Raw genomic sequence first — 144,179 nt, 5'->3', positions numbered from 1 at the left:
ATCCTGCAGAAACAAACCCCAATACCCACCTCACACATCATCCTATGTCCATGGATGAAACTGTCACTGTGGCCTAGTGTGCTCTAACAGGCAAACTAGCCTAGCACAGTTCTGTGACATATGTGCTACTCCTGTCTTCTATACTAAAATTAACTTTTAATTGGAAATTAAAATACACTACTACACTTTTGATCAGCTATATCTTCATCAATAATGCTAAAAGAAGCCATCCTACTTGATTCCCCTAGAGAGGATCATAGCTAAAATGAGACAAATATTATTCTAAGTGGTGGCACAAACCCCAAAAGAAAACATGCCTTTCAAATAAGTGCAGCAGCTTTTAATTTCTGAATTGTTCAGTCAAGCATACACATTCTTGTCTGATGAAGAAGAATATAATTACCTAAGGGCATGTCAAAAATAACTGTTGCTTTTCCCTTCCTGTCCTTTCTTGGAAGATAAGAGATTGGTGAGCCAATCAAGAAATTAAAACTGACAATTCACAAACTGATAGTCATGTTGCTATTTATTTATTTTTTCTTTGCCTATTTAGTGTGAGTGCAGCTATCAGGCATATACATAAAGAATCTGACACAGCCTTCAGCAATCTGAACTAATTCTTGAGAAAATTAATTCCTTAAAAAAATAAAATAAAAAACACACTCAGGAGGTCACTGTGTTGTCCTATATCATTTGTAGTAAACAGAATGTTTTCAGTTCATTTCAGCCACCTAACTTTCATTTTCAGAAATCTCATGTTCACTGGCTAAGACAGTAATATCAAGTTCAACATTTTGAAATATCAGACTGGTTAAGGAAATAAGGTATTTTGTTTTGCTTTTTTTCCTTACTTAACATGCACCCATTATCAGCAAAACTACTTTGCACTCCTTCCTCATTGCAGAAAAGGATGTTCTGACAATTTCTTCACATGAAATATTAGCAAAAGATTAGTATTTCTTCTACTGATCCAACAGAGCATACTGCAATAAAATAGGTTTTGATTTCTTAAATATTCTCCCTAAACTCAATTTTATGTTCTGTTGCTTTACTCATACAGTCACTTCGTTTTACAGATAGGGACCTAGATTCAGTGGTCACATGCATTAGTCTTGACCACTCTATAATTTAAATAATTTACTACATATACTAATGTTATGCCTGAAAACTTGGTTATAAATTAATTTTGTTGAATTTTCAGAACAGTTCATGTAGAGAGCAAATTTGTAAGCAAAAGGATCTTGTCCTACAAATCCCTGAAATATGAGAATATGTTATTATATGTTTGTACAGCTAAATTTTAATCCTTGACAGTAAGCCGTGTCTGCACATATTTAGTACTTACATTATAAAGACTATCTGTAAAGACAACAAGGATCTGAGGTAAATACTACTGGATTTTCTGATACAGATAACATCTTCCCTAGGGATACTGAGAGATTTTCAAAGACTTATAAAGAACCATTTCAGTATTTGAGATATATCATTATTAGCAGTCACACTCTATTATATTTTAGAAAGGATGGTTTCTGGGTTTTGCTCTGGTGTATTCTACTACACAGAGAGATGGGGGAAAAGGGCAAGCCACTGAATATTTAGAAAACTGTTCCCTTTGATATTGATAAAAATTCAACCAGAAAATTTGCTTTTAAAAGTTAACATGAAACAAAATACGTTATTAGCTGTTCAAGAGAAATTCACAAATTCTGAAAACATGAACCTCAGCCTGTTCTGTTGTTTGAGGCCAACAGAGAATTGTTTGATCTGCTTGAGCTTGTACACTGGTTCTTTTCCAAGACTGTCTTCAGATCACCCAAATAAGCAGATCCTCAAGTAAGCTTCTGACACTTGTAGAGCTTTCAAAACCTTTCTTAAAAAAAAAAAAAAAAAAAAAAAACACGCAAAAGGTAATAGTTCTGTTTTCTGAAATATTTTTATGGACCATTTAAAATTTAATAGAGAAGGAGCACATCATTCTAGTAGATACATGGAGCCCTTTATTATGCACGAATCAACAAATCTTCCTAACAATGGCCTTTTTTTCAGTTTTCTGAAATCCTGAAGAGTTTTAGGAGCTTAAAGAAAAAAAGCTTCTAAAACCAAAATCAAAGCAGTTTCAGAAACCCTACTTGTGACCCAAAATATTATTCAGTAGACATGTAATGTCTACTTAATGTCTACCTTAGCATGGCTCAAACAATTACTTTGACCTTGACAATGGCCAGGTATAGGCTTTCTGGAAAGAACAGAATATTGCTTCTCACTGCCCACCCACTCTCAAAGAAAGCAGCATTTCTTTCATTATCAAGCTTTGGACCAAGGCACACAGGAGCCTGAATGGCACAAAATTATACACATTTAGAAACAAAATCCCTGTAGCCCATATTCATGCACTTCCTAAATATATACAGGCTCTCACACAATGTGATATTAATACACTAAAACTAAACAAGTAAATTCTGTGATAAAATAGTTCATTGTAGATATCTCATTAACTTTGGTCAGACTAAAGCATGGTAGTAATGGCCTCTTATGTATGAAAACAGCGTAACAAATTTCTCAGTTATAACACTATCATTAAAAAACGTCAATTCAGTGCAATAAACTTTCATTGAGGTTTATGCTCTCTGCTCACAACAAGCTGGAAATTTTATTCTGATTTTAAGAAATACATGGGTCCTAGTACACAACAGTAGAGAATCAACTACTCATTTGTCTTGTTAATGACATATTACTGTGATGTTCTACATACTTAAACTCACAAAAATAGATCAGGTTATTTGGTTTCTACTGGCATAAATGGAAAAGTGGTTTGCTTCACTGTTTAGTAAAAACCACAGATCACACAGAATTTACACCATTTCTCCAACACAAATTCAAAATGCTCGCGTAACTCTACAGTTAATATTTGCTTTGTCTCAAAAACCTGATTTACTGAGGTGTTTCTAAACATAGTAAATAATTGAAGAAACTGCAAAGTATGCTTGTGGAAAGGTTCACACGAACCTTGAAAACTCTTTTGTTGCATTATTTAGTATAGTTATAAATGTCAGGCTACTGTTCATAGAGGTATGTCTGTTTAGAATGGCATTTGCAGAATAATGTTTACTAGAGTTCATATGAGTTTTTCTGCCAGCACTGCTGGCAGTTTTTTCCTTACCTTCCCCACACCCCCCACTCCAAATATGTTTAACATCACTGGTCCATTTGAAGGAGATATTTCATCTTCACTGTTTTCAGCTGTGGGTCTCCTATGGCAAGTTAAAACACTCCAGAGCACAAATTGTTATTACTGTTGTCATTATTTATTTGAACACTGAAGGTCTAATCAAGTAACTGATTCTCCACTCAGCCCTTTATGTTGTACAATTACAACTAGAAAAAGAATCTTCTATTTTAAGAGAGTTTCATTCAAAATGTTCAATACGAGTAAAGTAGTGCAATATAAGAAAACAAAGAATTTGTCAGGAAATATCCAAATGCCCTGGTGAATATTCTATTTTAATTAAAGCAAAAAGTATGTTAAGTCGTAACATTGACTCAGCACATTAGGTTCAATGCGTCCATCTTCTGTTTCCACTGTGAACTTTTTTCTAGTGACAAAAATGATTACTGCATGTCTGACTTTCACCTACTATTTATGATCATACAACTAAACCTGAGACAGTGGAAGTGCCATCTCAACCATCATCACTTTGAAGTTTAAGTTAAAAAGCAGGAACTGCAGGAGTTGAACACTTAACGGATCTGTTCACTTTGGAGACTCTTTACATATTCTTCAAGGCATTTGAACTTTTTAGGACATGTATTTGTTGTTCAAGGGCAATTACTTGGAACACGGTAAAACATGATTCTATACAGTAACTGATCAGATCAAATTAAGGGATAAAAACTGACTTTCAGGCTTATGTCAAGCCAGCCAAAATCATGCCTTGAAGCAATTCATTAAGGAGCAAGATACTGAAAAAATAAGCAGCTATAAATGCATCATGCACTGATATGCCACATTCTTCTGCTCCATGTCTCTTGTGTGCCTAAAGAAAAGAGACAACTTGAAGTACTATAAGACAAGGTACCTGAAACATGCACTATTTCATACATCTTTGCTAAGTTTACTCTCATTTGACCAAAGTGATGGATTCAAGTATTTCCTAGAAATAAGTTATTTTTATGCGTAACTGAGAAAAGGAAATAACACTTCACTGAATGTACCACAGAAAAAAGTGAAGGATTGATCTTAATACAAAGCAAACTATCAGTTTTTATAAAGTTAACAATCCTTTAGCCTAGCTTAATCCATGACTAAAAAGCCAAATTCTGAAGGTGTGATTTATTCATGCTGTGTCCATTGCACTATAAAACATGAATTGCCATCTATTGAAAGCCACTGGAACAGCAGTGAAGCTTCTAAATGCAAATTTATTGCCAGTAGTAAAGTGATACATGTAGTATGGCAAATAAGATCACAGAATGTCCTGAGCTGGAAAGGATCCACAGGGACTGTTCAGTCCAGCTCCTGTCTATCTTCCAAAAGATCCAACTTCAATTGGAAATGAAAACAGGCAAGCAACTTTAAATTTAGACTTATTGTAAAAAAAAATTTTAAATACTTCTTACTGTGTCATCAAAACACAAAAGCTGCCTTTTTTGAATTGCTCTCAGTAACAACAAACATCATGTCTGTCAGAATGTTTCATATGCACTCCTTGGATCTTGAATTTATTTTCTTCAAGCTATCTAACCATTAAACAACAAAAATTTAATTCCCGGCATGTAATACTTCATAAGACCATTTTAAAACAATGTTTTTCAAATCTTTTTTCTCTCAATCTGTTATTTTTTAGACGTACACATTTACACTTTTAACTTGCATCTTTTTCTTCTTAAATTATAAAAAATCTCATCTTTTTCCTCAAAGTGAAAGCATTTTATACTACAAGTCTACAATACAGCACAACAAGAAAAGCACCAAGTTTCTGTGAAACTCATTACTGGACCTGGAAATAAAGGACCACAGTACCTACATCAAATACAGAAAGTAACATTTAAAATGTTTTCTTAGCTTCATATCTCTGTATTTAATCTATTCTGTGCTAAAACTGGAGAACACAGAGAACTAGTCTCAGTGGATTTCCAAAAGGCCTAGAAAACAGAAGTTTTAGCTGAGCACTTTAGAGGTAACTTGCTATGAGCTAAGAAGTGGTTTGCATTGCTCTCTGGTTTCCATCTCCCCCGTGCTTTGGATTTTAAAGGGGAGAGAAAAATCTTTGCTGTCCTCATTTCACCCACCCCCTTCAATTTCTTCCACGACTTTAATTACATTTCTTCTCCATAAGCTTGTCTTGCCTTTATTTTAAAGAGATGAGAGCTTGCAGCAAGGTTCCCTAACAAAACTTTCAGTTGTATTTTTAATGTACGAAGTCAGAAGCATATATTAAAAGATACAAAAAGCCGCTGATTATTAATTCCAGTTAAACTATTACTGAGAGAGAATCACTGATCAGAACTATACTAATTAATTTTACATATTCAGTCATTTTCAACAAGAGCAGCTTTGTGAGTACTTACAGTCTATCAAGCTTTGCTTAATGTTAAACCCTCACCTTTTGTGCCAGCACACTTTACAATATTGTTGAAGAATTGTTGACAAATGTAACATTTAAATTTTTCACAAGAGAGCTAAAACTGAAATTACTTACTTTTTATTTTAATCACTGCTTTGTACAGCTAAGTAGGAAAAATGTTTATTAATCTACACACAAAGTCCTCCTTAAGGGTAATCATTTTATCAAATTACGGTGTGTTAAAAAAACACAATTCAGAACTTGACAGTTTTTGTTAAGCTTGTTTTTGATAACTGGACACGGAAGTCGCTTCTGGCCATTTGGATGCATGTATTCTACTTTCATGGAGCTTTTGAATAACAATCAAATTTAAACATATCACTCATTCTGCTGAACCAGCTTGACAGTTTTGATAGCACATTATAGTAGTTTATATTTCATTTCTGGAAGATTTCAGTAGACATCTCAGAACTAGGCTACCTTGGAAGCTCAAACTCCAATGGGCTCTGACTTTGATCTCAGGTCATCTTTAGTTAATGCAAATAACTCATGGAGAGTTCTTTCATATTAACATTAACATGGAACTTTTGAAGTACCACTTTCTCACATCCTTCTTTATTTATAACTTTGTTGGGCAGCTCAAGAGGCATCTTTGTGAACCACCAAGAACTATTTCTCAATCATTCAATTCCTAATTAAATAAAACAATAATTAATGGGTATGATGTTTGTTTGATTAAAAGCAAAGCAACGATAGCCTTGTAGAAAATAAAGTTGTTTGCATTTTATTACAGAGAAAGTGAAAAAGAAATCCATATTGTAAATTCTCTCTGTTCTTTTCTCCTTTGAAATGATAATAGCAATGCAGTGGGGAGAGAAGCTGGATGAGGACAGAGCAAATAGGGGGAATGTTATCTGTGAATACTCTGATGTACAAACCAAGTTTTGACTTGGTATTATTCGTGCCCTTCTGTTTAACTTCTTAAAAATTCATGAGTCCAGCAGTGGCAATAGTTAAACAGTAACAGTACATTTCTATCAGTCTTCCTGCAAAAGGAAGAAATCCATTTTTAACTTTAACACGAAAACAGAAGGAAAAGTAATGGCAGAATAAAGCTGGAAAAGCAGCAGTAATTATTCCATTACTCTAACCAGATGTTCTGATTGGGCCAGCTTTGCAAATCAAGTCCGTCACCAGCAGTAATCTGTCCTGGCTTGCTAAACTAATGACCTCTTACACTAGTTTCCCATTGAAGAGTGAAAATGTGCAAGGAAACATGAACCACTTTCTGTATATCAAAGATAAAATATGCTTTTTGAACTGCAACTTAAAACAATCTCATGTAGATTTCCATGCAAGAATCTGCTCAAATAATTCCATGTTTGATGGAAACTATCCCACGTCATATTAGGTATATAACATAATTTTAAACTCTTATATTTCTGTTGAAACCACACTCAAATTATCATCCAGTATAAAGCAAAACCAATTTAAACAACACATATTAATCCATTATCATTACAAGTTGGAACTCACAGAATCACAATGTGGTTGGGGTTGGAAAATGGCCTAGACCACTGTCCTGCTCAAACAGGGTCAGCTACAGCAAGGTTGCTCAGGATCGTGCTCAGTCAAGGTTTTGTGTATCTCCAAAGATCGGCATCCCACAGACTTGCTATAAAACTCGCTCCAGTGCTTGACTACCTTTATAGCAAAAAAAAAAAAAAAAAGTTCCAGTTTAAACAAAATTTTCTGTTCTTCATTCTTCACCCACTGCCTCTTCTAACATCACTGGATACACTGACAAAAATCTGACTCCACCTTCATTACTCCCACTGGTTGAGTAATCTTGATGAGATTCCCACAAAACCTTCTCTTCTCCAAGCTAGTAGTCTCAACTGTCAGCCTCTATTTACATGTTCAGTTCTCCAATCCTCTGAACATCTTGATTGCCCTTCACTGGACTTTCTCCATTATGTCTTTATTACTCTGGCACTGGGGAGGCCCTGCACTGGGGTGCCAGCCCTCGAGATGTGTCTCACTTGTGCTAAAAAGAGGATTGTTTCCCTCAGTCTGACAGCAATGCTTTTCCTAATGCAGTCTAAACGACTGCTGCCTTTCTTTGTTGCAAGTGCACACTGCTGACCAACATTCAATTTTTCAACCACATAGATCACTAGGTGAAGGTTTTCTCATGTTAATTTTAACAGTACTGTATCACTGTCGACTATTTCAGGTATGCAGATCACTCTATACTATGGCAACTTTCTGCACCTTAGCAATAGGTCATTAAATCCTTCATCTTTTTAATATTAATAACTACAGTACAATACTGTATAAATACAGCAGAACATACTTTCTTATTTCAGGAATTTCTGTATAACTATGTAGTCTTTTCCCTTTTATATTCCAAGCCTTTACTTATCGGTCTCTCTTTGTGATTAAGTCTGCCAACCTGGATGACGAGTTTTCTACATATAAATGGAGTATTTTCAGTTTCTCTCGGCCTTACACTAGGAGTTATTCTCACAGTGTGAGATCACAGAATCACTCTGAATACATACAGTAGTTATCTAACTGAGCACCGTATTTTGTGATGCTGAATAATCACATCAGCAGCATTAGTTAGTCATAACTATTTTTGAAAAGCAAATTTGAAAATAGCTTTAAAAGTTGTGCTTGGACATATAAAAATCACAAAAGTGGATCTTCCTCCAATGTAGATTATATGCATGGGCACTGTATGGCTTAAAGATTGCATTTTTCTACACTGGCTCTAAAGACATCAGTGAAGCACAGGTTCTGGAAGATGCAACACTTTTCTGAGCAGAAGACCAAAATTAAGTGTGTCAGAAATTATAAAATCTTCCTAAGAATTTTTGTACTCCTATGATAAAATTCTTACAGTATGCTTAAGTGAAATCAAAATAAAAACATAAATGTATATACACAAAAGCACTGCAGTCACTCTGTTTCTTCTACCTATAACACTCATCACCACAGCAGATGTGCAATGTAGAAGTGCTTTATACAAACATAGCATTTATCTCTTTTGATAGAGTCCTAGATCCAAATTTAGCAGAAAATTCATGCAAACTACCTTCAAAAGTCCTAGCAGTTGTCCACCTACTTGAACTCCGTACCTTTGGAACTCTAACTCATAAATACAGAAATATAGAAAGATGGTGGCATTTTTTAAAGTGCCATAACACACAAATAAACAAATTAATCTGCTTCATAACAAGGAGTATACAACATATGAATCTTTCCTGACTGGACCTCATGTCACAGCTGGACCCTTTCCTGCCACTAAGATATTCTAGGCAGCTGGCCTTGTCCTAAAATATCTTAGCTCCACCTTTCTTGGATTCAGCACCATCTCTTTCTCTTCGGCAGACTAGCAATGAATTTCTCAGCTAATACTTCTTTAGAAATTGAACCTTGTAGCTCTGATTTGTCACTACACCGGAGTTTGAATCTCCCCTGTGGCGCAAGTGGTAGAAGTGCCGCTCTGCTACACAGAGGCTCAAATCCCAGGGGCTGGACTCGATGACCTCTAAGGTCCCTTCCAACCCGCACGAGACTATGAAACTATGAAACTACCTCTACCCACACTCACAAGCAGAAGGGAGAGGTGATTGTGGTGAGTTAGCTACAGACTCATTACTCTTAGCTGCTGGGTATAAATCGGAGGTATATCAGGGTTGCTGTAAAAGACAGCCATGACAAATTGGAAGCAAGAAAGCTCTGTTCAGCCACTTTCTCCCTCTTCCTTGTTCCCTTCCCCTCAAGAGACACAGACTATTTCCAGCCAAAGTACTTAAAAGTCACGTCAGACTCCTCAAGTCAAAACACTACCATTGCAATTAATTACTGTCTTCTGAAGGTGTATTTTCCATGTGTTTACATCATCAGTTTTTTCAAAAATAAGAAAGCCTATGCCTTTTTAAAGGACAACATATTCCTAAATAAGCAAAAAACACAACAGCTGAAGCTTTCAGAAAAAAAAAAAAAAAAAAAAAAGCAGTTGGAAAACTCATATAGACCCTAGATAGAACAGAAGAGTTGGCAAAACTTCCAGCTGCCCTCTTTAAAGTCTGGGATATCATCTTCTCAGGAACTGTGCCAATGCAGTTTTGCTACATACCTTATGGCTCAATGCACAGAGTGGCTGCAGAGATGGCAGTCCCAAAGGAGCCATCAATCACAGCACATTCAGAGGTCTGAGTGCCGGCCTGAGAGCCAGATAAAGCAGGGTGCTGATGTCCATGGACATTTTTTTTTTTTTTTTTTTTTTTTGTGGTTCCTACTTATATATGACTTACAAAAATTATCATATTATTATTATTTTTATTATTTTAACAGGAGTTTGGGCTAGGTGATTTGACTGATGAGAGGTTGTTTTCTTGGTAGAAAATAAGATTTTTGTTCTGCATCTGAAGTACTTGCTAACGTAAACTGCTCCAAATTTAAAAGGCCATTTATTGACAGGTTTGAGCCTCCAGATTTCCACATCACTTTTATGATGAGAAGTCCTCTTGTTATTTAGTGCTTAAAACAAGAACAACTAATGAAGATTGCATCCACTCAGTTGTGTTCATAACATTTTTTAGCTTGTGGGCATCTCCACCACTGGTCTGTATTTCTGCTCCAAGATCCTGCTTGCTCTTTGCAAGGAGCAAGCCACAGCTAGCATGGGAGGGAAATAAATCCCAAAGATTCATCCATAGCAGACTAATATCCCAAAATTAAAACTGTCCCTGCATTCACTCCAAGAATTAATAGTACTATCCTAAACTTCAGGACTGTAGGATTAGCAAAAGAAACCCTGCCTCCCACAAACACATGGCACTGAAGAGATGCATTAAGCAGCAGTGTACAAAGGTTGTAGGTTGTCTTACAAAGCATGCAATGACCAACTATAATCTGATGATTAGAATAAAAAAGTTACAATAAAAATGAAAATGGCTTTTCAAACTGGCTGTGAAAGAAGTTATATGAGTGACTTAACAACTCATCATATCCAACAACAGTCTAAGTAGCTCATCCTCAGGAAGTTATCAAGATGAACTTCCCATTTAAGAAAATTATTAAAAAGCACTCTGCTCTTTAACTTGAGGAAGTTAGAAAAGGATCTTATTACTAGATTCCTGAACAGAACTATCTCACATATTTATCTCTATGCATTTCAAAAGCCCATAACAATGCAAAGAATTTTTTTTTATTTATTTACTTTTAGCATTTTTTTCTGCAGAAAAATAAAAATGAGCTGGAAACAAAACAAGAACCTTTAATTTCTAACCTGATTCCACTTGTTGCAGTGGAACCAACACTCAAAAGCTCAAGGAGAGATCTACTGAAATTCATTTCTATACAGGCTTTCGACTAGTCCTTTCCTTCAGCTTGCAAGCAGTATGCTAACCTGGGTGTGTTTGCTAACTTATCTGTTAGGATGATGTTACACTCACTATACATTTCTTACTGACTGTCTACAACAGTGGCATATTGATTTTGCCTTTCCCTGGTTCACTTCTAAAGCCTACACACTCAAAACAGTTACTTGAAGCTTTCTGATTCTTCAGTTCTGTTCTGTCAGATATCTGTGTTCTGACACCATCTGCTATCTTCATACTCCATCTCCGAACCACAGGCTAGCACTTCTGCTGTGACATCTTTTGAGATGTAAAATACATTTCTTTTGACATCTGCCTCAGCTCATCTTTTCTCCAGCTGAAAATATTCTTTAGTGGTACTTTACATTTTAATTTCTCTACAGGATCCATTTTCACTCAAAGGATGCCAACTTTTTGTGGTTTATTGTCTTGCTATTTTGAAGAGAACTCATAATTTTTTTGTATATGAGCTCACAGTATAGTATGCAAGCAGGGAACCCCAGATGCACCAAATGAGTGATGCTTGTTGCTCTCTGCCACTTGTGAAAGCGTATGAAAACTTGCATACATACCTTTCAAGTGTAAGGTGGGGCTAGAGATTCTAACTCCTTCAACTCTGAGGATGCAATGATTTAAAAAAATCTGTTAACCTAAAATGAAAATACAAAGCAAGCTGATTAGATGAGATATGGTCTACTGGACCATGAATGGAAGATAACCCAATTTGAAGCCCCACCTCTGCACAAAATAAGTACATCATTAAAGTTATGACAACATCCAACTGATTTTCTCTCAAAAGTATCATGAGTTAATTGCTGCTGTTAATACAGTTGGACAGTTCAGGATCTAAAATACATCTCATTCTCCAGTCTTTAATCATCATCATGTATCAAAGCTGTTCCAAGAAGAAAAATCAAATTACTGAAAACATATTCCTTTTCTTATTTTCAAGCATTCTGAATAATGAGGTCCTTTCTCCTTTAGCAGAATGACTCATATTTTTACATATGATCATTGTTCCTAAAGACAGAATCACCTATCTAAAGGGCTACTGTCATTCAGCACGATTAAGTTCTTAAAGACTTACGGGTCTTCAAACACATTTAAAGTTACAAACAAGATATTAGGCAGTAGGTGTTAACACCTTTCCTGAGATAGTAATCACCAGTGATGCAGTTTGTAACAGGTTTTGTATTAAGTATATTGATTTCCATCTCTCTCTTCATTGCTCCATCTTCTTTCTCATCTCTTCTGTAGTCTTTCCTTTGCTCATTTTTTCCCAGCCATACTTATCAGCAACCAATTTTCATATATTTTGAGGTATAAATCCTTTTTCAAGGCAATGCATTTGTTTTTTAATTGTCTGTCATCATACGCATTTCTAAAGCTCATGCTTGCCTTATACAATGCCCATATATTCCCACTTTGTTAAAATTAAATCTATATTCTGGATCAAGAAAAGACAAAATAACCATGTTTTAAGCCTTTTACACAGCACTTCTAGGGCCCTCACAATAGTATTTGCAAATAGACTGTCTATAAAAATTCCCAGTTGATCTAAGTGCATATATCTAACCAAAGCACATCGTAATATAACTGCCAGCATGCTGACAAAAACCTCACCACCAGCATTTTTTAATATAATAGATCTATGCTACAAGCATTTTCTTGAGCTTTCTCCTTTCTGACTATTACAAAATCCTTACTTCATTCCAGAAAAGGCTTCCTACTTGAATGATTATAACTAAATCTATCAGTACAGTAGTTAATTTTTTTTATTTTACATAATCCAGTATAGGAATAGATATCTATGTCTGCTATCTTATTTATCTTAAGATCCCTTCACAAACATCTACAGAGTACTTTTCCACATTTCAAATGAAAGAAATTATGATTTAGGTAGCAGTTAACTGCTGGGTTTTTTCTTTTTTAATTACTTTTCCAGCACATCGTTCATAATAAAAATGTACAAAATCATCTGTTTCCTTTAAGAAAATAATTAGTCTTTTAAATAATTCTATACCACTTTTTTTTAGAATCTATTTCTGTGTCTGTCCTCACATACCTTTTTTCTTCTGCTACATTCTGTCTATTCCTTTCTGTTTGTTCAGAATGTGTCCTTCCCACCAACTTCACAGAAAATGAAATATTATCTTTCTCCCTTTATAATTCTTTCACTTTTTCATCCTTGCATATTACTATATAGAATAACACAAGTCATTTTAATAAAACTTTAATCTCTTTCTTAACTTTTTCCCTATCTTTTCTTTGGGATCATTTTCTTTTGAGTTTAGCAGGCTAGCAATCCATACTTTGGTATAGTCTCGCTATCTGTGTTGAAGGAAAACTGACTTTTTTCAGGTTCTCTTCAACTAAATTCAGTTTCAAGGGTTTAATCCTTCCTTTTTTTTTTTCTTTTTTTTTTTCCTTTATGATGTACTGCTGATCTTGATGCGTTCAAAAGAAGAAAAAAAAGAATTTCAATATTTTCTGTTTCAAGACAGACTGTAATCTTTCTTACATCTTTCTTCCTCGGTGCAGTTTATGACAAGACCTGAAATACTGGAACCATATGTTCTAACTCAGTAAGATCAGAAAGCTTTCCTATTTTTTTATTATTTTTTTTTTTCTCTCCTTCATTCTCCCTCAAGGACTTTTTCCAATTAATAATGTGCAGTTTTAAAGTTGTATTTCCATGTTTCCCTGAACATGGAATAAGAATGATGAAAAAGATAGAGAACCACATCCTCCATGATAAGTCTTGCAATTGTTTTCCATTATAGAAACGTGAAAGTTTTCCTTCAGTATTTAACATATCCTCCTCCTGAAAAGATCCTTAAGTCCTTCGTGTTATTATCTTTATAATTTTATACAGTGCTTGCAAAATTTTTTTGTGTGTTTGTAGTCATATTCAGAGAGTTTTACTAATATTTATCTGTAAGCTAAATGTTTTATTTTTACCTCCAATTTTGACCTTCCTATTCATTCCTCTCAAGCTATATCTTCCACAGATTTCAGAGACTTGACAGAAATGGACTCCTTAAATCCTTACACAGCAGTAGGTACTCTTCTATTTGTCCTCTAAGCACATACTGCTTCCTCATGTTGGTGACATTTTTTTTAGCTTTTGGTTTGAAACCATTTTCTGTTGTCCTATCACAATAAAACCTGCTAAAGAATCTGTCCTCTTCTTTCTTACAGTCCCATCTCGCTCTATATACTAAAATACTGCATTCAGTTCTCCCTAGAGTCTTCTCTGCTCCGGGCTGAACCACTCTAGCTCCCTCAGCCTGTTCCCTGAGAGAAGGTGTTCCACATCTTGGACTTCTTACAGGGAATACCATACCTGTACATCTGAGTGGGCAAACCCCAGCTGGAAGTCAAAACTATAAAGACACATGCAGCTTTGTTCACCTCCTTTTCATCATTATCAGGCTTTACACAGGTCACATTGTGCACAACCCACTGAAGGATCAGTCTCTGTCTAAGGTGAGCATCACCACATCTAACTCAGGCAAGGAAGAATGGCACAAAAACACTTAGACATGGCAGAAAATGTGTCAGGAGCAGGTGACCTGCTGAAGCCTTTGCAAGTGCAGGTTTGTGGTGGACCTGCTGATTTGGAAAACATGCCTGAATATACAGACACAGACACAATCAGCATTGCACAGAGTAGCATATCTCTCCATGGGACAGCCTAAATCAGGCAGCATCCAGGATCCAGACTGAAAATCATCTGACAGAAAACAAACCTGAAGCTAAAGCACCTTGTGTTTGTGTTATCTTGGATAAAGTTGAGAAAGAAAGATGGGTCTCCCTTTGCCAGCTGTAGGTCCAACACAAACATTATGCTTGGTAAGGCAACATCCTCTTTAGGAATAAATTATTCCAGCTTTATACTATATATTTGATAATATCTGTGATCTAAGCATTATAACTCATTTTCAGGCTCTGGCAAAGGAAACTGTGTATTTTTAACCTTAAAACAGACAACACCTCAGTCACATTTATTGTCACCAAAATGAAAAACAATTGCTTACCACTGTCTATAAATTAATTACATTTATTTTGCAATGGGCAACATTTACTAAAAATTGTAAATAACAAGTCAGAAATCATATAAATCACAACCCTAGCTAATTCAGATCTGCATCTAACAGAGTGAAATTCATTGACAGCTCACTACAATGAATTAAGAAAAGTAGTAACTGCATTTGTTGAAAGCAATAGTGTTGGGGTGTCTGTGCATGCATTTTGTTTGGTGGAGTTTGAGGGTTTGTTTTGTTAATTATGTTTTGGAGTTGGTTTTATTGTTTGTTTGCTCTTTTGATTTTTTAACAAGCATTTAGGAGGTTATTATAAAATTGCTCTGAGCCGCACCATTAACATAGAAAAGCCAATTACTACCCTTTAATCAGAGAAGACACTCTTATTTATTGGAAAGCAACTTACTTAGACTATTGTACTGTAGAGAGATGTCAGGTTAATGATATACATGTACTAATTTGCATTGTATTAAGTTTCTTCATTCATTTCAGTTTTCCCATCCTCTAATTTGGAGTGAACTAACGTATTTGTTTTTTAAATAGTCTTCGCAGTAGAACGTGCTCAGACCTGCCCTGCAATTTGCTATACAGTTGCCAGATCAGATTTTATCTTAACATGCAATACACACTAACTCCAGACCAACCCATCCACTGGACATTTATTTAAGTGTTAAGCCCCAGAGCAGAAATCGTGGAAAACAGATATTCTGATATGAAAATAACACAAAGAGGCCTGAACAAAGAGACATATTAAAGAAATCAAAAGTTCACTGCTCTGATGTGAAGGATAAGAATATTGGGATGGATTAAATAGTAAATGAAAAATATAGAAATACAAAGAGTATTAAAGGAAGAAAAAATGTACAATTAACCCCATGGATCAACATTTTTTACATCTAAATAGGATAAAAATAGATGACTTATGGTGCACCAAGCAAACTAGTAAAGCAACTACTAAAATACTAATTGTAATTAGCAATTTAGTAAAAACTAGGTGGAAATACCCAAGCAAACAAAAAAGGTTCTTCCAGGGTCAACAACAGGGAAGAAAAAGTGGAGATGTCATTACCATCTGTGCTAATTAGTAAATTTGATAATTTGTATACAATTTCAATAGATGGCCTCTGCTGCAGCTACACAAAGGCAAACAGATTCACAGTTAATTATTTCCTTAATAGCCTTTTATATGCACAATGAAGGTCAGCACAGATATCACATACAGACACATTTAATAAAGCTATACAGTGAACAGCAATGAACCGTGCCCTTCATTTCCACATACATCCTGCACAGCAAGCTAGTAAATTATTTGGGAATATTTTCTACTGCCTACGTGTGCTTACTGCTGAGCATGACTAGTTGCTTTCAATTTTTAGTTTTAGGTTTCAGGGTGTGTTTCTTTCTGGGTGTGGGAGGGAGTGAGGGCTGACGGCATAGACATTTATTCTTGTCACCCTGAAGGTCTTCTCCAGGAGGCTCTTACACAGCAGTCAGTGAGAAGAAGGGCTGAGAGTGAGATAAGAAGCTTTCAAACTCCATACACCAGCAGCAGAGACACCTCAACCCAGAGTTGCATGACAGCAAGCATCTTTGTAGATGCTTAACCACAGCCACCAGCCACGGCTGTTTATAGACTCAGAGAGCAACCAAAATAAATAAATAAATGGATTATAAAACATTTATGAATCATAAAAGAACTAGTTTGTGCTCAGTTGTAGCACATATTTACAGCGTATAGCCACATAAACTTCACTCCAGGTCCCCAGGGCCATATTCTTTATATTCCATTTTCCCAGCAAACAGCAGCAGAACATGCATTCAGTTGACAAAAAGATGCCCAACTACCACCTTAAATCTGTCATACAGTTCTTTTGACAAAACTAATGAAAATCCTATGTAAACCTATAGGCAAAGCAATGAAACCATTCCCTTCAGACCCACAGTAAGTGAAAAAATCAATTAAAGTACTTGAAACAGTGGAAGCCTGGCTTTAAATCACTGTTGATCAAATCAGATAAGCTGAACCTGAATTCTTTTCAAGATGTATTCAAGTAAACTTTCTCTTTCTTCCCTTGATAGGAAAAAGAAGAAAATGAATAAAAGATGACAAGAAAGTGAAATCTTTAAAGTTCTTCTTCCTTTTTCCAATGAAACAATTAAAAATACAAAAGAGAAGTATTAAGAGGGAGTAATTAGCATGTATGTTGATTGGTAACTAGCAGAAATATGAACAGAATAGTACTGTAAGGAAAGACCAAATAAATGCAATAAACATTTACTTTACTTCTTTACGTAATAAATTATCACACAGTATTTCATTTATATGAAATATATGTCCAGCCAGAGCCCCCAAGTGAATATATACTGCATGAAGAACCTGAAGCATGAGCTATTCTATATTGAAAACTCCATTATCTACTCCTTAGTTTTGAGAAGTTGAGACATTTTGAGACATTTTTCATTGAATCTTATTTATGGAATCACAGAAACCTAGAAGTACATAGGTTGGAAGGGACCTTAAAGATAATCTAGTTTCAACCCACTGCCATGGGGCAGGGTTGCCAACCACTAGATCAGTCTGCCCAGGATCCCATTCAACCTGACCTTGAATTCCCCTGGAGATGGGACATCCACAGCCTCTCTGGCCAACATGTTCCAGTGCCTCATCACCCTCTGAGTGAAAAAATTCAGCCTAAAATCTAATCTAAATCTTTCCTCTTTTAGTTTAAAGCCATTCCCCCTTGTCTGGTCACTATCAGACCATGTAAAAAGTCAGTCCCACTCCTCCTACTTATATGCTCCCTTCAGGTACTAAAAGGCCATAACAAGGTCTCTCCTCAGCCTTCTCTTCTCCAAGCTGAACAAGCTCAACTACCTCAAACCTTTCTTCATAGGAGACACAGGAACATGAGAAGCATGAGAAGCCTGACTGGACACAAAGACTAAGTCAAAGAACTTGTGAAGTACCTCAGCTTTCCCCAGATCTGAGGAGGCCAGCTCTCCCTTTTCGTTTATCAGAAGGGATCCACTCTCCTTTTCCTGTCTTGTTTGCCCAATGAATCTAAAGAGTTCCTTATGGTTTTTCCTCATGCCTCACCAAGTTTAATTCCATCTGCACCATGGCTTTCCTGACTCCATCCTTTCATATCCAGACAGTGTCCCTATATTCTTCCCAGGCCACCCATCCTCAGCTTCCACTCTTTATACTTTTCCCCTTTTTCCACATCAGCCTTCATTGGCAGATCCTTGCTCAGCCATCCTGGCTTACTGCCTCATCTGCCTAAATTCTTATGCTAGAGGGATGGAAAACTGTTGTGATCTCAGAAAGGCATCTTCAAAGTGCTGCAAGCTCTGTTCTGTTCCATTGTCCCCAAGGACAGTTTCCCAGGGAATCTCATCCTACAGTTCCTTAAACAGGCTAAAGTTCACTCTTCCAAAGTTCAAGGTCCTGACTCCACTCTTTGTTGGGCCCACATTCCTTGAGATCACAAATTTGATCAGAGCATGACTGCTGCAGCCCAGGGTGCCTCCATTCTTAATCCCTTTAACAATGTCTTCTGTGCTGCTGAGCACCAGGTTCAGCAACGCTCTACCTCCAGTGGGTCTGTCCTATATGCGAACAGAAATTTATCACCAATGAACTCCAGGAGTCTCCTGGATTATTTGCCATGTTGTTTTCCCAGCAGATGTATGAGTGGCTGAATTTCCCCAACAAGGTGAGAGCCCGCAAGCTTGCAGCTGAAGCAAGAAAGCCGAAGGATTGCTTTATATTTAAGGTGCCATCTTCATGATACAGGTCGTGATGTATCTGCCCCACATGCTTCTTCACCCTGATGCAGCAGCATGACAAAGCATTTGGCAAGCAGAGGAGAGCAGCAGCCACGTGCTAGCGGCCAAGGGCTATAAAGTCTGACTGACATTATGTCATGCCAGTAATGACAGAAACAGATGAACAAAGTCAAGTTGTCTAGAGAAGAGTCATAAATGTTCATAGGTAAGAAATAGAAGACTAAGTTTTCATATTCTTCAAATATTTTAATTTTCTTTACCAGCTTAACTCTAAAAAAGCACCCCTTGAGCAAGATCTTGCAATATTTTACAAACAGAAAGGAATTAAATTTAAATAAGTTAATCTCCACAAACAATTCTACCACTTTCACTCAACTCTGCACTCTCTATCAATGAGTGACAAGATCAGACTTTTCAAAGTGCTTTGTGCTTGTTATACAGAGAACTTTTCCTTGACAAATCAAAGAGATGAATTTTTCTAAGCCCTTCTATCTTTGCTGAATAGCATAGTCACTCCAGTTACAGAAACTTCTGTCACCGACTTTTCCATTATTTACATATTTACTGAAGTACAGTTTCTCCTACATATAACAGATGTTACAAATGATTATAATTGAATTTCACGTTTGCAAATGATTAAAAAAACATTATTTCACGCAACACTACAGAAAATAGGTGAATTTGGTCCTGAACTTTGCCTCTGAGGAGATGCTTTTTAAGATGTGCAATTAAATAGCTCAATTTCCAGTCCACACAGAACTAAGAATTCTTAGCGGAACTTTCAAATTACTTTTTATGCCAGGCTATTTAATTTTAATATCTAAATATAAATATTGAATTCTTTTGTTAATAACAACCAATTTAAATACTCTGACATATAGAATTGTTTCTTTGGATTTTGTGAAATTCTTTCAGCAATATGCACAAGACTATTACAATGACAAGACATGACACTTGTAGAGACATTAACAAACATTTGCAATGACAGAAGATTAGTTCCTGTTTCTGTCTAAGACAGAAGGTGGTCAGATTCTTTGTTAAGTAAACTGACTCTATTGGAAGTTTTCCTGCAAGAAGGCTGCATGCCTTTGCCTACAGCAAAATCACAGAAGAGTATTCTGTTCCTGCAGACTGCTCCCCTAAAGGCACTCAAAGAACCCTGCAGACAACTTAAGTGCTTTGGAAAAAGTGAGAAAAAGAATGCTCCCCATGGACCCCCAGCAACGGTGGAGGTATAAGCAGTGCTTCGCCATTACTGGGCCACATCAGGGATCTCATTCTCAGCTCTTGTCTATCACTTCCACCTATGCAAGAATAGTCTAAAATAAAAATCAACAGATTTTAATGGTGCTTAGAAAACTGTGTTATGCATATGTGACTGCCACACAGTGGAAAGACCAGGAGGAATCAGACAGTAATACAAAGCCTCTAATGATTATTCCAAAGCAGTCTTAAGATAAGAATTATGTAAAACTTCAATTTTGATTTATTTATTTTAATTGTAAAAGTTAGATATCTATCATCATCTGAAAACAAACACTGACAACGCAAATGAGAAAAGGATACAGGAAAGCTTTGGCGCAACAGGTACAACAGTCACCATCTGGGGTTTTTAAGTATTAGATTTCATGTCTGCATCTTGTATAAAGGCTTTGACATTTTCTATTCCTACTTAGATGTTCCTTTCTGCCAGAAATGACCATTGGTCTGTGATGGCTATGGTCAACTCTATAGATAGGCAAAACCTCCAACAGAGCCCTCAGCCCCAAGAACTGCCCTCTCTGATCACAAATGCTTCCCAAAGACCACTGGTTCACAAGTGCATCAGTGGGATGAGCAAAAGGAACCCCCACTGGTACTGCTCTAGGAAAACCTGGCGATGTTTTTGTATCACCACTTGTTAACTTAACCAAGAAAACTGCAAGCCTCTCAGGCAGGATACATTTCTTTTAAATAAAACATACCTAATTATATAACCATCCACCTGACAATGGTAGACAAACATGATGATTGTTATATGATCTATACACTGAGTTATTAAACATTTCCCCCATCAGTATGTGATGCATGAATGCACACCTCCACTGTTCCATGTTCTTCTACCTTGCTTCACATTCTCAACTTTAAGCAGCCTTGGGACAGACAACAGGTCTTCCTCAGAAACAAGTAACAAGCCTTCTGGAGCCTGATCAGCCTCCTTGAGATGCACTGAGCTTTCATATTTCAGTGCTGTGGTAGCCATCTCATAATACAGTGCCAACAATCCGCCCCCATAAAACAGGCTCCAGTGGTACAAGCAGAATTTAGGAACTCAGCCAATTGATGAATGAAACAGTGTCCCTAGGCAAAAAGAGCTCCTCAGCAGTCCATCAGCAAAAAGTAATTTATTGCAGTGATAAGCTTTTTGTCCCCTGTGTAATGCAGCTCACACAAAAGAGTTCACAAAGAATGAGAGCAGCTGAAGGACAGTGAAAGGTTTCACATTTTATTGCAAACCCTCCAAACCAGTCTTTTGTGACCAGAAACAGTGAGAGATGGCAATACTTTCATATGCATTTTCAGCCTGCTTTCTAATGCATTCATCAATTATATATGCAGAAGAAGTATTGCTTACTCAGGGCTTAAATATTCCACCTTATATCACAAATAACCAACAGTTTTCCCCTGAAAGTAGAATCGTCATCCTCAGATCCCATCAAATGAAGGTTTAGATCTCAGATTCATTACTGTTTAGATTTTGAGCTGCACAGTTCCATCTTAGTTCAATAAAAACTGTTGGAAAGAAAAAGAATAATTTATGTCAGCTCTAAAATTAAGAAAAATATCAGACATTCTTTGTTTCTGTGTTGTAGGCACTAACAAGGCAGAACCCTGTTGTTTGTTAGAAGATGCAGCAGAAATTTAGAATTCCTGAGACATTTCTGAGAAAACTACATGTGCTTCCCACATGCCATTCTCCTCAATGAATTTGAGTAGGCATGCCTGAAATAACTGTCAGTTTGGAGGTAATACAGTGTTGTCTGGACAAAAGCACATTCCCTAGAGCTGGTTTTCAAGTTATTTGTATTTCTGTTTGCAAAGTCCCATGCTGTCAAAGCTACTAGGCATACAGCAATCACCAAATACAGTTTTCCCTCCTCTTTTCCTAAATACAGAAACTTCTCCACTCAGAATGAGATTCCCAAACATCAATACAAACAGAATGGCCAGGATCCCCTTCTTTTTCTTTTCTTCCTGAGAAAAGCAACATGGTTCAGACTTCAGAAGTCAGAACAGCTGCTCCCATCTGAGAGACCACCACGTGGGCTATTTGTTCTCTGAGATCAGAGAACAAGTACTATTTAAACTTCAACCAGTGTTTTCTCTGGAGAGAACAGACATCTTTCCGAAGAATAAATTAAGCATTCAATTAAAGTCTACAACAGGTAAGTACTGTTCTTATCCTTTTGGGGAAATAAGTTCGATACTGCTACTGCAAACCCCTATAATTAACTCTAATAAGACACACCACACCATGAAACTCAGTTCTCTGCTCAGTGTTCAATATAAACAATACAGATTTTGAAAATGAGAAAAAATGATACATTTCAGTTATTTCTGCAAAATACTAAATGATTAATGCAGACTATTGGCACAATACCAGACTCTGTTCTATATCTGCAGGGCTAGGTCTGTTGGCACCTCTGTTTTTGTAAAGATCCGTGTGCATCAGGACTTCCAATGCAATTTCCAATTCTTTCCTTTCCACATGCATACGTATGAATCTTGTAGTATTTCTAAATACAGAACATGCTATTGAAATTCACAATAATATGGCATTTAAGAATTGATTTTTTTTTACATTGATGGAGAATCTAATTTAAGTTAAATGACAATACTTATGAAATAGCCTCAGGATTTATTGTTTTTAGCATTACCTCTCATCAACTACAATTTAGCTTGTAGGAACTTAAGCAGAGAATTTAATTAACAATTCAGTTCAAACTGCCAATAAATACTATATAAGTATTTATATACATACGAGCATGATCTAAAAATAAAAAGACACTGCTTCCAGACCATTGAACGTATTAAACTGAACTGAACAATACTAACTTACGTATTTTAATCATCCAAAATGGTTAAAGGCAACAATAGTCCAGGAAGATACAAATATTCCTTTTACTTTTCATTAAAATTTTGACAATGATGATTTAATGAAGCAGCACGAGCATCTCTAACCTCCATGTTCTTTAAGTAAATGCCATTCTAGACTGTAGCTAATGTGTCAAAAGAAGCTCTCCAAGTGTTTAGCTTCAGAATATAAACCAAAGAATGAACCAAAGGAGTGTACCTGCTTTCACCTGATCAGGTTTTTATGTGACTTATTATGGCTATTTATTTGGACAGCCTGGTGATATTAGAATTAGGAACAGAAGCAGCAAGATTTGTGCCTGCACATAATTCAGGGAAAAAAAAAAAAAAAGTATTTCATATATTAATAGGAAAAAAAATGTTCTATTACAATACAAAGGGGTAAGGGGAAACACTGAACTTGAGCAGCAGGAGTTGAAAGTTTCAAATGAACATCTACTTTTTATTGCTGTATATTTCAGATAACTTCTTTGCTTCTAAATCTGATGATACTGTAGACTCTTAGACCCACTAATTGGGTCCCAGCCCTCTTGATCTGTAATGATTTTTTTATAGGCCTTATACAACCTTTTCTGAAAACAAGTCATTTTTGCAGCCCTGGTCCTTTTACCTACTAAGATCCATTCTACTGCCAAGAAGGCAGTAAATAAATAACTGATGTAAGAGTAAATAATGAATAATTTGTAGTAAGTTACCCTGAACTAAAGCAAGCGATTCAGAAGACTGAACAAGCAAGCAAGATGTAGCCGCTTGGGGAGGATTATGAAAATGAGTAAACAGTAATTCTGCATTACAGGACTGTCTCCACAAAGCATGTTTATCAGCAGGGTAAACTTAACAGGGCAGACATGATGGAGATAAAAAGTACACATGTATATGCTGGATATAGACCCTGCATCCTTGACCTACAGTGTTATGATTGCTGTAAAAAAAGATGATAATGCATTGCTGAAACAGCATTTTAAATCACAATCACAGCATTATTCGCCTAGACACAGTTTCTGGTGTCACTGAAATGCATACAAACCTGTAAAACAGAGGCGTGCTGTAGTGGGTGAGAACGGCTTCCAGCTTCGCACAGCTCAAGCAGTGCTACCAGCCTTGCCGATGGGATGTTGGTAATTGGTTCATCCTGCAGAAACCTCTCTGAGTTGTTCTCTGTTGGAAATCACTTACATCCATGAGCAGGATGGGAAACACCACTAATTGGCTGTGTCTATTTAGAGAACCTGAGATGATGCTGGCAGCCAAGCCAAAAACCACTGGCAACAAGATTACTGTTAACACTTTCTAAGCTTTCCATCCAAGAAGCATTAAAGAGCAATGTGTATAAGAATCTCTTCATGATTACTAGAACACTTTTTATATCTATGGTCAGTGAAAAAATGCAAAAATGTCATGGCAATTTTCCACAGTTCATCTGGCATCACCAGAGTTCCTTGTCATTTTCTCCAGTCCAATTCCAGCACTCAGACTCTTTTTCTTCACTAAAACAGTGCAAAAAATAAGATGAAGTACAAGATCTAACATTCTTAGGTTAATGTTTTTGGTCCTTGCTGAACAAAGATTTATTGCCGGACATGGGAGACCTGTACTTGTACTTCTGCACAGGAGCCTGTGGCACCTGCAGTCTAAGACTCACCAGGTCCAAAAGCCAAATTTTGGCTCTACTACAGAGCATTCTGCCTCAGTATCACAAGTATGGAACTGCTGAACCAAAACTTGCCTCCCAACATTTTTTTCCTTTCTTTTTTTTTTTACTTCTTTTTGGAGGAAATGGACCTGTGCAAACCTAACTGCATAAGTATAGCATGGAGATTGAAAAAAAAAATAAAAAAAAATGCAACAGGCAGTTACAAAATAAGAAGAACTAGATCAAGAATAAAGTTATTTCTTGAGATGCAGGTTCTCAGACAGAACTGCTGAGGCAGAATACAAGATATGAATAATTTTAAATTATCTTTGCCCCTCAGCTGGCTGATTTTAAGTGACAGACTATGCCTGCAGTATGAGGGTGTCATGCCCATGGCTGGAGGGCTACATTTATTGTATAAGACCTGCTCCAAAAGTAATGCTTCAAATTTGCTCATGTTGGCAAATTTGTATCATGTTCTACATCAGAGGTAGAAGTTGGTGGTTTGGCACTAGATTTTGAACTTCCCTGCCAGTATCCCCTTATTTTTTGTCACCAAGCATCAAACGGTAGTAGAGGGGCAGTCTGACAAAACAGCCTCTGATATGGAAATGCAGATGAAGCAAAGGTGTGTCACTGAATTCCACCATGTGAAAAAAAAATAGCACCCTCTGGCATTCATCAACACTTGCTGAAAGTTCATGGAGATCAAACAGCGGATGTGATTACAGTGAGGCAGTGAGTGCCGTGTTTCAGCAGTGGTGACTGCAGGTCACCTTCACTGGTTCAGATTCTTACAAGTGCAGCGTGCAGGCTCTTATTTGTGCCAATAGAAATACATAGCTAATGGTGGTGACTGTTGAAAAAAAAATATTTTGTAGCTGAGAATTTGCTCTATCAACTACTTTTATTATACTCTTTGAAGATTCCATGGAAATAAATAGGAAGCATTACTTTCAGAGCAAACTACGTTGTTACTTCAGACACCACATAGTTATGAGGAAGTTGTGCAGCTGTGCAGAGCACTGTACTGATGCTGCCCTGGGAGGCCTAGCCTAATGCCAGTATGCCAGACCGCACTGGAAACTGCAGAACAAACAATTTAAGAATAAAATAGACATCTGTGATATTTGCCTCGAATTATTCCCAGTCATAAGATCTGCCTGACCTGGGCCACATGTATCTCCATTGTTATACCAATGGTGAATTCTCCATCCTTTGCCACCACCAAAAGTTGTGGTTATCAGACAGAACTTGGCCTCCGCACCTGCATTTAGGATGTCAATATAAAGCTGATTTCAATGGGAGTCAACTGAAATTCTGAACTTAAACAAAACCATTGAGCCAGTAAAATTACACACTGACAGGTGTGATAACTGTAAGATGGAGGGGAGGGAAGGAGAAAAAGAAAAGGGGGGGGGAAGAAATAGCACAGATAAAAATTACAGGTAGGGTGTTCTGCTAAAATGCTAAAATATGTGGGAAGAAAGTGAGAAATGAGCTCTGAAAAGGTGAAAAGAAATTTATGAAGAATACAGTTCTGCATAACTTGATGGTTTGACAACTAATTTTCGAGATTGGATGAATTGTCTTTGAGCAATTAATCTTTTTTATTATTATTACTTAATTGTGAAGTGTCACTACAGCTGTGGTTAGCACCTTAAGATATACATCACACACTTACCTGGAAAGTGCTCTAAATATTACACTTCAGACTTTTAGTATACAGCTTTTAAGATACTTACGTACCGTCAGATTAAGAGGCTACAGTAATCCATACAAATAATACTACAACATATGCTAGTTTAGAAAGTATCCTTCATCTAGCACCACACAAAGCAAAGCATATAGACACAAAGAAAGCTATTTAAAAACTTTTTGTGCAGTTACATAGATTTCAAAAAGGATAAACATTTAGAAATATAAATTCACATCTCAGATTCACAGACCAAAGAATAGCCTGTTTGGATCAGAAGATGCATCACTTCATCAAAATATCAGCATTGGTAATAGCACTGCAACTTCTTTCATTCTGTGCAAGACTTCAAAGATACTGTATACTCACATCTTCTCAAACACAGTTTCACAAACCTCTGAACATCAGAGCGTAACAAGAAAGCTATATGCAGTGAAGACTGTATAGGTGTGGAAATTACATAAAGATGATAAAAACAAGTTAGAGGGAAATAAGATTGCCAAGGTGAAAAGCAGGCACAGAAAATGAAAGAGATAATCTACTTCATCTTGGGTGTTTACTGTATTCATGAATTTCAAGCTCATTTAGAAAATAATGGACTGTATTTGCACTCACAGCTGGGAAACATGTGATTGCCCTATCCAATCATAGAAAAGCTCTTAAACACTTCACTGAATCTATTTATGCACAAGGCCTGTTAGGACAAACAGTTCTGCAGACTGAAAATTCTGTTTCTTATGCCTACATCACTTAACCTGAAAAACAAAGAACAAATTAGATGCTCAGCCTACTTGTTGTTTTGCTTTTTTCCAGATGCCTCACTCTGTTCTGCTTGCTCACTGTCTGAGCCTGTGATTCCTGCTGCTGTAGTGATTCTCTGAGCTAACCCTAGATGGAGAAACCTTGTAACTCACTCATACTAGAAGCATAACCATCTTTCTGAGTAGCCTAACTGCTAGCTTCTGTAGAGGATGGTGATAATGCTATACCCTTCCAAACAAAATGTTAACAAACTAAAACACTACTTAGGAAGAAAATTTAATTCAAGTACCCAAACTCCCAAAGGACACAGAATTTAAGATCACACATTAAGGAAGCACTCAAAGTTTGTTTTACTGCACAGCTGTCACCAATGAAGTGACTGTGTTCTGCATGTGGAAACACCATCAAAACCAAGACACCCTCCAGAATCTGAGATCAGCTATACAGGTATTAGCATACAACTTTATAAAACAGTAATAATAGACCCAGACAATTTCTGTTACCGATTATTTGAATCACAAAAGTATAGATGTACAAGTAAAACAGAGCATCAGTTTTTTTCTTCACAAGTTTGATTTCTGATCTTTTGCACTTGTTGAGAAGATTAAAAATTATATATACATATACACACACACACACATATATATAAAAACACTATATTTCTGCCAGTTATGCAATATATCATATTGAAGGTTCTTTTGCAGGAGGCAACTTCATCCTATGCATACGCAAGGAAAGGGAACCACAGTTACCTTGCTATATTCTGATGTTGCTGGCCTGCGTGCACTACCTCTGCAAAGACAGACCAGTTCACTGCAATATCTCTGGCTTTTATTTCCATTTGAAACACAAAGCTTCCAGATCTCATGGGGAAAGGACCAGTCAGCCCTGGGAGCACAAGTGAAGGGGTGGAGCCTGGCTGCGCCTCTCTTACACCTCATTTAAGGGATGACTGCTACTAGGGGAATGATCTCTTTCTGTAGATCCCTTCTTGGTGAGGCTTTCCCCTGTGATCCTAGAGACTTCTGACATGGGTGAGCAATCTATCTTCCTCCCTTCATTTGTAGCAGCTTTCTGTTGTGCCAGTCCTTTTGTCATCCCACACTTGCTGTAATGCCTTTCCCATTGTATTGGACAGCAGTACAATGACTTGAAATTCTCCCCACCTTAGCCGAATTCTCCTAACATATTTTCAGCTCATTTTTATTCCAGCTCTAATGATTGATATGAATCTGCAACTCATTTTCTTCCAACTGGATCATCTTTAATTTCAAAGGAATATGTACATAATTATGTGACTTATATCCAAAACTGATATTGATCAGTACTCCTCAACTGCTGCCCAACTGCAAAGGCACCTACATTTCTCAAATCGTAAAAGGTATCCCAGTGTCTAAGACTCCATTCCTCCATTTTGACATTACTCTTAAATGTTTAGATATTGGAGTACAAAAGAAGAATGAATAGTACATTCCTGACTAAACTGGATTTGCTAGATCCCTATTCACTGGTCAAAACACATACAATGTTTAAAATAGAGTTGACAGAGACCAACTAATGACAGTTTTTGCTAATCGTGTGTTTTACACATTTTACTCATTTTTCATTTAATTTGTGCCTGCTCAAGAGATTTAATCAGTTGAAGGGACTTAATGAGGCAAAAGGTAAATTGAAGATTCATGTTTAAGCTTCAGTTTATAAAGGAAAAAGTATGTTTTCAGCAGCCTCTGTCTTTTAGAGGAAAAACTGTGAAAGCAGTCCAGATGAGTAAAAACAAGTGCTGTTCTAGAAAAAGGAAATTAATCAAACTGATTTATGGAAAAAGTGATTACTTTTAAAAGTTGTGCTTCTACCCTGAAAGGGAGCACAAGAATGACATTGTGATATCCATTGTGTCTAATGAAAACAGCATGAAGTTTAAGAAAAATGCAACAATATAGAGAATACAGGGGTATTTTGTGGGACTAAGATGAACCATCTGCTACTTATTTTTTGCTTCATCAGTAAATAGCAAACCATTCACCGTTATGCCTATATTTTGCTCTCTAGGTCTATGGGGGTTTTATGTTGTTTGTTAATACTAAATATTTTACTAAGTCATCTATTAAACAGTTAGTCAAAGACAATGGAGAAATAGGCTCTTCAATATACATGTGAAAGCATTATAATTCTTGGGACATTGCCAAAACTTTGACAAATTTAATTATCATTCCTAAGTCTAGATTCACATGTTTCTCTAGAACTCTGATCATTCAGAAGTCACCTGTGAAATCACTGTGAACCATATAACTCATTACAGCCTGTGAAATGAATTATGCTTTCCCAGGAAACTGAAAAATAAATACATCAAATATATACCTCAAAGAGCAGTAGCAGTAAGATAATAAAACTGGACAATCTGACAATAGGAGAAAATTTATTACTAAAAAATAACTAATAATGTCTCCTAGCACTTCTTAATCACAGCTATTGAACTGTTGCATCCTGAGGAACATGGTTTGTTTTAATTATTTACTGGGAGTTGGTAGTTTGTTTGGAAGAAAAAGCAATTATATCCTGACACTTTATTCACTATCAGTTTGGCTTTTTTTCCCCCTGATACTGTTAAGAGGAAGGTTATCTTCCTATGGAAATTCTGACATTTCTGTAATTGGTTTTGCAACACTTCCCAGGAACTGTAAAATATTAATAATATTAAATTTGCACAAAAAATGGGGTTAAGATATTATTAAGATTGATGGCTTATAACACCAATAAACTGAACTTCAAATAGATTAAGTTACTTTCCTCCATTCCTGTTAGATACACACTACATAGCCTATGGGGAGTAAAATGTCTAATGCTGTTGAAGAGGAAGATCAAGTACAGTTTCTTTACAGACCCATACAAACCATCCAGAAAATAGTAATAATCATAATAAATAAAAATAATCAGAAACAAGCAAATCAAAGTGTCTTTGGACAGGTAAGAACACAATTTCACTGAAATTAAAGGGAGTTCTTTTATGTTTAGCCTTAGGGTTAAGGACCTGTTCTCATCAGTTGATCAAAACTAGGAAAAGTAAATGAATCTCAAAAATGTTGTGGAAGGCATTGGCTAGTTGCAGTATTTCAAATATTTCAGAGTATCCAGTAGAGTATTCCCATGACTATAAACTGTTGAATTAAATATTGAACTTCAAAATCATTTTATTCATCACACTCTTATGTTGTTTACACTTACATTATGAACCTGTTAGCTAAGGAGTGCTATGTGAACAGCCATAAAAATTGAAAGGGAGAGGAAAGGAAAATGCTGTAAGTGGCAACACCAGATCACAACAACATTGTTTAGACTGAATTTAACTCTCACACAAGGATGTTTTCATCCTTCAGTTATATCATCTAAGAACCTTAATTCTTAAGTTGCTCTGCAGACAAGAGGTAGCAGTGGTTATCAGGTCACTGCTAAGTGTCCTGAACATTATATGTCTGTCTCTGAACCAGAGCTAATATACTAAAAATTTTAGCAAGACTGATACTCTGGCTTAGTGCTGATCAAGCAGTTGTACAGTTCCTGGCCAACACTACACACACTCAGTGCTCTCTGAGGAATTCTCTGGAGAGGGTCTCTTTTACTCTCTTTAAAGAGGGCAGACAGCTTGCAAGTGTAAACCAAGTGGGCATCAAGTGCCAGGTATTTAGACACCATACCTAACAGTACGGACAAATGCATCTTTTCACCCAAGAACCTCACCAACACCGCATAGTTCAAGTAAATATTAAAACATCTATATGCTCATCTCTACCAGACTCATGTTATAAAGCTTTTAAGCCTTACCTATGTCAGCCAGCAAGTAACCTGGGGTTGCAGGAAATTGGATAGCCCAGATGCTCAAACAAATCCTATTTTCTAGAATCAGGCAGTGAGTGTTTGGACAGTCAATAGTTTTTTCTAGTACAGCAAAATGAAGAGTAATTTTTAAGTTCTCTATATAGAGAGAAAACAGTGGGAAACACACACTGTTGAATCTGTCAACAACAGAAACACATGCCAACACAAATAGCATGTAGCATTCAAAGACTGTTGATTTGAAATATACGTAGGTGATGCTAAAATGGCAGTAAATAATTTGAAGAGAAAGATGTAGTTGACTAAATTATCTCTCACTGCTCATAACCACCACTCTTAGTGCCCTTCGGTGCTGCGAAAAACATTTATTGACTTTTACTTTCCCTTCTATTGCTAAAGCTCACTAAGGTTAATGAAGTTACTCAGCACCTCTGATCTAGCCAGGACAATGACTGGAAAATGCATGCATTTTAACAAAGCAAGAATCAAACAGCTTAAGGAAATAGTGGTAAGAATTGCTTTCACAGCATCACAATTAGTAAACCCACAATGACAATGCTAGTCTTCCCATAAGGGCAAAAGTTTACCAAGTGCTCAGCATTTGCATAATCCAAATAAATTCAGTCATGGAATCAGACAACGTCCTGTTTTTGTTTGGTTGGTTTTGGTTTTTTTTTGTTTGCTTGTGTTAAAAAGCCACAAATGACTTGTTGAAGCATGATCTCACAGAAGTGATAAATACTGGTACGTATAGGCTCTTTTATTTGAAGTTCATTTCCAGAATTCCATGTAAATTCCTTAAATTACTTTTCTGTTTTCTCTAGGTCTCATTTGAGATATGAACTGCAGGATTACTTGCATTCAATCCCTATACTCCATGAATATTTGGGGGGGAGGAAAAGGGAGACGTGAAAACAAACACACACACATCCTCACACACACAGAATGAATGCAACTCCTTTATGCAAACCTGATGTTTTCAGTAAGATGCACTAATGCCTAATTTAAGAAATCACATTCAAGATAGCATACATGAACTTTCCCACAAGGAGACCTAATATACTTATATGCACTTTATCTGTCCACCAGTCTACATCTGCATTCACTTGCATGCAGCCCATTCAGGTAAATTACAAAAGATAAAGACTTATCTAAATTCATTATAAGACTTAGGCTCTGTCTTTTAGCTTCATTTTTTCATTCTGACTTTCATTTTCAGGGATTATTTTATCATCTACTTCATTGTTGCTCTTATTAGACAGGAAAATTTATATTGGCAGGTGCAGGTAACTTCTTACAACTTATTTTTTCTATTCCCAGAACACCAGTTCCTAATGCAATACAGGGGGCTCAAAAAATAGGCAAAATGTAGTAAAATAAAATAACTTGATTTTGTGGAAATATGGATAGTGCAAACCACTACATCTAATTCCAGAATTTACACATATCCATTTACCTAATTATGAATAAACTTTCTCAAATTTATTTTTTTTTTGTTTGCTAATGTTATAAGCATTACAACTATGTAAGCTTATTCCATGTTGAATAGTATGAAATTTCTATGTCATTCACATGCACACTATTCTTAATCACATAGCTTTTGGTAATTCCACTGATTGAACACAAACCTATCATTTAAACACTGAAATAATATACATTAATGAACTCCAATTAAAAGGTTTTCCAACTAGTTTACAGCTTTCATTTAGAACTCTGAGATCAGAATAGCAGGAATAGACAGGGATACACACTAAAAGAGGAAAAGCCAAATTATTTCCTACAATATGGATCTTTTTATAGATGTCAACATGTGTTTTTGGTCTAAATACTCTCACACTATAAAACTGAGTGTGCTATTAAGATACAAATATATTTGGTACCCCACTCCAAAACAACATAAATTTACGTAATAATTACAACATGAAATCGTCAAATAGTTAACCAAATGTGAAGTGTAAGGATAGAAACTATATGACTTATTTGTAAAATAAGGTGCTTATTTGTACAACTGTATTTTAGATAAAGGCAATGCCACTGATAAGCTGATATGAACAATTGATCTATTTCAAAGATGTTACAAAGTGTCCCAATCAACACAACTCTCTTAAGTTTTGTTTATTTAAAATACATTACTCACATCTCTAAAGTTATACCACCATATTAGAAGAAAACAAAATCCAAATAGCGAATACAACCAGTACCTCAATCCAGCCATTATTCCCTTGAAATTTCAAGTTTTCTACTAAACCCTTTGATCCAAAGTTATTCTTGTAACATTTTCATTACAGTTCAAAGAAGGGTAAGACCTATTTTCTATACATACTTCAAAATTAGCCCAAGCTCGTTGAAGTCTCAAGAGATCAGTGTTTTCCCTTTTCAATCTTTAAACAGTATGGAGCAAATTTCAGTCCCTCATGTTTAAATAGATTTCACTGCAGTTATCAGACACTTTTGATATAAATATCAATGTATTTTTAATATATTATATAGATAAGGTATATTTTATTTTTATATAAAGCTGCATTCCTTCTACCTTCCCTGAATTCAATGGATAAAGACCATTTAAAGAACACACACTTCCACTCTAAATTTGTCTTAATACATCTGTACGTTCCTGGGGGAATACATGGGATGACTACAGGCAGTACTTCAAAAATAAGGAATTCCATATGGTAGAACAAGCACCAGAAGAGAAAAATAAATTCTCATTACTGCCATTTAGTTTCACTTCTAATTTCAAGGGAAAACAGCAAAAGGTGTTTCTGTAGCCAGCAACCTGATTTACTAAAGCATTGTACACTTCCAAGCCAGAAAACAAGAAGAGTACTTTCTGACCCGATCATCTACAATGATGAAGAACAATGGAAAATATTGTTCTCATGTAAGACAGGATGCACAAATCTAGCATTTACAATTGTATGGCATATTCTTCAAAACGAGCTGAAATCTAAACTATGTTACCAACTACAAAAGACAGCTACCATAGACAACTATTCTATAAGGACAAGAACACATATGGAGCATAACGTTTGTATTTTGCAGCAAATATGTTGTTTTGTTTTTAATTCATATAACATAAATCAATATAGAGTCCACACATCTTCCCAATTAGTCACAACCAGCCACCCGGATTAGAGCAACCTTTACTTTAAAAACTAATTTTAGTCTGAGTATACATTTCATCTTGTTCAGATTCTACCTATATTACACAAGAATCACAGATGTTTTAACTGAGGCATTAAATCAAACTCAGAATGTTTAATGCCTGTACTATCACTACAGTAATAGTGTACAGTACAGTAATAGTGTACAGTAGCCCACTAAATAGTAGCTTGTTAAAGAATACAATACAAACACAAACTTTTTGTTGTAATGACATTTAATTACATTTAAACCAAATGGACACAAAACATAAAAATCATGTTTTGTTCACAACTGTAAGTTACACTATCATAATATATTATGTAATATTACAATCCTAAAGACATACTACAGAGAAATATTTTACTGAGAGTGGAAATTCTGAGAAGGATAAGCAGCTCAGATAATAGATTTAATCATTGCAAGAATTTCCATGCAAAAGTTATGGTTATAACAGATCTAGCTAAATTCTCCAAGGAAGGAGACAGTGAGAATGTAACAGGCAGCCTTAAACAGATGCATAACACAAAACACCATAGGAACTCACATGCTCAAAAACATAGTTGAAGCAGAATTGTGCCATTAATCCATTTAAGAGAGGACATTAAAAGTATCTCTCTTGCTCATTATAACTAAAGATGAATATCTTTTTCTTTTTTTCCTGAACTAGTTTCTTAATGGTGCTTGGAATTTATCCAGGGGGAAATAAAGTAGTTGCAATGAAGACAGATCTCTTTCCTGACCAGAAAAACATGGGAAGCACCTGAGCTCACGATAGGTTTTCCTGATACCATGGCAATCAAATTCCCATTTCAACTTAAAGCATCAAGAATCCCACGTCTCTTTATTGACGCTCAAGATCTGATTAGTTGTTAATAAAATTCTATTCATCTCCTCTCAAACATCACTCCTCCTTGCTCTAAGTATTTCCCTACATTAAATCAGGTACTAGTAAAGTACTATAATGCTTCTCAGCTGCCACAACTTGCAAAGAAACCTTCTAATAATTATCAGAAGAATATTTAAAACCACCTAGCATAGTTATAGCCCCACTCACCCTAAAGGCAGCTGTGCACATTATCATCTTTTCATGGAAGCGTATATTTCAACTTTTATGGTATTTTGAGTAGGACATTTTATGGTTATAGAAGGGACAGCAGATAGCTTTCCTCAAAAGGTGCTATAAGGATTATGTGCCTCAGAGGAAATCATGCTGTATGTGTATTTCTGCACAACGTATAATGCTTGAAGCAATTGTTTAATACCTCTGGAGAAAAATCACTTGAAGAATCTCAAGTACAAGTTTAAAAAACAAAAATAAATAAATAATGAATTTTTTAAAAAAAACTTCAAGGAAAAACTTGTTGATACTAGAACTACACAGCTAACAACATAGCTGTTTTCAGCAGATTCCCAAAGATAATATCTTGAGCAAGGTGAAAGTGTTGACTTTGATTGGATTACTTCAATTGATGATCTTTCTGCTTGTCCAAATTTTTGTGAATTTATTAAATTATACTTTTTTCCAGGCTTTAACTACAGACTTAACAATATGGGATTGTAATTGAAATTTTGTTATTGTGACACAGTATCAGGCCTGCTCTTCTTCAGGAATACAGCAGCTGATCTAGAGGAACTTTTCCTCAGTATAAACTACAGTGCTATTCCCAAATGACAAAGGAATAGCAAAATCCAAATTCCTATCTCCATATCTTACATCACCCTCAGGCTGAACAAGACATAGCTGACCAAGCTCACCCTCCCTATTAACCCCATTAGAAACCCAAAAATGCCTCAGATTCTGCTGGACAAAACAAAGATAACTTAAAGCAAATTCAAAACCACAAGTAACAGGAAGGTCCTGTCCTTCACTGCAGGCTGCATTGCACTGCCATCCATGAGAAATGCAGAGTCCAGAGTGGCAGCCAGCATGGGGCAGCTGAAAATCAACTCAGTTTCTTCACAATTTAAGTAGCGGTCATTCTAAAGCAACCAGCCTTTAAGTCGTGGTAGGTAGCTAATCAAAATCAGAAATAGCTTCCCTGGTGTCAGCCAAGATGGAAAAAGGAACCTGCATGATATCGCCCCAAATAGCTAGTTGGGGCTTTACTTCTGCATGAAGGCAACTTCAAGTAATTCCATACACAGAACAGCAAGGGTCCAAGACTTCTGCTCTGCAGGATTTCTCAAAGGACATTGGACTGCACTAGAAGAAAATCCTATCCATAAAATTGTGTTTACTGCATGAAATAAAGTTGCAAGAGATACTACATGCACCTTCCAGATACCTAAATTGGTACTGAGAGAATAGCTGAAGAATTAAGACAAATTGCTGTGAAGCAGATATCTTAGTTTATTAACATTTACACATGAATCATTAACATAATAAAGACACACCGAGCTTTGAAAATGAATCCCAAATGAATGAATTGAGTCTATTTTAATACTGTTCAATACACTGTATCAAAAAAGGTTATACATTGCTATTGTACATTTTAAAAGGTAGAAAATAAGGTGAAACATTATAAAGTCAACAGCATGAAGATTGATTTCATAAGGACAGGTGATAGTTGATGAATTCAGAGACAGGTGATATATGTGATCAAAAGTGCTCCACACCCAAATGATAAGGAAGACATTCTCAAAGAAATATAAAGTGCACAAAAAATATAATTTAATAATTTCTATTCAGCTTTTCTTGCAAAGCAAGACCACTCATAAGAGAAAAAAAAAAAGGAAAAAATTCAAAGGAACCCCCATTAATCACTCTCTCTTCCTAACATAGGGCAATTAGTCTGAAATTCATTGCTACAAGGTTATGACCTAAATGACAGCAGCAGAATAAATAAGTGGTCAAAGTAAATTCTTATAATCAGACAGGATTAATGACAAATAGAAACCACTTTGTGGATAACAAGGTCAGAAATGTCCAGACTGTGAATTTAAGGAAGAAAGTTGCTTCTGTTCTTCAAGTAGTGTTTTCAAATAATCCTTTTGTTTCGTTTTTGTTTGCTTTCCTTCTTTCTCATCTATTTTAAGTCAGTGTTTGAAGATGCCAAATTCAAACACTTCAGTTTCAATTAAGAAGCTCAAACATCATGAATATTCTTAAGTTTATGGCCTTTCCACGCATTTTTTTCATACTTATTTAAAATACTGGATTTAGTGATTAGAGACCTATTACTTCCACTAGCATTAAATTTGCACGACATTTTATCTTCCTATGGAGATTATTTGATTTACTACATAAATATTTTATCAGCACGCACTACTTGTACAGGAAAAATCTATTTCATGATGGAAAATACTTCTATAAGCACATTCTTCTTAATATCTCTACTTTTTTTTCCCCCAAGGATAATAGCAGATATTTTTAATATCTCTAAGGCAGAAAACTATCACTGTATAGAAAGCATTCCCTTACAAAATGGAATGTAGAAATCAGAGCAATTAAGCTGAATGTTACTAAAACAAGGGAAACTAGATTGTACTTTTACTAAAGAAAAGACTTCTTTCACAACCTATTCAGATGGTTAACCTTGAATCTATCCTGCTTTCTCTTCAACAGTGCATGTTCCACCTCAACATCTCACTGCAATGCGTTATCAAATTACTCTTTTTTTTCCCCAGTTGAGCTGAAAGTAGTTATCTACATCTCCCTTTCACCTTGATTTTCTTTTTTGATGTATCTTTATCCCTCTAGTTTGCTATCTTCCTTTAAAACTAGGAATTATCTCTGCTTCCAGAGAGGACGGACTGCTCAGCCTGTGAAAAACATCATATAAACTCCATAGAATAAGAGTGCTATTTGTCTTTTAAGTGCCTCAAATATCTAGAAGTTACATCTCCAGGCATGCTATAAAACATCAAGAACCAATCAGCTTGTGTAAGACACAGGTCAAAACATATGGAAAAGGCAGAGGGAATTCAGCATCTGCCCTTTGGGTACATGAGAGATATACCAAATGAGCAGTGTTACTCACACTGCAGCAAGGCTATTCTCAACAACTGTAGGAGCCAGACCTCAGTCAAGTCTCTGATGATGGCCTGCTGCTCCGTAAGGGATGGGAGCCAGGCACGATGCCACAGCCAGCAGAGCAGGGCCTCACTAGCCAGAGCCCTGCCCCACAGACCCAGCATGGGCCTGGCTCAGAAGTGGTCGTGAGGTTCAGACAAGAGTCTCTATCATAAGACAATCTCCTGCTGGCAAGGCAGGCCATCCAAGGTCAAAACAGCTTGTCCACAGACTAGGATCAAGGAGGGTAGGCAGGATCAGACAACTCAGCAATTGCAAAAGTGTGAAATAGCAGAAAGCTGGGCTTCAAGAAACCTCACTAAAACACACTCTAATATGATTCCTAGTTTATATTTTGAGCCCTTCCCATCCACTTAATATGTACTAGTTGACAGTATATTTTCTTGCTTTCTTAGCTGAAAAGCCAGATGTTAGTAAGTCAAATACTTGAAGTACTTCACTGCATCAATAATTCTATGGGTGCAAACCAAATGCGTTATGTCATCAGAAGAGATAATGTTAGTTTAAGAAAAATCTGTCATCTATAAGTGTGTACCAGTTGACATTAATTATCTTATAATTTCATCTAATTGTATCAACTGAGTCTTGTATTGGGCTTTCCATTATCTTGCCTGGATTAAATTCAATCACAGAATCACAGAATGACCCAGGTTGGAAGGGACCTCAAGGATCATGTGGTTCCAACCCCCCTGCCTGGCAGGGCCACCAAACATACACCTTTACTAGATCAGGTTGCCCAGAGCCCTGTCCAACCTGGTCTTGAACACCTCCAAGGACGGGGCATCCACAACCTCCCTGGGCAGCCTGTTCCAGGACCTAACCACTCCCCTAGTAAAGAACTTCCCCCTAACATCCAACCTTAATCTTCCCTCTTTTAACTTAAAACCATTTCCCCATGTCCTGCTATTATCAGCCCTTTCGAAGAGTTTACTCCCCTCCTGGGAGTAAGTTCCCTTCAGGTATTAAAAGGCTGCAATGAGGTCACCCTGCAACCTTCTCCAGGCTGAACAAACCCAGCTCCCTCAGCCTGTCCTCATAGGGAGGTGCTCCAGCCCCCTGATCATCTTCATGGCCCTCCTCTGGACCCTATCCAAAATCTCCATGTCTTTTTTGTACTGAGGGCTCCACACCTGGACACAGTACTCCAGATGGGGCCTCACAAGAGCAGAGTAGAGAGGGACAATCAATCTGACAAGCCTATAATTATCCTTGTCATTGAATTTATCCCTTTTAAATACAGCACAGCATTATCTTATTTGTAATTCTCTGAAACATACCTAATAGTCTGAGTTAGTTTGAAAAATCAAGATTCTATTAACTTCTTCCAACTATATGTTAAATCACCAGGTAAGTATTCACAAAACAAGTCATTTGCAAGTCATTCTTTGCCTCTTAAAGATAGAGTAATATATTGCCCAATTCTTCCTTTTTGTGAAACACTAGCCTCTATTTTAATAGTTAGCTGGTTGTACTTTCTTTATTGTTCATATTATTATTGCATAAATTTATAAGAAACTTTTTTAACCTACTTTTCAATGAGAATCACAAGCTGTTGCCTTCATCTGAAAATACTTGAGCTTACGCACATACAAGATACTTGAGCATACGCACATACAAGATACTTGAGCATACGCACATACAAGAAGCACGGACAAATTTTCAAGAACTTTATATGTAAAAGCAGAGAAAAGTAAATAAATCTACACTTCAGTTATAGACTACTTTCCTTGAAAATATGCACATGTAAAGGGGTTTTGATATATACAACTTGCTCTTAAATTTTCTATGACATTTGCACAAACCAAGCTATAAAAGGAAAACAAAGCCAGAAAAAAGCACCACACAAAATTTCCCTCCAAATTCTCAAAGAAATTATTTTTTCCACTCCTTTTCAACTTCAAGTAAGGACTTCTTATTTACTATATAATATCAGGAACAAAATCAGCAATATGTATCCTAATTACTCCTAATTATATTAAAATATAGTCATATTCCATTTTTAAACAGAAAAAATATATATATATTTTTAGGTTGGGCCCTATCCTAGCTGTTTCTAAGCTACCTACAACCATAAAAAAAATAAAAACATGATTTAGATTAATTAGGTTCCTGAATATCCTGAATCTTCTCTCAGGATATCAAAATAGTAACTGAAATAGAAAAATACTTAAGACAGATCTTCCTGTATCTCTAAGGAGAGTTAAAAGGAAAAAAGAAAAAAAAAATTTGTTTCATGAGGCAAAAAAATAAAACAGCAAAAATCTTTTGGAATATTTTCAAATTAAAAATTAGATTTCTATTGTCAAAGGAATCAACTTCACTGACTTGAGACCAAAGTCTTGTATGAATTTGAACAGTTTCCTGTCAACCTATTATGGACAATTCCATACATCAGAGCATACCCTTTCTATAGCTGCTCTGTATCACTTTGTCTCACACTATTTATATAGTGTAACTTACATATAGGAAGAAGTTCACATTTGTTATATTTTTGTTATGATGTCTTAACTGGTTGGCTTACAGCTAGAATATTGTCTATCATTATGCTATTTCATTATCCCAGAAGCCCAGGCTCTGTTCTGAAAATAACATTGTTTACAAAATAATTTTGGCACTCAAAGAATTAGAGGTTCTCATTTAAATTTTATGACACAGAAGCCAGAAGCAGCATTAGAGGTTTTAGCTCTGGAAGGGACATTCAAATGCCATCACAAATTCTAATCATATGCTGGTGGGAAATCTAGTCTTGTAAGCATAAGACTTTTGGCAAAGAGAAAATCCTTTGAGTAAACAACACAGCCTTGTTTTCACATGCAGCAGTTGCATTTAGAGGCTTACATTTCAGGTCTGCTCATTTTCTTGCTTACCTTTATTTAAGTCATGTGAAAAATGCTGACATATGTCTGACTCCTCACCAACAGGAGAACAGCGAATAAAATCAGTGATTTTATTCACAAAACTGTATCATTTGGAGACTACACCCAACTTATCAACCAGCTAGGAAAACTATTTTAATATCAAGTACACACCAGCTGGAATGAAAAGGTGCCTCTCAATTTTGGTTCATAAAAGCAGGTAAGTGTTTAACAGCAGCCTCTCTACAGAACTCTTTGATTTCGACATCTTTTAACACCCCTTTCAAAGCAACAGAAACGCATGCACAACCCCACGTCATTACCCAGTATCACATACTACTCTCATCCCATGGGCCATGTAACCTATTCAGTAATATTGGATGCATGCATATACCCAAACAACCAAGAGGTGTCTGCATCCCCAGGACATCTCAGTGCAGAGACAGATGCCACTTGGGCCATTTCCCTGCACAGTGGGTCTGAAGGACCAGGAGATGCCATTGGAAGCAGCACTGCTTGTTAGCACCAGCTTAAGGATTAGCTCTGCGTGCTACTGCCACTGAACAGTGGAATATTTAAAATGTACTTCCAGCTCTGTAGTTGCTGAATGTTTCTTTAAAATCTCAGCTCAGGTGTCTTAGCTTTATACATACAAGACTTCAAATCATCTTATAAATCACCTGGAAACAAAAAGAATGAATTTCCCACCTAGATTAAAAAAAGGTAGAGGTTGGTTGCATTGTTAGGGCTTAAAGCAACCAGCTGCAGCATTTTTCCCTTCAGTGAGATGAAATCAGGGCAGATATGCACAGTTACTCAGTTTTTGAAAGAAATGAACAGCTGAGCACCTTGTACATGCTCAGCTTTAAGGTTTGTTTTCACATATCAGAAATAGGGTGTACTCCAGTCACACTTGCTGCAGACTAGAAGCTAGAATATAGTATCATATAGCCACACACCTGGCACAGATATCTTCATTAGCACTGTACTATGACAATTTGAAAGGTTTTCACTTTCTCCCCTCCCAACTCCCCTCCTCCCAACATCCCCCCTAAATATATATATATATACATTTCTATTTTATATATTATATTATATAAAAATTACATATATTTTATATATATATATATAAAGTTCTCATGGACTCTCTCAAAAAAAAAAAAAACCCACATTTTTAGAAATAATCAGATGTGTGAAGATTTCTTGGGCATTCAAGTTCCATAAATCTTGATTTATATGCATCACAATTACATTTTACAATACAATTCCAGTACATAGTATGGTCAGTCCTTCCTATGCAATAATCATTTCTTCCTTATGGTTGATCTCAAATTCAGTGCATCTCATTTTGTAACACATTCCAGTGATTAAAGATAGAGCTGTGAGGTGCTTCTTCAATTTCATTAATACCGAAGTGCCTCAGGGTTTTGTTCAGTACCAGTAATACTGGATTTGCCAAGAGCTTAATAGTAAAAAACATTTTCCATAGCAGTCCAGGGACTTTGCATCAAGAACATCCATGAGGTGAACTCTTCTTGGTCCTCATTTTGGTCTAGTAGCAATTATAAAGCTATAAAATTAGAATGTCCTTTTTAACCTAATTGTAATATTTAAAAGAATGGAAGTAAGAGGAGCAAAAGGGCAGGAAGAAAAGTAAAATTGTGGTTGTTTTTTCTGTATTACCTGTCAAGGTATGCAGGCAAGTCCCTTAAGTCTCCTCTCCAAGGAAAATAAATAACTAACTTCAAAAAATACACTTTTGCTAAATCAAATTTTGAAGGAAGAAAAATGAAGGTTAAGTGCCTTAACATCCACTTAACTTAGCTTGAACTCTCAGTACAGCAAGCATTCCACCTTTAAAATAAAAACCCAGGGAGAGAAATAAAACAGTGCAACTTAATGGGCACATTTTGTTGCTTGAATAATGATGGGAAGCCTCATTATTTAAAAAAAAAAAAAAAAGAAAAAAGAAAGTGCATAGAAGAGTATGCAATTAAAAAGATACTAATATCGCTCACTGGTTAATTGAGACTGCCAAATGACATTCTGAGATACATTTTTAAAGTTTTCACTGGATGAAGGCAGTTCATATTTTTTGCTGAAATGTGAATCTATACAGAAAGGAAATTGAAGATCTGTTCAAAATATGCTTGAAGAAAGCTTGGAGAAATGGATAGTTGCACATCCAGTGCTATAAAGTCATTTTTAATCAATTGCTACATTTACTTGAGCACATTTGGAAACCTCATATAAAGCTACAGTGTAGAAAACCTTGATTTCTGTAGCAAGCATGTAGACATCATGCAAACAGAATATAAAGCATGGATCCATTTGATAATCTGATCACCCTGACGGGGTGACAGCACTTCCATCTCCATACTAAGCACACATTATCTTGACACTTAAGATAGAGCCAGTTCATTTTCTCACACGCACAAAGATAAGCAGTGTGCATGATCAGTGGCACGATGAGTGATCTGCAAGGGCAGATATGAAGGGTATAACTGCACCTCAAAGCCAGTTTTCCAAGTGGTTTGTGAGCACGGCTTTACAGTATATAGGGCACTGCCAACTGAGAAAAGCTGGGAAATGAGTCCCAAACCTATACGGTCTTCCTTGCCAATTAACAGCAACCTGCAGCCTTTATTTCTGTGACAACCAGAACCGTTCAATCCCACATCATCCTGATACAATTTACTCCAGACTACTACCATACAGCATTTGCCAAATTAGAATTGAACTGAGTTCAAAAAAAATTTGTCTGCAGTTTATTTCAGATACAAAAATCATATTAAAGAAAATTCAACTTTAAGACAATTTTAAGTTCTCTTTGCCTCTCAGTTGGCTGATTTTAAGTGACAGACTATGCCTGCAGTACAAGGGTTTGACTATGCATGAACAGCAGCCTACCTATAGAGACATGGACATTACTGACCTTGCCTACTGGCTTCAGTAATGTGTTTCAATCATTTGTTTTCTGCAGTACACAGATAATACAATCAGCATCTATGCGAGTGCAAAAGCAAAGTGACAGCCTTTGGAATCATTACATGTTCATTTACTGTCAAATTCAACAGTATAAGAGAATGATGCAATGAGTTTCCATCTTTTGATCACAACTTAGTATCCTTTACTGATTATTTTCCTGGTACTAAAATTCTTCTTTCCTGGTACTAAAGGACTTCTTTCATACTGAATCAGAAAGAAATAGACATTAAAAATCTTTGTCTAGCTCATTAGGTCCTCATCCTCCAAACCTTTTTCATGTTACAGTGAGTTGATTAATAGCTTTCAGTCAATATTCCTACCAATAACACCTGCTAAACGCAAAGCACAGTCTCCCATTGCCATATGTTTATTACTATCAAATAGAGACACATTAATTTTAACATTTTGGACTTTGGAAGTGCCTGGTAAAAGGCTTGCAGGAATGTGTTTGAACTATGGGTTGTTCTGCACAGAAATTAATTGGACATGTACTATTCAAACTGGGCAACAAAAACTGGATGACTTACACTCGGCTTGAAAGAAGGGTGCATTAGTACCAGTGTTGTGATTTTTAGTTAAATAGGTATTTACCAGCTGTATCCTGAAGCTCAAGAAAAGTATTTTATGCACAAAACTTTAGTTAAATATAGCTGTTTTAGAATGAGTGTGTGCCAAGATAGGGAGATGGATTTTCTGTTAATAATAAGAGAAGCCAACAATAGAAGACATAGGAGATCAGTCCACAAAGAAAATCTTAGCATTGATACCTACTTAATTCCCCTGCCTTGAAAGTGAACAGTGGGATGAGAGGTTGTTGATTTTATTCCATGTAGAGAAGCAGCTCCAGATTTAGGCTGATTTCAAGGTTTACACTCTTCTCTGCAGATTGCACCTGGGAAACTGACACAGACCAAGTGATTTGCCAAAGTCTTGAAAAGAAAAAAATCCCCATCTGAGCCAGGCAGCCGTGCCAGGCCTCTCCAGACCTACTTCTATGCCCAGCTTGCCATGTACGATTTTCCACCTAATCAATAAAACCAGTCACATAATCCATAGAGGGAAAACATTTACTGAAAAGGAAAGTGCTGACCTGAGGGAGACATGTAGTGCCTTTATTGAAGTCTGTATGGATCAGAGCCTCTGGCACAGACCACTCAGAACAGAGACCTGGTTAGGGCTCTGATGGATTGGCTCCAGCACAGCTCTGACAGGATCTTTGCACCCCTGCAGACTCTGTTTGCTGCAGGGTCACAGCCCAAAAACAAACCTTTCCATGATAGTGGTAAACTTCACTTACTCTTCCATATTTACACTTTACAAGAGTTCCTCAAATTCCTCACTAAAAAACACATTTTAAATAGTCTAAACATATTCGAACTGAGAGATCTGTTAGACTTCTTTTCAGCTCTATTGAATAATACACCATTTTCCAAATTTGCAGTTTTCTAGGTCATTTAAGCCTAAAATTAATAAGACAGACATAATATTAATCTGTATGCTTTGTAAATGACCTGTCATCTATATCTACTAGGAACAATAATTTTTAATCCCTTTGCTTTTTGTCATTAGAGAATCTGAGCTGTTTCAACACTTTGTGTATGTATCAAATGGCAATGACTTGTAGTTTATTTCAAATGCTTCTCCAGAAGCTGTAGGATCCCAGTTCTTAGTGACACTTCACTAATTTTTGTCCCATGCAAAGCAGAATCTGTGTCAAGAATTTCTCCACACTGCAGATATACCACCTCCATTACACCCTCCCTCAGCAAGGCAATTCTTTATATAGAATGTGGGTTGTTTTTTTTTTTATGTTACATATAAAATTCATACATATGCATATGAATGAGCTTTTCTGAAGTGGATTTGAAGTTGTATCTAGAATAACAGTTAATTGATGTGTTTTATAGTCAAGACATTATTTCTTAAAAGGACAGGATAAAGGAGCTGGTCTTGTTCAGTCTGGAGAAGGGTACAGGGACACTACATTATGTCCTTCTAGCTCATGCTCCCTAGTATAAGGGAGCTTATAAATAGGAGGGATATCAGCTTTTCACACAGGTAGATAGTGAAAGGACAAGGGGGAACAGTTAAACTAAAATGGGAGTTTTAGATTTAGATCAGGGAAATTTTACACTGAGAGGAAGGTGAGGTGCTGGCACAGGCTGCTCAATGGGGCTGTGGTTGCCCCATCCCTGGTCATGTTCAGTCTAGGTTGGATGGGGCCCTGGGTCATTAAGGGGGTGAGGGAGGGGATGGAATTGGATAATATTTGAGGTCCATTCCAGCCCAAGCCATTCTGTGATTTAGAACTTATTTTACGCTTCTTTTTTGAGACAGTGCAAATGTTTTTCAGTATCTGGTGCTCTGAAATTTGATCAGTTCTGTAGGAAACTGCCACCATCCCCAGAAATGTGTTTTCAGTTGCTATAGTCCCTGTCTACTTAAGGGATGCATACAACTTCAAGCAAATAGGTTTACCTCACCGTTGAACAGCAGATGTAACAGATTATCAAAGAAAAATAAAAAGCATTGTTTGCCTGTATGAGCTGTTTCTGTCCTCAGAAGGATGAAATGCAATCTTGAAATTCCATGCTGAGTAAGAGAACGCACTTTGATCTCCAGCAGCACTGATTTACCGGACCTTCCTCACTGAACTTCAGCATGGCTTGTTCATTCACGTTTACAACCAAAATACTGGGGGAAATTACAGATTAACTACATCCTAATTCAACATGAGTCAACAGATTTAATTCATATTACACTGTTAGATTGTTAGAGCGCTGCTCAGTGAGCACACTTCTGATTTACAAGCAGACAGGCTCAAACACTGATGTACATAGCTACTACCCAAATTCCGTCTCTGTATTTCCAAAGCAATTAGAATCCTACGGTTGCTTGAGTTGGAAGGAAATCATCTTGTGTCAATTAGTTGAAGGGAACTGGAAAGACCTCCACCAAACAAGTGCCCCCAGAGTAGCACTTAAAACATAGCTGTAAGAAAGCCAAGAGAGACTCCTGTGAGAGGACTGAGAGCTTTTTAAAAAACAGATGATGGTTGCAAGTTCAATTAAAATTATGACATGCTTACATTATTTGGTTAAAGAGCATTAAGAACCACCAACATTTTCACTGAATTCTCTTAAAAGAAACAACCTGAAATGAATGACAATAGCAAATATTTCCCAGACTGCGTAACATTATAGTACCTAAGATAGCTAAGTCTAACTGGCACACTGCATTATTTTGATAACATGATTCATTAGAATTAGACAACCAACCCTTATGATCTGAGAACTGTTTGTAACATGAAGGCATAAATTATGAAGGCATAAACCAGAATTAGGTCCTTCACCTACCACAATTAAAAAAAAAAAAAAAAAAAGACTCAGTTGTTTCTGAACAAAAGAAGTAAAATAAGGTTTATTCAGAATGACAAAGTTACTCCAAAAAGTGATGTAGAGAAACTTATAAATAGCTTTAGGAAAAAGTTTTGAACAGAACAGCTTTCTCAGTAAATTCAGTTCCCTAAACAAATAAGTGTTTGTTTTAGCACGTAGTTGTAAACATAATGATAAACCTACAAGTTACTAATTAATTTACAAATGATACATCAAAATGTGGAAGCTTAGTGGGTCCTGAAAGATAATATCTGTGTATCACCATTCATTTCTAGTCACTTAATTCTATGTTTTGATTCAGTTTAAGATTGTCTCCCACCAATGGCATGAAGTTTTCTCACATGAGAAACTTTCAGATGTTAAGATTTACTACTTAATAAGGAGAGTTTTTCAGATGCATGAGCAAAGCTTATGGATTGAAAATCGATATGCACTACATATTATCATAATGCATATTATACACAGGCACATACCATACAAGTAGTCTTTTTGAAGCATTTCTTGCTAGCAGAAAAATCCACTTAAGACTAAGAATTTACACAAATCAAAATAATTCACATAAAGAACTGACCTTAGGCACTGAAGTGCAACTAATTAACGCATTGCTAGAATAGTGCTTACTGGTGATGATTAATTAATCATTTTTCTATGTAATTAACACTCTCTGCTGTAAACTTAAAGTTAAAAGGAGGGGGGAAAAAAACACTTGTCATGACAAGTTACTCCTCATGTTTTCTGTCTTAGTGGATAGCACCCACTCTTCTTTCCATTCTCATAACAGATCCTGTTTATGAGACTGCAACTGTAAAGGCAGCTCAGCTTGTTTTGTGCTGTAGAAGCATCCAGACTTTCAGAGTAGTAAGCAAACTATGAATAAAATACCTTGATTTTATTTACAATGCTATTCAACTCTGATTATTTGAATATACCCACTTTATAAAAAAAAGTTTTCCTTTCCACAGGAAGTGGCATTAAACATACCAGTCTACAGAAAAAGGAGTGGGAGGTCTTGTGCAACTACAAATAATTTGGTAAAAACAGCAATTAGTCTTTCTATAGTCTCAAGGACAAAGTGAAGGGAAAAAGAGAAACATTGAGCTTTTCAAAACGATTTACATTAAACTATGGCAATCAACCCTACAGGCAGCTTTGCAAAGTGAAGCCTAAAAAATTCTTTTTATCTTTTTTTTTTTTTTTTTTTTTTTTTAAAATTCTAGCCAGAGGAAGAAATTCAAGGGTACCTTTCCTGTGGAGTAATGCCATCATTTATTATCCAGGCTGGTATGCAAAGTGACAAAGGATATGGAAAATCTCTTTAAAAGATATAAGGTAAAATCCTGGAGTCACTGATGTTTCTAACAGTGTTTGCATGATCGTTCATTGGACAATGAATTATTTGCCAAGACTGTGATTGCAACCTACCACTTTGCAAGGAAATCCTAAATTATAAATGTGCAATGCTTGCAGCTATTTTTACATGTATTACTTCTAAGATTCATTCTCCAGAGAAGATTTTTCCACCCACAGGAAAAATTCAAGATTTATGTTCTCCAGTGTGCACACCTTCTAATGTTAGTTTAAAGACTGAAGAGCACGGCGGCTGTAAAGTTTGATCACACTAAAATGATTCACCATTATAATTTTTACAGTAGAATATATATATCACTGATTTAACTCATGCTTCTCCAAGCCTCTTGCTCGAATCTACCATGCATGTATTTCAAACACTATTGTAGTTATTGTTTTTAAAAAGGACATGATCCAAATCTTGCAAGACACTCGAATTAACTTAGCAGTTTATCTTCTGTCTTGACTACTAGCTTACTTGAGAAACCTATTGAATGATTAAATATGGACTACTTTGCTACAGTTCAAAAGACTTGTATATGAAACTGAATGGAAGGAGGAGAAAGCACTGGAAGAGAGTATGGACATTGCACTGAATGGAAAAAAGTGAAGAAAGAGAGCAGATGACTAGCAAGAGCACAACAAAAGATGCAATAATCAACTGCAAGAAAAATGATGAACCAATTAGATCTTCAATCAAATTCAAAAGCAAATGCTCCTAGCACAGACAAGTCACAAGATAGATATGCCATAGGAGCCATAGGAGCAACCTGGGAGAAGGACAAAGAATTTTACAAAAATTCTTTAAAAAAAAAAAAAAAAAAAAAAAAAAAAGATAAGTGGGTTGTCAGAAGTGGATTAAAAGGAGAAACTGAGAACTTAATTGTTACCTCATAGGAATAGGCTGTTAACGCAAGATAAGTAGAGGTAAGATAGATGATAGGAAGTTCCAAAATATTTGATGCACAGCCAAGTTTCAGAAACCATTAGATATAAAGTGAATGTACCAAGTTGGCCAGAGAGAATTGTGAAGTAAAGCATGATTATGTTGGCAGAGCTGCGCGCTGCTTGCTCTGTAAAGAATGATCTACAAGCAGTACTACCATCTGCCAGATAACACTGAAGAACACTCTTGTTATTCTTTATGAATCACATACACTATGAGAATGGTTAGAGTATGACAAAATATTTCACTGGAAATACAGGCAAGGATTCTGTTAGGAAGTGAGAACATCTGTGTCTCAAATATACAAAATACTTTTTTTTTTCTCCCCACCTAGTGCTTTAAGACAGTGATCTCATTCCAAATCATGAAGAAGTTGGCCAAGATTAAGAATACAGATTTGTCCCAAAAAACCTGATAGCCATCTCTAGCATGCTGATACATTTGCCAGTATTCCATCAGCTGCACTACTGATGAGACATCTTAGACTATCAATTGTCACATAATGAAAGAAAAAGTGAGCTCTAAAACCACTTATCAAAACTCCCCATCAGTTTATTTCACTAAGTAATACTTACAAATATTAGAATTCTGACTATTTCTCATACTTGCCTCAGACTTAATTTAAAAAGTCAGGAAAACTTTATCCATTTATGAAAGAGAAATCAAAGAAAAATATTTTGCTCCAAGTCTAAACTAAATGGATGATTTCAAAAAGCCTTAATGATCCTGTACTTGGTTTAGAATGTCATAAACAGTATCCCCTGGGAAAATTTGGCCAAGTTAAAGGACATCAGAAAAATTTCTTGAAACATGATAGAATAGATACAAATTACATTTCCTGAATTATGCAGCCAATCCAGGCATGCTCCTGCAGCTGCAGGATCTGAGCAAAATTTCCCTTCATTTTGCACTGCTGGGTTGCCATGGACCACAAGGTTTATTAAATGGCTCTTCTACTAAACCAAATCAGCAGAACAGACGAATCAGTCAGATTTAAGAAAAAGATGAGACAAGATCTAAATATTAAATATATGAATAGAAAGGAACAAGAAAACAAAAAAATGCAGGAAATGGAAGTTAAAGAAAATAAATAAAACAAGGACCAACCCAGCAAACAGTCCAAAACTCAAAGCAGTATGCAGTAACCACAGGTAACAGAACAGCTGATTGAGAAGGATGTCAGTAGCCCAAAAAGGAGACAGGATAAGACACCAGCATCTAAATAGTGATAAAATTAACATACCCTAATTTGGAGAGCATGCATGCTTCTTGAGACATACAGTAGTATTTATTAGTAAACATTGAAGATGACAATGAATATAATGAAAAGAAACTATCATTATCTGGCTGATCTGTCAGATCAGGTGGGGGTAAGAAAGCCCTTCAAATTAAGCAGTAAACAGTGCTACAAAAATAGACACATTTGGATATACCTATATAACAGGTGTAGCTAGAACTGATAGCTCTGTTTTGAATAAGGACTTACATTTTATGAAAAGCATTTACTTTTTAGTAAAATGTTTACACCAAGCAGATAGATACACATGACCATTTACAACACACTTTCAACCTAACTCAGCATTAAGACAGCCATCAAAATAGCTCAAGTTTGCAGTCAAATCATGACAGGGAATGCTGGAAGCTGATAGCTGGAAATAACAATGAAACTCTTCCTTCTTTCACTCTTCTCTTTAGCACTTGCAGCACTCTCAAAGCTGCCATTCGCTCCATTAGAATTTGTTATTATGTACACAGAGCCTCCCACACAACAATATTGCTATTTGCCACTTCAAAGTAAACTAATAGCATTTTCAAAATGCAATTAGAATCTTTCATGAGAAAGCTCACGCTGTGTTTGGATAATATAAAGTTAACTCTCTACAACATAACACAGACAGACACACCAAAGCTAATAAATTCTTCTCATGTCTTCAGATTATTAACACACCTACTGGCAATGTCAAGATGTTAGTTTAAAGAATTTCAAATATGAAACAGTTCAATAATCTGGTTTACGACAGCTGACTGACAAAGCTAATTAACTGCCTGGAGAAGATTCTTTATAAATGAAGCAACTGCTGTCTGAATGCATTTCCAAGAAGAACAAAATGTTCGTTTTGTCTTCCTCCTGCATGCACTCTCCCTTCTAGCTTTCTACATCTCATCTAATCTTTTATGTTTATTGATGGCATTTATACAGTGTTCCTCCGTGGCTTTGTGGGTTTCTTTCTTTCCTGTGCCCTCCGCAGCTTCCTGCTGGACATTTCCATCATGCTCCTCCAAACCTTTTTGTTAGAAATTGCATTTCCAGACACCCCACACAGAGCAAATTCATATTTGTCCTTTTGTCCTTGGGGAGTCTGATGTCTGAGCATCTACAAGTCTTCCTTCCTCAGCCAAAAGGCTGCCACTTCTCAACATCCACCTGCTTTAGACATTTTTCTCATACCTTCCACCACACGCCTCCAAAAATAAGTTTGACAAAACCCAAGCTGCACAGAAGGTAAACATTTCCACCCCTAACCACCCCCCCCACCCCCCCCAAATTGTCTCACAGAATATTTTAATTTGGGGTGAATTTCTATGCAGGAATTTTGATGTTGACAATATCTCCATTAATTTGAACTGTTAGACAGCAATATGCAAGCACTGAGTATTGCCCTGCCAACACATCTCAGTCTTGGCCTAAAAGACATCACTATTGCTATCACATGGTCTCTCCTTAGTGACAGTGACCTGTTACACTAAATTGCATGCTAGTTTTATGAAATGATCATAAAGCCAAGTCTATTAAATTACTTGTTGCACAATATATGTTACAAATTAGTGTGCTTACACCTGGATCCCAATTTTCCAAGCATCTGCCAGCAGTTTTTTGGCCTGTAAATTGTCTGTAAAACATCAATTTGAGCAACTATCTTCCAGTTTATCACAAACTTAAATGCAAATCAGTGGATAATGAACCAGAATCTTCATGTACATCACTAATTGCAAACTATATAGCACTAAAAACTTAGTGAGTTGAACCAGACACCTATTCTAGAGCTTACTCCAATTTTGCAGAAAATGAAATAGACAAACCAGGGGGCTTTAGAAGGAGGGCAGGCAAGTACATCTTCCCCTCTGCTAAATATACATAGTATGACATTCAGATATAATCTAAAGCTCATGAATGTCAACACAACCTCCACCACCTCATTTCCAGTTTCAAAGTTCATACATTCATTTCTAGCCACAATAGATTGCACCTTGTTGAAATGCCCCATCTCTAATTTTGTACTTGATTGCACAGGAGTACATAAAGGACACTTAAATGTTGATTCACAAATGCCTACATCCTTCCAGTTTTGCTTTTGGAAATTCATTACTAATTAAGAGAGCTACTGGGGCAGATGTACTGGAATCCAAACAAAAAACAAACTCCAAGGAAAAAGCCAAGTTCAGACAAGAAAATACTTGCAAACACCAAATAAAAACATCTGCAAAACATAGAGAACTGTTCTTTTTTGAAGATGAACAACTTCAGAATTTTGTTCTCATTAGTTTCCAACTTTGAACCTATATGTTGTTGAATGTTATCGTTACAGACAGAACAATAAGAACAGGCCTGGAAATGCTTATTTTTAGGCTGAAGCTAAATAGCACTTGTGACGCAAACCATCAGCAGCAGATGAATTTTACCCAGAATATTCATTTTTCTTTTGTACACCATGTATTCCTGTAAAAACAATAGTCTTCATGCAAAGCAGTTTATTGCCTAAATCTTTTTCTAGCAACATCAGAACACAGACTTAAACTGCTGCAAAACTGATCTCAGTTATTACTGTTCTCCCTACCCTGCCCTCCATAGAATTCAGTTACTCACATTTGAAGCTCTACTTCACCTTAACTGTTTGGATTTTTTAGTCCCAGAAACTAATATTTTGCAAAGTTTCAAGAAAAAAAATAGACTAGAACTACAATCTTTATGTCTATTTTCATATAAACCAGTTTTGAAGATGAATCTTCAAGGGACCACCTGGGCATTAGATTTTGGGGGGAAACAAAACTCATTAACATGTATATACACATACATTATGGAAGGATATCTGGTAAATAATCCTTATTAATGAGTACATCGTGCTTGAGTCAAAGAGTCCAACCATAGATGAGTCATTTTTTGCCATCTCCCCTTAAAGCTCTGATTGTGCTTTTCTTTTAAGGTCTACACTAGCTAATTAGGGAATTTCAGTAATCTATTTTTAATATGTACCATCTTCTGTTCTTTTTAGTACAGCCTTAAGATAGACTTTTATCTTCACTGCTATTCACAGATCATCTGAAAATATAAGTTCTCTACTACATGACAACTCATAATGAGCCTTAATGAAGCTTGGGAGCAGCTGTTAAAAATGCCAGTTGAATAGGTTTGCCCAAGCTGCAGTAGCTTAGGATGCTTTTTCTCTTATAGCACTACTGAGTTTTCTGCTCACCATACATATAATGAGAAAAAAAAAATAAAAAATGAAACACAAAAGAAGCTTAATCCTTTTTCCTTAGACATTTTATTTTAATCAGAGTTTTAATAAGTACATTATGAACCATCATCTCTTAAGCCTTTCACCTTTTTAATTATATTCCTGCTTGGAACATCGACAAAAGCAAATGTTATTATGCAAATTTTGCTCCAAATTCATGTCTTTAGGAAGAGCATAAGAAACAGATTTCAAATTCCATTTTTAATTATACTACAGATAGATGAGCTACAAATTATTAGAAATTAAAATAAGCTCTCATAATTTTACATGTTACCTAAACTGAAAGATTATGTATTTTGGATAGCATAAGGCATTTTGGAGATGGTGATTGAAATAAATGAAGGCTAAACACATTTGAAAAAACAGGTTCTGTAGTTTAATGCTGTTTTTCTGCTTCTCCTGACCTTTCATTACTCATGCGCTTACAGAATTTTGGACACTCCTATTTTTAAGTGCTTTTCTGATTCCCACAACTTAAAGGTTCTCTCTACCCCTCCTTCATTTCAACATAATTTACTGATCATTTAGTGAAAACAGAGACTGTAGACTCTCACACATCTACTGAAAGATACTACTTCAAGAATAATTTAAAAAATTCCTCTTTTATTCTCATTACCTGTTTTTGTTCCAGTAACATCTGTAGGCCTGATTCCCACTCTACTAGACATGGTACAGGTGCAAAAAAGAGATAATTCAGTTCAAAAGCACATAGCTGGGAAGTCTAGAGCAAATGGATGAATAAGAACTCAGATGACAGGAGATAGGAAAAGAAGGACACAGATAGATGATTGCATTGGACCTGATAAGCAGAATCCACAGAACACCTGATAAACTTTTTCTCTTCCCCTTCCCTCATTCTTTTTATCTAATCTTCCAATCAATGTTTCCCAATAAAAGTTTCGAAAAGCCAATGCAGCTTGTAACTGCCAACATTTTGGGTGATTTCTATCAATCTGATGTAACCAAAAGCTAGCCATGGCAATTGGCTTCAGATCTTCAGCAAACTTAACATTTCTCAGCTGTGAATGCTTCCTTGTTTTGTTTTGTTTTTCCTGTAGTTCAGCATGGAACAGTCAAGAAATGGAAGACTCCAGTAGATCTGTATTTATAGGGCAAAAAGAACTTTTCCCTTGGCCCAGGGAAGTTTCGCTACCAACCACAACAGTATATCCTGTTTCATCCTTTTCATCCTATTTCATCCTTTTCTGATTGTGAAATGTAATTTGGCTGTCTCGTGTGAGACTGGAGCTATTTGTGGAAAGAGTATTATTTGTAAAGTTTTTCTAAAGTTTCAGTCTAAAGATTTGTTAACCCAGTGACACTACAAATTTATTTTGTGATTAATATCTGCTTTGGAAGGTACTACAGAATTACAACTCCCCTGACAGCTAACAAATATGTCACCAAACATACATAGGTATCTACACAACTTAGACCTGAAGTCAGCAGCTGGTACACTGGTGTTCAGTCCAAATTCTGATCATAGTAACACCACTGCTGTTCTGAAGACTCTGTAAACAAAACTAATGCACTTCACCTAATGCTCCCAGAAACAGAAAAATAAAAACAAACAATATAATTCTCAATTATAATGACCTAATCTGAAACAGATGGACTACAAATAATCTTAGTAAGGTTCTGATGCTAGGTAGTGTTGGGTTTGCAAGTTCCTTACATGCATAATGCCCATAGCAAGGGAGTTGGAACTAAATGATCTTTAAGATCACTTCCAACCTATGCCGTTCTATGGTCCTTTGATAATGTTATATGCCAGTGGACAGCAACCACTGGTGCAGATTTTTATGAGCATGGCACACTCATTGCTGGTGAAAATGCATACCTAGTAGTGGTGACTGCATTGAAAAATGCTGTTTTGTAGCTGGGAGTTTGCTCTATCAAATAGCATTATTGTTCTCTTTCTATCTGTTGTGGTTTCCATGAAAACAGATAGGAGACATTACTTCTGGAGTGACCTACTTAATTTACATACAGTCCAGGATGGCTCCTGTTCACTCAGAGTGGCCCAGGCAAGCCATAAGTTTGGATGTTCATGCAGCAGATGCACTAATAAAACTGCATCTTAGTTGATCCCTATTCCCAGAATCTTGCTTCTGTGTAGTGCCTGGTCAAGGTGCTGTTTATGTTAAAAAGCTGAAGTAATAAACAGCTGCAGAAACACACAATTTTTCTCTACTGGCACATATCTCTTCAGCTTCTCTCTCAAGGGATTTAAATTCCCAGCTACTGTGAAGAGAAAATGCCATGAAACAAAGTCAAACATGGAGAAAATAAATCTAGTACCAGTAATTGAGTCTCCCTAATGAGGCTACCATAAAAAAACCTCAAATAAATGCATCTTCCTGTTTTTATTCCTCTAAATGTGAATAGTGAAGTAAGTAAACAAAATGTGGTTTCTTTCAGAAAAAAAAAAAAAAAAGAAAAAATGAAAAATCAGTGGTAGAAAATTATTTCCTCAAAGAGATTTTTTTTTCACAAGCAATTTTACTAAAGCAGATTTTTACTCTTTTAATAGAAGCAAAAGTACCATGACACCCTGATTGTCAGCAAGTTCAGAATTTACTATGGTTGAAAAACCAAAACAAGACAATGATCTCAGAAGCAGAATAATCCATGGTACACAACAACTAGCAGCTGAATAGAGAATAGATATACCATTATTACTTCCACTAAGGGTGTCTCTTTCAATAAACAGCAACCAAGTAGCCAGTGAAAGCTCCTGTTTGGAAACACTGCACACAGGGAACCAGTCGCCACATGCAGTACCCCATAACTCAGACATATTGGTAATGGATGCTGAAGAGAGAGATGGTACAGATCAACTGAGCTAAAGTTGAACAAATAGAAAGTAGTCATGTAGCAGCTTTGAACACAAACTAGAGTCTACAGAAAAATTTATTATGATTCAACATGTTTTATATTAGTTTTCTCAATCAAATGATTTGAAATTAACAGCTTAATGTTATTCAGGTAAGCAGCTACAATGCAAAAGATATCTCAATTTACAGAGCAGTCAGAAGTTCTTAACAATCTATTCAGTGCACCACCAGTCCTGAAGAACTCAAACATAAATTACTCTGTACCACTTAACTGCAGGATCAGATACTGCACCTGGGATAACAGCTTTCAAACTACACGCATAGCCAACTTCACCACACAGAAAACCACAAACACCTGTGTCCTCTCTCAGTACATACTGGAGACTTCAAAAATGGCAAGGCACAACCATGCCTCAATCAAAGAAAAAACAATGCTATAAATCAAAGTTCCGCATTTCTGCTCTAGATCTTAATGGATGAATTTTGACACCATCTGTACAGTTACACAATTGTACAGTTGTATAGTCAATAGGTAAACAGAGATTAAACAGATGTTTCATATGAAAGAGTATCACAATAGAAAGATAATATATGATAAATGGAAAATACTCACTAGTGTTGAAGGTTTGCAGTAAACTCCACAAATGAGCAATCTCCAGAGAAAGAAATCCTACTATAGTGGTAATCAGCCCTTAAATGAAATCTGGGAGTAGCCCTTAAATGAGATCTTTCCAGTAGCACAGCTGAATTACCCTCACCTGTGCTCCTGCAGCTGACTCATTGCTTGCCTCAGATGGTTAATCAGAGGTTCAGGCTGTGATCAACAGTTTCTCATATACCATCTCAAGTAACACTGTGCCCCAGGAAGCATGCTGGAGCTTTGCCATTAAGTTCCCATTAGGAAATGGGGTTTCTCTCAGTCCTTCGTGAAGATTTTTGTTGCTGAAGATTTACTGTGCAGTTATTCTGGGGAAATCAGAAAATAACTACTTAGTTATCCATGACTGGCTACCAAGTCAGGCTTTGAAACTGGTTGTTTCAAAATGGAGAGCAAGACTTATATGCATTAGTAATATAAAAGTAATCAGATAATTCTTTGCACATCTCCTGATCCAACCCACCAAACTGTAAACAGTGTTACAGCTTGTGTCAGGTTACACTGAATTGGAGTTACCCTTCTTCAAAAATACAATGATCACTGCCAAATGAAAATAGGCCAAATGTGCCTGTTATCTGATCTGGTATGGGAGAGTATCTTCCCACCCCTAAAATAGAGTGTTCTGGCGTGAGAAACTGTGCACTTTGAGTCATTGCATCAAGTAGTAATACAATCTTCTCTTTAAATAATATATTTCTATCACAATACTGAGGAGAGTGGAAGCTAACATTAAAGCAAGAACCTCCTCAGACTCTTTTTTCACTGAACCTAATGAAATCTAGCTGGTTGCAAGCTTTAGCACAATTTCCATTAGTTTGAGAAAAAACAGTTATTGCCCTTTGAGCAATCACATAAAAGCAGAAATTACTTGAATCTTAAAGAAGAAAAAGAAAGAAATAAATAAAACATACTGGTGAGACCATGAATCCAAGCCTTGATTAAGCACTGTAATTACATATTAGGCAAAGACCAAAGTATTAAAACTAAACAGTGCCAGTTTGTATATCAGCAGTATGCTTTAATGATTCCTTGAAGCTAATGTTCTAACTATCAGTAGTATAGATACACTTTTTTTTTCCTGTAGTGTAACTACTCAACTGGTGCTGTATTTCTAGGCAGACTAAAAAAAAAATGTGCAAGCTGTCGCTGAACAATTGACTTCAGCATTCCATGGATGCTATATAAATGATTTATTAGCTGCTAGATATATATGAAAATCAGTATTGAAAACAACTATCCTCTTTTCCTCTTACTCAAATTTTCTTCATTTCTATAAATGCCTAAGATTTGCACATTTCTAATTCTTGTCTGTATCTCCAAATGTGTCTAAAATAGCAAACAAGTTTTGCAGCATCTTCAAAACTACCACATTTATCTCATTCCTTTGCCCTCCTAGCGTATGTCTTCTACCAAATGACCTTCCAAGTAAAAGCATTCAGAAATAAAAATTAACAGACTTTCTGATTAAACAATGGCATTGTTTTAAACAACATTCTTTTTTATTTATTTTTCATTAAGTCCTTACTTAGCACTTTTAAAGCTTTCTCTTTCTCCAACTTCCCACATACTAAAGGTTACTCCATTATTTTAATTGGATGCCTAAATGCCATCTAATACCTCTTTTTCTTTGTCCTTCCATAATTTTGATAGCTTGCTTTATTGACAGGTTTAGCTGACTGCATAAAAGGCCACAGCAAGAGATCAGTGCTCCTAATGACTTTCTTCACAATAATTACCTGTAAACAGCTTTATATGGCCCATTTTGTTAACGTGTGACTAACAAATTTGATAAACACGCTAAATATTCCTCACATCCAAACTCTACTTTTTACAGTAATTGAATATTTTTGTACGCAACTAAGACTCACAGAGATAACAGACCTACAGCGCGAAATCCTTCAGGCTATACCCCTGGTAAAAGTCATAAGGGAAAGAAGTGTACCACTGGACACATTTAATAGCAAAAATAAAATACTCTAGCAGCTCTGCTCTTATTGTGAGCCAGCGTAATTTTGTGCACATGCAACCCACTGCAAATGGCCACAGCCAGATAACCGTGCACCACTTCCAGTCTGCAGCAGAAAGGTTTCTGTAGTGACAGCAAGTACCAGGGAACACTGCTAACAAGTTGAAACCACGGTTAACTTTGCAGAGAGAGCAAACACAAAAGACTGAAGACACATTACTTTCACTTCTTTGCTGTCACTGCTTTCATCAGTATTAGAGAAGTGTAGCACACAGCTCCAGTATAAAACCTGCTTCACAAGTGGTATTCTGAAACAATGAGATCCTACAGCATCATCAGAAAAGTCAAGCAATACTAAGCTCTCACAAAAACCAAACAAACTGAAGGAAAGGTATCTGAAATGAATGTGTGCACAAACTCTCATGCTATGACCCACAACATACCCAGAGATTGCCAGAAAGCTTGCATTCTGCTAGTTACTCAAGGACATTCAGTGCCTTTGCCACTTTGCCACATCTGAATTTTCAGTTGACAGTCACACGGGCTACAGGAAGAACAAAAACATATTTTAGGATCTCCTGGCAATTCTTCCTAGTGCGAGGTAAGTTGTATTGCAAGTTTTCATGGCTTTCAGCTTTACCTATTGTTCTGCAGTTACTACTTAGCAAAATTTAACCTGAATAAATCTTTTGGAAAATAAAAGGTATCTATCATTTTCATCATTTCTGGTGAGAGGCTGGTGAGTAGATCAGAGTCTGGAACAGCCAAAGAATTTGTTACAGCTTTTTTGTTGTTGTTTTTGCTAGTCTTATTCACATGATTTGGTGTTTGGGGATTGGGGGGCAGTTGTTCTGTTTTAAAAGGAAACTACTGCTAGCATTTTTCTGGGCTGACTGTCTTACTTCCTATATCACTTAGTAAAGAACATTATTATTAAACTACCACTGTCATTCAGAACAGTGTGCAGAAACACATCTCCTTGCAAAATAAATGGTATCACTACAAACACAGTAGAAACACTTCCCCTTAGTGAATAAATTAAAAAAGAACAGGTTCATGTTTCTCTCTCTTAGCTCAGAGGACATCAACAAAATAAAAAATTAATGAGAGCTAAACTCTTGCAAGCCCCTTTTATTAAGGAATCACCAGAAAGGACACACATACTGCAGAAAGGTCACACATATTGCAAAAGATGGAAGACCAGCATAAGCTTCGTGTCATCAAGTCACAAGAATAAAGAAAAATTGATTAGTAGTCTATGAATAAACATGTACTTATACTACTACCACGTCTTCAGTGCACCATATCTAGTAAATAAGCATTTAATTGGGGTGCATACTTACTATGGCTTCAGACCATTGTAGTGTTGTTAAGTACCATTACATCATTATTGTTTATTTTTCAGTTCTGTTATCACAAGACAAGGACAAGTACCGATAAACAAAAAATGTTTCAATAGAGGCACCAATATGCGAAATGGCCCAGCAACCTACTTGCAGAGTAACAAGCAGACATCACCCATTACCACAGTATTACACTAAGCATTTTAATTGCTGTTATGCAGTTATTGATGAAATTTTAACCCATATAAAAACAGTTAAATAATAATAATAATAAATCTTAAAAATAGAGTTCTGTCTTAAATTATCTCTGACTGTATCATGACTGGAAAATGATGACAAAACCGTGGCAATACTTTTCTTAATGTTTTCCAATGACCCCAAAACATAAAATTACTAAGATAATTGTATTATCATTTAATACGAAATTGTTGGTTATTGCCTAATTAGAAAAGATAATTAAATGTATGTATTAAAACCTAATCCTTCACAGTTTCTCATTTTTTATGGCAGTTATACCTACTTCTTAACATATTTTGATTACACTGATAACAACAGTCATATGCTAGCTAAAGTCTTTTATCCCTCTGCTCTTAGTCACCTTCCAATAAAATATAGACCATGGGCTATTGGTCTCCAAATATACCCCACCATATCTTTTCCTACAAAGAACACAGTTTAATTTAGGGGATTGCATACAAGGACGAGTTTCTTTCTCTAAGTGAACAGATCAATTACGTGGAATCTGAATGCTATTGAGATGCGCACAATTTCCTCAAATGCAACAGCTGGACTTTAAAAATCCACAGAATTTCCCCTAGGGGAAAAATAATGTCTGAATGGTTCTGTCTAGTGCAATGCCATCCACTAGCTGTGCTTCCATGGTTACATGCTGCAAAGCCCTCCCTGCAATTCTCTCTTAAAATAATGAGCCAGCATAAATCTGGGTGCACTTCCAATGAGTAAATTATTGCTTAGCCAACACTGACTGAGACCCACTGTACACCAATAACTTAAAACAGGCTACTTTATATGCAATAGCTACTGGTATTATATTGATGTTTTGACAATCAACCAGCTTGGAAAAACTGAAATGGGCTTTAATCACAGTTTCAGTTAAGATAAAGTCTTCTGCGAATCACGTTCATAGCAAGCTATCAGTCACTAGCCTGAAAAATTCAAGGCACAGCTACAAAAACACAGCCATTTCCTGATAAGTAAATTTATTTGAATTTATACACACACCCCTCCATATATAACTCAGTAACAAATCTTTCCCTTGCATGGAGGCAAGAGTGAAAAAACTTCCAGGATGGGTTTCCTTTCATATATAAATGTCAATAATTTGAATTTAGCAAAATGCTTTTCTTTAAGAGTTTGATACATTTATATTGCAATATAAAAGATTTTAAAATACCCAAATAATAATCTTTGCGAGCTAAAATCTTAAGGCACTACTGAAAGAAACAGTAATAGAAGATCAAACAGATCAAAATTTTGATCCTAACTTTATTATTTTAGGAAAAACAGATCCTAAAAGGGGCAAAGAAAAAGCAGATAATTTTGGCTTTGCAGTTCCAGATGTTGATTTGCACATACCTAAGGAGTTTTTAAAGTTAATTTTTGCTTCTGTTATCAATGAAATAAGTCAGGTGAATAGGTTAAACACAGAAAACCAAGTACTGTTGCTTAACTTTTTTCTCTAACTTTTTCACTTCTTTTAGAGTTCAGAACTTTTTTAAGTCTTTCACATAATTTCTACCTGTTAATACAAAGTCTCTGAAATGAAATTAAAATTTAATTTCTCCATGTAGTGCACCTTGTTAAAAAAAAAAAAAAAAAAAAAAAAAAAGAATCCAGTGAAATAAATCCTATTCAAGGGACAGAGATTCCTGTGCTTGAGCAGCCACACACAACAGCCATTTTATTTAGAGAAAGCTGCCCTGCAGCTGGACGCTTGGTTTTGTTAGTTCTCATTTCTCAGGCTATAGTTACCAGACATCCTGTTCCTCAAATGCTTGAGGCACTATGGGGTGAAATTGCCAAACTAATGGGTACAGAATAATGCCTGAAATTCTGGGAGCAGTAATGGAACCAACACAAGACATTCCCACTCTACTGCTGTGAAAGCATGCTTCAGTAAGTTGCCACATGTTGTTATTGGAGCTTTCTTAATAAATGTCATTGGTAGAAATACAAAAATAGTAAGTTATTTGATTTAAAATTCAATTTCAGGTAATTCATTTTATTTGTTGTTATTGGCTTTTATCTATAACAGTGACAGACAAAACAGTCATTTATGTGATTTAGACTCCTAGCCATCTCATTTTTGCACTACCTGCTCCAGGAATAGGCAGAGAATTACATGCAGCGTTGTCATACAGTGGCTCTGCTGAATGTAAATTGTCATCTCAATCTGTTATGATGTATCATACAGTTAGCACTGTAGGACACTTTAAAATTATCCTAGTTTCCTTCATAACATCACGTGGGGAAGGAGACATGCTGGCTTCTTTTTAAGTTCTTGTGCCTTCTTGCTCTAAAACCCTGTGCTGAGTAAAAATATCTGTCAGTTTACACATTTCATTGTCATCTACTTTCCACACATCGATTTCCCCAGAGACATAAGTTGATTGATTTATTTTCTTTTTTTAAGCTATGTTATACTTCAAGGGAGATGCTAAAGGAGCAACAAAACTAGATTCTTTGAAGCTACTATCTTGTGTTTTACTTTCTACAGCATTCTGTTCCTTTTATGCTGATTAAATGAGCTTCTGTCTTTTCCAAAGCAATCTTAACACATCAGACTAGACCACTTTCTGGATATGTTTATAATAAGTTGAAAGAAAGCAGAGAATTATCTTAGAGGGCCGCTTCTATTAAACATTTTTATTAATGATCTTGATGAGTGCACCCTCAGTAAGTTTGCAGACACCAAGTTGGGAGGGAATGTTGATCTGCCTTAGGGGAGAAGGGCACTACAGAGGGACCTGGATAGACTGGATCAAGGGGTAAACTGTATGAGTTTCAATAGGGCCAAGTGTCGGGTCCTGCATTCTGGTCATAACAACCCCAGGCAACCTTACAGGTGTGGGGAGGAATGCCTGGAAAGCTGTCTGATGGAAAGGGACCTTGGTGTACTGATGGACAGTCAGCTGAATATGAGCCAGCAGTGTGTCCAGGTGGACAAGAAGGCTAATGGCATCTTCGCTTGTATCAGGAATGGTGCGGTGAGCAGGATTAGGGAAGATATCCTGCCCCTGTACTCAGCATTGGTGAGGCCTCACCTCGAGTACTGTATTCAGTTTTGGGTACCGTAATACAGAAAGGACATGGAGGTGCTGGAGCAGGTCCAGAGAAGGGCAAAAAGGCTTGTGAAGGGCTTGGAGAATCAGCCCTATGAGGAGCAATTGAAGGAGCTGGGGTTGTTTAGTCTGAGGAAAAGGAGGCTGAGGGCAACCTTATTGTTCTCTTCCAATATCTGAAAGGTGCTTCCAGCAAGAGCAGGGCTGGTCTCTTCTCACTGGTGAAAGAAGACAGGATGAGGGGAGATGGCCTTAAGTTGTGCCAGGGGGAGTTCTGGTTGCATATCAGGAAACACTTCTTTAGAGAAAGGGTAGTTAAGCACTGGAATAGGCTCCCCAGGGAGGTGGTTGAGTCACCATTCCTGAATGTGCTTAAAAAACATTTCAATGTGGTGCTCAGGGACATGATTTAGCAGAGGGTTGTTAGAATTAGGGTAGCGTGGTTAGACTTGATGATCTTTAACGTATTTTTCAGCATGAACAATTCTATGATTCTATCTGCTAACCAGATTCATAGTAGGTGTAACTGATGTGTTCAAATACTAGTAACTTGTTCAAAATATTCTTCACAAGTTTTAGTTAAAGTTTTCTTTTTTTTTATTTAACACCACACACTCAGCTAGGCAATATCAAGGTGACTTGAATGTAGGGCATTCATACAGAAACTGAGTGACATTTGTCATTCCACCCTGCTCAGTATATCAGTATATTATCACACCTGGAATTCAATTAAGACATCAACATGCAGTTTCTAAAGAGGAAAAAATAGTAACAAAAATAAAGATAACTTTATGAAAATGCCATAGATCTAAAAAGTAGACCATTTCTCTCAAGCAAATACTGTGATGTACTGAAGTTTAATTAGCAGTCAACAGAACCATAATGAGCTGGAAAGGAGACCTCTCTGTTTTCAGTTTCTTTCCTGTATGTTTTAATAAGTGCTTTGAGTTCAATAAATATAAATAGAAGTGGAATTGCAATTTTTAAGATATGAACATATATATACATACTGCAGTTCACAGTTTTTCAATACTGTTTAAGTATTAAGTTATATTTATATATATTTATAGTTATATAGTTATATATAGTTATATTTTTATATATTTATATATATTTATATATTATATATTTAAGCAGTCAGGTACTCAAGTGTTGTCACAAACTGTCAGAAATGTCATTTTCAGCAGCAGCAGTGCATGCTGTCACCAGCTACTTTCACACAACATAATAAACCAATGGCAAGCATACTTTCTGTCTTCCGTATTAACAAAGCACTGCAGGCAATGGATAAATAGGAGCCCATTCTTCTATAGCAACTGGAGAAATGCATGAGAATTTAAAAAATAAAATAAAATAAAGGCAGGTAATTTACTTCCTGGTACAGAAGAATCAGTACTCTTCAAAATCTGGTCTCTGTATTGCTCAGGGGAAACAAGTTATTGCCATAGTTTATTACCTGTTTTACAGTTGTAAGTTATTAAAAGATCAATAAAGTACAGGAAAATTTACTATTGACAAAATTGTTTATCTTCTCTGTCACAAAATACACTGAGGTAGTATTGATGTGAATGTGTCATTTATAATCCAGCAAACATCTAGGGCAATATAAGTCTTGTATAACAGATTCAGATACCAAGAACTCACCACCTACTACCAACACTCATTTACTGCATGTATGATCTGGAATGTAAGAGGTCTTAAAGGTTTAATTAATGATCACCATCTTTTATTTCCAGACAATTATTATTTGTTATGAAAAGAGATTCATAAGAATCCTTATGCTCTTGACAGAGAACTAAGTCAATTGTTTATGTTGCATTAAAAAAAAAACCAACCAAACAAAAAAACCCAAAGACACATAGTTAATGCATTGAACCAAGTAAGAATCACCCTTGAAAGTTTTGTGAATGTATCTGCAGACTGTCCATACATGTTAGTTTTAGCACATTACATCATTAGTGATTCTCTTACAATCTCTACTAGAGATCATTTGTTGCTCATTTTGGTCTCAAACATTCCGAAAGTGGCAGATCTTTTCCTCTGTGTTTGCAAGTACCTTTGAAGGTATTTTTTTAAATGTGTAGCAGTACTTTTCTAAGTTGTGCTATAGATACAGTGCAACAAAGATTACTTTTCTGAGTATACTTGTTAAATTTGAGTTCATGTTTAAAGTGTTTCCCAGTCTTGGCTGAAAGATCTTATCTTCACTCAAGATTTTATCAGCTGTTAGCATCATGCTTTGAATCAATCTTCTGTACCATCATAAAACACAGAAGAAATATCTTCAAGCAATTACAAACATATATCAAAGTTCACAGGATCAGCTCACTCCCCCGTACAAGCATAGAGTGACTTAGTAAAATATTTTGTATCATAAAATAATATCCTTGCCAAAAAGTCTTCATTTACTTCTCTACACAGTAAAATGACTAGCTCCTAATTTCACTTCAGATCTGCATAGTTAATGGCGGCTTTCCTGAAATGAAAAGAGCCAGAGGGCCTGCACACCTGAAAGACCATAGAGACAAATAGCAGAAAGCTAAAGTCCTAATTAACTCCAAGACAAACTTCCTCAGTGAGTTTTACCCAAATAAGACCAACTTCTATACACTACCAAATAAATTACACTCTTGTTCTGCAGGTAATTCCTTGATTTCTATAAAACTGATGCTGTTCTAATATGTGGGAAGCCTGTTGTAAGGAAAAGCTTACAGCCATCACCACTAAAGTCTCCTTAGAGAAAGGAGAAGCAGGGAAGAAGTCACTGTGAAGCAACATGGACTGTTAGTGTTTTACCTGGAGTAAAAAATCATACTTATTACTAGCAGACTTACAGATAATTGTCCACTGCATTACAATGACTAAAATTCTCTACACATTAAGGAAAGAAAATTGACCAAATTTCTAACATTGAAATTGTAATGTTAGAGCCATAGAGTTGTAGTGCATCCAGAGATATACAAAAATGATCCAAGGAAGGGAAGAGCTCCACAAGAAGGACAGGCTGAGGGAGCTGGGGCTGCTCAGCCTGGAGAAGAGAAGGCTCTGGGGAGACCTGAGAGCAGCTCTTGAACATTTTCAATAAACAAACCTCAGAACTGCCACTTCAGAATAACTTCCTTAAGGGTTTCTAGAGTTCAGCCAACACATACAGGGAAACCTTCACTCTTCTAAGGAAACAGCATCTCACAAGTATGAAGGCAGCTCTCGTGCCTGATCTATAAGCACACGATGCCTGGAGCATTGTTACACTCTGAACAATTTTTTTTAATTGTACCCACCAACAGAAACACTAGTACAGACCTTTCTGGTAAAGTAAGGAGGTATTCTGCAACAATCTGCTGTTACCTTAGGAATTACAATCCAGTTTGCAAACAGTAAATTGATATAGAAGTATTCAAAGAAATCTATATTCTTTCTCACATTTTGTTTACTCACGCTCTTCACCAGCATTTTATAACACTTTTTAAATGGTCCCTAGAAGCCTTCTAAACAGAGTTCACCAGATTTAATCCATTCCACATTACTCAGGAATTCTTTCACAGAGGCGAAGCCTGAAAATTGAGTTACTTACAGCTAGCTTTACACAGAGCTCCCTGCAGAGTGACTCCTACCATTACACTAGAGCCCATATAGGAGAGAACTCTAATTAAGAGCCTAACAATGCAGTCAGACATTTAACCTGAGATATCCTCTTCGAAAAATACCATCTCCCTAAGAGCCTGATTTGGAAACCTGCTCAGAGAAATTTGCTTTAAATCCACCCTTCAAAAATACACCTAACCTCTTCTGCAGCTGGAAAGAGGTCACTAAGAAAGATTGTTATTAATCATTTTCTTCCATTAAACACTGCCAACACCACTAATTTTACTCATTTGCTCACAAATTTCATACTCATTATAGAACTTGTGGACTTTTTTTCTTCAGTGCAACTAGGGAACAGATTATTCTGCTTGAGATCAGTGTAATTACATAGAACTTGGCAGAGAACTTTGGTATCTTTTTCTTTCTTGTTAATTCAGTCTTTAGCCTGAAGTTGGACAACCACTATCTGGCAATAGAATATCAGCAAAACCCAATTTTTCACAGGTCTGGTAGAGCACTTTTAACTGGGCACATATCAGATTGCTGTGTCTGTGAACCCAAATAGTTAGTTTAATTCCTGTAAGCTATTGTGCCAGCTCTTTCTCTGGCTTGCCCACTGTTCTTGTGCACATGCCATCTGTTTGTGAAAATGAAACTCTGCAGCACAATTCTGTTTGTTCAGACATAATCTTCCAGACTCATCAACAAGAATATTCTCCCCTGGTTTTGTGCTTTGGTTTAACAGTTAATCATTTCAAAGACATATAACAACTGAATCAAAGTACAGAAACCACTTAAAGATTTTTTTTAAAGGAAAAAGTTCTGTGCTTTAACCAGTGCAAGAAAAAAAAAAAAAAAAAAAGATACAATTATCCAATTCAACAAAACAAACAGAACATTTCCATATGTCTCTTATTATATTCAATACATGCTTTTAATTCTTTAATGGGAAAAAGTAAAAGTTGATGTAACCACATGACATTTAGCTACCTGACTTCCAGTAGACTGAAGAGGATCTAGATATATGTGTGATCTTGAGAAGCCATACTATAGAATGTCTAAATACTAACTTTATTTCAAATTGGCTAAGAAGTACTTATAAAACAGAAAATAGATAAAACATTAATACTAGATTCTGTAAGCAGTGAAACCTGTAAATCCAAACCTACAGAGGCATTTTAGACATCTGATTCTAACCTCATAATGAGAGTTAGGAGCCTATATGGTTTCATGCATGTGTGTCTATCCTATAGCCCTTGGGCCACATATGTCCCTGGACAGCTCATACTGTGGCCACCCCTTGCCCTGCACCATCATGGTGATGGCTCTGTCCAGGTGCACACCTATTGCTCAGGAACAATCAAACCACTGGTATATGATTGGCACCTGGAGCCAAGGGACAGGAAGGACACAATACAGTGCCTCTTGCACCCATCACACGCATGTGGCTTGGGCCACTTGGTGATAAAAATGCAGTGAGTGCCAATACTAACGTTTAAGTCTACATCATGGCATCTCAGAAGAACCAAAAAAAAAAATAAAAGTGTGGCTTAAGGAAACGTGTTCAAAGAAAAATGGACAGATAAGTAATTTTTTGTCAAGACAAACAATATGGCACTATGCTTAATTTGTAAGGAAACAGAGTCAGTTTTCAAATATCACAATTGAAAAATACATTATCTGTAGAAGTGCTGCCAAATGTGATGCATGTCAAGGAATGCTTCTTAAAAGCAAAACAGCAAAACTCTAAACAAATCTGTCATCTCAACAAAATCTTTTCCAAAAAGTTAAAACTCAAACAGACTCTGTTATATGATTGCTAAAAAATCAAAGCCATTTCCCAATGGTGAATTTATTAAGCAGTGTATGGAAAGCATGACAGATATAATGAGTCCAGATAAAAATGAAGATTTTTCTAATGTCAGTTTGTCTCACCAGATTGCAGTGAGGCAAACTCAAGAAACAGGAAAATCTAACAAAGTAAATCTGGAGAGTAAAGCTGCTAATTTCTGATTTTAAGCTTGGGCAACATACTGATGCCAAAGATACAGCTCACCTTGTCATTTTCATTAAAGGTACTGACAACAAATATAACGTCACTGAATAAATGGCTTCTTTGGTGCTATTGAAAGACACAACTAAATCTCTTCATTAGTATGAAGCAGTAAAAATTATGTTAAAGCAATTTTTTAAAAACCTTGCCAGTGTATCTGGTATAGCTACTGATGGTATCTCAGCAATGGTCAGCAAAAAAGAGAAACTTATTAATAGAAGATGATGTGATTGCTACCAGCAACTCATATTCAATGAAATATCACTGCATTGTACATCAAGAAAATTTATGTGAGAAAGCTTTAAAAGCAGATAATGACATGCTCATTCATCAAACTATGAATTTCATAAAGTCCAATGGATCAAATCATGTTGTTTATGGGGTCATTATTTGTTTTTTTTCTGAAGAAAGGTGGCTAAGTTGTGGTAAAATGCTAAAAACATTTTATTATTTGTGAAATGAAATCAAGTCATTTATGGAATCCAAAAGAAAATTTGTACCAGAACGTGAAGATAAAAAAAGACTCCCAGTCTTTGCATTTTCAAGATTTCCAAAAAAGGTCTTAAATTTTTTTTGCATATTCATGACTCCTTTCTCAGTTGACATAAATATTCCTCTTTATTCAATATGGCCCTAGCAAGCCAAAAGGTTGGATATCCATGATTTAGTAGATGAAATAGTAAGTACATTTTAAGTACATTTTACAGAAGTAATTGTTACAAAATTTGCCATTTCTAAATATACATTCTGCTAGAATAAATTAAGGAAATGTCTCCATTTATTCCATGGCTGTACAGACCCATCTTTGGATACTACAAAAATAAGGAAGCAAGACTGCAATTCATCTCATGATACATTTTTTTCCTATGTGTTTTGCCTGGGTTTTTTGTAGCTGAAGCCACTATTGTGTTGACAACCTGAATTAGATATGTAAAACATACTTGTTAGACTGATATTCAGGAAAACTGTTTTAAAAGCTTAAAAGTTCACTTTCACCATTTTACAGTAGTCAAAGGTCACAGTGCTATCTGCAGCCTAGGAATTGTTTCAGTACCACTTAAGAGTACTGGAAATTAGAATTTTTAAAGTTATAAATAAGATCTGTTCATCAATCTAAATACATGAATATGAGAATTGTTGCAACACAGGATAGCATTTTCATCAAAAAGTTGTATTTAATGATCTCACGTTTGAAATATTGAAAATATATGAGGCATCCTACTTCCACATTATTTCATGACATCACACGTAATCACTTCCCTTGACTTTATGAATCCTGTAGAATTACTGTCAAGTTGTGTTTGGCTGAGAAATCTGTTTATGTGAAGTTCATTCATAGTTATGCTTCCAAGTGAAAAGATAAATCCATCTGCTGTCTCTCACATCACTTTTCCATGAAAGAGTGCAAGATAAAGCCTGTAGTATTTTTTTTTAAGATCTTTCTTTGTCTGTTTCATTTTCAGCTATGAAATTAAAGCTTTTCAGTACAGCACACTGAAGCTTCTCTCCACTGAGGTTATGAAGCATCATTAATTCTTAGCTTTAATATCTACACACGCAAGATGGTCACATATTCTAATCTCATCAAACTTCTACTTCAAACAAAGGTTGTGTTGCGAGAAATGTCATGAGCAGGTTCTTACCTTACTCAGTTACTTACTTCAACTTCATTCCAAAGAAACTATTACTTAGAGCCCAAGAAGTAAGGCAAGATATTTTACTTTCTTACCACTTGACATTTTGAGATGATTATTTACTCTCTGGGGTCTTTGTTTCCTCAGTTGGAATACTTTCTTAATTCCAAACTAGCCAAGCTTTCAAATTAAGGCTAAACACACTCATCTGGATTTAGTACCGCCATCTATGGGAAAATAGAAAGGAGTTTTAGTGAGATACCTAAACCCGTATCTGCAGCAGCTTGTGACTTCTTAAATATAGCCTCAGATTAAGAACTGGAATAAAACTAAACATGAAATGGTCAGCTGATTAGAGAGCAAGATGTTTGCTTAGCACAGCAGCAGGCATGCTGAATTTTATTAGAAGTGAGCAAAGCAGACACCTGATTCTGCTAACTCTACTGGATTACTCAGTCTAACAAGAGTCATACTGGCATTTATGGATCACAAAATAACACTTCATTGTTCACCATATTGCCATGCCAACACCCTAGTGCCACCTGTACAGACTATGCTAAGTAGAAATTCCACATTTGCCATTCAAAGAGATGATAATAACACAGATATAGCGTCAGAATTTTTTGTGCTGTGGTTTTACATCACAGATGATAACATCTGGCTGCAGCTTACAGGGCAAGAGTTTAAGTGGTGTTGGTTCTGGGTGTTCTTTTTCAGAGAAGTAGAGAAGGTTTGGGCATATAGCCTTGAAGTGACAGAAGTCCTAAGCAGTGTCACTACAAACCAAAGTAGTACTACAGAAAAAAATGGTGTAGTCAAAAATGTATATTTTGCATGATAAAGTGAAAGATGCTACCAGTGAAGCATCAGTCATCACCTCCTGACATTTAATTTAACAGAACATTGAGAACAAGAGTGCTGATAATGCTGGAAGCTGATATATCAAAGAACAGAAAATTTGAAGATTTAAGAAGACAAAGGTACAGTCAGCTAGAAAAGAGATCACAGTGACTCCCATTCAAAACAATACTATGTCTAGCTACCATGGCACTGCATATTAGAAGGAATGTATCAATAGGGCAACTGCACTAATCCACAGCTTTGTGACTCTAGCTACATGTTCTGTGGGGAGGTACAAGCAGCCTCTTCAGCCTCCAGTTAGCTCTTCCTCTCAAAAAGGCCTTGCACAGGAGCATTTCAAGCTGGATTGGGATAGAATGGCTGGCCTACTTCCTTAACTTTTGTAGGTAGTTTGTTAAGACATAATACTGTTGCAATAAAAAGACTAGTGCTCTCTGGCAGCAGCAGTGCAGATAGATCTCCAATGATGTATTAAATTGGAAATCCCAGTGACCTTACAAATAATTTTAAAATGAATTGACTTTCTTAGTGAATTTACTTCAGTCTGGTTGACAAGTAGACACAATAATATGCCTTTTACTCATACTCAACTTTTTGTTGTTTTTATTGTTTTTGTTGTTTTAAGATTAATAACATTAGCTTGGAAGGCAGATGTACAAAATGCATCAGGAAGAACCATCCATTTCACGATACTGAAAACCATCATAAAATGCATAAGTAACTAGTACACAGACAGTGAAGGAAACATAACTCTGCCTGCAACTCATCTCAGGGAGATTTGTTAATATTTCAGAGGAAACTCAAAATTCACAAATCATTCTTTCACTCTTCTAAACAGACAGAGGTTGACTCGTTAAACATTCTCATTGTATTTCTTTTCCTATTTATTACTCATAAAATTTTCACTGTGAGTAGTTTCACGGAAAGGAAGGAATACACACTGGTTCTTATGTATCTTTCTACCATTATATTCAAGGAGCAGCAACTATTAAATATAAAGAATAGGGTACAAGGGGCATGTTTTGTTGTTTTTTTTTTATTATCCTAAAATACTGCAAAAACAAAGAGAGCCAGGGGATAGTGCATTCACAGACTGTTCCTAAAAGATTCCTACATACACAGGTTCTAGCTTCAGTTATGGAGTCTACTGTGCTCAGGAGTGGAACAGAAAATACAGCATATATGCTAGACACTTTTAAATGAAGCCAGTCAACTGCTGATGTGGGGGATGCTAATCCATCATTTCTGCATACTTCCTGTTAAGCAGACTTCCAGACAAATAAGACTATTTTAAAATCTAGGTCTTGAGCTTTGCTGTTCCCAAGAACTTGAAGCTCTGACTAATTTCAGCCTTCCCTCCCATCACAAAGTTTCATCTGAGATTCCTGTAATTTGTAAGAACGGACCTGTCATTGCAGAAGTTAAGATCTCTAGCCTGGAAACTACTGGTACTTCAGCTTAGGAAGTAACATTCTCAAGCTCAAACAAGATTACTAGAAATCTTTTGTGTTTTAGACCCACAAAAAGCTGAAAATAATTTCTCCCAATTCTCATCTCCCCATCTTTCACAGAATACAGCTTAGTAATTAAAATGATTAATTAGCAAGGGTCGCTGAAGATACAGATAGTGGTGTCCAGAATGTTCACCAAGAATGCAACAGGTGTTGCACATGCATGTGCCTAGGTGGCTTCAATTTTGTTCTCCTCACTACAAGAAAGACATAGAAGTCCTGGAACATGTACAGAGAAGGGCAACAAAACTGTTAAGGGGTCTGGAGCACAAGTCTTATGAGGAACGGCTCAGGGAGCTACGACTGTTCAGTCTGGAGAAGAGGAGGCTCAGAGGAGACCTCATTGCACTCTACAGCTTCCTGAACGGAGGCTGTGATAAGGAGTGGCTTGGTCTCTTCTCCGAGGCAACAAACAGGAACCAAGGAAATGGCCGCAAGTTGAACCAGAAGATGTTCAGACTAGACATAAGAAGGACCTTTTTCTCTCAGAGAGTGGTCAGGCACTGGAATGGCTGTCTAGGGAGGTGGTAGAGTCGCCGTCCCTGGCAGTGTTCAAGAGGCGTCTGGATGAGGAGCTACAAGATATGGTTTAGTGGTTTGTGGTAGGAAGGGTAATGGGAGGAGGGTTGGACTAGATGATCTTGTGGGTCCTTTCCAACCTTGTGATCCTGTGATTCTATTATTCTACTTCAAGTACTGAAAATACATCTTCTGTTAATGTAGAACTGTGCCATAACACACATTTGTCCAAGAGCTGCAAGAAAACTGATAGTCATTTGTCGGCCTCCAGGATACTGAAAGTTGTATTTGCTGTTCCTGTTTCTTTTCTAACAAAAACATGCTTTCTATGCAGTATGTCTGTTGGATTTTGTTGTTTGTTTTTTTTAAGCTTACTAGCTCAATAGGTTGGTCTTTTCATGCGATGCTCTCGTTTGATCCTTCCCTTGTCTGTATTCCATGATTCATAGACATCCACGTTTACTTGTGTTCATTTGTTGGTTTGCCAAGTGACAGGTTTATTGGCCTTGTTAATGATGTCACAGATTTTCCTCATACATCAGTCATCTCAAGTGGCATTTAGAAAGGGCATTTTCTGTCCATGATCAATAGCTTCTGTAGCTGCTGTAATATTTGTTCTTACTTAGAGATATTACTCAGAATGTAAAAGCAATTGATTGTAGGCAGAAAATACGCCCGCCAATTGCAGATGAAGAGGGAAAGAATCTAAAGTGCCCTTCAGCTTAAGTAGTTCCAGCTGGTGATACACTAGTACTAATCAACATACATGTTTGAGAGTCACCAGAGCCTTCTCAAGCAAATGGCTGATTTTCCTCACAAGTTGAAACCCAAAGTATGATTTATTCCAGTGAAAACATGAATCCAAATTTCTAATGCTGGTTTTCTCAGAGATCTACTTTCACAGTGACTGAACAAGAATCTCCTGTCAATGAATTAAAGTGGTAAAAATGCAAGCTTGGTTTTTGTTATGCAAACTGGAACTGATTTGAAGTATTGTTCTTTCTTCTTTGGAATGAAGTTTAAGTAGATGATAACCTGCATATCTGATTTTAACAGGTTGTGATTAATAAAGAGTGGCATTACTAATTACAGCAAAATGTCAGCATATCTTTGGTTTGGTGCATGGCCAGAACATTTTCCAGTTCTGAAGCCTGGTCTGATAGCCACAGCCTGAAAAGTGGGACAGGCGCACACATACTTGCCTCATTTCATACATTATGTTAGACAATTACATCCAGAAAATTGGTCCAAACAACCCTTTTTCAGACTATCTTGTCTTCTTATCTCCAAACTTTCAACCACATCAGCATTAATTTCTGTTCTCCATTGCAGATGGCTGCAAGAAATTATCCCATATTTCAGTAGTACCTCTAGTCATAAATTGTTCTTTCCCATGTTCCCCAACTATGAATAGGGTATATACCAAATGATAATAGTAAAGCTGGAAGAAGAAGAAAATTTAAAGGTGACTTTCAACAAGCTTAACATAAGCAACAGCAAAATGGCCAGATCCCAGGAGATGCTAATCCAAACAACAGCTTTCACAAATTATTGTATCTCACTTGCTTATATGAATATCAAAGAATCTTTATACAAGCTGCTTTAAGGCTCAATTTTAACATGTACCTCAGTGAGATAAAAGTACAAGTTCCAGTAACACTGGATTGGAGCACATAACTCTGTCTTTCTGAAAGAATAAAAACAAGCTGTGGTTAGCACGAAATCAGTTTTACTTGTTGTTTTCCATGCAGCTTTCAGAGATTAAGGGATTCATTTGAGCAGATGCAGTCATTAGACCCTGCTGTAGATGGAATTCTGGATTCATGATTCAGAAACAATACATTCAACACGTTTCTTCAATAAATGAAATTCAGATGCCAGTGCAAAAGCTATATAAAATGTGAACCTTTTGCCGCTTACTTATGCCAAATAAATCTTTTCATTAGAAAGAAGCTCTTACTTTCATAGGTATTTCAACAGAATGTGTATGTTAAATCACCTGTGTAGAATAATAAATATCATAATATCATAAAATAGATTTTTCTGTGCTTACAAATTCCAATTACTTGAGGATTTAAAATTAATCACTTGATAAATTTTTATCAAGCTATATTTTGGGACCAATAATCTAACTTCAAGTTTTTCTATATGCACAGTTTCCTTGTGAATTTCTATGTATAACGAGTACATGCACACTGAGTCTGAAAAACTGCTTTAGATTGTTTTAATATCAGCAAAAACAATGTGAAATATATGTGTTTTTTTATTTAGAGATTTTTTTCAGAGTCATCAGAACAGGCAAAGCTTTCAGTCAGTGCTTAAATCAGCATCTTTGCACTTGATCCAGTCTGAAGTTTTGCAGTTTAAGAGTCACCATCCTTTCTGCTCATCCCAATATAAAATACTGAATTAAATATTTGTTGTGGGCTTTACTCTGATGTGCTTTTGTTCTTCCAACTCCCAGCCAGACCTAGAAGTGTAAGCAGAAAGAGTTACTTGGAAATAGGAATCATAAGAAATCCTTAAGAAATGTTTCCAAAATTTCACCTTTACTTGGGATATTCACCTAAACTCAAACAATTTTGCACCAAATCATCAGATTTAGAATGTAAAGATCATTCTCAGGAACTGCACTTGTGTTGCTAGTCAGGATTTCTTCTGATACACCATTTACTCAAAGGAATTTTCCATGCTGTCATTGCCCTAAAGATTCTTTTCACGGTCTCAGTGACAATGGCATCTGCAGAGGGGAGCTCCAGCCACTTGAAATTCATTAAAACATACTTGAGATTGACAATGAGTTGAAAACATCTGTCAGACTTGGCCAAGATTTCAATCAAGTGTGATGTTGCTCTGTTACTGTGGTACATTGACTTAATAAATGACTCAACTGATGTCACTGCAATGAAAGTTGGGTTCTAATTACTAGCCCATTTGGGGGTTTTGTTTTGTTTTGTTGTTTGTTTGTTTTTATTGTTATTTTTTTCTGAATCTGAATTTTACTTCCACTTTATAGGTTCACTATGCATGTGACATTAATTACAACTAATTTGCTGAACCTATAAGCTAAGGCAAGATGATATAGACTAGCTTTATAAGTTGCTGTATTAGGCATCAGCAAACATCTAACATGGTAAGCGTATAATGATCCTCCTATGCACTACTGCAAACAGTCTAAAAATGATGAAAAAGTGACAATCTGATATTTTTCAGCTTCATTTTTTTAAAATCAACAAGTCCCAAACAACTCTGAGCAAAAAGCTTCTAAGAACCTACTGTCACTTTTGAAAAATAACATCCAGAGAAACCTCTTAGTTAAACAAGTTATTTTTCAAAGAAGCTAAAGAAGTGTATACCTAACCGAAGGTCTGCCACAGTCAGAAATGAAAGGTTTGTTCTACTGTTTCAAATGGAATGGGAAAGAAGTAGCATATGATTAATTCTTACCTCCAGAAAGCCAAAGTTTTCTCTCAGATGTAAGCGAAGGAAATCCTATCTGGTGACAGATGGGCTTCTTACTTTGTCTTCTCATAACAATTTTGTCCTATTTTGTTTTCAGAATCCATTTCATCCAAAGGTGTTACAGGGACTTCTTGAGCTCTCCTTTCTTGGAAAGGGTCACATTAACATGAGAGTTTAGATAAAGTAATGATTTTACACAAAGCAGGACCCTAGTCTAGTAAGGTGTTACAATTATTATTTACTTGATAGAAATCACTCATATTGCGATGAGTATGCCACATAGTAAAGTTATAGCTGCACAAAAACCTTGTCAACCATTAAGTCCTATCAATCTGATGTATGAAGGATGCTAATAGAAATTATTTTATGAAATCCTACAACAAGCATTTACTTGATTCGGAGAGTTTTCAGGTTTTTTGTGTCTTTTTGTTTGTTTGTTTTGTTTTTTGTTTGTTTTTGTAAACGTTGTTCAGTTGTAAAACAAAATAGTAAATGTACAAAGTAGCCAAGTTTACTAACCATTCTGAGAGCCTTCTGCTTCAGCAAAATCCAGCAAAGATTGCCCTGAAACCAGTAGAGCAGATGAAGGCAAATGAGAAGGGCTTTAAATACCCCAACCAAACTGCATACATTTATGGGAACTCAAATTCAATACTGTATCTCTGGGCAGGAACAATGAAGAGTAAACACATGGTTCTTTAAAAGTCAGTCATTCCCACTTGCAGACACTGACAAATTCAGAATGTGTGTGCAACAGAACTGTATCTCCAAAGAATGTTTTCTTCATTTTTTAGATTATTTTTTCTTTGAAAAAAACACTGCCATTTTCTGAAATGATTACTATTACTTAAGGATAAAGAAAGCATAGGAAAGGAAAATAAAGAAAGAGTTGATTATCAATTACTTAAAATTATTTCCCATTCAAAAATAAATAAATAAGCCGTTGTCTAGTTTAATACAATGAAAATCTTAAATTTGTCTTGTGAAACCTATATAGTCACAGAAAATCAGTCTTTTTAATTTTATACTAAGTGGCCCAATTACATACATGGTTCCTCTGTGAGAGACTGGAATACCATTTCCTGCTTCATTCTTACTTTATAAAATAAAGTTATTCATGCAGCCAGCATCTGTCTCTCCTAGCAACCTTTTAATTCAGAGGAGAGCACCTCTACTTCCACAAAGATATTGCAAAGATATAGAAATTTATGTAATATACTAACATATACATTGCAAGGCTATTGAACATTTTAAATAATCTTCTGAAGTACACAATATTATTGCAATGACTTCTCTTTTTACTTAGGCTTAATGAACACAGAAATGTGTTCACAAGACCAAGAAAGTTTATGTACTAGAAATTTGCACTTATTTTTCTTTTCTATGCCAAAAAAAAAGAAGAAAGAAAAAAAGAATAAGAAACAACAACAGCAACAACAAAAAAAACCATCATTTTGGGCAGGCATCAAGGGTCAAGTAATAATAAGATATCCTTAACCTTAGGGCTACTCACCCTTCAGATAATCTTACTCTAAGCAAACTAAGAAATTGGAGGGCACAAAGAATATGGTGCAAGCCAGTTCAGGTAAAGAAGACAAAAATCTAATCAGAGAAAACTGTAACAATGTTCTCTTAGGCCTTTTAGTCTCCAGGATTTAATAATAATATCCATTGACAGCTTACTCACTGAAGTCCTGGGTGGTGTACCAGGAACTTTAACAGCCATCCAGAGAATAAGTCCGCTCCTGTCTTAATCCTGATACAATTCATACATGCAAATTTATTTAAGAGGAGGCATGAATGAAACTCAGTCATTCACAAGTACAGTCAGACTGAAACACGTGTGATGAGCAAACAGTCAGATATTATTTCTTATGAATCTGCTATACAGACATCAATTTCTATCCATTTTTAAAAGTGGACAGATAAGATGATTACAGAAGCAATGTACACCTCAAGATTCTGGTGAGTAAACATATTTTCACTGCACAGTGTTCTCTAGAAGCCCCTAAAAATCTGTGCTGTTTTACGGTCTCTAACAACATCTCATCCACTTCTCAAAAAATGCCACTTGAAATTATAAGTGAGGTGAGGTCATAATTCCCAGCTCATCTCCTGCCTTTCTCAAACAAATAGAGGAGAACTGAGTCAGCTCTCTGGGAGAGAGTATTAATGGCTTCTAATGTGTTTGCGCTATTCTTTATATTCTGTAATAAGCAGCTCTGCTGTAAATCTCTATCCCTAGCAATAAAAAGGGCTAAAAATTAAGTTACTGTAATCTAGTTGTGCTTTTAGCATCATTTTGAATAAATCTAGCAACACTACATATTTTTACATTATTTTTATTAAATATCTATGGCAAGTACATTAATCTAATGTTCACTTAGCAGCAGCATATGTACCAAAGCATAGCTGCAATAAAATAGAGTACCGCTTCACAGTCAGCTAAAGACAAAATGCAAGCAAATTTTGCCTCCCCATAAGAAGTAACATAAGAGATTCTTGATTGCATCCATACGGAATGAAACTCCCCTATATGCATACAGGCTTCCTAGTCTAATGATTATCAAGTTTTAAATAATAACTATGGAACATTTGTGTCTGCTCTAGAATAAATTTTAGTAAGAAAAACTTCACAAACATCATCATTTAAAAATTACCCTTTGTACTTGCTTCAGTCTCCATAAAAAAAAATCATAATAATAATAATAAAAAAAAAAAAAGATTTTTCTCTTAGATATCTAAGTCTTTCTGCAGTTGTGCTTCAACACCTCTTACAACTGCCACTGTGCAACTAGCATCTGTACAGGCAAACGTAAATTCAGCAATTCCTAGGAATAATAGGTATATCGCAGTACGAGACAGTTAATCACTTTCAAGGCCAACTTGAGCCCAATTTCATAGCTTTGTATTCCACTCAAGTTTTGTCAATGTCAAGTCAACTCTCCCTACAGACAACGCATCTGCAATTAGAGATAGAAAAAAAAGTTTGCATGCAGTCCAAATCCTGCTAACTGGCAATCTTCTGATGAAAACTGCAAATAATTATTTCCATTCCCATGCACCAGTACTCCTGATTCCCCATCATTTCTCAGTTACATGAACTGATAGTTAATTTCCAAGACCAGAAAAAATGGTGTTTTTGACAGGAGTTAGTGATTTGCTATTTAGTCTCTGCACACAGACACTCATGCCCATATAATACTCTTCTCTGCTAAATTATTAATGTAACTCACAGATTCCCACTCTAACCTCATCAAGAAATGTTTATATTTTTTTATTTCCTCCCTAAAACAACACAGGCCAGGCGTCTGAGCATTTGGAAATGGCAAGCTTTCTTACAATGACTCCAAATGTAATACAATCTTACACAGCAATTCCAGAGACTCTAGAAAAGTCAGGTAGATGATACTGAAGGTATTGAGTGTGGGGTGTGTCATGTCTGGCAGAAAAGAGAGCAGATAGGAAGTAGACAAGGTGCAATACTGCCTGCAGCACACCAGCTGACCGCACAGTCTTGCATGCTCCTACCCAGGTGGTATGAAGCATTTTCTCACATATGCTTCATTGATTTCTATTACCAAACATCTAAATAAATGTATTACTAAGCGTTTGCTATTAGAGCTTTTCATTACTATTATTCAAAATGGCCCATTTCTGTGAAACATTTTGATTTAGGTGAAATTGTCTTTTTCAGGGCAGAAAAAAAAAAAAAAAAAAAAGTCACAGAGAACATTATTGGTCAAGTCTGCTCTGGAACAGAAATAAAGGAATTCTTTATCACTGAAAATGGATCTTGCTTTTAAACAGAAACATCATCTTGCTTCAGAACAAGCAGAATGTCTTCAAGAGGGAATACTTACAAAGAGCATAGGCCCATTTCCAAGATGTCCTTCTCATGGGACATTTCCAGGTTACAGAGCAGGTCAGGGACTGCCAGAAAAGACAACAGTTCAGCTGGACACACACAGGTGAGTCTAATATTTTTAAGTCAGTTGATAGATTTATTACTCAAAATTACAGTTGTGTTCTTTACATTCCTTATACTCAAGTTACTTACTCAAAAGGGACTTCTCTAAAGAAAACTAATTGAAAATTTGACCCCAACAGACCTGCAGTAGTTGTTAAGGGATTGATTCTTGTTTAAGAAACAATTTGGAGACAGGGGCTAATATGCAGTCTAAATATGTTAATGACTTAATGATTTTTCTCTGAAAGTAGAGCATCCCAAAAACCTTGCTCAAGTACTGTCATCAGCACATTTGTCACAGCTATACAACATCCTATACTCTTCTCTTTCTTTGAAGGCCAGAATGAACCACATACTTCCCTGTACTGTACTGTATAGAAGGCATATCTCTCAGGGGGAAGCAGTGAGTGGGGTGGCCAATGTGAGAAGAAATGAGGTTCTAAGCTTTGCTGGGCACAGCTAGCTCCAATGGAACCACTGTAGGACACAGATGAGCCCATCAGCCAAGCTGCTGGCACCTATGTGTTTAAGAAATAGTAAAAAGAAGGCTGGGGAAGTAGGGAATAAAGAGTGAGAAACTGCATGGGAAACTGTAAGGTCAGTGAGGAAGGAGGAGGAGGTGGTGTACCAGGCATTAAAACAGAAATTGTCTCATAGCCTGTTGAGACAATCATGACAGAGAAGGGGAGAGATGTGAGAGGGAAGGAGCTGCAGAGAAACCACAGTGTACTGATTGTATCCTCTCATTCACCCAAGCTGTTCAATGCTAGATAGAGGGACTGGGAGTAAAGAAATGAAGTTGAGTTTGAGGGAGGGGAGGAAAGCAATTGTTTTAGTGTTTGTATTTTGCTACCATAGTCTATTTTAATTGGTAATATATTAATTCTCCTCAAATTGAATATGTTTTGCCCATAACCCTCATTGTCAAGAAAACTGTCTGTCTTTATCTCAACCCACAGCTTTCTCATCCTTCTTTCTCCTCCTTCTACTGAGGAGGCGGGTTGAGTGACTGGCTGGATGATATTTGCCCTTAGACAAGCTTAACTCACTACAGTCGCAGTGCACAAGATCAGATTTTTCCATAGATGACTAGGAAAATGAAACCACATTGAACTTTCAAAATCCCGCTAATAGCTCTGATTCTCCATCTCTTTGTAGCCGAGAAAAGATACAGGTTCATGCAAACTTTTATTAATTTTAATGTATCTGCCTGCAAGCATATTTTCCATACACAGAAGGCTGTGTGTCTTCTGTGAAGACTCTATAAAGCCAGCGAAGCTCTACCACAGCACAAGGCTCTACCAGACTCAAAAAAACTGCAGGATGGGGATCATGAATTGCTCAAATAAACCTAAAGCCAATATAACTCTCAAAGGCCTATGAACCAAAACAAGAAAATCACTTAGCAATTAGTCCACAACTATTTAGCTCTATGGTCATCAAAATACTGAAGAAAAAAATTGTTGCCAATGTAGTCAGGGTTCTCTTAATTTCATGCACTGTGACTTCAACAATTTCTTCATTTCTCATTTTATTTCTCTAAAAGTGGCTTCATTTAAAATCAGGGGAACCGCATTTCATGCTCTTCAATTTCATTAAAAATATACAAAAACCCTTACTAAAAGAATACTCCTCTAATTAAACCATTGTAGCAGAAGGAATTACTGAAATGATGAATCTGAAAGCATTCTGACATACTCTATATTCCTTTGCACATCATTCCTATATTACACAAGTAAGAAGGAACAAACTCCTCCCTTAAAATAAAACAGGTTTAGGATCACATGATGAAGTATGAAACACTCAAGAGTAAAACAAATGAGTTAACCCACAGATTTTCTCAAGTGTTACAAGAAATAAGGCCATTGATCACTTCATCACTGCAAGAACATAATATCACACCCTCAGAAAATCTACATGTGTCCTCTTGACAATAAAGATGTGATTATTATCCTCACTTAAAATTTTTTTCATATGGGACATAATATAAATACCACAGGAACAGCATAAGACAAATTCAGCGTCAATCAATACATGCTGCTTAATTAGCATTTGAATTGAAGCCTTGCTGAAAATAAGAGAAAGTTAAAATATAGTATTACTCTTCACAGGAAGGAGTGAGAAAATAAGGCTTTTTTAAAGTGTATTCTTTCCAGGAACAAAATGAACAGCAACTACTGTTCTGAGCCTGACGCTAGGAAACAGAATGAGGTGGAGTTTTATTTCACTCTTAATAAACATGAAATTAGCACTATGTTAAAACACTGGTTCATAGCAAACTCAATTTTGTAATCAATTAAATAACTGCTCCACGTTCCAACAGTATTTAAGGGATTTCTTGGTTACAGGACAAGTACATGATATATCAAAACTATTTTTACTACTCAAAAGGCGTAAGTGAACAGATTCCAAGAAAGTCAAGAAAGAAAAGTTAAATTTATGTTATAGCATGAATGAAAATAAAAACAGTATCTACCACACAGAACATATGAAATAGGAAGCTTTGTTTCACCAAAACCTCTCTATCAAAAGCCTTCAAATGTCAATTCACTTGTTTTAAATTCACTTTTGTTATTTTCCTTACAATCCATAAGAAATGCTGGAATACTGGGAATATCCACAGCAAACATACGTTAGTAGCTCTGACAGTACTATCAACAGTGATCAAAGCAGTGAATAGTGCAAATGCATTACTGAGTGATTACTGGGAGACTTTAATCTTTTCTCATAAATGACATCTCTCCAGCTGCCTGATCATTTGGGTTTCAGAACAAAATGCATGCTTTTTAAAGCTTCGGACTGATATGAGCGGTTCACAAGTAGGACCATGAGGAATCTCATATGGCAGTGGTCACATGCTGTCCTGTTCTATGTTCAGGAGGATTAAATTGCTTCAAATGAACCACAACATCAGCTCATGAAAAAAGATTTCATATTTTTTAAAGAATCTTACTATTGCAGAGAAGAACTATAATTAATATATATTTTCTGTTTGTAACATTTAGATAAAGATGTATTAAAAATATCTTTTTAAATATTTGCTGAACTCATACTTGAAAAACTAACAATTGAAAATATTGCAACATATACTTTTCTCACTTGCTCACTCCATTGTAAAACAGTGGAGTGCACAGTATATAAAGTGGTGGGAGAGTAGGTTCCCTAAAACGTAACACACTGGGAAACTAGTCTAACATACTTTGGCAATTCTGCTTGAAGCTATTTCTATCAACAACAAAGAAAAGAAGGTATCATTGATTTCTATGGATACTGGCTCAGATGCAAAGACAGTATAAACAAACAAAGCTTTAGGGACTGTTTTTGATCACTTCATTTTTTGTTTTTTCTTTTATTTTTTCAGAGGTTTTTTGTTTATGGGAGGTTTTTTGTTTTTGTTTTTACTGTTGCACATTTCTACATTTCCTTTTTTTTGCTGAAATACAGAACAGCTGTTTGCACTAGCTTACCAATTCAATGCTGTGGGGGAAAAAAAAAAAATCACATCTAAATTTCCTTTATTGTATTTTATTTTAAGTAGAATAGCTAAGATCTTATCTCATTCAAAGGAGAACAAAATAAAAGTCCAAAAAAGGCAGGGAGGAGAGAAAATCTACTGTGCTGATCATGCGGGAATGTTTCTCCCAGCACGTGTCACTACAGATATAGTCTGCTGGAACATCTTGCTCTCCAATATGTGGCTAATAGAGCAGAAGCAACAGTGAAATGGTTCACATTCTAAGGAGTGATCCCCAAAATTCTTTTAGTGTCATTATAATGACAAATATGAAATAGAAGAGTAGTTGTTAATCATATACAAAGAAATGCACATGCCACATGTGAACAGAGGCTAGCCCTTGCAGTAAGTTACACAACACAGTAAGATCAACTGTACACATAGTACAGCTAATATGGATGCTCAGTGAACATGCTCAGTTTTTCTGGACATTCACAGCTCCAAATATTCTGAACACTTGCTTTGTAATTCAATAAAATCTGTGGGAAAATAAGTGGATACAGGCAGAGAAACATGAACATCAGAGTAAAAGGTAAGCAGAGCACAACCCCACACATTAAGTAGCTCTGCTTATGTTCTAAAACCTGACAAAAATGTTGGGCAACAGCTTTGCTACCACAGACAAACTACCAACATAGCGCTATACAGCACAGGTCCCTGAATGAGTACGAGAGAGACCCTTCAGCAAAAATCAGTCTGCAGAAGAGACTACAGTGACACAGCTACCATGTTTTTAAGAGAAGTCGCTCATTTTTGAGTAAGTTGTGCAATGCAAATATACACACGACCTCTGAGCTCTCTAGTTACCTTAAGTGTCACCACATTATGATTGGTGCTATGACAAAAGTCTACATATATCCTTAAATCAGGATATGCCCTGTAGCTTCACATTTGATCCTCACTCGCTTTGTAACTCAAGGAAACAAATTAAGCACAGTGCCTGGGTGCATATTGATCCTGAGTCTAACTACTGTGCTTTTCAAGCCAAAAGGACAGATTGCTGGCTGTGCGTAGGTGGGGGCAGACAATTAGTGCACTATACACACATCTATGGCTAGAAAAAGCTTTGTCTATCTGACACAGCAGCATATAACAGAGCATGACTTCTATGCCCAGCACTTTTTTTCTTCCTTTCCCTGCTGTCACAGACAGTGAAATGAGGCAAGGGATGACAGCTATCTGATAAGTCACTACTTAGCCGAAAGTCAAGTGCCACACACAGATAGTTGGCGGCACAGTTTCCCCCACACGTTAAGGACCCATTCAAAATCGCAAATAATAATTTACCTCACAAGAGTTTGCTCATTATGTGCTTTCCCTGGCCCTTGTGCTCTTGTAAAACCTTCTTTGAGTAGGTAGGCATGAAATAATCTCCTGCTGCCTGTAGCACTGGCCTTTTTTTCTTTTCATGTGACTGCAAACAGAAACTCCTTATTCAAAAAGGAAAAGGTTATTAAACTCAGCAGAGTTATTTTTGAAAAAGATAGAAATGAACTGTGACTGCAATCTTAAGTGTGAGTCTTGCCTGGAAAGCTGTTCGACTTACAAAAGGCAAATGGAAAGTACAGATTCAAGTCAAGTCTGGCCATTTTCACATATAGTCACCATTAAACTTACAAGACAGTAATCTGCTATCCCATTTTGTTATGAATGGTCCTTGAATTTTGTCTTTCTATTAGTTTTATTAAAGCTGCCTTAGAGCTTTATGCTCCCTTGACATGAATCTGCCTTTTCCAAACAAGGCACATATCTCTAAAGAATTCAGATATCGCTTGTACTTGGGTGCATTGCCTCACTAATGTCAGTGAGTGACATGCGGAACATGAAGGCCATGATGGCACTGGAGCTGTGTCCAATTAAATCTTTATGATCATACCAGGTTACCTGCAGAACAGCACCACAGTCATGACATAAAAAATCAGCAGTATGGAAGCCAGTGCATTTCTCCAAAGGCCAAGTATCAGCTTGCCTGCTTGTTTTAACCCAAATGATGAATGGCAGTAAGAATGGCACTTGTTCTTAGTCTCTCTCATCTTCTTGTTTGTTTAATGGCTGGATAGCCCAGCTGCAGTATTTCTTTTACATAAAGCTCACCAAGAGCATTCCCGACCTAAAATTTTAATGCTAATATCTTCCTGGTGCATAAATTGCCACAACAGTTTCTCAGTGACTCAGATGACTACACAGTGTCTTGAAAGAGCACGGACTCAGGCTGGTAAAAATGACTGTTAGCACCAGTCACACTTGATTGAAAATAAAACAGATAAGCTGTATTAAAGCATCTTATTGGTAACCATTGAGAAATGGAGTGAGTTAATTACTATTTCCTTTCTTTTCCCAGTGATCTGCAATCCCTGGATGAACGCTGTATAAACCAGAAAGGTTTTTGTGGCCATCCTTTAGTAATTGACCTTTAGTTCTCCCCATTTCATTTGCCCTAAGTGTTAATCGACTTTGAAAAAGCAGTATATTATCCTTTTAGGGAAAAGAAAAAAAAAAAAAAAAGTCTGATTTGTGCCCGCCAACATCTTACAGCATCAAAGCCTTGTTAAATCATAGCGCAGTATGGCTGAAAATGAGTCTCCAGAAGAAATGGAAAGAGGGTGGGGGAAGGAAGCAGTTCTGTCATTGAAAGAACTTCACTGCCATCTAGAGAGAAACTGAGAGTTTTGTGAAGGGAGGATCAGGCTGTAAGTCAAAATATTTCCATTCTGCTGCTGTTTAGGGGGAAGGTAGAGGCTTAGTTCAGGTTCACTGCATCTATACATGTTCTAAATCAACTTTTTTGCAATTTTCACTAAAAAATAATATGTCCAGGAATATAATTTACCATGAATTCTAAAGAAACCCTGGGAGATAGCTTTAAAGGTTCAGTCATAGGCTTTTCTACAATGAGGTGTGATATGTGTACCGTTTTGTTTCTCAGAAGGTCTTTGAAGAGGTAGGTGCTGTATCTTTTCAGAGGGAGCTTCAGTCACAAACAATTTACATTTTGACAGATATACCCTGCTCTCAGCAGCTGCCTTTATGATACTGCTTGTCAGTTACAAACAACCCATGTGCTATTTTAGGCTATGATTTTTTTTTCTTTCAAATATATAAAATTGCCTTTTCTGAGTGTTTGATACACAGCAGCCTCCTAGAAACCAAGTCAGACAGGGAGTAGGAGGAGCCCATGAAATACATGAGCAGTCTGCTTTAATCTGACCCATTTCATTTAGTCTGCTTCTGTCCAAAAAGCAACTGAGCTCCATTTAGCACAGAAGTTGGTCAGCTGCTACAAAAGCCAGAGCAAAGTTCCTCATCACCGGCACCTAACACAGTTACATTCTCAAGGCAGCTGTCAGACAGGTGTACAGCTAACTGCATTTGGAACAAAACAAATTAATTTGTAGCTCAAGGTACAGTCAGCACACAGTGAAACTGTGTCATTAATGAACCTCAAATGAGGTAGTTCATTACTGCTGTCTCTCAAAAATACTCACTCTGAATTGTGGCCCTCTTGGTCACCACCACCATTAACTACTTGCTAATTAACAGGTATTGTGGGACTTGAAACAGATGACAATAGTCCACAGGTTCCCTGTCCATTGACTTACGGAAAATTTCAATACCAAAACCCGTTTGAGGACCAAGGATTGTTTGTTAGTATGAATCCAACAGCAACTACTAAAGGCTCTCTGGTATTCTCCATATTGCTTTTCTTATTGCAGCACCACGTGAATTTGCTTCCTTGGTGTAATCCTATCAGGTCTGAGTATCTTGAGATCTGATAGTATTTTATGACTACCTTCTTAGCTAGCTACTGCAGCGCTCTATGACAGTGGAAGGTATTTTCCCACTGTGGCAGAAGTAATGAAATAATACTACACGGAAAAGGATGACAGTGATTATATTGTAACTAGGAATATGTAAAACACACTGCATTATAAAATTATGAAAGGCAGCATCTGAATTATTCACTCTCTTCATTCCAGACTAAGAATGGGACCTCAAAATGGGAAATTAAACCTACAAAAAAAAAATCTCAATTTGAAATAGTACTGCAATCAGAGACTTTTAATTCCATACAGCTCTGCACTCCTTGACATTTGCCCTGACTGGATACCAAATGAGACCATTCTGAACACTCATTTTATGTGAGCATGGGTGGCTACTCAAGGTGAAAGCAATGAAGAATCAAGCCCACAGAACCTATTACACGAACCGTAAGGTTCACTAAGCCAAGAACTGGTCTCTCTAAGGTGACTGGCTATCTTCTCATTCCTATTAGTGGCAACACTGGCAAGTTCCTGGATGGAAGAACATAGTAATTTTGAGTGATGGGTTTATGAGGACACAGGAGTGGCCACTTTAATGGGGTATTAGGAAACACTGAATACAGAAGAATGAAGTGGATGACTGACTAGATAGATCTTCCAGTCCAAACGCCTTGTAAAATGCAGAAGGCAATTCTTCCATTCATTACAACCAACAGATTTGTCAGGAGGGAAAGCCCCTGTGCACCTTCAAAACCCAATTTGTCCTTTTTGCTGACAAACACAATTAAGCTGTGCAATTCAGGGAAGAGAACAGTAGACAATAACAATAGTTATTGTGAAAGGACAGAGATTTAAACATGGCTAAACTGGGCTCTGTGCTGTTACCCTACTTCTTACCCTGCCAAGAGACCTTGAAAACAGTCATGAAATAATGACAGAGAGGGAGAGCTCACCTTGCAACTCTGGAGCATTAAAACTGAACTGGATAACTGTCAAAAACCAGACAGTTGTAGATACAGTTGTGCTTTCCTGATGAAGTAGAACTATAGAGGTTTTTTGGGTTTGGTTGTGGTTTTTTGTTTGTTTGTTTGTTTGTTTTTTGTTTTGTTTTGTTTTTAATGCAAATAAATAAAGCCCATAAAACTTGCAGCATGCAGACCAGCCCTTTGTCCACTATATTTTACGAAGTTGTTGTAGGCACTATTGCCAACAGACAGTACTGTTAATATCAGGCACAAGTACACGAACTTGAAATAGGAAGCAAAGATAACATTCATATTGTAGAAATGAAAGGATAGCATCTCTTTTCTGCCTGGAATTTATTGTGGAGTCAAAGGGCACTGAAGAAATTCTGTTTTATTTGTACATGCCACTGGAGATAACAGGATGGGCTTCATGAAGATGTGAATCTCTCAGTTTTTTTTGAAGGCTCGCTCACAATGTATTATTTTTCAAGGGATATAAATAAAACTCCTTTGAAGGTACTTACTTGCAGTATAACTGTAATCAATTTACTTCACATCTTGATGCTTCCACCCCCTTTCCAGTCTTTCTTCTCACTTATTGAGATTCTCTATTTCTAAGGGTAGACTGTTACTCACTACATTTTTGGTGAAATTACTTGTACAATGAAACCTAGTGTCCACTTCAAAGGTAACTGTCATGTCACTGTCCAGACCTTGTTCAAAATGAAATCCCCTAGAATATTTTTATTCCCTCCTCCTTTCATGGGCTCTTACCTCACAGGTACATTGACTGATGAATATCATTCCAGGTTTAGGTTGCTGCATAAGCTTCTCCTTAAATGCCACCTAAGGCATATTACAGCTGGCACTGATGCAGAGTAAATTACAGTTTTGGCTTTATATTATAAGACATGTTTATTTTTATAATGATTGTGAACATTTTGGAGAATAGTTAAGGTCTGCTCTGAAGAAAGAAAAAGCAAAAGTCTAATGTTGTTTGGTTTGTTTCAGTGGCCAACATTAGAACAGACTGTTACTTATAAGCTGACAACAGTTACTCTTCTAACACAAATGTCAGGGTCGCAGCCTCTCGATTTGGGATGTATTGAGACTGATCATGATGGAAGATCATGTGTGCATGTAATCATGATATCTGATATCAAAGTCACAAAAAATGTATTCAGGGATAGTAAATATCATCATGGCAGGGCATTAATGTCATTCATCACTTAAGCAGCCTGATCCAGGTACTAATCAGGCATAAATCACTATAACACCACTGAGACTAGTCAAGCTTCACCAATTTTCACTGGCAAAAAAGCTGTCCTGTAATATTATGATCTACAGAAGAGCCTTACAACACAGAAAAGAAACGGACAAAGAGGCAGTAGATTTGAGTGTTTTAGAGCTCTTCTGCTGTTTGTATGTAACCTCCTCCTCCTTAAATTTGTTCACTTTTTAAAGAGGCTACTCACCTTCTTGGTCAGACTGTTTCAGACTAGACTGGAACCAGTGTCCTAATGAAGAACTCTGTCAGGTGCCTTGCAAACCGTTTCATATTCACTTTATGTGTGAACTATAGGAAGTGAGCTGCTTGAATGGGTTACAAACTATCTCACACACCAGAGCCAGAAGGTACTTACGACAAGAAGCAGTTCCGAATGAAGGGAGTTGACTTGTGGAATACCATAACGTTAGTATTGATTGTGTTTACTTTACAAGCCTGAAAGAAGCAAAATGCAATAAAGTGATGAAATGTGCTGATGATACAAAGTGAGTGAATAAAAAAATGCACAATAGGAAAGCAATAAAATTCACAGCAACTTGGCTAGACTGGAGTCATGGGCAGATAAGTGCCTTATGCAATTCAATTTGGAAAAAGGTAAGATAATGAATCTTTGGACAAAATAGCAAGAAAAGAGAGCACTATCTTCAATGGACAGTGGCAATTACTGATTTTAATTTGCATTTTAACATTTCAGTGCAGGAGGAAATGACATGCAGTAAACACAGGTCTCTAAAAAAAAGCTTCCTCTGCAAGCTTCCCCCTTCCCCCACCATTCACCAGTTGCTGCTGTATGGTGTGGGAAAAACAAAAGGGAAAATCATTCCAATACTGGTTTTGATTAGGTATTATGAAAGTTATGTTTATAATATGAATATCAGTCCTTTTAATAAAATAAGATGTAGGATGTGAAGAAAAAGAGAAATACAAATAAGGTAAAACAAAATATGTACTTATGAAGTCAGAGAGTACATTTGGAAAGCAGTGAGGAAGATTAGCCACATTGCTCTCAGGGGCTTTACAGAAGTAAAAATCCCAGCATACTAATACTACTGTGAAATGCCTAAACATTATGTTAAAGGGAAAAAGAAAAATGAAAAAAGGAGAGAGGAGCTGCAGGGAAATACAGAATACCCTGACGTCTGAGACAGGATGTAAAATACCAGAGCTGTCAGACTTATCCATTAGGTACTGCTGATTGTTCCCAAAACATTGGTAAGGCCACTGACATTCCAAACCTTCTGTGACATGCAAATAACCATAAGAAGCCATTATTTTCAGTAGCACCATTCAGGTGCCAATAGACTGGCTTCTGGCTTCTGCTTAACTATTCTCTGGCTCCAGATAAGAATCTGTCCTAAGGAGAGGACAGGAACTATTAAGATGCATCACTAAGTGAAAGAAAAGTAGTGAGAGTTTTAAAGTCCCTTTACTTCACAATACCTCCTCGGGTAGAATATTCACCTGCACTGTGCAATTCAAACCTGGATCCCACTGCACGCTTGACAGAGAGGGAAGTTTTGAGTTCACCTCTCCCATTCTACAGGTGTATATTCCATATGAAATCTTCCATTAAATCAGTAATGGAAAATAAGGAAAACCATCTATAATAAATATCAACCAAATTCCCCAAGACCAAAGAAGCCCACACTTCCATGCTCAACAAACCTGTTCTCCACCTCATGCACAAATTATCCACAAAATATAATGAATATCTGAATGCTTTTTCTCCCTCATATGTGACTCTGTCACTGAAAGAGGAAAAACACAGAGCCTGCAAGCTCAACAAGTGAGCAGAAAAAGCTATGTCTAATAAGAAACAAATAACAGGGTCCAGTATTGCTCCAAACACAGGAACATCTAGGGAAGAAAGCTTAATGATAGACTAGATGTGCTCTGGTTAGATTCTGGATAAAGGAACAACATTCTGTCCTTCAGTTACAATGAGGTCAAATGCACATAATTTGCATGCAAACAAAAGCTCTGTTTTACTTCCAACCATGCTAAGTCCATCTGGAGCAAAGAGACAGGCTGAGGTCTTTCTATTTAATATCTGAGCAATATCACTAATGCACATCTTTTTCCAAGCTGTTACAGTCAAACTGATCCTACAGCCCACAGTCCTGTTGTATGATCTCCTGGTCATGAACCTGACCAATCCAACTACTGGAATATGACTGGCCATGCAACTAGAAGAAAAAAAATCCTGTTAATTGGTAAATGCTACACTTGCAATTAAATCTGTTAAATTTCAATCATTTTTACTAAAAAAATAAAGGTAATAGCAGAAACAATCAACATTGTAATTGTCAACTGTAATCTGACATTAGAGAGAGAAAATCATTTCACAGAATCATTAGGATTGGGAGGGACCTCTGGGGAGCATGAAGTCCAACTTCCCTTCTAAAGCAGGTTCCCTAGAGCAGGCTGCACAGGAAAGCATCCAAGAGTGTTCTGAATATCTCCAGAGAAGGAAGTCTCCACAGCCTCTCTTGGTAGCCAGTGCTCTGTCACCCTCACAGTAAAAAAGTTTTTCCTCAAGTGCATATGAGTTTCCTGCATTCCTGTTCTTGCACCTTTTGCCCCTTGTCCTATTTCTGGGCATTGCTGTAAAGAGTTTGGCCCTACTTAACACCGACTTCAGACCAGCCCTTTACATACTTATAAGCTTTGAGAAATCCCTTCTCAGTCTTCTCCAGGCTGAACAGCCACAGGTCTCTCAGTCTTTCATCATAAGAGAGATGCTTCAGACTATCATTTTTGTGGTTGTCTGCTGAATTCTTTCAATGATGTCCCTGTCTTTTTTAAATTGGGGAGACCAGAACTGGACATGTATTCCAGATGTGATCTCACCAGGACAGACTAGAGGGGGAGGCCACATTCTTTTTAATGTACCCCAGGATAACTTGGGCCTTCTTGTCCACAAGGGCACACAGTACAAGAGGAAAGACTACATTCTCTTGCAGACAGGACACAGAATCAGATCAAGTAGTGATCTGCTTGTCCTCACAGTAATCACCCAATTGTCCATTAATATCTAACAAGAAAAGCATTGTTTATGCATCTTTAAATTATAGATGGGTTTTTTGGCATGCAAAAAGTCACAGCAGCCAACAGCCAACAGAAGAAAAGCCAGTCAAGTTATGTGATTTTCAATACCATGATTATGTGTTATCACTTTTTTTTTTTAAGTATATGCTCCTTCTGCATTTTCCTAACACATACAAGATACCCCAGCCTCTCATCTGATCTACCATCACAGTGTTAGAAATGGTAACGTGTATTACACTCCTATATTACAATGGGCCAATAAATATGGCAAGAAACACCTTTTAGGAAGCACGTAGACACTACAGACCCTTTTAAAATCTCTTACCTTACAGACTACTAAAATGATTACATCTCATATTTGTTTCAAACAAAACTTAAAGGTTTTAAGGAAGGCACTAGACACAGAGAGAGAGAATGTCATTTTTTTATTATTATTTTATATTTTATGGTTAATTACACTACTGCTAGAGGCTGAATACTAATCACCTGAAATCAAATAAAATAAGAAGCAAACCAAGCTGTTAATTTGACAGCTGGGCATTTCTTCATATGTACCTGATAAAAGGATCCTTGGGAGGAGATAACTTTTAGAATTGTGCAAAGTATATTTCTATAGGAGGCAAAATTGCAGCAGGGCTTCAAGGAGGGAGCCAGATCCTTCTTTTAATAAACTGGCAGCTAAAAGAAAGAACTCCAGCACACTTGCAAACATGCCTGTAGGTAATGAGTGCATGTGCAGCTCTGAAGGGTTACAGATCTCTGCATAAAACTCTGACCTAAAGCTAACAGTCAATTTAGAATCAAATTATAGGGGTGACACAAATGTGTAAATAATTCATAAGAATTTTAATTGATGTTTCTTTTCTGTGGCAACAGGCCTATTAGCATTATGGGTGATTACCTGTTTTTTAATCACTCTTTGTGTTATAGTTGCACATTATATAAACTACTCAATCCCGATACGCTAGAACAATTTAATGACTAATTCTACAGTAGTACTCACAGTCACACAAGCAGTACTATTTTTTTGGTGGAATTGTGCCAGTAAAGGCAACTTACCATTGAGAATATATTACACCACACCTTGATCCTGAGTCAAATTAAGCCAATGTTTTATACTCTTGAAAGCCCAACTGGTTTCTGCACTATGAATTACAGGGTTCGATACTGTTCAATTCAGAGGCAGCTGATCCTAGTGTTGTTTCAGATAGTACTGGTGCCACAGCAAGAGTGAAGGAACAGTACAGAACAGTACATTTAAACATATTCTCACCCACTCCCAGACTTTTTATAACAGCACTTTACTAGTGTTATTAAGCCTACTCTAAGATTCATCCGGTGGAGATATTATAACCTATCAATCTCTCTCTTAACACGTGTTCAGCTTTTTTTTTTTTTTTTTTTACTTCAAGCAAACCCAGTGGTAGTAGCTTAATGCTATCTGAAGGTTCAAAGTTAAAGCACTGTGAAGAGAAGAAAAGCCATACAAGCTATAAAACCTTGGCCTTGGATTCAGATTATAAGTAAGTCTGTTCGCTCATCACTGAGGTTAGCCATCTCCTTTCATGAGTAGCATATTTGTGTAAATTACTTTACTCTCAACATGTATAAATGCCTTTCACCAGCTTTGTGATGTCAGGTTCAGAGAGAATGGGAAGTGATACTAGACAAAGGTTAGAGGTATTTTTTATTTTTTCCCCAAATGCAATCATGTGTGTTGATGGAATTCAAGTTCCTTCTGAAAACCTTTGTCAAAGCTTTATTTCCTTCCACTGCTCTGCACAAGTCTGCCCTGGGAAAAGCTGGTGAAGATGACAGCCCTGGAGATTCTGGATAATTATTCTGCTCAGCCATAGCTTTCAGCATCCCCAGAGTTCCCAAATGTTCTTTCTTGTCTGGAAAAGTCATATCCCTAACAAGACAAGGTCTATACTGCTGTATTAGAAGATGTTCTTAAGGTGAGTATTATGTATGCACCAACAGAGGTGGCATGAGAAGCTTTTATGGGAACACATAAATAATAAACAAGAGCAAAAAATAAGATGAATAGTAAGCTTAGAGATAAGAATCATCTTTATGACATCTCTAATTATGCTGACTGCAAAGAGGGAAAAGAGATTTTTCTGTAAAATAACACCAACTATCATGAATAAAGTTTCCCATATCCAATGTGATTAAAGTACCCAGACCAGTTCTACATGTTGATTTATAAACAATGCCCCAATCCTGCAATCATGCGTAAGACTACAGGTAACTAAATCCCCAAGTAGCTCTAACTGCTAGAAAACAATTCACATGCTAAAGTTGTGTATGTGCCTAAGCATTTGCAAGAGTGGGACCTAAATTACAAATTACATTCCTCATGCCTCTGTGATCAAGCATGGCAGCTGTTTTACCTTCATACATCAACACAACACAGCCACTGAGACAAAGGAATGTCTGACCTTACGATACCACCGGGAGAACTGCAGGTAGGCTGATTAAAACTACTCAGATGGAAGGAGTCTTAAAATATGAAGCTTATAAATTATATAGTTCTGCCAATGCCATGGGGGAAACTACACAGCAACTTCCATAGACATACACTCATTCCGCATGACCACATTTGAGGGATAAAGTTTGAACGGTGATATAACACAACAGAGAAGGCAAAAGGCAAAACTTCTCTTGGTAAAGAAAAGACAGCAAAATCATCAGAATAATCAAGCTAAAAGCATTTCCCTAAGTTGCAATATTAATTATATTAATTGTAAGCCGGACCACTTGCAGACTAGAAGTACTGGACTGCCATCTGCCGGCACTGCTGAGTAATGAAAGTGCAGCAACAAAACTATTTTTAGGAAGTTCCTGCAAGACTTGGCTCTTGGCATATTTGCTGGTGATGCACTACCAAAATAACTGCAGTGGTCTGCACCACCAAGACAAGTGCTGCCTGCAGCAACTGTTCTAAATGCATCAAGAAATATCGAGATTTGGATGATTTCTGACATGGGCTGAAAATGAGCCGACAGAAGTCTAACGAGGAAACCAAAAGAAAAGGGAAAACATAGAAAAGGGAAAGTATAGAAGCTAGAAAAAAGGTTGCTCATATCAGCAGAGTTGGAAGCAGGTTCTACCCCAGCTGCTATGCAATGAAACTAAGGCAAACTAAATTAAAGGGAAACTAGCGAACTAAATGAAACTAAGGCAAAACAGAAATTTATCAGAAATTTATATTCTTTACTGAGGAAAATGAGTTTCTTTTGATATACGTTTATTTCCACATCATACAACTCCATATAAGAAATGGGGTTGGGCCTTCAGCTCACTGCCTATTCTGAAACTAAGGATAACATCCAGCAACCTAATGCCATTGTAAATCCATAATTATTTTGATTCCAAAAAACTTCAGACAAAAAAAAAAAAAAAAAGAACTCAACAGTGTTTACATTTCCTCCTAACATTCCCCAGGGTCACTCCTTAACTATAAAACCACTTATGGCTAAAATTAAGCTGCCCAATTGTTCCATTACTTCCCAGTTCTCATTATGCACTAAAACACCCATTCAGCATTTTTTTCCCCTCTACTAATGTAACAGAAACTCATCTGCTCAACAAGATTTATTGCTAGCTTTTTTTCTTGTGTTCACAAGAGATTGTTGTACATTTTGCAGTAGGTCTTTATTATCTAGTAATGATGGCTTGCAAATTAAATTAGTTTTTAATGGCACAGTTAAATTCTAATTTATGTTTTGGAGCTTTGTTTAATTCATTTAGTTGTAATGTAATTGCCTTCTCACTATTATCTTGCATTAGATAGGAAGAACAAAAGAATAGTGACTCTACTCCTCATATTCAGTTATTTTGCTTTTATTAAATCTTGTTACTAATTGCATTTCCCTGAGAAACTTTCTGAACTACTGTAGGCTTATCTGAGTGGGCAGAGTGTATGGTTGCTTCTCTTTCAGAAGCCTGAAGGAGTCAAACAGAACAGTTACTGTAACTCACTGGGGTCCAACTGTACATGTGGCTTGTTCATACTCTTTAGATGCAAGAGACATTACTGCCCTGCAGATTTTTGGCTGTAGCAATGTATGAAAACAAGACAGCAAAGGAAAGATAACAACAGCTCTTCACTCTTTCAGCTGCAAAAATCTGGCCCCAAAAGAGTCTGTTACTTGTAGTTTCATAAGAGCTATTTTGGATGACTGAAATCAGACTGGGGACAATTGCACCTGCAGGTTTGCCTCAGAGTGATTTTTCTCCTGTATTCCCATCAGGTCGTGTTCTGCCCTCTAAATCTTTGCTTTTGTGATAAAAGTTTCTTACAGACATCCCTCCTGTTCAGCATGAGGTTAAAAGTATTTGTTCAGTATCTCTTACAAGATATAGCAAGTCTATGAGTTAAGAGTTTGGAGGGCACAGTGCACTACAGATGATTCCAACCACAAGTTAATGTAGCCCTGCAATGGAACTTGAGAAAGATATTTCTTGAGTGGAAAAACTAAAGCACTAAAGGCTAAAACATTATGAAATCTTATGCACTAAATAGTTGGGAGGAAATAGATACTATACTTTCAATACATTCATTTTGAGTCAGTAAGAATTATTTTGACCCAAAAGGTTCATAAAAAGGTTAACCTTGCAGTCAGTCACGTACATTTTTAAAGGTCTTCATCTCTGCCTTTCTAAAACATACATTTTCAACTTTTAAAGAAAAAACAAAAATCAATGTGAATTGGTTTTAGGTTAGTAATTTGATATAAAGCAGGCAAGTATATGTAAAATAAAAATTCTGTCTCCTGTAATCTCTGTGAACCATGGCTCTGTCAGCCACACAGGCCCAAAGAACAAGTATGTTCCAGATGCTCAAAGGAGAGACCATGAGCAAGGGCTTCAGAGGTCAGCTTCCAGCTCAGGTGACAACTCTCAGAATAACCCAAAAAAGACAGATCACTTCCCAGTGCCCCAGTTTCTAGTCTGAAACCTATCAATAATAGCTTTTAGTTGGTTGCCTAGTTTAGTCAAAAAGATGGTTCACTTTTAACAAATGAAGGACTAAATCCATTTGAATAAAATGAAAAGAGCTAGAAACTCAAACTATTGCTACTATAAAACTGGAACTGATCGCGTATAAATGGTACTGCTTAAATACAGGAAGAGAGATAGATAATGTTCTGAACTGACACATTTGGGTATAGCCTCATTTCAGCTTCACTGCCTTCTGATATGCCATTTCTAGAAGTGACCCTAGATGGCCTAACAAACTGTATTCACCCTCCACAGTCTGCTGCTCCTCATAAACAAATAAAAGCTGTTTTGGAATATTTGTGGCATAAGAAAAGACCATGAAAATTATGAAAGGCCTACATTCAGTCTCAGGACACTTGCTTTATACATTTACAATACCCTCTTATGTCACAAACCTTCAGAGAACAGCTTATTTGGTTTATGACCCTTGGATGTAAATTCACTTTTATACATCTGAGCATGATAGATGTCATTAATATAATACTGTAAAAAAGAAAAATTACAGTTTTTAGTACCAAAATGTAACAAACACGGAGATTTTATTCTTACCTTTGAACAAATATGAACCAAGATTGTTCACATGGGAAGAATTTGCCATTCTTTTTAAACTTACCAAAATTCATCTCTAAAACTATATAGATCTCTGTCTGGCTGATTGCCTTTAATTATACTATCAATATAATCCTTATCACCAACAATCATTTGTTGAGGTTATTTTATAAATCAAAATTCTCTCAGAGTTGTTGAGACACTCTGAAGTACTGCTGTGAATATATTAATGTTTCATAAGGGCAAGATACCTTTTTACTTAATGTATTTCTTAAGATCTAGGAGACAACATCCTTTTGCCTATTGTTGACAGTTTAAGTACCAATAGGCAAAATCATCTTCCATTCCTACTCAAAATTAACAAACCTACCCAAGGTGAATCTTCTGAAAAGAGTATATTTTTGGCACAAAAACTGTTACTGAAGTATTTGACTCAAAATATTTCACACAGGTTTGCTGCTGAACACAACAGGTAGAGGCTGCCTGCTTCAAGGCAGTCATCTAATTAGTATGACAGACCACCACAGATTTCAATTACTGTATTATGATCAGAGTCTAAAATAAAGAGGGAAATTTTGTAGGAGAAATCCATAGGAAATAAACCAGACTGACAACTGCCTAGAATTCAATTTTCCTGAAGTGATATTGAAATACAGAGAAGTAGCAGAACATTGATTAAGTTTCAAACTGCCACATTACTGATGCCACCTCAGGAACCTGTATGCTCTGTTATCACCATGGCAACGCAATCATCAGTGCAATCCGGAGTGCATGGCACTGCCACTGCTCATTTACATCTCTGATAAATGCTGCAGGGAGTTGGGATTTGATAAGCCCAAATTTTCTCAAGTGTGTGGTGGAAAACAAAGCCCAGAACCCTGACCAATGAAGTTCATAAACAAACACAATGTAAAAGGAAAGGGGAAAACATTCAGTATTTTCAACATGCACATTTATACCAGACTTTATAATATGAATTTCCACCCTCCAAAATTCTCACAGCTCATTACATTACTGGAAACACACTACTGTTAATGCCTTATGCTGCATCCAAACAGAAATGCCATTATTTTCATCTTTGTTATTTCTACTCAGCAGCTGAAGTGATCTTCAGATGCTTACCTTTCATCTTCACTTCAAAATCTTCATAAAATACTCTATATCATCCCAAATTTTTGCATATTTATATCTGAGATATCATGATGCAGAGGTAATAAAAGTCTGCGCTGATCTTCAAAGACATCAAGATTTACATCTCCAGGCACATAATTCTAAGCCAAGTGAATGACAGCTCTGGACACATCCTTTGGGTACTACGCACAGCCACTCTCAGCACATGCAGAGCTGCAGCCAACATTGTCCTTTGGTGAGAGATGGTGATCCATTACAAATCACAGGGCTGCAAGATACATTCAGTTAGGGATAAACATCTAGAAAAAGGTGCACTGAAATTACACCCTATGTCAGGAGGACTATGTACTATTATACTACTGTACAGTATTATAGTATGCAAAAGACTGTTATGCTAGGGACATAAATGTAAGTTTATGAATAAACAATATTACCACAAATAGTGGGAAAGGCACCCAGGTTAACAACTAAACTTATTTTCAAAATGCTGTTTTGACCAAAAAGAAATCAAAAATATATTTGCAAATATCACATGAAAAAAAGAACAGCGATGTTTTCTAAGCCAAAGCCCCTCAGCATGGGGCAGTGGCCTGAGCTGCACTTTTCACTTCTGATGATTGTACAATGTGAAAACCTAAATTTTCCCAGCTCTTCCTTCAACCTCCCTCTTTTGGGAGAGAAGGTTTATAGCCATGTACTAAAAAACTGTACTAAAAAAGACAACTTGAGAAATAGAACAAATAACTCTTTAAAACTTCAGGGGAAAGAAAAAAAAAAAAAAAAAGTGCTTTAATAACAAATTATACATATTAACCTGCATTCTGCATTCACACTTCCTATAGCTATGCACTGACTTTACAAACTGAAAATTACACAGGATAATAGGAGAATGTGTTTTCCTCTGAAGTTTTGTTGGGCATTTTATTTCTATTAATGTTGGCCCCTTAAATGCCACCGTAAATCCTGGGGAGAGAGATGGGTTTATACGGCAGGTGTACATATACAATATCTTTGATAACTCAGCAGTCAGTACATTAACTGGAACTAGAAGCCAGAACAATCAGACACTCCAGTGGTTAAAAAAAAAAAAAAAAAAAAAAAAAAAAAAAAAAAAAAAAATTAAAAAAAACTCAACTAAATACAACTAAATACTTTAAAATAGTAAAAGTAATAACACAGGATTAAGTAGCACTGAGCATCAAACACTTAAGTGTAATTCAGAGCCTTTGCAAAGTACTTCTTGTCCACAGTCATCTGTTCTTTGAACAATGAAGAAAAGTAAATTGCTGTCATTTTCCAAATGCATAATTACAGCGGTTCACAAAGGTAATTGCAAATGAGTATCACCCACTCCAGTTCCCTGTAAAGCAGAAACTTCATGAACAAGAATGTAATTGTTATAATTTGTCATGTTCCTATATGATCAGCTGCACAGTCAACACTGCACGTATTCCAGAACTTCTGTATGAACATACCTTGAGCTTGTTGTCTACCAGAAGGGACACTTTCTAGCGTAAGCTGACAGGACATGTGACAGGAGAACACATAATAGAGGAAAGCCACCTCTAGATGTCCAATTAGAAGCTGGGAAAAAAAAAAAAAAGAAAAAGAAAAAGAAAAAAGAAATTATGAAATAATTTTTTAATTTTTTTTTTTTTTTCAAGATAGTGAGGGACACATTTCTTGGATTACATCAAAACACTTTGAACTACTCTTGTGTTATTTCAAACAAACAGAAAACATTGTGGGAATTTGTGAATAGCAAATGATGTCATAAAATCAAGCATGGGGATGGCTTCCTCCCCTGATTTTGAGGCTGGCATGGAATATGGACCCAAACACTAAGCTCTGAATTTTGCCTTCTTGAGTCCTTTTCACAGAAGATCCTCTTTTTCCCTCTCTATTTTTCTTTCCATAAATGCTAAGATACAGGTAAAACTTGCCTCCTTATTGAGCTTTTGTAAATGCCAAATGATAAACACACATTATAGTTTTAAATAATATTGAGAATAGTTTCTAAGCCTCCACATGTAACATAAGAAGAGATAAGTCATTACCTTTTCATTCATTTCTTTCATTTGCACTTACTGCTATGGCAATCGGAAGACTTCTCACTTAGAGAAAAAAGCCCAAAACATGAGTCAGCAGACCCTCGGGGCCTTTTCAAAAACTGAATCACACCAAGTAAAAATAAAAACAAGGAAGCACTTTGCAAATGTGTGCCACTACATTTCTGAAACACATTAACAGCTTTTGAGCATCAAGGACCTGCTGTAACTTAGCCCCCCAAAAATATTAAATGTAACTGCCTTTAACCAATAAGCATTTTATGTTAAAGGATAAACTCTAATTCTGTTCCAAGAAGTATATTCTTGCCATTCAATGCATACTTTAGGAATTGTGATGAAGAAATATGAATGGAAATTATTATGAGGAAAAAAGAAAAAATCAATTTAAATTTAGGTGAATCAAGTCACTGGAAGTAAAATTAAGAAGTTTAAGAAATAATCTGTAGAATTCAGATGATGAAAAAGGAAAGAAGGAAAGAGAAGGGAAGAAGGAAGAACTTTAAGGACTACCAGATTATTTGTATCTCTATAAAATAAAGAATATAAAGTGGTTATATGGACATATCAATGCCACATATCACTGTGTAGAAGGAACCCTAGGAGAGAGACATGGAGAATTCTCTCAAAATAACATCCTAGTTTATTACTTGCAATACAGGGTGACCCCATTTTCGTGCAACGTGGTGTAAAATGGATTTGAGTAGCAGTGGGAACTACATTTATCTCTATGAGATGCCCAGCTTCCCTATGAGACTGGATATTATGAAAGACTGGGATTGTTCATACTTGAAAAGGGCAAAGCCCAGCTCCTTTATTTCAGCATTCCTCCCACCCCTGCAGTTCTTTCAAGTCTTATAAAAGAATCACAGAAAAGACGGTATTTCCCCAGTGCACACAGACAATCATTCTTCAGCCCATGTGTGGTTACTAAGATTAAACAGAAGCCCAGTTCTTGGGAACGGAGCTCTTGGGAAAAAAATAAATAAATAAACATAAACATAGGAGCATATAGATGCAGCATCCATAAAGAGCGTATACCAAAGCTCCATTCAAACTGCACCCCAGGACAAAACCTGTCCTCACCGCAGGAGATACCTAAGTTCTGTCCTTAAGACCAAGGATGCAGGCAGACAGGGCACCATAGTGATCCATTTGCAGTGCCAGCAGCACTGTATGTGGAAAAATAAAATACATATATATCCAGGGCAGTGTTATTTCCTCCATGAGCATTCGCTCTTTCCATAGAAGCTGTGGTCATTCCCCACCATTTTTAATTTAAACATTATTCCCCAAAGTAATGCTGAAGGGAAACCCCATGACTTAAGACCACCATTCCTCTGAGACTAGATGTGCCAAGAGCTCTAAGCATGGGAGTTGAGCATTATTCAAACCAAAATTACACTGGAAGGCTCTCAAATAGCACAAGGCCTGCTCTGCCCCTCCAGCAGCTGGACATGGGATAGATGAGTAGGTCCTTTCCACATCCTCTCTCTGGCTCTGCCATCTGGAGTTCCTGGGGTCCTCCAGCCGTCCCTTCAGAACCTAAGGAAATCTCTCTCTTTGCTTTCCTTCATCCAATGCATTGGCCCCTGGGTCAGCATGGTGACTGCTGGTGGCTGCAGCTGGCCCCTCGTGGCTGATTGTGGCTGGCTACCATTAGCCCCTATAGTAGAATGCCAGACTGAAACATAATCATGTAAAGGAATGGCATTTTAAAAACAGTTTCTTGGCAGCTGTACACCAAATCCACGTGGAGGCAAACTGTGCTTATGGGAATGGTTATTCCATTGGAAGCAAGCAATCACTCAGAGGGATTTCTTATAATGTTTCTTCATGTTAACAACACAGCTTAATGAAATTTAATGTACACATTCTGATCTTGAAATACACATCAGTTGATGCAAAAATCACTGCATTTTCTAATCAAAGAACAGGGGAAAAAAAATGAATCTTCATCTTGAATTGATCATTACCAGAGCAGTGATAGACTCTTTGGCAAAAAAAAAAAAAAAAGTTGGGAATGTAAGTCACAGGTGTAGTTTTCTGTAAGTCTGTGTACACATGCTTAGGGGATAATACAAAGCCTGTAAATAACTTGGCAACAGGTTTCTCCAGTGCTTATGTTTCCAGATAGCATCAAAAAGGCCAAGCAGTCTTCTTATTTTCTCTAAATACAGCAGGCAGTAATTGTACATTTAAGCCATTTATGGCGTACCCTGTAATTTCATACATAGCAATTTTTTTTATTTTTTTTTTTAACAGCTGTACCCTACGCTCATTATGATACATGCATAATGGATAAAATCCAAGGTGAATCCACATTTTTGGTTTTAGGGAAAGGTTTCAGATAAGCAAGTTATGATGACAAACACCACTGTTATAAACTGTAACATACAGAAACATACAGAAATCTGTATGTTTGCCATCTCCTACATTCAAAAATATAAGAATAAAAAAAGGTTTTGTCTTTGTTCTCAATTTAGAATCATAGTTTGCACCTGTTTTGTTAATTCCAATGAGAGCTGTACATATGCAGGCTCACTCACAGTAATGTCCTTTTGACTTTGTCCTGAGATGTCGATAAATTTTTTGAGAAATCTATTTATACAGTGTACAAAGGAAAAATCTGTTAACAATAAATAACAGTAATAAATAGAAGAACTTTGTATATGAAATTTTAGAATGGACTGCAGAAAAAAAAAAAAAGAGAGAGAGAGAGAGAGAAAATAACTTTTCAAGGCAGAATTATATGTATACCACACACATACTTTATTTCAAAAAATAAGATCACTGAAAAATAATTCAGCACCTAAATAGAGGAAAGTATTTTTCCCCGCATAGGCCCCCTAAAGGAATCTACTGCCTTTTCCAAAACTTCAAGTGTACTGTAAGATTCATTTTAGCAGAAAGGCAAAAAATTATAGCAATTTGAGAGTAAAATATGGACAAGAATGAGGAGAAAAGTAGTCAATCTATTCTCCTTTCAGCTTTCAATACAATAGTTAGCACACAGTTTAGAGCAGTAAGGGGACTCAAAGCAGGGAACATTTATTCTGAGCACTCACCTCAGGGCAAAAAGATTTCCAGCTGAACAGTCTACCATGCAATTACTACTAACAACAATACTTGCAACTTCTACCCCTTCAGAAAGCCAGACTGCATTGGAAAAAGTTCCAACGCTAAGAGCTGTGTGCTCACACTCGAGTCCTTTCATAGATGTTTTTGCTGCTTGCAGGTGTTCAAGAATGCAAAGATCTCCATTTACTTGCGTATTTCTGGGTGTTTACATAGGGTTCATTTTGCCCTACTCCTTGTAACTACCAATAGTTTCAGTTTACCGATGGGTTTAAGCAGAAACACCTGTAGAAGACAGGTTACAATTTTAAGCCCCATTACTAGACACTTTTCCCCTCCCCTCTTCCCCCCCCCCCCCAGTTCCTCATTGGCTGAATACTTCAGGTTCACAAATCTTCCTGATGCTTAATAAGTATATGGGAACATAAATTGTTGCAATCTAAGCATGTGTATTACTATTTATCTAACGTTTACTTCCATTATTTCTGGACATCTGCTTATCCTTGGATACAGATAAGCATGGAAGGAGGATAGAGGGAAGTACCTTGGTGCCTGCCTGTTGCATCGCAACCTACCCACAGAGCGAGACAAACCAGCCTTGTGTAGGGGCCCTGGCTTCTTTGATGTTTAAGTCTGTTTTTCTTTTGCTGAGGGTCTCTTATCCGAACAGAATAGCCTTACAACATGCTTTTTAGTTCTTAATGCCATACCCATACTATTCACAACATTTAAAAACTATCGCAGTTTTGCAAGTGAGAATTTATCACATAATTCAACAACTATATTTCTAAAACATGCTACTAAAATATATGGTATTTCTACTCTTTCACATTGGCTATTTCTCGGGACAAGTTGCAAAATACAAATACATTATGTTCTATTTCTTTGGATCTATTCCCCCTTTTCAATATCTAATGTGGAAACAACATTCTGCATTACAGAGCTGTTCTGTAATATCTCCAAGTTTTTATTGGGACTGTACAAAATATTTCACTCTTTTCCCTCTAACTTCTAATCTTCCATTACTGAATTGGGTTTGAAATACTTACAAGTTTTCAAATGTTTAAGCTGTTCTTCCTGATATACTGAAGTTTTTCTCACAACATTACATTATCTATTAATAGCATGATTCCAGTTTCAGCAAAGTCAGCAGAAAGGATCTTGCTGATTTCAGTGGTCATCTATAGAACAGAACAAAACCCGATTAGCAGGACTTAGAACCTGAAATAGATATCATACATTGACTGAGGGCAATTACATGTGGGATGGTGCATCTGAAGTGTTCAAGTGCATGAGTGTTCAAAGGTAAGCTGGGTGGGCTTCAGCAACTTCATCTAGCAAAATAGGTCCCTGCCAATGACAGGGAGGTTGAGGTGGATGATCTTTAAAGGCCCATTCAAACCCAAACCATTCTGTCAGTCTGTGACTCTAAATTACTAGGAAAAGCAGCTGACATCTGGTACTAACTTATAGTGAGTTAATTGGGCAGCCCTAGAAGTGCTAAACCTGTCAGATGTAATTTGGTATCCAACAAATTACAATAAATATTGACACATAACAGTTTGCCTTTTCCCTTTTTGTTATGTTTCTTATAACAATGTATTCTCACTTTGCAAAATTTAATGAACTACTTTTTTTTTTTTTTTTAATAAGAACATTTTACTGTGGTCTTCACCTCCAAGAACTACAACAATACAAAATAAATAAATCAATAAATCAAACACCTATTTTCAAAGTATGTATGGCAATATTAGGTATCAGCACACTTACCACGTACATGGGCTACTCCAAAAGTAAAGCTTCTTATTTATTTCCATGGAACATACGACAGACAATCAGAGAACAATAACACTGTTTGATAGAGGATATACTCAGCTACAAAAAAGTTTTTCAGCAGAGGCATCATCATTTGCTGTGCATTCTTGCCAGCTATAAACAAGAGCCTGAATGCACCACTCATTAAAGTGTGTGCCAGTGGAGCTGACTCACTGTGGCCACCACTGAAATGCACCACTCATTGCCTCACTGTGCTCACATGCACTGCTTGGTCTCAGCAAACTTTCAGCAAGCATCAATGAATGTCAGTGGGTGCCAGTTCTTCTGCATGGAGGAATTGAATGACACAATTCTGCTTTATCTGCACTTACATGTTAGATGCCATTTTGTCAGACTGCCCCTCTGCTGTTATGTGTAACACAACAACAAAATTGAATGGAATACTGGAGAGAAAGTTCAGTCCCTACTGCCATACCACCAACATCTGCCACTGACATTGTGGGCCAGCATAATAAAATAGGAAGCATTTCTTTCATTGCAGTCCTCATACTTCATATCTCGTTGTCTTTGTGCTATCACCATTTCATCAGGTGATCCCTGAATCACTTGATTCTGTTTTAATGGAGTTGCACTGTTGTAAATCTTGCAGGATTTTCAAATATGCTTTTCTCTTCAAAATTTTTCCAGCTGGTTCTAAATTATTCTGCCTGTTGCCAAAATCTGACCTTAAAGGATAGACCTTGAAAAATGAGAGGGACAAGCAAATGGTCTTCTCTGTCTTGCATCAGAACTCATAGGACTTTCATAAACAGCATAACTTTAAGAAATATGTATGTTTAAGGCTTGCTTGTTAGAACACTATAATCAAAGTGATTTAATGGAAGATTTCTTCTCCTGGCCAAGATCATAACTAAACTCAGTCACTGCCTTATTTCAAACAAGAAAACAGCAGAAAACATCACATGCCCCCTTGCAATACAAAACATGCATCAGCATTTGCTGCAAATAGGTATCACTTCCCCAGACCAGTCTTCAGTATCTCATCCCCCTTACAGCATTATTTTTTCCCCCAGCAGTTTCAAATTTCTCAATAATCAATAATTTAAGGTAGGACCATTACCATTTTTTTCTTCTTTTGTTTACAAAAGACAATTCTTGATTTTACAAATAACTTGATAGCATCAGTCTGTCACTATTTGCCTAGAATTCAAGAAGTACCTCAGCAATGTGTTATTTTTGGAGGGTTAAAGGAAATATTTACCACATTTGATATTGGACTGCACGCCCCAAGGCATAAAACTTGGGGGTAAGTTTGTACTTGAGCTATACTGCCTCACTTGAAGTTTTCCTTTTACAATTCAGATTTTCTTGGTTTTCAGACTTACAAAAATTCTTCCACATGAAACATACAGCAGTCAGTGCTCCCTTGTTGCCTATTCTCTCCTTTTTCCTTATGAATGACAAGAACTATTTTTATTCAAGTTATTGCTCGTGCTTCACACCAATCACTGCTCTCCAATTTTGAAAAGTAAAGGCTTCCATTGTATAAATTTGATTAATAAATCCTAGCCCTGTAGTGCTTCATCCAATTGAACATTCAATCAATCAAATACTGAGCTATACAATTTTTAGAATAATTTTTCACTATTTAAGATACAGAAAACTGGTGTTTCCTAGAAGCCTCATATCTGCTTCCAGCAGAATAATGATCCTAAGAAGCAATTCCAACTGGGAACACATGGTTATTGCTTGACCAGATAGAAGACATCAATGGCTACTTTCATATTTCTTCACTAAATGAGAGAAATCCACCAGTTCTCTTAGCAAAATTTACCTCGTATATCTGTTTGAAAAAAGAAAAAGGTTATCCACATTTGTACACTAATACTTCCAGAGAAAGCTTCTTCTAATGCATGGATCATTGACTGATGGCTCATTTTCCCCAGGATCCAAAGAATAACGTATGGCAAGAGATGCACAGAGCAGTAACAGTTTATCTATCCGTAATACAGAAAGTCACTGCTTATTCCAGCTGTGCAACAATTAAACCACTGACATCAAGTGATTTCCACCAGTGGATAATGATACTCCTACAATACAAGCAGAAATATTGAAAATCTGAGTGTTTGAGTTTCTCTGTTTCTATCCTATATGGGAAAGCACTGTGCTGTCTGACTATGGTAGTAACGTAAAGTTGCCCACAAGAGGGGAAAGCTTCAAATTAAAACATGTGTAATTCATTTCCCTCTCAGAATATTCTCTGGTGACATTTGTATGGATCCCTGTGTGGTAGCAATCTATTTGTGATGGTTTGCAATTGGTTTGAAAGCAGTTTCTTTTCTGATGAGTGACAGCAGCGGCAGTGATTAAATGAAACTGGAATGTAAAGTCCTGCTGAGCTTCCCCTGCCAGGAAGCAGCCAAACTGCTGTGCTTTGGAACTTCAGGGAGATATTTGGTCTTTTTCTTGTTTTCCTTGCCAACTTGATTTGTTCTGTTTGACTTACTTCCTTTCCATAAGAGTGTCACTATCTTTGACAAGCTAATTATGATAATAATTCATTTCTGAATACTTTTAGAGAGATGTCTCAATGTCAAATAATGTTGTAATAAAGATGAGGAGAAAACAGCAGGTACTTGACATCTAATTTAGTTAGAGCTGCTAGCCTGAAACAACATGAGAAATGAAAGTACAACACATACCATGCATAGATTTATTAAATCTCTCTGTATCAAGAAGAGAACTTGAACTAACAACCTAGCCAGTGAGTTTCACTGTTCTGTGACTATTATCTACTAAATTTTTATGGAAGAGAAGGAACACACTTTCTACCCTCTCTGCAGTTATTAGAGTGAAGACCCTTCAGTGCTCAGAAGACAAGGATGGAGGACTTTGTAGCTTCTAAGACCTCCTGAGAGAGCAGCAAGGAAGCTGCCCATGCAACCAATGGCTTTGCATTAAGTGAGCAAACCTTTAAAGCCAAAAGGACTACTGTAGAAAATAATGAATGACCCTTCCTGAGTCATAAGTGGCCCACAACAGAAATCGGTGTAATATCACTATGAAGCCCTCCTTCATCCCATCATTTCTCCAGGACAAAACCAAAATCACACTGTCATACTTACAAACCATAATATGGAGACTGAAAATGGGACTAAGCAGATCTGTTTAGGTGGAAATTGACTTAAATCCTCCTGTGAAGTAATACTTCCTGTCATTCAGGCCATGTGATGACTTACAATTAAGAACAAAGTAACACACATCCCCACATGTTAAGTGAAAACAGTCTTTAGCTTTAGTCTGTGCTAGCTCACAAGATTCAGTGAAAGTAATAATAAGCTCTAGCATTAAAAATACCATGGCCAGTTTTACTAATATACATATATGATACAGGGTATTATTAATAAAATCAAGGGTTTTTGGAGTGTTCTACATGGTGCTGGAAGAAAAGACATTAATTACCAAACTGAGAATGGAAGAACACAATCCACACTGTATTCAGAAGACCAAGACTCATGAAGTGCTTCTGAGACTGGTGTGCTCAGGGAACTTATTTTGCTTTCTTTAAAGCTGCTGGATACATCCTAACAAAAGGTATAACAGTGGAGAGAGAGAGACCTCAAAAATTACAACTTTATTCACTACCTCAAGTTGCTAACTCAGTAACCCTCAGCCTCAGGTCTAGGTGCTTCCACTTGCCTCCGGTACAAAAATCACAGCTATCTCAGTCCTTATGAAACTGGATCCATAAATGTATCTCTCAAATACATGCCCTACAGCAGAGCTGCATCAAGTTTGTACTTTCATAATTTAGTAATTTAAGCCTGGAAAGAGTTGGCTATACTTTTAGGTATCAGAGAGTGCCATACACATTAAAAAATAAAAAATAAAAAAAATAAAAAAAAAATGAAAAAGTCTAGCAACAAAGAACCTAGTATAATACAACCATACAGTGCTTCAAACAGCAAGTATGCTTCAGTCACATCTTGTGTAATATCTTAACTTCCAGTTTAGATACAGATTCTTTAAGGAATCTGGTGAATATCTGAACTGATAGAGTTTATACATTACATATTATATAAGAGCACTATTAAGTTCTCCAGTCTAGTTAGATACTTTGTTAGCAGTCATTCCCATACTGTAATGAAACTTGTACCTTGGCCTCAGCAGGAGAGAGGTCCAGGACCGTATGGTGGAGGACATCAGCAAAAGAACACTTCAGTTCCTTCACCAGACCTTTCAGGATCCCCAGGACACACTGAAGAATTCACCCATCCCGCAGTATAATTGCAGTATTAAAACGCATGGTTGGGTTTCTTCTTCATGCAAGACAAACTCAGCAGAATTTTCTCCTTTTGCTCAGGTACTGTTGAAACAACTATCAATTGTGCTTATTTTTAGATGGAGGGCAGTTTTACACTTGGCTTCCTCTGTGTGAGTTAACTGAAAACTAGCTAGATATACCAACAGAGTCAAGCAAGATGTTATTTTATATAAGACTTCTATGACTGTTTTCCTTCTTCCCGTGTTTATATATTAAACAATGAAGTGCCATTTAAAATTTCTGAGTGTTCTTGCAGTTTCTGGCACATGATCTCTCTGGAAGAACTTTGAACTGTTCTGTCCTTCCTCTCAGAATATTTGTGTAGTTCAGTTTGCTCAGATACAGAGTGCTGTTCTGTAATCAGAGACAACTGAGGGTCAGACAAAGACAAAAAAGTTGCTTAATACAGTACAAAACCAAAACCTGGTACCAACCACCACACTTAGTAGGTTCTCAAAAGAGAACCTACTAAGAGTGTAGAACTACTTCAGACAGAATGAGTTTTTGCATGTACCCCGTCAGCAATTATTCTTATTTTCAGATAAGCTTTAAAGTTTTCATAAATACACCTGTGGCAAAGTCTTGGGAATATAAATAGCTACTTGAGCAATCAGGTAAAATAAGGTGCAACATTTTAAAGAAATCATGGAATCTTTTGCTGAGAGGCTCTCAAATTCAATCTGTAAATTCCTCCAGTCCCTGATGCTCTAGAGGGTTTTGTTACAGGTATTTAACAGAAACATTGAAAAATCATATCAGGTTGCCTCCACAAAAACCTGAGAACAACAGTCTGTATAACAATCATGAAGTTACACGGGAGGAGAGTCTCAAGTAGAAATTCATACATGATCAGACTTCCAGAGGTGCCTTAAACCATGCACATAAATAGTTTTCTAGCAGCGTACAAATTTCCCCCAGCAGCTGGAACAAACAAACACATATGATCAATCTACTCATGGCACATCAGTGCAAATATTCTTTCAGAGTATAATGAACTTTAGATCCAGCTCCTCAAAAAACATCAAAAGAACAGACACATCACTGAAGTCCTTATTCACAGGATCATGAATGGAAAATGTCAGCAAGCACAATGCTTTTTCCGACAGTTCATATCACTGCAAAAACATCCCCCTTGTCTGGATGTGAGAATAAATTTAAAAGACAGTAATCAAAGGAGACTAGGGCAGTTTGCTCTCATTTTAATAAACATATTGCACTGTGCTGACCCTGAGCCAGAAGTGTGCCTTCATGGCTGACATGGCCAATGGCAACCTGGAGTACATTAGGAATAGCATTGCCAGCAAGATAAGGGAGGTGATCCTCCACCTCTCCTCTGCCCTGATGAGGCCAGTGAATTTCAGTAGCTTCAGCAGTGTCTGCTATCCCCTTCCTCGATCTTATATCTTCACACTTTGTTTTACAACCAAATATGAAATTTGTCTATTTTACTGATACTGTTCAACAGGATCGTGGTTTCAATAATTTCTTCCAGAATAATCCCCAAATCTTTTTCTTGATCACCGTGCTGGATGATTGCTCCATTTAGCATGTATCCCCCAGATTAGTTCCTAACTTCAACTTTAATTATCTTACATTTCTCTACATTGAACTATATTTGCCATCTGCTGGCCTAGTCTCAGGTGAAAATCTCTTCTAATTTTGATTACATTGCATTGCATTATTTGTTCTGCCTCTAATCTTGGTATATGAAATTGCAGAGGTTTCATTTTCAATGTTCTCTTTCAATCAGCTTGATACATGTCAAGAGAAATGGCTCAGTCAGCTCAGAAAATAAATGCTTTGGGAAATAATCTTTGTTTCCATATGAATTTAAATGATGTTCAATAATTCAAAATAATAAAGAATCTCGTGTTTCATATACCATAGGAAACATAAAATACATATTACCATAAAGAACCTGCTTGCTGCATCTTTCTCTCCTGAAAATCAGAGCTCAGAATAAATTGTTCACTATTCTGGAGACATCTCTGAGCCCGTGAGTCCTGTTTACCCTTAAAATTGGTCTTAAAGTGACCTGTGAATTAGCTGATGATTTTAACTCCCTGTCACAAGTTCTGTTTCCATTTACAGGCAACTAATAGCTGTGTTTTGCACTTCGAGGAACAAATACAAAGCCTACTGCGACTTGTTGCAACTAGTTTCCCATTGGCTCAAGTCTCTCTTGTGTTTTCCATCTACAGAACTCCAGTTAGCTTAATTACAGAAGGATATTTTCCTAATATTTACCTTTTACAGAAGAAAAAAGAAAAATCTCAGAGGATGCAACTTAATTTTCTAAGATTTGGATCCACGTTTGGATTTAGGTATTGACTGATTTTTTTCCTCTACCACCAGAAACAGAGAAACAAAGTACAACAAATACAAATTTTCCACACCAGCAGACTTTGATTTCCTCTGCCACCATGGTGGCATCCTAAAAATCAGGTTTCCTAGAGATCAAGTTTCTTATTTCAACAACCCTAGGAAGAAGAAAAGGTATCTTGAGTTCAGGCCACATTAAAGAAATATTTGTTGGTTTTTTTTGCCCTAATGTTTCTAAATGTTTTGTATGCTTCAAGTATATACACATATGCAGTCTTCACTGAAACAACCTGTTTTTTGGACCAGCTTTGGGGTCCATTCTAACTTGGGTTCTGTTATTCTAAATCCCTTGAAACTGATGGACTTACACACACCACTCAGCCTCCTCAAGACAAATGGAACAAGTCCTGGAGATAACTGGCACAAGAGGCATTTTTACAACTGAATTCTAGGTGTTTTTGCCTCTTATGAAGATCTCTCCTTAACATCAATTCAAAGTATTAAATAGTAGGAACTTATACATTTGTAAAATATGTATATTATATTCAATAACAAATCCATAATTTAACAAAGCAATTTGCTTTCAAAACCAGGTGTTTGGTGCACTCACACCCACCTCTCTTCTGAGGTGGACTGTTTTTAGCCAAATGTTTAGACTGAGAGTTCATCTACATATGCAGTCTTCTAAAAGATTTTAAGTTATTCATTTGAAATCAAAATCAGCTCTATCAAATCATACTTCAGCAGCTCAAATGTTAGGTTACCCTTATGAGCTAAACATATCTTGTTCAGTTTTCTATTGTGATGAAACAGTTGCTTCTGTTTACTTCCTGACAGGTTTTGTTCAATTTCCGTATAGCTCTGTCAGAGCATTGGTTATGTATAAAACTATCAGTTATCCAGTATAATTGTTTATAATGTGGCAACATCTTAGCATATATTTACAGAAAACTCTCTCTAAGTGGATGTTTTGTTTGTTTCCATGAAAGGATTGTCTTCACTTGGAAAGGTACTTCTGAAAAACATCAGAAATCAGTTATATGCAAACATGATTTTAATAGGCTTTGTTAAAACCACAGAAGCGTTAACACTCTACCACACTTCTTAGCAGGGCCTTAAATTATGAACAGAAACCTCTGCCCTAGTGGCACAAAGGATTTTTGGAACAAAGAATATCCGTCTCTTACCGCTTTCCCTCATCCTTTAGCCACCGCTGGCAGAATTCTCCCATGGAGGAGAGCAAGTGAAGGCAGTCAGTGCTATTTTTAAAGCAGCTTTAATTCTCCATCAGCTTCCAGTCAAGAAATCTTCAGGGTCAATGGGGAATGTTGTTAGGGAGTCACAAATCTTGTTGCTTACCTTTTAAGATTTATTGCAGCTTGAGCTTCTGTTAAAAATTTATACCTTAAGAAATACACTGTAAGCACTGATAAGGGACATCTACGCCATACAGAGCATTGTTCTCACTCCAGTAGTAATGGATCCAACACCTTTAGCAGGCATCTTCTGCTTTATAAGAGTTATCCAAGCCTCAGTATTTTATGTTTTTCTCAAATACTTCTATATCTTTCTACTTTCAGATTTCTGTTTGTTTCTGTTCTGGGGAAATGTTATTTCACCTTTTCTTTCCTCCAATAGAATAGTCCTGGCTGACCACACTTTAAGTTTTCTAAAATAAATTAGGAAATTCTTCACCTATCAGTGCATTGTGTATGAATTAAAAATTTAAAAGCAGTAGAAATAAAAGAGACCCAATCCCCATTCACAGTCAGAGACCTTAAAGCCAATTTCTTTAATATCTGCCTCAGTACCACTTATCATGTTTTTAGTTAGAATCATAGACTTGCCAGGGTTGGAAACACCTCCAAGATCATCCAGTCCAGCTGTCCACCTACCACCAGTATCTCCCTTGTCCCTTAGTACAACATCTAAATGCTCCTTGAACACCAGTTGTTTGGTTTTTAGCTGTGCTATGATGCTTTGGCCATCACAGAATCCACAGTCTCTGCTGGTGTCAAGAGCTAGGCACTCAACCTTCCATCTTACTATTAGACAATTCATTTCGAACCTATCTATATCAGCATTTTACTCTTAAAGGTAGATATGTACACAAACCCAGCTATAAGATTCATAATGGTTTCCTGGGAATGTCCCTCACGGTATAGAATCTTTACTATTGGTATACAGTCTTCGGTATAGAATCTTTACTATTGGTATACAATATATAATTAAATTGGTATACAGTCTTTACTTGATTTTCTTCAGAATTAAACCGCATCTCAAAATTACCCCTCAAAATCTCCCAGCCTCTCCATCAAATTCTAGTAAATACTGTGGATTTCCATCAATTTTCAGATTGCACTTAGATGAGAGACTATAATTCAGCATGAACTTCACAGAGCTAAGGGTCAGAATCAGCACATTTAATTGAGGTACCAAAGGTAGGTAGGTGTTTAATTACCTTACACATCCTCTATAATCGTTAAAGAAGGACACCTTCACAAAGCAATTCAGATCTTCAACAGCATGACTGAATTTTGGAGTGTGCATATCTCCTTTCAGTGGCTGCTGAGGCAGCCTGAGGCAACAAAGTTCTTATTTCAGGCATATCAGTACAGAACTAACAGTTGAGTGGCTGAAAGGTCCAAGCTGTTTTCAACTGTACTGTTACACTAGATGAAAGTAACACGGTGCACATGTTTCTCTTCTCAAATCAAATACTGGTTAGAATGAAGGGACTAAAAATAAGGATCCTACTCCTTTGAACAATATCTCTTCCGTGTAATTGAGCTACAGACAGTACAGCAGCCAGCAAGTGTCTATCCTAAATTCATTTAGAGCTCACATATCCCCTGTAGAGCTTCTCATAACAATTCTCACATTATGCATTCATTCCTAACTCTACTTTATATCTCTATATCTGGATGTAACTGCCCAACAGTAATACGTCCTTGTTCACACTCAAAAATACATAGGTTTGCAAGTAAAAATAGTGATGCCCACCAAAGTTTTTCTTCAGAAATGTGCTGAACAAGATCAAATGTAGATCATTTAATGAAACCTTTGCAGCCTACGGTGTCACCTGATGTTTACAGTAAAGTGAACTCACTAAGAAGAAAAAGTGGTGATGTGCCTAATCTCTTGTTAAGAAATAGAATCGCTATTTTAAGTCAGCCAAGCTTCATAAGCACAACAGCAGCATTTGTGAGTCACAGAGGCACTAGCAGGCAGCAGACTGGCTTATTTGATTCATTTTAAAATCTGTTTCTATTAGTCTTAAACTATTTTCAAAAATACAATGTTTAAACTACTTACCATAGCACAAAATCACCTTCCTCAATGTACAACTAAAACATTCAATAAACAAGATACCCTGGCAAGTAATGGAAAACCGGGCGCTATATACAACAGTAAATATTTGACTGGCTCTTCTAAAGAAAATTGCAGCATTTCAATATTTACTCAGAAGTGTTGATAATTTCCCTGCCGAGAAATAAGAGGAAAATTAGAAGAGCTTTCATAATCACTTGGTGTTCCTTTTAAAAAATAATATTTGCCAAAACATTGTCTGTCTTTCTATTATTTGTGCATCAGAAAGAGTAAACTTACAAATACATTTGCAAGTGTTACTGTCTCAAAATAGCATCCCAAACTTTGTTTTTTTTTCTATCTGTTTTCTGCCCTTAAGAAAATAGCAATTTCTCACTGTGACAAGATGAATCTGGCAGCCACAAGCTATACCAGCGTGAACTATCATCAGTACTTGCTGAGCATCCATCTCACATTGTATACAGTTTCTTAAGTGTTTATGCTACAATAGCAATTACCAAAGTAACATTGGCTGCCTGCAGATGGTTATTTGATCCATAATAAAAATGAGTCTCCTCACTGTTTATTGTCACTGGTGTAAAATCTGTCCTGAGTAGGAGACAGATAACAGATACCTTATCTAACTATAGAGACACTCGAGAGTAAATCATCAGTTATAAATGGTGATAAAGATGCCAAAAAATGTCATTTCAATTTTGATCATTCAAAACATTCAGAATAAATCTTGTCTAAAGACGAAACAGCAGCCTGCCTGCCCACACTTTTCTTTGAAATTAAACGTATATTTAGTGAAACAAGATGGAATTCTCAAGATTGCAAGTCACCTCATTTGATGGATCCCATCTAACAGACACAAACACAGTGCAGAATTATGACCATCTTCTTTATGCAAAAACTATGTAGAGACCTCCTCATTGAATTAGCAGAATTATTTTTTTTAAGATTCGACCTGACACCTTAGAAATATTTATTCCACAAATAAAGGGCCAAACCTCTAGTTTGTCTTGAGAATAAGTAATTGGAGAGATTTGATATGTCTTTCTTCGAGTATATTATATATATACTCTGCCTGTTACACTGGTAGGCTAAGCAAGCCCTCTACGCTGTCCTTAGAGTCATTAGAAAAAAGCAGGTATTCTTCCCATCCCCAAATAAATGTTTTGATACAGCTAAATCACTGTCACCTCCCTGAAAAGTACTCAATAAAGAAATTCTTGCTTTTTATAGATATCTAACACTGGATGAGTAACTCCTCTTAGAGAGTAGTATGTCCAAGGTGGCACACAACTCAGCAAGAGCAAACCAGAAATGACATTCATTACACAGTGGGCTATAACCAGCCAGGGATTCTTGGACTGTAACTGTGGGAAAGAAGCAAAAGTTTAAGAGAACAAAGAATGTTATAATTAGTTAAAGACATGTTAAAGATAATTACATAATAGTTTAGATAGGAACTATATAAACTATACAAACTGGATGTTGTTTTCTCTGTTATCAGAGGCTATCTTTGAAGAGTAAAATAGGAAAAAAAAAAACAAAAAAAAAACCTTTATTTTCCAATGAACACACAGGTCACAAATATTAGCCTATTGCTTACATGAGAAGGTTGGATTTTTATGGATAACTATGAAACGAGAAAAATGTTGTCAGGCTTAATTTTATGTTTTCCACTTTTATCATCTTGCATGAGAAACTTCCATCCACTTTGCACAGCTCTCAATGTATTAAACATAATGAATAAAGGAGGCTCAAACAGGAAAAGTCAAATATGACAATATAATTAAATTACTCAGCAGCCAGAAATCTCTTGCTTTTCAGACCTGTGAGTTAAATATATGCCAATTCAATTTCCTTAAACACTCGACAGGACCTATTTTCTATGAGATTTCTTGCTAACAGGCTTTCAGTCACATTAAGTGCTCACCAAGTGCACAGAAGTTGCATTTTATTGCACAACCCTAATTGAGCTGTCTGGGCTAAAATAGCTGTATGTTACAGAAATGTTTATTATAGAAGCCCACTTACTCTCAAACTAGAAAAGAACATTTCTGTAGATTTCAGTGTAATTTATCCTAAGGGGGAAAAAAAAGAAAGAAAAGTTCTTTTATCACCCTCTTATTTCAGTGAATTATGTTTATGGAGCTCCTTTACAACTGAGAATTTGCTTTCACTCCAAACTGCAAAGGAGCAAAACCTCAAATAGCTTTCAAGCTGGCTCCCATTACATTTCATACCTTTCCGGCCAAGTTGCATAACTTAGCTCCTTGTAGCACTCAGTAGTAACCTTCTATTTATAACTTATAAGCAATCGTACATCAGCAGAACTCCAGGAATCAGGTGATCAATTAATATCTTACTCTGCATTTTGCTTTTACCCGATAACCTCATTTAGTTTATATATTTCCATTCCTTTTGAGCATCTATTGATCCAATCTGAGTTAAAAGACACAATTAAAGACATGGAAAACACAAAGAAGAAATAAAGTTCAAAAATCTAATTTCTGTATGTGAAATACAATTAACTGAATTGATACATTCCCTGGATAAGAAACTGCAGTGCAAACGAGAATCTTAAATACCAGGATTCAGGTATTTTCTGATCATCTCAGTAGTTTTCTTACAATAAATAAATAAAAATACGTTACTTTTTTAAAAGGGGGGGAGGGTGAGAAAGCAAGAAGTGCAACCAGCTTAGGCTTATTACCAGAAGAATCCAGCCTAATGTTTCAATCAAAGAAAAAAAAGGAAGAAAAAGAGGTAATAAAAATCAAAGGTAAAAAGCCATATCCATTTGTTTATAACCAAAAAGCCCCAAAATAAAGTAAGCCACAATGTCCTCTCTTTGTAATCTCCCTACCTCCAATGCAATCAGTGTAATTTACATTAGATCACAGAATGGAAAGGAACATACAGTTTTTGCTCTTCATTCAAACTTTTTCCTCTGTGAATTACTTCTGCTTTTCCAATTCATTTTATTTGATTCTTTCAAGTGTCCTCTCATTATAAGTCACTGTCTACACTAAACTTGCACCTTGACTGACAGATTTTTTTCCCCTTATGTCCACTCTTGGCAAGCATTTAATACTAATTAAAGATTTCTCTAGTCTATTCAAAGGGCACAAAGATAATGAACAGGAAGTGACTTTGATTGATAGTTGCCGTCATGAAAACCAGAAGAGAAAACCTTTGAGTAAATCTCATTGAAGGGAAGCTCTAGGTGATGTTCCAGACTATGACAGAGACATTTTCACTCCATGCCAGTGTTACTCAAAAATGGGATAGACCACCAGAAACAAGAACAATTGCTGCAACCACCTCAATTTCTTAATGATCTTGCTTTCCCTAGGGTGTCTCACATTGTCAATATTACTTTAGATTCCTTAGTGGTATGATGCAACAGCTGAAAATCCATAGCAATAAAACTAGTAGTGAAGCAACCTTCACAACTAAGAAATAAAGACAGAAAATGAATCCCATGTTTTCAGTATAATGATGAGATGATGACAGAAGCATCAGTGATGGTAAAAGGGCAAAAACAGCTGAAAAGTCTCTATGGGTCATCACTGGAAAACATTATTTCCCATATATGCATACATAAGGTAACACTGGTTATGTGAGGACTATCGTACCATAAAACATAAATATCTAATTGCCTTGGATGACAGCCTCAGCACTTGTGCTTTATCAAACAAGGTAGAGCCTTGTAGATTACATGGAGAAACAACTGGAGACCATATAGCATGCCTGGAAGAACCTGCTAAATCTCATATCAGCACACTGGTTAGGTTCATTTCCTTTTTTCTTATTATTAGAGCTCACAAACACTTTATAGTAATATTTATCTTTCTGCCTTGATTACTGATTCTGGGATACTATCACTTTTGTTTCATGCACTAACAGTTGTATTATTTCTGATTTTTGAAGTAACGTCAGCATGTCTTCGACAACAGCCTGGTACACCTGCTAATATAAAAGGAAAAGCAACAGCTACACAATAATCTTGTAAAAGCCCCTAGGCACTTGTACTTGAGGAGAGATTGATCGTTTATTTATATGAGAAGGGAGTGATAGGAAAAGTAAGCGATTGGCTCTGTTCTCAATGCATTTGTATTTTCTTTTTCTGAAGTAAAATTGTACCAAATGTTTTTCCATGTCAATGAAATGTATTTAGAGTTGAACAGAAATATTAGATTGTGTTAGCATCAAGTAGAGAAATTCCACTGAAGTGACAACCTCTGTTTATATCAGCAGGAAGCAATGTCATAAGATCTTACTCTATGCAGATGAACGTGGCACTTAAAGTACCTTCACGGGTTTTATCTCAAATTCCAGCCTGGATATCCCTGAGGTTTACTGTTCAAGAGAATTGAGAAAACTTTATTTTTATTTAGAATAATTTAAAAACAGCAAATAAACAAACAAACAAATCCACTTCAAAACTAGAGATGCAATTTACCTCAATGGGTTCATCTCAAGTTGAAATCCACAATTAATTTCACCTTTAAGAAAATAGAAATTCATACAGACCAAGCATCAGTAGCTACTTATAATAAACACCCCAGCAAAGTTCCTAATGTGATGAAAATTTATATTGGATTTCCTTTTACTAATGCATTACATGTCATGACTTTACATCTGAGCCAAATTTTCTCCTTCCTTCTTCTGAAGGATAGACAAGAAATGCATTATAAATTTCTGTGATAAATCTTGCAGTAAAGGGGATCTGTTAGAACTCAGGAAAAAAAAAAAATAGGGAAGTTCAAAGAGATGTGACTATCCATGGGGAAAGGTAGAAGTCACATTCAATTCATTTCATGGTTCATAGTCACTACTGCAGAAGTTGTCTCTCTTAAAGACAGTCTTTACCTTTACATAAATACTGGCAGAGTTCTTTACTCTAAAGGTTTAAGAAATCTCTCAGGCATCCTGAATTCATGCATGGCATCCAACAAGATAAGAAAGAAGTGTTTTCACTCAAAAACTGCAGAAAGCCATAAGAGGACTAAGTTCAATGCTCTGTACAGCTGAGATCCATTGCAATTACTATTTTTTTGCTGCAGTTTTTAGTCTGGGTAGGATATCTTAAGTACTGAAGGTACAATACAAAAATAGAAAACTGTAAACAAGCAGTGATGGAAACACGAACAGTAGAGTCAAGCTGTGGTCCACCAAGAATGTGACTGAAATCTGTTGTTTCAGCAGCAAGCTACAAACCAGACTTATTGACCATTGACACCGATGGCACACAAGTTCTTCACATTTAATTCACCTATGTCATCAGAATCTAAATTGTGTAACACTCTCACTGGCTGGCAGTGGGTGTGGGTGTGCTTCCAAGCTGTAGCACCTTCAATTTCAAAGTAGGCTTCTCAGTCTTTGGAATCCATGAGACTCCCCAGGGGTTTAACCCTGGCTAAGAAACAGACCACCACAGGGCTCTGTCATCAGCCACCAGCTGCAGTTTCACCCTTCACCTGGGGACTTTCTAAGTTGCAAGCCATGAATGTATTGAGTGATAACAATTACACTCCTAATACAAGCCTTCCTTCTTAAAGTATACATCTTCTTTTGCCTTCTTGATAATATAGATTTCTTCCGATTCTTCCCTGTTACAGAAATTGTTGAGAGAAATAATGTGGATATAATAAAAGTGTAGAAAACTCAACTGCATGACTTACCAAAAAGATGTGCATGGATTTAAACAAGAGTACAACAGCAGAAATTCATTCATTATCCAAGGAATGTCACAACAGTATTATCATCATAATGCTATAAAAAGACTGCAGTGAGAGCAACCTGTAAAAAATGGTATAAAGATTGTGCTATTGTCCACTGCTATTGTGGTATCTATTATCAAAATTATTTTCATTGAATTAAAAATTTTATTTTCTTTAAGACAGCCCTATTTGTCAGAGGATTGAGGTTCAGAAGATTAATGCTTCAAAGTTTCTGAAAGCTGCAAATGAGTTGCAAAGAATTTGTAGTCTTCCTTTCAGCCTGTATTAGTGGTCTGCCATTCTATCTGTTCAACTGACAGGTCATTCTATTTGCTTCTCAACTTACTGCTTTCTTCTAGCTTCTCTAAATCGTCATTCACAAGTTAAATAGTTACCTATACAAAACAGTCTGTTAGGAAGACCATAACTGGTACAGCCTGACATTATCTCAGCTCATTGTATTAGCTCTAACCATCCTGCTAACCTCTAACAATCATTCCTGCTGTCACGTCTGATTCATCAGTCCCAGTGAGAAAAACAGATGCAGAATAAATAGAAAAGGGAATCTTTAGATTGAGCTTTAGGGGTGGGGGAATAAAAAAAGAAAAAAGGAAAAAACCTTCACTTATTAGTTATTCATATTTAGGAGCGTGAGCTGCTCAGTGCAAAAAGAAGGCCCAAAGCAGAGCAAAAAGAGGTATAGATATCAGTCTTAAATTTAAAGACAAAAGACAGATATGTTCCTGTCACTTAATGAATAAGTAATCAATAGATCTACAGCCACAATTTACATGCGTAATTTTGGCCAGCTGCTATGAAAACCATTAGTTCAAAGATATCTTCAGTAGAATACAGATACAGCCTTCAGTGCATAGAGAGCCCATTGCTACACTTGGGAAGACACATGCAGAGTTATCAAACTAAATATCTGAGCTCTTAAGGAAAAAGACAGCAACCTAGTTCAAAAGGATGAATAGCATAAGAGCAGAAAAAAAGTCTGAGACTGCATGATTAGCAGTGGATAATATTATTTTTATTTTTGTGGGACACAAAATGTATATGTAAAATTCAATCAAATAATTGGCATGCTGCAAGGCACACTGTCATATCAGTATTCAGATCAAATACTTTGTACTGTAGCTAGAACCACAAAAGCCTCAACTCAATCTAACAGACTAATGCACAAATTCAGAGATTGAAGACAAAGCTGAAAAATGCTATTAAAGATGCTTTTCTGTTTTTTATTCTTCCCCTCTCCCCCCCCCCCCCCCCGCCCCAGCAGTAATCATTGTTAGCTCTTGGGACAAGATGCAGTTGATTTTGTAAACATTTTAAATGATGGAAAAGTGTAGATGTCTTCCTAAAATAAACACTTATACTCAACTAGAAACCTGTTGGAATATAAAAACTTGGGATCAAAATCCTGTTATTTATGGCCATTTAGTCAGCAAAACATTGTCTAGGATTAAACCAAATCATATTTTGAAGTAGTTTAAGTAAAAGTGCTGCAAAACTGACAGAGTATACAAGTCCAGGTTAAGCTTCACATAAGCTAAACTAAATGTTTATTAATTAAAAATGGAGTTCACAAGATTGTCAGGCCTCCCTGAAGTGAATGCTCTGGTTGAAATACTTGTCTCAGAATAAATCCATGTAATGTTTCCTACACAGATTAGCACTTTTTTTGTGAAAGAGACTGAACAACAAAGGCTCTCCTTTATAGACATAAGAATTATCTGAATGTTGCAATTCACCCCTATCTTTGGAATAAATATGTAGTCAGTGATTGCAAACAAGCTGCCTGTGATAGCTTTCAGTACTTCACTGACAATGACCATCTCCTAAAGTAAGCTAAAATATTACAAAGGCTTAGAACATACAGGTTCATTATTGTTTGTGCTCATTAGCCATAACATAACTGCCTGTTAAACTACCATAATTATGCTGTCGTAAATATATTTAGAAACAGTCTTGATAACATTCATTGATACATTTATTTGACAAAAAGGCATGAATAAAACAGTGCTTAGATAAAAGTGTAAAGCATGCAAAAACTCAGATGGAGGAGTAACAGAGTATGGAAAGGAACATCGACTGCCTGACCACTTCAGGGTTAACCAACAGTTAAAACAGATTAGCAAGGGCACTACCCGCTGCCCTTGAACACTGATGAGCACTGTCCTCAGTCTCTCCTCACAGGACACGCCCTCCGGCTCTGTTACTAGCTTTGTTACCTTCCTCTGGATGTGTTCAAGCACCTTAACATACCTTTTATATAGTGGAGCCCAGAACTGCTCACAGTATTCAGTGTCCAACATTTCTCCATCCCAGTGCAGAACCTGGCATTTTCCTTTATTGAACTTCATGCAATGGTTGATCAGCCATTGCTCCAGCCTAGCTAGATCCTTCTGCAAGGCCTCTTGTCACCCCCACAAGGCCTACAGGTGTAGCTGGATGGTATGGCTGCCTACCACTCTCACTACTAAAGCCAGAAGATGGAAGCAAGATCTTAAAGCTTGTTTTCTCTTTCCTGCCAGATGTATCCCTTCTCCCAGTAAGCACGTCATGCAAAATCTTATTATGCTTACTGTTTCAGAGAGGCTAAATATTGAGTTTCTCTTGAACATGAAATCTTCCTTGATTCCCCGAAGCCTTTGCACAAGCTGGGATTTAGGCATACAGGTAAAGTGGGAATGGAGAAACTGTTCCATTACCGCCTACACAGAGTGTCTGCAAATAAATGGCTCCATGCTCAAGGCCTTCTCTTTTAACCAACAAAGCCAGCTATACATTTTCAAAAGGTTATATTATATTCTTTACAAAAACATCCCCATTTAGATCGATCTGAAGTGAACTTTCCTGCATTAGACTGCTAACCTGCAGCACATTCTGACTGCGGCATTTTATTGATTCTACCCAACAGTATTTTGACAAACAAGCTCAACATTGAAACCAACAGTTGCAATTTGGCAGCCAGGAGTTTTCTCCCTTTCATTTTAATAATGTTTCTTCCAGTGCTCATTGTTCTTGCTATTCAAGGTACAGAAGCTATAACTCATGTCTGCTGGGTCATTACTGTATGTATACTTTGGAATAAAGAGGGCTCTTAGGCTGTCTAATATGGTGTCCTTTGTAATCTGTTACTGAAGTATGAATCACCTTGCCAGTTAATCATACCATTAAGAATGCAGAAGACATGAAAACCAAGTGGGATTGAAAAGTGGGTGTTCCCAAATGATGAAAAGCTATTTGAAAATACAGGGAGACTAGCAAAGACAGGTTTTGAACTTTGTTACATAGGGGCAAAACAATGGGGAGGGAAAAAAAAAAAAAAAAAAAAAAAAAAAAAAGCTATTTCTGTTTGTTTCTTTTTCATAAAATACTGGGAGAGAAAAACGAAAGAAAACCCCCATCTGCTGCTAAGCAATTCAGTGCATTCAGATCAAACCCAGTATAATTAAAAAAACAACAGACAAACACATTACCCCTCTATTTACCTACACTGTCATTTCAAGCTAGAAAAGGCTGATGCATTCAGTCAGTCATCAGTACTGCGGAGCATCATTAATCTCTTGCTAGTTTATGCATTAATGTTCATTTTACCTCATATTCCTTTCCTTGTATGTACTTTGCTGCCACCACCAGGATACTGTGGTTATAACGAAAAGCTTAAAAAACCTGTAATCAACTAAAAGTAACTTTGCTCTGAGGTACAATATTTCAGATGGTAATCATGGTTTTGGCTTCATTAATAAATCCACCAGAAGTCTGTTTGCAAACAACACTGGCAAGCATGAGTGTCAAGATGGCTTACAGATGCAGATGCTGCAGGCTACTTGTTAGGAAAGTAAAGTGGTGCTTTAAAATAATAGCCTAATTAACATAATGCTAAATTACAGATGTAAGGCTTTAAAAAGATATTTATAGCATATTTTATTCCAGTGGATTCATTTGTGATTGTTATTCTGCATCATTTGGGGAAAGCAAAGTAAACTGTTCTTAGAAGAAATTATTCCACAGGTTTGGAATTTAACTATGTAGGGTACTCAAGGCAGACTACTGACCCCTTAGAAACAGGCAATGAGTGCAGATGAAGCAAAGGATCAAAATCCTCTGGAATGAGTAGCAGTGGCAACCTTTGTCCTCTTTTATTCATGAGAAAATTAAGTTGAAGTACATGGAATAATAAATATTATTAAGGAACTCATTTAAAAAAAAAAAAAAAAAGTGTTAAATCTCACAGTGCATAGTTGTGCATATTAGACTCAAGAAAAAACTTGCCATAAGATTAAGACTAAAACCCAGTGAGTTCAATGTACCTTAAGATCTTATATAATTAGAATTATGGAATCATAGAATTACTCAGGTTGGAAAAATCCTCAAAGATCATCAAGCAAACATAGTAACTTCTTTCCACATTAAAGATGAAGTAACTTGCCAAAAAAAAAAATAAATCAAGATATACATAGGATAAGCTATTTGACTCTGTCTTCACTAAATAAATAGCTGGAAGAATATCAATGTTATAAATGTAATTGGCTTTAAGATGTATGTCAATCCAATCTCTTACACCAAATGTTTCATTTTAACTAAGGTTGCACAGGATGAAGCACGCACACACTAAGTTCTCCTAAAGCACTCAGTTATAATCTTGCCAGAAAAAGTGGATAGCAGAGCAATATGAGTTTCATTGATTTCCTGCAGTAAGATTATTACAAGCATACCAGAGCTAAAAAAAATGCATAGAATAGGATAGGTGTTGGCTGTGTTTACAATAATATTGAACTACACTTTACCTTTGGAATCCAAAAGGTATGATTACTTCTATTTTGGAGGGAATTCACTTGCTTTTCAAGCTGAACAGAGCTTGAAGTAGCTATTTATTTATTTGTACACAGTAGAAATAATTTATTATGGAATTTAAGAAGCTTCATTAGCTTTAGTGCAATGCTTTTATGTAGAACAACAAGACTTAACCCAAAATTCAGAAAACAGTATAGAATGTATCAATATTCCTGTACAGATAAATAAATTTTACCATGATAAAAGCGCTGCTCTCAGTAAAGACTCAGCTGCCAGGTAAATTCTTCTACAGTAGCCTCAGCTGAAACATTCAGCTATTCTGGGACCTTGGACAAATTTCCTGGGAACACCTTCAAAAAGGCATGCTGTAACAAACCCTGTTCAGGAAGCAAGGAGGACTTTTTGATCATTTTTCTTTGTTCTTCTGTTTGCTCTCTACAAGTTTATGTAAATACATAATATTTACATACAATAACAATACATAATATTTACAATACAAGATTTATGCACAAAACAATATTCATAATCAGGGGAAACCTAAAATTAAGATGAAAGGAGATTAAATTGGCCAAATTAGTGATAAAACTGAAAATTCCTTAGATGATTTTCTATAATTCACATCAACTTTTCATAGAGAACTGTCAAATAAAATACTCATATAGGTCATATTTCTGAAATCAAGTTTTATATCATGTTTCTAGAACGCATTATCAACTCCACTATGGTTATAATACAGTAGATAAAATTTTTCATAGCAGGAGGATGGATCACATTTTTCTTACTGTTGGTATCTGGCTGCAGTTCCATGTAAACATAATCCCAATTAGATGTTCATCACACACAGACTTCTGCTGTCAATAATCAGTACAGTTCTACACCAGAAGACATCAATATGACCTACACATGGTATTTTCTAACTGACAGGCTATGCATCAGCCACATACTGTTTATTTGTTAGCTTCATTGATTTAAATGTTTTCTTATGCTTCCACTTGCATATACATGAGGGGAATAATATTAGCAGAGGCCCCACAACACAGATGCACAATAAGATGTGTGTTCCATGTCCCAAAGGGTAACAGAAAATGAAATACTGACTATATCAGGCTGGTTTTGTCATCTTGATTAAAGGGTAAGAAGGACCTTTCAAGCTTTCAGGCATACATGTTCATAACATCACTTATACACTCCATTGACCACATTGTATTGTCAATACACCTTTTTTTCCAACTAAGCCTTGTCTTATTTATTTATTTTTTCATCCCAAAGTGCAGCAACAGTTTTGCTATAGTTTACACTGCTGTTGTAACAGATAACATACAAGGAATAAAGGGGTTCAGGCCATCAGTGTGTATACCAAATCACAATTTCTGACACCTTTAAACCAGACAGCCTCTTCCTTATCACATGAAGCTGAGTGAAAACAATACTTAAGAAGTTAGTACTCCCATAACCTTGCTTTATAAAACCCTGCATGAGACTGTAGTAACCAAAAAGGTGTCATTTATAATTTTCACCCAATAACAACAAAGGGGTCAGATTCCCCAAACAAAGGCAGAATATCCATGGCACCAAAGATTACAAGAAGTCCCAGTCAAATCACAAAGGTAAAAAAGAGAAATAGCAGCCACCTCTGGGTATAGTGCCACTCCCTTCACATGCCAAAACACCCAAGACAGTCTCATTTAAATTGATACACCATAAAATAACACCCAATATAAAGGTAACATCTAGTCTCAAATGTATCCTGTAATTTACTTTAAATCTATAATGATCACTGCCTTCTGCACAATTTTATGGCAGAAAAATGCTTATAAAGGCTACTTTAAAATAGTGTTTCTGGTTACAGACCATTGGGCATGCAGACACTGAAGTACTCTTGTGCTTCCTTACAAATGTAAATATTTTCTTCCATTAGTACCAGCTATAACCATTGCCATTCAAATGTTGCACAGATGTTGTTATTGCTACTGCTATTAAATATCATGACACCGTTTTCAAAAGTTACAAAAATCCAGGAAAAAAAAAAATTAATTACAAAAGTACTGTACAAGTTCAGTGGAGAGTTTATGAGTTTTTTGTCTCAGAAGATGATGGAAGGAACTTAGAAATATTTATCTCTTTTTCCTTGCAATATTTGGTTTGTTCTTCACAGCTCCCATCTGCTCCCCATGCTCCAATACAAAGCCAGCAGATTCAAAAATGTAAGTGTTGTCTATTCCTCATTTTTCTCAACTCACCTCTAACAGAAAAAGAGATATTCACAGAATGGAGCAGAAATGGGGAAGAGACAAAACCCACTATGTGGAAGAGTACACTGAAGATGACATAACCCCCATTCACTCAAGTGTTCTGGCTACTACAATCATAGAAGCCAATGCTGAATATTCTGGCAAGTTCATACTGTTTGAGTAAGCTGTTCTGTACCATCCTTGATTCAGCTGATTGAAAATGATGCCATATTCTATCACCTACACCGAAAAGTGATTTTTTTTAATACTTTCTAATCTTTACTGTAACTGTACCAAATTTCTAATTCTATATGAAATTCTACCTGAACAATAGCGCTATAAATATTTAATTGCTTACAGCATACCGCAGTAGTTTTTTAGAGTTGCTTTATTACAATGTGTGAAGGCTGATTTCAAAATCCTGAAATCAGCCCCTTTCATAACAGATAAAACCAGTCCTCAGCACCTCTAAATATTACACAAGATATAATGAGGTATTTGAAATCCAAATGTGGTGAACACACCAGACAAGCTGTACTGCCCAGAGTCATTCTGTTCTAATACTGTAGAGGCTTTTTTCCACTTCAGCTCAAATTAATTATCTGATAGTTAAGTAACAAATAAATGCTTATTACAAAGCAGAATTCAAAACTGAACTACTTTCACTGTTAACAGGTGAAAAAAAAAAAAAAAAAGAAAGAAAAAAAAAAAGAAAAAGAAAAAGAAAAAGAAATAAAAAAGTGCAAAATACCACAAGATCTTTTCCCTCAAACGTTATTTAGAGTATATACAGAATATCTTTCCTAATAGCATTTCTGTAGGCATAAATGAAATAGACTTGTCCTGAGACTAACCTCCCATTAAATAGACAAGTACTAAGCTGAAGCAGAAATCTTAAAATTCACGGTAAGGTCAAAATCCTCAAGCTTCCAGCAGAAACCTGGAGTCACTTCTACAGCATTTAACAGTTTCCTTCCTTTAATTCTCCTTGTTTGACTACCAGCACAATTGCTCCTTCAGAAGAGACATGTTTAAGTAACATTGCTCTTTGCAAACTGTTTAAAAGAACAATCCTAAATATAATTGCTACATTAATATAGTATCTCTTTAGCTACATCTGTTAGTTTGTGTATTTGCCTGCACTTGTTCAATCACACTACTTCTCTCTTTATCCTGTAAGATCTTCTGTAACAATTTCAATTTTAATTCAATTTCCTTAACACACAGCATGGTCTCATTTCTTTGATCTACACTTATTATGAGATAAACCTGTGGGGATGGTGGGGAGGGTTATATATATATAAATATATATATATAGCAAATAAACCCTGTAGAGACCAAAATGAAAAAAGTAATTATGCTCCCAAAAGTATTTTAATTATTTATTATTATTATTCCTTACATCTCTGTTCTTTTCTAATTTCTCTCTTACTACAAAGAAAAGAAATAAATGCTGTCCACACTCCCTTGCAGCCCAAATTCCTATGTACCAGCCATTCAAATTTCTTCCAGAAACCAAAACACACATTTTCAAAATAACTATTCTCTCCTCCACTCTAGAACAGGGCAGGCTTCCTGACCCTGCCTGCTTTGCAGTCCACCAAAAATGTCTTTCCATCTTTGGTTTATTAGCTCATAAAGAACAAGTTTCCCCATTTCTTGATAGGCTTTGCTCAATGACTCTATATGAGATCTGTTTTCCTCCACTGTAGGACTTATCTAGTCAGAAGTCCTAAGCTTTAGATGACAGTACCTGGAAGTCTCTGTTTGTTCAACGATCAGAATAAAACCCGTAGAAAATTCCAGTAGTGTTTCTGGCACAGCTTTTCTCTTGTCCTGCCTAACTCACATGACTGCACTACATGTGATTTCAGTGACATAGTGCATGAATAGTTCTAAGTCATACAGCCTTCACTCTGTTAAACTGAAGTCACCTCTTGCTGGCTATAAGGATACTAATATCCACAAACAAGCAGCATGGCACAAGTTTCTCCTTTCTTCTTCAGTGAACCTGTTCTGCCTTAGAGAAGAACCAGTGAAATATCTGAGTTTTTGTGATTTTTTCATTAAACGAGGCATGTACACATTGTAGCTTGTAAACTATTTATCTAGAATGTAATTGTAGTCAGCTTGTTCACACAGCCTTTAGAAAATTCAGGGTATATAACATTACCTTAAAATATATATAAAACGTTTTTGGGAGTAATCTAATCAAAAAGCTTTGTTTTCATTTTCTGAAGACTTATTTTAAGAAAAACCTCTATTCGTAGTGAATTTAGTTACTGCTACAGAGATATTCATGGTTGTCATGGCTTATGGGCTGGTTCAGCCTGGTTCCATGACCAGCGGGGTGGGGGGACTCAGAGACACGTGCCCCAGGAAAGGGGAAAGGTAGGGAAATGGGCCTAAAAACAAAAACAGCAGCAACAACCTGAGGAGGAAAGCTAATTTACTAAATATAATATCAGAATGCAAGATACAGTATAATACAATATCATTAGAATTGAGACTAATAAATCAAATAAAACGAGAGAGTATTTCCAAAACCAAAGGCCTTACTTGCTGAAGGTGAGCCATCTAGGGAACACACAATACTGAGATGAGCAGAAAGGGAAAAGGGTATCTTGTAATCTGCAGACAGATTTTACCTCTCTCTGAGAAGAAAACAGAAGCACAATTCTCCAGGGTATGTAGTTCTTCTTTCCCACTAAGACAGGTCTGCCCAGAACTACAGATGATCCATGGAGCTGCAGCATTAACTCTTTAACTCCTAGTGCATTACATAACGTTATGGTGTGGAATACTGATAACAAAAACCAAAAAACCATGGCAATATATAAGCCAACTTTTAGTCTAGCAAATAGTTATAAATACATTTATACTTAAAAGCTACGTTGCACATTAGGTTTTGGTAATAGTTCTGATAGGTTTCACATAACTATCTCACATGTTGCTTCAAACAGTGGGAAGTTCATGACATCAACTTTTGGGTGTTCTAATCTAATTAGGGGCCAACGTATGAAACAGCTTGGTGATATGATAACCAAATAGCCTCTCAGGAAAAAGAAGTTATTTTGTTGCATAGGTCTGAAGCAGTGTGTCAAACATAACTTAGGAACTTGGATATCATGCCTAAAATTGTGGTTTTGTAGTTAATGAGCCATCCATACACATACTTCAGAGATGCATAATATTAGGGCTGATGGGAGGCTGATAACCTAGTAATTTTTTCAGTGCTGTTTTTCAGATATAATTTTTATTTAGGGAAGGCCTATTGATTTCAAGGGACAGTCACATTCAATTCCAAAGTGACCCCACTGAATTCAGGACTATTGTTGCAGTTAAAAGCACAAACTCCACACCTGAGAACTGACCAAGGAGGCAGTGGCAAAGAATCATTTCATCCTCTGTAGCCAGGGTTACAACATGTTCCTGAAGAACACGAGAACTGGCAATAAAGCTGCTCTTTGAACAAAAGAGATTCAATAAATGCTGGTCTTATGTTGCCAGATATTTCCAAGGGTGTCCTGTTGGCAATTTCCAAGGGCACTGAATTCAGTGAAATGGAATGGGTCCTACTATCTTAACGAACTATGAAATTGCTAGTAGGGATAAACACTGAGAGACTTGCCTTCAACACCTCACCTAAGCAGCAACAGTTTAACTAGAATCCCATACAGCATGAACTTGCAAACAAAACCAGTCTATTCATAATAAAAACAAGTCCAAATATTTATTTTCTGATTAAACACATGCAGGAACTCCTAAGAATGGGCAAATTTTTCCACAGTGCTTTCAACTGCTTGCACTAAGTTAAAAATAGAACTTAGGAGATCCTAAAAATTCCTTTGAACTATTTCACCAGTGCTTTCTTTTTTTGACAAAAACCCAACAGAGGTCTGTGTAGTTGGTCTAAAGAGTATAAGACTCATCAAAAGTTATCTTCTCATTTAAGAGAGTGACCAGGAATAAACCAGAATTCCTTAACTTTGAGTCATCCTCAATACCTACATTCCATTATAAAGGAGCCATTATTTTTATGATTATTTTTATTCATGATTCAGCAAAAATGACAAAACAAGAATATTTTTTCTGCAAAAAAAAAAAAAGGGGGGGGTGGGGGGGGACATGTCTCATATCAAAGTACATATACTCATATCAAATAGAAAAGCTCTGCATATGAAAATTTACAAGAGGGAAAATGAAATCAAAGTGATAATCTCAGAAACCTATAAAGTCTCATTTCATTTTAGTATCTTCTATGCAACTCAGGTTCAACTCATTTAACAAACTCACCAGCTTAAAGCTTAAATGATTAAAGAAAGGATGTGCAGTGAGAAAAGACATATTAAAAGTAAAAGCCCAGCTCAGATGTAGCCATGTTAGAGAAACAGAAAAACTGTAATGAGCCCAATGCTTAGGAGAGAGCATTGTGCAGTTAATGTAAGTAATGAAGCTTTCATGTGAAATGATGTAGTGTCACAACTCATTTGCATCCCACTTAAAGTATAATTAAGTTTCCCTGACAGCATGGCTTATGGCTGAAAGAACAAACCTGGCTGCTAAATTAATCCAGAATCCCTCTTGTTAATAACACTCTGTAAAGAAAGCACTTTTTCATTTAAAGTTCCTAAACTTACAATTAATAAATAGCACTATAAGGAATTTCATAGAATCTTTTTAAAAGACTTCAAGATCTATGACTGAATGTATCTTGAAGATCACAGAATCACAGAATTGTAGGGGTTGGAAGGGACCTCTAGAGATCATTGAGTCCAACCCCCCTGCCAAAGCCAAACTGTTGTCCATCAGGATCCCCAAGTCCTTCTCTCAGAGCTCACCTCCAGCAGGTCATGCCCCATACTGCTCTGATGCATCTGACTGAAAGATTGAATGTACAATCATTCCTTCATCAAAAAATAAAAAATAAAAAATAAAAAAAATTAAAAAAAATTAAAAAATCAAAACATTTACAGATGTTGTTAAATGGATCTCTATTATCTTACAGTGCAATATATTGCATTGATAGTATTCAAAAATTCCCATTATTTATATATGCCAGTCCTACATCCTTCATGAATTTATATGCACACTGAAAAGTACAGGCCTATCAAAGTACTTTGTGATTCTTTCATCTTTAAAGCATAAGCTGAATTTGAAAACAATCTATTTTTCATTTCAGCATGGTTGTAACAGTATAAATTAGTTCCTATATGTTCATTTTAATTATAATAGAGTGTGTATGGCAATTTTGAAATCAGACAAGAATGTTTTAACTCTACTGTGGCAATGGGACTGTTCTTTGGAGAGTTGATTGAGTCTCTCTATCAGAATGGTATTGGTAAAATTTCAAGATGACATCTTTGAAATCCAGCCAACGTTAACAAGTAACATTGACAGGAATCTAAAATAACCAAAAAAGGGACCTCATAGAAAATGCAGCGGCTTTTACATGCCTAATTACAATAATATACTTGTTCTTCCTTTATGAGACTGGCAGTCTGTTACTTTTAAATGCAGGAGTATTTCTGTTTCTTACAATAGTTTCTCCTGCTATTGCACATCGTATGCATCAGCAGTACTATCACGTGCTCTCCCCTCTTAATGGGTTCTACTTGTGTTTAAAAATACAGCATTTCTTATTCTTCTGAGAGATTTAACAGAAAGGTGCCATTCATCATAAGATTAGAAAGTCTATTAATTATCTAATTCTATAGCTTTTATCTTAAATTTCTATACAGTCTGTTGTACTTCTACTAAGCACTGATCTCAACAAAACCCTTCATTTCTCATCATTCCCAGAACCTGTGATTTCCTTTTCCTATCCAAATCAACCTGTTTCATCTTCATAATTAAGGTGTAGTGAGGCTAGAATTAGCTCACCTAGTCACTTGCTGATTTATCCTATACACTACAGCAGCCTAGTTTTCTCCCACACTGGAGTATCTGTATTGAAACAAAGTTCATATTTCTCAGTTTTTGGCAAAGAACAATGATACCAATACTGAAATAATTTAAGACAGCACACAAGATTTCAATGTTAGATGTCACAAGTGAAGGGATTTCATAAGGTTAAAAATCAGTTAAATGTGATTTCATGTGTGTCTGCCTAGCACCTGCAGTTAAGCGCTTCTGCTTTTATGATACACTAGTCATATCCTCTGCAGCTTTATCAGAGACTCATTAAGTATAAAAGGATAATTTTGAAGTTGTCCAACCACTTTATCTAACTGCAGATAAGTATAAAAAAAATCAAGTCATACCAGAAAAAAATTTCTCTTCAGCCTTGTTTATAGCATGATTAGGTGTTACAATACCTGCAGCAACGCAAGCACTACTGATTAGAACAGAAAGTGGTAGATGACAAAACATACTTATCTTTATCTCAGAACAGCAAAGTTCAGTCTTGTTTACATTGTATTCCTAAAGGTGTTCATGATCCTGCAGATAGACAGAAAAGTAACATCGTTAGACAGTAACTTGACTCTTCTGTTCCAGTTTCTCATCAGTATTGAAGACCACTTGTAAGTATGCAGTCACACATTTTCAAGACAATGGGCTTTTATCTTCATGCAAACGGTTTACAGTAGTTACAAATGAAAACAGAATCCACATTTAAGTTATGCAGAGACACACAAAGTATAAGTCGAAACCTCATCAGCTAACGTTTTTTTCTTTCTCTGAATTTAATTACTAGGCATGGAAACAATTTGAAGAACCAGATGTTTGCATTCCTTTATTAATTTCTCACTCCATCTATAACTGGCAAAGAACTTTCCTATCCTCCCTGTTCTGATTACTTTTAAATCACAGAATCATTTCTGAGTTGGATTGGATGACCTTTAAGGTCCCCCCCCAACCCACTTGCAACGATCAGGACACCTACAGCTTGATCAGGTTGTTTAGAGCCCCATCCAGCCTGACCTTAAATTTATCCAAGGATGAGGCTTCCACCACCTCCCTGGGCAACCTGTTCCAGTGCCTCATCACAATTACTGTAAAAAAACCCTCTTTCCTTGTATCCAATCTAAATCTCCCTTCTTCTAGTTTTTCCCTTGGTCTTGTCAGAAATTCACAGATAAATCTTACCTACACAGGAGGGAAAGTATGAACACATTAACAAATTTTTACCATTTTGCACATAAGACTAAGTAGACAGAAGATTCAGTTGCTCTTCTGAAGTAAAGAGGAGTACAATTTCCAGATGTTTGTATTTTGTTTAATAAGAACCAGCTAATCAGTCAACTGATGCAGGTACCCAGCATATTGGCCAAACTACTTGTGCATACACATTTCAGGTAGAAGCTATATTTTTATTTGGATAAGCATCAGAGGGCAAAAAGGACAAAGAGAGCACCAAAAATTAAAGTATAAAAAACTAAGCACTACAAAACTAAGTATTTGTGGTGTGGGGTTGTTTTGGGTTTGTGTGGGGTTTTTTTTTGTTTTTTTTTTGGGGGGGGGGGGGGGGGGGGGTGGCGGGAGGTGGGGGGGAAGGGTGTAAGGGGTGGGGTGTGCGGTTTTGTTCCAAATGACACAGTTCTGATATTGTTGCTGACAATTCTGTCAGAAAGGAAACATCCACCACACCTGGAATACTACACTGGACTTCTGGACTTCTTATTAATGACAGTCTTACAGATGCTGCTCAGCAAATCTCAGAATTGAACACTAGTGTTATGGTTATGCTTAAACACTTTAAATCCAACCAAGAAAATAATTTTTGTAAGGAAATTCCAACACGATTTCTGAGAGCAACAGAATTGATTTAACATGGCTGGAAAGGACATATAAAATTGCAAACAAATCTGATATTTTTTTTCACAGTATCACTTGCGGTGTGAGTTTTCTGTCATGTTCTCCAACATGTTTGCACTTATGACTATTTAATTCCTAATAGGCATTCTGGGGCTGTGTAATATCAACTCATTACAATTTATAGCTCAACATATCTAATCAAATAAGAATGGGTAATAGATGCCAACAGATTATTTCTTCATTCAGCATAGCTCTTCCAGTGCATAATGTTTCTTAACGCTCAGCCTTCTAGACCCACACTGCACATCAGGTTTTGCCACCTTGTAAGCATTAGATTTTAAAATAATCATTATCAGTGCTAATGGAGTGTAATCAAAGAGTACAGCTTCTGCTTCCAAAGTACTCCTAAAATGTCAAAAGCAAACTTGTAGACTTTGCTGAAAGCTGATGACACAGAGGGAAAGAAGCAGTTAACTTTTCATCAAAAATGAACATATTCCTGTTGTCTGCATCTGTGCAAAACAGATGACATACTCAGCTCAGAGTGCAACATCAGTTACACCCTCTGTAAGTGTCACTCTTCTAACAAGGCATAAGATCCTCAAGTGATCTCTAGTGCAGTTTGAAGGACTCATGTGGATGTGCATCAAGTGAATGTGGAATATCCATACACTGCAAAGTAGGTTTTACAGAACATCTTGTAATTAGTATGCTATAAGATTAGATGCTGAGAGACAACAGACCACAGCTGCATAGGTCAATCTGAAAGTAATACATCTTATTTATTTCCACAGAACCTACAACAGATACTAAGAGAACAAAAGCACTATTTGGTAAAGCATATTCTCAGCTACTGTTTTGTATTAGCATTAGCATTGCATTTTCACCGGCAATGAACAGGAGTCTGCATGTTGCTCTCTTAAAAATCTGCACTAAATGAGGTGATCCACTGTTGTCATTGCTGCTGAAAAACACTACTCACCGCCTCACTGTGCTCACAGTCACTGCACAGTCCTTATAAATATTCACTAAGCATTGATGAACGTCGATGGGTGCCATTTTTTTCTTGCATGGAAGAGATCAGAAACACACCTTTGCACCACCTGTACTTCCATGTCAAATGAAATTTTGTGAGACTGCCCCTCTGCTGCCATCTGTCATATGGCAATGACATGTAACAAAATATTGGCAGGAAGCGTCAGTACTGGCTGCCATACCACCAACATCTGCCTCTGATACCACAGGCCAGAAAAATAAAATAGGAGGCATTACTTCTGGAGCAGCCCTCATATTCTATTAGCAATTATTATTGTTTTAGGGAACATTACAACTAAAAAAGAAGTTAGAAAAGATAACAAGTGTCTAAATAAATAAATAAATAAAAACCTTCAGGTCAAAATCTGATAAAAGGCATTTTATATAATCCTTGGAATTTAACAATAAATAAATAAATAAATAAACAAACAAAGTTCTTACGATCAAGATTGGTTACAATATAGCTGCAGGCAAAAGCCATACAATTAGGAGGAGTTCTAATAATCTAGCTATGAACTTGTCCATGTAAATGCCAAATTTCAATAACAGTATATGTAAAATAGGATCATGACATTTTAAAGTTAGCACTATCTGTTCTTTAAAAACTCATCATTCAATGAGAAATAATACAGAGTAGGTTTTTCTAAGTTTAAAATCACCGTAGACAACTTTTCTGAACTAAACTCCATTGTTACATTTAAACCAATGTCTTGAGTTACTGATGCTGATACACAACCTAAACAAGAGCGAAAATTCACACAGAGGTTTTGGACGAAGTTCTAGTTAAAGTTGTGTTATTCCAGCCTTGATGATCTGGAAAAAAATAAAAAAAAAATTAAAAAAAAAAAAGAAAGATCTTGGTAGAAAAACAGACATTGTTGGAAACCACCCAGGTATTTCAGAACACATTCAAAAACCATGGAGTAGGAAGATAATTATAAAATAAAGAAGAAGAAAAAACCCAAAGAGGAATTCAGAATTTTACATTACAGTGAACATCACATTAGGAGAAATAGTCAACACTTATGACAATCTGTGCAATCATCTTCATTTTAAAAGACAAAATACACATCTTAAAAGTAGCTCACTTCAGGTGCAGCGGACTGGTGAGGCTGAAAAGGAAGTCTTGGCACTGTGACACCGACACATGCAGAATCTGATTACTGTATCATTTGCTGATGCTGATAATCAATCTGAAGAGCCTCACCCAACAAATCCACACATTAAATGAGATGAAAAGCAGTCCATTTGTCCATCTACTTCCCTATTGAAATCAACTAAGTAGGTGCAAAAATTTAAGAAATGGATTTCCACTTCTCATTATCTCAGATACTCTGTTCAGTCCTGACTGCTAAATCTCACTAAGTTTGACAACACAAATACTCAGTGTATGGAAACAGACTCATCTGAAGGATCCTCGGGCACAAAATAAAAAATCTATCACCAAAGAAGGAAATGCCTGCAGTGCTCTCCTTCTTCAGCCTGATGTCTGTGTCCCTTTTATTTCACTCATTCACTCAGCTTACAAATTTACTTTTCTTTAGGGGTTTGGTCTGTGGGTTTCTGGGGGGCTGAGATTGTGGGCCCAACAGGATAATATAAAAGGCATTATTTTCAGAGCAGCGCTAATATTTAGTAGCTTTTAGTTTCAGGTGTGTGACCATAAAATCACACACCATATTGAACAGTACACATATCACGTGAACTACATTTAACTAATCCACCTTTCACATGATGAACAGCATGCTGGGAATAAGCCTGTTACCAAGCAGACATCTCCATTCACTGCAGCAGCTGGGAAGAATATCCAGAAGAAAGATAAAAATTGTAATGAATGGATGGAATTGCTATTAAGTAGCTCAGGTGCAGAAGTGCTCTCTGTCTTGAAACAGAAACCATATTCAGTAACAGCTGAGCTACAATAACTGAAGGGTGAAGTATGGATGGTTGTATGACACACCACATGCACATCTGCAGGTAGATGCTATTAACAAATACCATTAACACAAATCTATAACCACCTTTTGATAATTTACAAAATGATGATGCCATCTAAGAAGGAATAATCACAAGATGAATTAAATGAAGCCTCTAAAGGCAGGATATAAGTGACTCATGGTCTGGAAGTCTTATAAAAAAACAAATTTGCGTAACAGATTATTCTGCAGAGAATTAGGTGACAAACAATAAAGCTCTTATCAACTATTCAAATTATACACTTTCCATCCTGAAGTAGCTTATGACAAGAAACACACAACAACTGTCAATTAAAGAAAGTCATTTTGTGTGAAGAAGAATGAACAAAAATCCTTTTGTGGCATTCCATAGATGTAAATCAACCACAAGCCACATTCCACCACTACTGCTCTAGTGCTCTTTTCATTTCTTGTTACCTTAGTTCAGCAGGAGATTTTTGAGATCATCAACAAGAGCAGTGTCTTTGTCCCTTGGTTGTAATGTGCACTTCTAGCATAATTTGTAAGTAATGAGAAACAACTGCAGGGAATTAAATAACAATTCCTTCTGCTCTTTTTTTCCAGAGATAACAGCTACTATGTTTCAGACCAATGAGCCACCTAGCACAGAGGATTTTATCCATAAGTAGATGCTTAAGGAGGAATGAGAATAGAAAGTAAAGCATATGCTTGCTCTACTACACTCCTTACTTCCAATTATTTTCTGCTGTGAGAATTCTATTTTCTTTTATTTTTTTAAGGATCCAATACCCTTTTCATCTCCCACTGAAACAACAGAAAATTCTCATATGCTATTTCTGGCCATTAGTTAAGAAAAGTGCCAGATTTCTCTCTTTTGAGTGTGGCAGTCACTCACTGGCTTCATAGATGGTCCACCTTCAAAGCAGAAGTAACCCCCACCCAACTTCTCCACACAGCTTGCATTGGTCTAAACCACCCAGCACTCTGTAGCCCTCTACCACATCCTCACCCCACCTGTTTACCAGGTGGGAGACCAGGCTAACCTAACCAGCAAGTGCTCTCCAAAGAGCTCTCTCTTTGACCATTGTCCTAGCACTTCTGTGAACCTTTTCCTATGCTAACTCATCCTTTTCACACAGAGGAGCCAGAAGTGCGTTTAAATACACAATGCTACACTTCCTGAACTTAAATACTTCACCCTATTGCCCCCTCCACTGGCATCACCACTTAAAACCCTTCCATGGACACTGCAGCCAAGGTGTTTTCCTTGCTTTAGACAAGGGGAGAAAAAAAAAGAAAAAAAAAAAATTTATAAAAAAAAAAAAACAGCGCCCAGCATTATGCTAATATAGAACTAGCCTCTAGAAATGGATTCCCTGGATAACACGATAACACACATATTCTGATTTCAAGAGGTAGAAAACTAACTGGAAAAGAGATGAGACTGTGATTCACTTTCTTGTGTTAACAGTTGCATTGATCCCACTGGGACTATTTGTAGGAGTATGGAGCATAGCTGTTTATACAACCAGTGTCAATAAAGGCTCTGTAATTAGGCTTAAAGCACTTCCTAGGGCTTTTTGCTGAAGCACTGTTCAGAGACAAGATAGTAAACCAAAGCACTCACTGACAGCAAAATGAAGGAATTATCAGTACAAGAAATACAGGCTAACTATCCAATTTCAATAGTATCATTATAAATGCACTGTAATTACTTGCAACGAAGTCCACTTTAGAAAAGGCTTGGATAGCGTGAAAGAACAATATTAAATTTTATTCGTGGCAAATTAGGCACTACGCTGTTCAAGAAGACGAGGAGTGGATGCGATTACGGGTAACTGGTCTCATAGTGCCAGGACAGAGCTTTGCTTGGCGTCTTCCTCCACCTAGTGGCAGGAGGCGTACAAAACAAGGACTTTCGGAGCGCAATCGGAGGAAGTTTTCAGACGACAACTCCGGAAGTTCTTCACCAGCAACGGCATAACATGGGCTAAAGTAGAGTCTTGACCTTCGTCTTTAAATTCGCAGGCATTAAACATGCTATTGCAGGTTTACAGACGATCTCAAGATAAAATTACCGCAACAAGCTGAAGTTTTCAGGTATATATTTCATTCCTCAAACTCAGGACTTTCGTTTGCTGGGTCATTCAGTCTGATCAGTTCCCAGATAATAGAGGTTAACTATTCAACTCTGCATTTGGATTCAACTGCTCAAGTATTTACTAAGATGTAGGGAAAAAATAAGAAGCTTGACAGCGAGACAGCTTAGAATTTAGAATTTCATTAAATTCTGCAGATCCAATACCACAGATAGCAACTGTGATAAACACAGATAACAACTACATAAAACAGCTTATTTCTACTGCCCTACAGACAACAGCAGCGTTGGAGTAGAATATAAGAGCTAATTAAAAGTTTCTGCTGAATTATCTTACTCTCGTGGGTAGGAAAAACAAACCAACCAAGCCTGTTAGTCTTAAACACTATGTATGCAACAGAAATATATCCATTACGTCAACTGTAATTTTAAATTATAGCACTTTCAAGCTCATATTCTATTTCAGGATCAGCATTCTCACAACAGAACACAGTGAATGAGAAAATAGAATAGATAGAAGAACAGTTTCAAAAGCAGTGACAGACCTGTGTCTCTGGGCTTCCAGTTAACTCTAGCACTGAACTTGGGGAAACTCAATCCACTACCTCTTGTGCAGGAGCTTCTCCACAGAAGATCAGGAACAGAGAAATTATTTCCCCAA

The 144,179-nt window shown here is 36.5% G+C and overlaps 2 long non-coding RNA genes across 6 annotated transcripts in view; both read right to left on the bottom strand.

Moving 5' to 3' along the window:
- Positions 1–57,722, bottom strand: part of LOC107313083 (uncharacterized) — a 281,315-nt gene extending 223,593 nt beyond the window's left edge. Inside the window, exons 1-3 of one of the 2 annotated variants that reach the window (XR_014945257.1) lie at positions 57,527–57,722; positions 11,530–11,607; positions 7,101–7,268 (exon numbers count right to left, since the gene is read on the bottom strand). This is a non-coding gene — a long non-coding RNA (uncharacterized LOC107313083). The remainder of the gene's footprint in view (positions 1–7,100; positions 7,269–11,529; positions 11,608–57,526) is intronic. The other variant, XR_001554788.3, reaches the window with a different exon arrangement.
- Positions 57,723–76,590: 18,868 nt separating this feature from the next.
- LOC107313086 (uncharacterized) lies at positions 76,591–134,689 on the bottom strand. 4 transcript variants are annotated; one of them, XR_014945255.1, is made up of 10 exons: positions 133,339–134,689; positions 107,237–107,368; positions 106,178–106,472; positions 102,519–102,627; positions 101,035–101,311; positions 91,661–91,740; positions 81,671–81,740; positions 78,327–78,371; positions 77,793–77,952; positions 76,591–76,815 (listed from the first exon to the last, which is right to left on the bottom strand). It is a non-coding gene; the product is annotated as an uncharacterized LOC107313086 (long non-coding RNA). The 4 variants fall into 4 exon arrangements; XR_001554789.3 differs by lacking the exon at positions 133,339–134,689 and adding an exon at positions 112,120–112,910; XR_001554791.3 differs by lacking the exons at positions 106,178–106,472; positions 107,237–107,368; positions 133,339–134,689 and adding an exon at positions 112,120–112,906.
- Between the last annotated feature and the right edge of the window lie 9,490 nt (positions 134,690–144,179).

Source organism: Coturnix japonica, chromosome 4, assembly GCF_054131305.1.
Source record: "Coturnix japonica strain WE chromosome 4, WE-NBRP24, whole genome shotgun sequence".
Lineage (NCBI taxonomy): Eukaryota > Metazoa > Chordata > Aves > Galliformes > Phasianidae > Coturnix > Coturnix japonica.
The sequence above is the reverse complement of the archived record's forward strand: the minus strand, read 5'-3'. Positions and strand labels throughout refer to the sequence as shown.